Below are 140,480 nucleotides of genomic sequence, written 5' to 3' on the forward strand. Positions count from 1 at the left end.
AAGGTGCCTTGGAGGTCAGTCAGTCCAGAGCCCCCATCTTACCAATGGGGAAACTGAGAGAAAGACCAGAGAAGGACTCAGCAATTGATTAATTGGTACATAACTTAGAAGCTCTTGTCCCATGTCCCACAGCTAATAACGAAGTGAAGGGGGATGGGATGGGAATGGGGTGGGGGAGATTCAAACCCAGATTTGATTTCACAACCTGAGTCCATATCTGACACCATTCTTTCTGCTTGGGACCATAGATGTCTCAGGATCGTGAGATGTAGAGATGGGGAGAGAGGTGGCATCCAGTCTGACCTGTTCATTTCAATGTTGAGGAAACAGGCCCAGGGAGGACAGGAGGTTTGTCTGTGGGTGGCCAGCTGGCAAACAGCTCAGCCTCGCCTGGATCCCAGGCTCCCAAGGCCCCCACCAGGAGGCTGGTCCCACCCAGGGTATGGCCTGCAGGGGTATCTTGTGAACTAACCTACCCTAGGCTGGCCTAGGGCCTTTCCCATCCTCTCATCGTCCTCTCAAATCCACTCTCTCTAACTTCTCCCTGGAAATATTCTTGACAAGATGTGAAGAGAGAATCAGCCCGGCTGCTGGTCCTATGGCCCGGCCAGGGCCCCGAGAGCTTTGGGACAATTGGCCAGACAACGTCCCTGGCTGGGGCCCTTAGTAGAAACCTGACCTAGCTAATGTGTGCCCCACCAAACCCTCAGTGGCTAACATGCTTCTCTCCTGCCTCTGCCCACCATGTGCCCAAGGAGTGAAACCTTGTGACCGATGGAGAAGAAAGAGGCTCCCCCTGGTCCTGCTGGGAATGATCTGACCAGGGGATGCTCAGGTGTGAAGCCTCACTGTCAGAAGAAGGCTGCAGGGCCCAGGAGGAATTGGGAAGTTGGGGGTAGGGTGGGAGGAAGGCAAAGACCCTCTCCCATCTTTCTTCCCTTCCAAGCATCTGGCTGGCCGCCTGGGGCTGGAGGAGGGGTGGCAGCTCTACAGAGAGACAGTTCCCCAGGGTTCCCTCATCCTCCAAGGGCTGAACATAGTAAGGCTTCCTCTCCAGAGGCCTCTAGCCTTCAGTTATACTCAGAGCACAACCCTGCCCTGCCCTCCCTCTGAGCTCGACAGCAAGGCCCTTCATAGGGCTCTGGGACCGCCATCTCAGGTGAGGAACTCTCAGGCAGTGGGGCAGGGAGACCCAAGCAGAGAGCCACACAGGCAGCAGTTTAGAGCTAGAAGGCCTTTGTCTGACTCTCCTGTCTTACAGATGGGGAAACTGAGCCCCAGGGAAAAGAGGTTCAGTTAGCAAGCTGCCTGGCCCCTGGTAGGTGCTAAATACGTGCCTGTAACATTGCATTGGACTGGATCCCCTTACCCAGGATCCCACAGGAAGGAAATGATGGAGCTGGGTCCTTCCTCTCCACACCCAAGGCTCATCCTAAGCTTTTCATTCTACAAATCAGGACTCTGAAGGTCATCCCTTGGTCATTGAAGCACCTCCCTACTTTTAAGTCCCAACTTAGCAACTCTTTCCTTCCAAGCCTTCCCCAGCAGCCCAGCAGAGCAGGAACAGTGGCAGATTCAGACAGACAGACAGATGAATGGACAGACAGATAGACAGATGGACAGATAGACAGAAGGAGAAGCAGGCAGATGGACAGACAGACAAGCAGACAGACAGATGGACAGATAGACAGATGGACAAGCAGACAGATGGACAGACAGACAAGCAGACAGATGGACAAGCAGACAGATGGACAGACAGATGGACAAGCAGACAGATGGACAGACAGACAGATGGACAAGCAGACAGATGGACAGATGGATGGACGGACAGACGGACGGACAGACAGATGGACAGACATGGATGGACAGATAGATAAAGAGACAGACAGAGCAGCAGATGGATGGACAGACAGATGGACAAGTATACAGATGGACAGATGGACGGACAGACAGGTGGACAAGCAGACAGATGGACAGACGGATGGACGGACAGACAGATGGACAGACAGATGGACAAACAGGCAGATGGATGGACAGATAGATAAACAGAGAGATGGACAAGCAGACAGATGGACAGACAGACAGATGGACGAGCAGACAGATGGACAGATAGATAGACAGATGGACAAGCAGACAAACGGACAGACAGAAGGACGGACAAGCAGACAGATGGACAGACAAGCAGACAGATGGACAGACAGACAGATGGACAAGTATACAGATGGACAGACGGACGGACAGACAGGTGGACAAGCAGACAGATGGATAGACGGACGGACGGACAGACGGACGGACAGACAGGTGTATGTAGGAGAGCTAGAGAGGGAGACCCAGAGAGGCCTAGGACTCCTAGGAAGCCTTCAGGTGGGCAGGCACCAAATGCCAGGGTCAAATCCTAGCTCTGGCACTGGAGCCCTAAGCTGAGCCCTAAGACTGCTTCCTCAGTCCAGCCCCTTGTACACAATAGATGCGTCTCTGCTCCAGTCTCTAACGATGAGGGGGCCCTTCTCCTTGCCAAGGCAAAGCCAGCCCTCTGCAGGTAGCCTCAATGCCATGCCAGCCCACCTTCTCCAGCAGATTGCCCTTTCTGTCATGCCCACTCTCTCTCTAAACTTCATTTTCTCCCTCTCTCCAATCTACAAACACTCCCATGTCTACCTCGGCCTTAAAAAGACCCTCACCGATCCTCTTGGCCCTGCTGGCTGTCATCTGACATCTCCTTAATAAATGTGTGTGGCGGTACACATTCATGTGCCCTCTAAGAGACCCCAAACCCATCAACCCAGAGAGGGGCAGGGTTTCAGAGACATCACATGTACACATGTCACACACCCACACCCACACCCACACACACAGCTCTTGGAGGTGGGAGCTGCCTCTGGCTCCTCATGGGAAAGCTGGGCACTTCAGGGAAAGGCATGTGAGAGGTCAGGGAGGGCACTCACATAGCCTCAGTGCCGGAGGCTGGCATCCTGGGGCCTAGGCTGGAAGTCCTTCCTCCCTCAGTGGGTGGGGCATCCTCTGCTGGAGAAGATGATCTCATGCCAGGAAGAATGAAAACACATGCCAAGCTGAGACCTCAGCAGCATGCCAGGCTGCCCCCGCCCTAGTGTCATGCCTTTCATCTTCAAAGCTCAGCCCCCAAGGGCACAGTGATGGCATGGGGAGACTCCCAACCTGGGCCCACCTGAGCCAAGGAGTCTCCAGCCCTGGCTTCTCTCCCTGAGCTGGGGCTCCTGGGGCCTGGAGCTGGGAGTTCTTTGTTCTCTGGGCCTGTTTCTCCTTCTGTGTGGGCCCCTGCCCCCTCTGCCAGGATGGAGCTGCCCCATTCAGCTCTCCCCAGCTAGGTCAGGGGGTGAGGGGGAGGGGATGCACACCTGCTGGACTTCTATATGATGGGGGATTCAGGGCAGTGAGGCAGGGAGGTTCTGGGTCAGACCAGCACCCATCTAATCCAGCCCTTCCTCCCTCTGGGCTTCCTCAGCTTCTTTATTTGTAATTTGGGCTAGATGGTCTCCTTCCAACTCCATCCCTGTGTGACCAAGATCCCAGTGGGTGGGAGAGGTGGGAGGCAGAAGGCCAGCTGACAGGTGTGGGGCTCAGGCCTGGCATGGAGGGATGCCATGGGGTGCCCCTAACAGATGTGGGCAGCCTCCTGGCATGATCCAGAGTCCAGAGCCCCTGCAGCTAGCTGCTGGGGAAACTGAGGAAGCCCAAAGAGGGAAGGGGCTTCCCCAAGGCCACGTAGCTAGGGAGCTCCCTAGAGCTAAAATGTGAGGGTGAGGGCTGATTCCCCCCAAGCTGGGCCAGGGCCAAAGAAAGGACAACTCTGCAGCGCCACCTGCTGGCAGCTGTGGGACAGTACCCGCTCTGGGGGTCTGCTGTATTCCAGTGGTCCCAGGGATGCCTCCATCCACATCTGCATCCTGGCCCTGGAGGGGAAAGGGGCACCAACTTCTCAAGTGGGTCATACGCGCCAAGGCGGCTGCTCAGAGCTGCCCGGAGCCCCAGTCAGCAGGCTTCCACATCCCCTTGGAAAGATTCTTGTGTGTCAGGGCCAGAGGAGCCTGGAATGCCCGGCTGAGCTCAGGCAGCAGGCAAGCTGGGAAAACCTTCCCTGGGTCCCTGAGAATCTGGACCCAGTTGGGGAGGAGGGTTGTGTGGAAATACAGATGTAAAGAAGCCCTCTAGGCTTGGGCCCAGGACCCCTAGGAGAATGCCAGGAGGGTCCTGTTCATTGGAGAGATTGGGGAAACTGAGGCCTACAGCAGGTCAAGCAAACTCTTTGCTTCCTCTGCAACACAAGAAAATTGGTGATGCAGTCCCCAGGCCTTGAGTCTGCACTCGTTCCCCTTCTGCTCTCAAGCTCATGTCCACACATGTCTGTGCCCACATGTATACACACAGGCAGGCAAGCAAGCAGTCAGCCATTCTGACTCCCCAGGCCCATGGCTCACCCCTCTGTGCACCACTCCATCCCAATCATCTCTGGGCTGGGAGGAATCCTCAGGATGCTCCCCGTGCCCCTCCCCCACCTCCCCAGGGTCCCCTATCCCATCCCATCCTCATCCCTCACCCTTCCCCACCCCGCAGGGTTTCCCTCACCCCCTCCCCACCTCCCCAGGACCCCCCCCATCCCATCCTCATCCCCTCACCCCCCACCTCCATGGCTCTCTCCCCCACCCCCTCCCTCACCTCCCCAGGGTCTGCCCCACCCCCTCCCCACCCTCCAGGGGCTCCCCATTTCATCCCCAACCCCACCCCACTCCCATAGCTGTCTACCCCATCCCTTTCCCACCTCCCCAGGGTCCCCCCATCCCCTCCCCCTCTCCCACCTCCTCCCCCACCTTCCTAGGCTCTCCTCCACCTCCCCAGGCTCTCCCTATCCCATGCCCATCTCCCCTCTCCCCTCCCCCCATGGCTGTTTCCTAATCAGCACATGGGATTGTGGGCTTCTTGTGAGTTGTGGGAAAAAGGGGGTGCCTGGGCAGGCTGGCTGACTCACTCAGCCTGGGGCCTACAGGGAGATCAGAAGAGATACTCAGCGACTGTCTGGGCTTTGGGAGATGCCAGGTACAGTCTGACTCTGAGGCCCAGAAATCGAATGGGCCCTGCTTGCCTTCACCTCCTCTCACCAGCTTGCATAAAGTTAGCTGAGCCTGCCCCTGGAAGAGGGAAGAAGATCACCAGGCTGAGGGGCCAACCTGGCTCCCCCACATTCTAGCTACGTGACCCCTTTGGAAACTCAGTTTCCTTATCTGTCCAATGGGGTAATAAGCCTTATAGTCTCTGCCTTGCAGGGGTGCTGGGAAGAAAAGAACCCTAAGTCACTGCATTAAAACAAGTCCTTTTCTGCTCGCCCTCAACTGGGTGGGGTGACATGAATGGCCAGGGCAGGCCAGGGGAACCTGGGAAGGGAGAAAGAGGCCAGGCCCAGGGGGATGGGAGTGAGGACCAGAGCCTGCCTGGGAGGGGGGCCATGTGCAGGGCAGTCCTTTTGACCGTGGGAGAGGCCCTGGGGCCCGTGGCCCCCTGTTCATCCACCTCCTCCCCAGATCTTGGCCAGACATTCCAGGAATGAAGCTGTAGGAGGCTGTTTACCCACTCGGCCATGTGGGAGGCCAGTTCAGTGCCTGGGATCTGGGAGAGTCAGGTCGGGTTTAGCCCCCTCCCCCCAGCCTGGCCCCCAGGGATGTCCTGGTAGGAAACTCACTTCCCCGAGGAGGTCTAGGTTCTTCCTCGAGGCCCTGGGTGCCCAGGGGAGCCCAGGGCTGAAGTGGTTTGGGCAGACCGCCTAGGCCTGAAGTGTAGCAGTGCATGCTTCCTGTTGGTTTTCAGGCTAGCGCCAATACAAAGCCTTGCCATGGGAGGAAGGGGGATGAGGCGCCCCACTGAGAGCCCCTTTGGGGTCCTTCTGCTCTCTGCTCAGCTATGTTTGCCCAGAAGGCCTCCAGCCTGCCTCTTTGGCCATCAAGTTTGGAGCAGGGATTGCCAAGGGCCTAGCTGGTGCCTCTGTAGCCAGGCAGGGTTTGGTGGGTATGCACACCCATCCCAGCAATGCTGTGCAGGGGCTCAGCACCTGTTTCCTCCCCTAGGCAAAGGACCCAGAAGCCAGGGCCCTTGTCCCTAGTGTGCTAACAGAACTCTCCCTGAGGCTGACTTTGTACCTTTCCTCCATTATCTTTCTCTCTCTCTCACCCCATTTCTCATTTGGCTCCTTCCTGAGGTTTTTGGGCCCAGACCTCAGGATGTCCTTCCTTGCTGCTATCCACACCCCTAATCCCCATCATCCCCCACCTCCATTACCACCACCCACAGCCTCCAAACCTAGCAGGTGCAACTCCCAGTGACAGTGAACGCCTCCCTGGCCTAGTGACCCACCACGGCCAACACTAGGGATGGGATTTGGGCTCTTCCCATGGCCAGTTCTCAGCACTTGGCTGCCTTTCTGAGCCAGGATGATTCCTGCAAGGAAGGAAAGGGTGAGTTAGCTAAGGAGGTCATGTGGTTGTATAGAGGGCTCACTGACCAAGGGCAAGTGACTAGCCAGCATGGCACTGCCCTGGAAGAATGGTGCCAGCCGTTCTAAAGCTAAGGAAAGTAGAATGTTAAGAACCCCAAATAGTTTGGGAACAAGAGGTAAAACAAAAAGGGACTGGAACCCTGTTCAGGATGGGCACCTCAATGGCCCACAATGGTCAGCCACTCCACTCCTACCTCAAATAGGCTTTCCCTGCCCTGTACCTGATCAGGAATGACCCACATCGGACCAAAGAGGCTTTCTGCCAGCTGGGCCATGAGGGGTGGTCAGCTTCTCTGCCATAGCATTTCTACCAGGGCAGAGATGGGGCTGGAGTCTGTTCTGGTGGAGGCAGAGCCAAGGCTGATGCAGGCACCATCTGGAAGAATTCCTTGGCCAAGGAGAGTGTTGTTTGGAGCAGGAAGGATGGAATGATGAGGGCTGACTGGGAGGGGAAGCCTGAGATGAGGAGGAGATGGGAGAATGCCAGAACTTAGCTGCCCTGTCTAGGTTCTAGTCAAGAGGCCCAGGGGAACCCCACCCTGGGGGATGCATGATGATCAGCTGAGGCTGTTGACTGGCAGATGTAGAGATCACCAGATCCCATGGTACTCAGGGGCAATCAATTTCAAAAAAGCATTTAATTCAGTTGAGCAAAGGTTCCCTTGAAGACATCTCCCAAAGCTTACATCTGAAGCATAGGAGACCTCAGGACATCTCATCATTCCACAGAAACCACTCTCTCCAAAGTTACCTTGGTCTAGGGGTGGGGAGCCTTTGGCCTCAAGGCCCTCTAGGTCCTCAAGTGAAGCTATTTGATTGCAGTGGCCTCAAGGCTGCAGGTCCCCCACCCCTGCCGGTCTCTTCATGACAAAATTGAATGACCTTTTCTCATTTCTCACCCTCCTTGACCTCTCTTCTGCCTTGACACTGTCAATCGCACCAGTACTTTCTCCTTTCTAGGTTCTTTTGGGTCAGCTGCACCAGGCCTGGAGTCAGGAAGACCAGAGTCCAAATCTGGCTTCAGACATTTCCTAGTTGTATGACCCTCCACTGTTGTCTACCTCAGTTTCCCCAACTCTGAAATGGGGATCCTAATAGCACTCACTTCCCAGGGTGAGTCTCAAAGGAGAGAAATCCTCACTGTAAAGTCCTTAGCCCATGCTTATTTGTTGCCTCGGCCCCCATCCCCTTCCCTGCACTGACACAGCCATTGCCTAGTTTGGGTCCTCACTAACTCTCTCCTGAATTTTGTGAGAGCTTTCTAGCTTGACTTTCTGCCTCAGGCAGCCTCCATTCAGCCTCCAAAGGGCTGTTCTAACAGTGTAGGTCTGACCAGGTCACTCCCTTAATCAATAAACCCCAGGGGCTGCCCATCATCTCCAGGACTGAATATTAAATCCTCTGTTTGCCATCCATAGCTCTTTGCAATTGCACCCCCTCCTACCTTCCTAAGCCCTTAAAGGCCTTTCCTCTGTGTCTCTTCAAACCAAGACCAGTCCAGGGACTCCTGCTCAGGTCCCTTCCAGCTGTGATATCAGCAACTCTTTCCTCCTCCTCCCCTTCTCCCCCTTTGTTTCTCTGTCTTTCTGCACCATCTGGGGAATCTGGGGACCCAGGCCCCCAGTGTGGCAGCATTTACCTGTACAGAATGGTATTGTGTAAGGGGAGCTGCCAGCTGAATCTCAGGCGACTCCATATGAAAGTGCCCAGCCCTTCCAAGGGTCCTGGGGTGATGGGGGCTCTATTCCTGCTTCCTCCCAAGCCCAGGGATAAATTTTGAAACTTTGGTCCTTGGTGCCTAGAGAACTGAATGGACATAGGGACAGGAGCCCCAGGAGCCAGAGTAAGAGGGCACGTTCCCCTGGGTTTCCTAGAGTCACATAGGGCTTGAGTCCTCACCTCTCCACCTGAGACAAGGGCCCCCAGTGCCGATGGGCTCCACTTCCTCTGCACCTGCCAACCTTGGCCAGCCTTCAGACTTGGGTCTCATGGCCTTCCATAGAGAAGCCTTCCCTGATTTCTCCTCCCAGGGTGGCCTGGCCAGCTCTCTCGTGCTCTTCAAGCTTCAGGGCTAGGAGGAAAGCTGAGTTCCCTTCTTTCTTGGCCATTTTCCAGGTTGTAGGAGCTGGTTGAGGGAGTTGGAGGTGGGGGCACCGAACCAATTGCTTTAGCCCTGCCTGGACACTCCAGGCCAGGCTGCACACACACGCACTCTCACAAACACACATTCATTAACGAGGAGATAGACAGATTCATAGATGCTAAAATGGAAAGGTTGTAATATTCTGAGGCTCCTCCACACCCAAAAGACCCTGGGTAGGGAAGGGATATGAGCCTCATCAGCACCGACTTGAGTCACCTGCCCACTCTGTGCCTGTTTCTTCATCTGCAAAATAAGGGTGGCCATACTAAGTGACAGATCCATGGTGCTTTTAGAATTGCAGAGCAATAGATCCATATTATCTCATGTGATCCTCAAAACAACCTCCTGGAGTGGGGCCACAAGTATCGTCCCTGTTTTACAGATGACAAAACAGAGTCCCGTAGCTTTGTAATGACATATCCTAGAAGTGGGATTTGAATACAGGGAGCACCTAATTACAGCACAACACCTGTTTCCCTGCATTGCAATGACTCCCATGAGGAGTTTGCTGTAGAGCAGGGGATCTGACCTTTTCTGTGTCGTGGACCCCTTTTCAGAGTGAAGCTTTTAAGTGTGCAAAATAAAATGAAAAGAGAACCCATTATACCGACACAGCAGCAAGAGACAAAACAGATTCACGGATTCCAACTTCAGGACCCTGGTGAGTGGCCACCTCCAGAGATCCCTTCCATTCTGAGGCTGGGTAGCCTTATTCAACTTAGTGCCTGCCTATTAACTTACTTATTTATTATGAGTAAATTCAAAATTTACTCATCTGCTTATTCATTCTTTTAATCACTCAATGGTATTTATTCATTCACTCAAGTTCATTCAGTAATCCATTCATTATTCACTTCTTCACTCATTCATTCAGTCTCTCATTCACTATACATACTCATTCACTTACTTCTTCACTCATTCATTCACCTATTCATCACTCATTTACTCATTCATTTATTCATATCCACCCACTTATTGACATATTACTTTACTCATTCATTCACTTATTCATCCAATCATTCATTTATTCATTCTTTTTGCTCATTACTTCACTTGTTTATTCACCTATTCATTCAACCACTCATTTACTTTTTCATTCATTCATTTACCTATTCATCCATTCATTTTTTCATTCTCTTTGCTCATTTCTTCATTCATTTATTCATCTATTAATTCAAACACTCATCCACTTATTCACTCATTCATTCACCTATTCATCCAATCATTCATTTATTCATTCTTTTTGCTCATTACTTCACTCATTTATTCACCTATTCATTCAACCAGTCATTTGCTTATTCACTCATTCATTTATCTATTCATCCAATCACTCATTCATTTATTCATTCTCTTTGCTCATTTCTTCATTCATTTATTCACCTATTCATTCAACCACTCATCCACTTATTCACTCATTAATTCACCTATTCATCCAATCATTCATTCAGTTATTCACTCATTCATTCACCTAATCATCCAATCATTCATTCATTTATTCATTCTTTGCTCATTACTTCATTCATTTATTCACCTATTCATTCAACCACTCATTCTTTAATTCACTCATTCATTCAATCACTCATTCATTCATTCAGAGCATATTCAATTTCTACTGGGCCAGCAGAGTGGCTTGGATGTATTTTAAGTCCCAGGTGTGAATCATCTTTCTCCCATTCAGCTGTGAGTTCTAGTTTCACGGGATGGCTGTCTTCTCTTGCCCCTCACATAGCACAGCATCCTTGTCCTGGGCTCTGACTCCCCAGACACCTTTACCAGTCACTGACATCGGGAGGCCTCTGAACAGCAAGCCCAGAGTGGAGGGAGCCTGGCAGGTTCCCTTTCCAACCATTCCTGAGTGAGCGGTGCTGGCTGTGTCTTCAGAACACCTGTGTCTTCTCGGTGTTAATTGTCAGGCCCAAATTAGCACAAACAGCAAAGAATTGATCCATGCTTTGCTGCATCTCAGCTTCAGAGGCTGCACTGAGTGCACAATCATCTGTGAACAAAAAGTCAGGCGCCAACTCTCCCTCCACTTTAGTCTTGGCTTGTAGCCTTTTCAAGTTGAAGAATTTAATGTCTGACCTCGATGCCGTTTTCATCCTTGTTGAAGGAGTCTCACAACATTGCTGAAAACATCATGCTAAAAAGCATGGGGGCAAGCACACAGCTTCACTCTATTGGTGACTGGGAATGCACCAAGAGCATCATCCATTATCCAGAACCCAGGCAAGAACTGGTATACAATGCTGATGAACTTCCCCGGGCAACCAAATTTCCCACACCCCTCCTGACTGCCAGTATCAAAGGCCTTGGTCAGATCTACAAACGTTGTGTCCAGGCTCTGCTCTGCTCTTGGCATTTCTCCTGGAGTGGGTGGGCAGCAAACACCACGTTCACCATTCCTCGGCCTGTTTGGAAGCCACACAGGCCCTAGGTGAAGGATCAGCTGGTTAAGAAGGACTCTTGGCAAGAATCTAGCTGGCAACGACTAAGAGAGAGACCCCTGGAGCTGTCAAAAAGACTATTGTACAGACAACTCACCCAGGGCAGGAGCTCACGTGGAGGGTGGAAGAAGTGATCCAAGGCCCCTCTCAAGGAACAACTCTGAGACCTGGGAGACGCTGGCACAGGACAGCCCAGCATGGCGTGCCCTCATCAGAGAAGGTGCTGTGCTCCATGAACAAAGCAAAGTGGACGTAGCTCAAAAGAAACACGAGACGCACAAACTTAGAGGCATCTCTCTCCCACATATTCACATGGACTATTTGTGCCCAACCTGTATTAGAGCCTTCTGAGTTTGTATTGGTCTGATCAGCCACAGTTGGACACATTGTACCTTAACCTCAGCATTGAGATTCATTGAAGCCCCTTTGAGAAGCCTTAGAGACCTCCATCTCTCAGAGGAAGAAGGGGAGCCCTCACCCTCCACAAGGCCCTAGACAGATGGAGCCAGAGGGTCAGAGCCCAGACCCGAGACCCCATCTCTTAGGGATCCTGAGACTCTGTCCTACCCAAGTTAAAAGTTCAAGCTGACCCAATCAGCATTTATGAAGCACCTGTTCTGTGCTGGACACTGTAGGTTCAAAGCCAAAAAGGAAACAATCTCTGCCCATAAGGAGCTTCCATTCTAGGCTATGAAATGATGGCAAATGTCACTGTGAGGAAGCGCTATCGGTCAGAGGGAAGTAAGTAGGGACAGTCATGAGGTAGCAGGAACAAAGCAAACTCTGTCACTCCCTTGGTGGCCGTGACAAAGGCTTGCTGGGAACAGAATGAGAACTGATCAGGGCTCAGAGGCTAGTGGCCATCCTGGCTCAGCTTTATACAAACCAGTCCACCCCTCTCTCTAGATCTCACTTTCCTTCTCTGTAAAATGAGCTGAGTTAGATGGTCAGTCTTTAAGGGTCCTTCCAGGAGGACTCATTGCAATGGATTAAAAACTTCCTAGCCTAGGGAGGCAGCAATCCCTGGCTAAGGCTGTAGACCACCCCAGGATGAAAATGTGTGTGCTCCTGCCACATGGGCACCCCGATGGGGTCATTGGTCAGCCAATCAGTGGGGGCTGGTTCTGACCAGGTGATGGTGTGGAGAGTTGGATTTGACACCCCCAACTCAATTAACCTATCAATAAAGTTTGGGTTTTTAAATATGTAAGCAAGATTATCTAGCACAGTATTTCTTTTTTTTTTTCGGAGGGGGGAAGGTGGGTGGGGTTGAGTGACTTGTCCAAGGTCACACAGCTAGTAAGTGTGTCAAGTGTCTGAGGCCTGATTTGAACTCACGTCCTCCTGACTCCAGGGTTGGTGCTCTACTCACTGCAGCACCTAGCTGCCCCAAGACTTTTAATATTTTCCTACCACCATTCCTCAGCATGTAAGTATCAAACTAGTATATCTTTGGATTGGATTGTGTTAGAATGTTTGGTTTTAAAAATTGCTGTTGTCTCTTTCTTTTACAGAAACGTAAGTGTTTAATTGCAGCAAGACAGAAGCCCTTTAATGATATTTCTCCACCATCACTGCTGTATGTGTATGTAAGTGTGAACATCATTTTTAAAAATTAAGCACAAACAAATGTAATTTCATCCACTAAAGCTAGTATTTATTTGAGAAATTATTAGCAATATTTATTTATATTTTGGGACAAAAATAATTTGTGGTTATGGATAAGTGGCTAAATTTAGACAGAAGAGGTTAAATACTGATGATAATGTGGCAGTCTTCACTACCAGGTTGTAGCACAACTACATTGAGAAGAAAAAGAAAATAAATTGAATCATTTTTGCAATTTGGATTTACTTCTAATAATGACGATGTGGCGTGGAAAAACCTCTTTGCTTAATTTGTAATGAAGTTTTACCTGTGGAGAGCATGAAACCAGCCAAACTAAAATGACATCTTAATACCAAGCATGCAGAGTTTTGCAATAAACCAAAGGAATATTTTGAACTACTTTCAAAATCTTCGAATAAAGAAAAACAATGTTTTGAGAAATTTGTTAGTCAACAAAAAGTATTTACTTGTATGTTATGAAACTTCTTATGTAGTTGCAAAAACTAAAAAGCCATATGTGGAAAGGAGAAGATCTCATGTTACCTGCTGCTATTAAAATGTCAGAAATAGTTCACAAGAAAAAGTATGGAAATGAAATTTGTAAAATTCCTTTATCAAATGATACTGTTTCCAAAGAATTTGTGAAATTAGTAGTGACCAACTCCAGCAGTTTATTACCAGACTTAAGGACAGCCCAAAGTTTGCGGTTGAGCTAGACAAAGTGACTGATGTCCAACCATGGCACAGTTGTTACTTTATGTAAGATATATTTATGAAGGAAGCCTACATGAGGAATTATTGGTTTGTCACCCTTTGGAAGGGCACACAAGAGTGGGAGATATATATCTTAAAGTCGATGAATTTTTCACAAATGAATGTTTACAGTGGAAAAATTGCACTGGAGTCTGTACAGATGGTGCTGGAGCAATGGTGAGTGAGCACGTTGGATTTGTAGCCAAAGTTAAAGTTGGTGGCAATGAACACATCACTTTTACTTGTTGCATGATCCATTGGGAGGTACTCGGAGCCAAAAAAAAAAAATCTCCAGAGTTAGCCATTACGCTTCTCGATGCTATCAAATGCATTAATTTCATTAAAAGCCATGCCCTTGACAATCCTTTGTTTTCAAACCTTTGGAAAGACACGGACTCTGATTACAAAAAGGTCACTAACTACACGCAGAGGTAAGGTGGCTCTCAAGAAAGTGAAGTTTAAATAAAGCAGAAATCTGACTTTGTTAATTTTTTTATAATGACTTATGACTTTCAAAACTGTCTTACTTGTCAGATATTTTTGAAACAACTCAATGATTTAAACCTGTCACTTCAAGGAAAAAATCATGACATTTTATGTTAAAAGATAAAATCACAAGTTTTACTAAAAAATTTAACACACGGAAGAATAGGATGGAAAATGGTTCTTTAGAAACGTTTATAGCTACAAAAATATTTCTAGCAGCTCATTTTTGGGGGTGAAGAATTAGAAATTCAGGGGATGCCCATCAACTGGGGAATGGCTGAACAAGTGAAATTAGTAATGACCAACTCCAGCAGCTTATTACCAGGCTTAAGGGCAGCCCAAAGTGATTATGATGGAATGCTATTTTGTACCTAAGAAATGATGGGAGAGCGGGGTGAGATGAGAGCAGGGTGCTATTGGGAGAACCTGGAAAGCCTTGCATGGGCTGATACAAAGTGAAATGGCCTGTGGACAAGGTAACAGCAGAACTGGAAGATGATCAGCTGTTAATGGCTTAGCAATCCTCAGCAATACAAGGATCCAAGCCAACTCTGAAGGACTTGGGATGTGAAATCCATCCCCGGAGGAAGAGCTGATGGTGTCTGAATACAGATTGAAGCAAACTTTTTTAAACTTTATTTTTCTTGAGTTTTTTTAATCTATGTTTTCTTTCACAACATGACTATTATGAAAATGTTTTCCATGACTGCACATGTGTAACCCATATCAAACTACTTGCCTTCTCATTGTGGGGGGTGGGGGGCGGAGGGGGGGAGGCTGAACTCCTCTGACACTGAACACGCAAAAGCTCCTTCCCAAGGGATAACGCCAGTATCTAAAACACAATGTCTGGAAGGCCCTGGGGCCCGGCAGGCAGGAGACCTGAGGCCAAGCCTTGGCTCAGCCACTAACTCCCCTTCTCTGGATCTCAGTTACCTCACTGGGAAAATGGGGGTGGGGCCAGCACCTGGGCAGTTCCATCTGTCTTGCCTCCATCTCTCTCTTCCCCCACTTCCTTCACTCCTCTCTCTGTCTCTTTCTGTCTCTGTTCGCTCCTTACCACACTCCCCTCTCACTGACTTACCCCACCACCAGTGACATCACAGAATAGAAGAAAACACGACATCCTGCTGAGAGCAGAGACATATGGAGGGTGAGCGGACACCCCCCAAGAAAGGAGACATTCTGTAGATGGACCCAGAGAAATGACCCTCCGGGTCCCCCCGCCCCCAACTCGGGAAGAGCTGCTTCAGAGACACTCGAGGAGCCACGAAGCAGGAAGCAGAGGCGATCAGACCTCGGCCCTTTCGCTCCCTTCAAGCAGCTCAAGTCTGTTCCTTCCCTGCACTCTCCGTGTATTTGTGGGAGATTGCACCCCAACTTTTGAGAGGGAATGTCCTAGTCACCTTAGGAAGCACCTTTGGGAGTCTGGAGGTGTGTGGCTGTGGTGGTGGTGGATTGAGCACTGGCCCTGGAGCCAGGAAGACCTGAGTTCAAATCCAGCCTCAGACACTAGCTGTGTGACCCTGGGAGAGTCACTTTACCCTATTTGCCTCAGTTTCCTCCTCTGTCAAATGGCTAAAACTGCTCCAGGATCTCTGCCAAGAAAACCTTTAACGGGGTCACATTGATTCACAACTAATTAACAACAACAACAAATTGTTAGTGGGAGGCACACTGATGGGGGCTCAGAAGCAACAGTATTGGACACCCAGCCCCTTACCTCTAGGACCTGAGTGGAGGAGAATCGAGCAGCTGTCCTCTCAAAACCCCTGCGTGTTACAGGGATGTGGGTCTTGGGGAAAGCTCCTAGTCTACACTCCCTCCCATGGTGGCTGTGTGACTGTGCTCTGTAAATCTCAAACCACTACAGAGATGGAATGGAGTGGGGGGAGGAGGCAGGGGAGAGGAGGAGGGGGAAGGGGAGAAGGGGGGAAGGGGAGGAAGGCGAAGGGGAAGGGGGGAAGGGGGAAGGGGAGGAAAGGAAGGAAGGAGAAGAAGGGAAAGGAGGAAAGGGGGGAAAGGGGGAAGAGGAGGAAGGGGGAGGGAGAGGAAGAGAGAGGGGGAAGGAAAGGGGAGGGAGAGGAAGGGAGAGGGGAGGGAGGAGAAGGAGGGGAGGGGAGGGGAGGGAAGGGGGGAGGGGAAAGGAGAGAGTCAGGCTTTCCTTAGTCTCAGCCCATCCGCCGCCTCCACTGTCTGCCCCGTTGGCCCTCGAAGGAGCAGCATCCAGAAGCCTGAATCAGGAGAGGCTTAGGGACCTTTCACATTTTTACCTGGACTGGCAGTCAAGAGGCCTGGGTTTAAGGGCCCGAGGATCTTAGGTCTAGAGCTAGAGTGCACCGTGGGGGTGTTTGAGGTTAATCTTATCTTACCGAGGGGGAAAGTGAGGGCTGGCCAGTGGGCATGCAGGTAGTGAGTGGGCCATTTCAGCTTGGCCCCCATACCCTCTGTCTCCTGCTCCGAGCCCCACCCGCCCATTGTCTCTCACTGCCCTTCTCCCACAGGTAACGTTGGTCATCCTCTCTGACAGAGGCCCAGGCTGCCACTGTCCTGGCCCTCCTACCTTCCCCCATGCTCCCTTTTCCCAGCGGGTCAGGGCAGAGCAAACAAGGCTGGGTCTCTGGTTTCACCTGTGCTGCCCAGCTGGCAGCTCCATTTGGCCCCAGTGGCACTGCCCAGGAGCACTAGGGCCCCAGGCCTGCTTTGGGCACAAAGGCCCAGCTTCTCATAAAGACAAAGTCATTGTTCTGGGGCCTCCTGGGCTTGCCTGAAACTGTGTGTCTAGTGACATCCCCTCCTGCTTCCCAGTCTCAGTGGAAAGGGCTCCTTGGGGGGAGCAGTGTGGGGATGATCTGGGGGCCCTCTCCAGCCTGTCCTAGTAGGGAGAGAAGGCAGCCTAAGGGACGACAGGGGAGTATGAGGGGGCATCTGGTCCCTAAATGCTCCCATCCAGAAAAGCAGGCCTAGGTTGACTTCAGTCCTGGTACCATCAGCACCTGGGCCTGGCCCATAAGACGCCCAAGGCTTGTTGACTTACAGAGTGTTGTGTGGGAGGGGCAGCAGTCAGCTTTGGTGGTACCTGCAGGGAAGTCCCCTGCCCGAGGAAAGGCTCTTCAGAGCTGCAGATGCCCAGAGGGACAGCTGGGAGGTCAAGGCTGGCCTCTGCAGCCAGGCTCTGCATTTGGCCTGGGTGCCAGGCTGTGAGCTGCTTCCCCATGAGGCAGGTGTTCCAAGACTCAGTTTTCCCACCTGTACAATGGACCATATCCTTAATACCCCCTCCAGCTCCGCCTTTGGCCTCACTTGGAGGGAGACTTAAGGATGGGAGTGAGCCTGGAGCCCCTAGGCTGCCTGCCTTCGAGGAGCTTCCCATCTAAGAGATCCACCCCCAGCGCCCAGAAGACCCAGCCTGTAGCTGCAGGTGGGCCTGGCCCCCTCCTTCAGAAGAGGAGCCCCCTCCAACCAGCCGGTCTCCAGGGGTAGGTGACTTCCAACATGGAGGTTTTGCATTTGTCCAGTCCTGTGACTCAGTTTCCCTGTGGGTTGACTGGGGGCTCTCCGGATGTCTCCCATGGCACCCCCAAAGCCTTCTCTTCTCCCTTATGCAGGCTGGGGTGTGACCCAGCCCCCCCCCACACTCTAGTGCTCAGAAGCGGGTGATGAAGGCCCTACTATGTGCCAGCTCAGTGTTCAGCACCGCGGACACCAAGAAAGCTCCGACAAACCGGTCCCTGCCCTGAAGGAGCTCGCTGCCCGGCGGAAAGGACTCAGCTCAGTCATCGCGGGCCTCAGTTTCCCCATCTGCTCCTGGAGGGGTGCTGAGGTCTCTCCCCGCCTTAGTTCTGGGATTCCTTGTTCCGCTGGGCCCTTCTCCTGGGCCTGCCTCAGTCCCCGCCCCAGGAGGGGCGGTCCGTCATTCCTTCCGTCAGTCCCTTTTTCCTTCCCCGTCGCTGCTGCCCTCCAGTTTCCTCGGCTCCTCCGCGCCGCACCCGGTCTGGCCGGCAGAGGGCGCTGTAGCGCTGCATCGCCGCGGCCGCGCCGCGCGGACTCAATTTCCCAGAAGCGCTAGGGGAGGCCGGGGCGGGGCGGAGCGACGCGCGTGACGTCACGTCCGGCGGGACCGGGGCGGCGGCGGCGGCGGGGGGGGAGGCGCGCGCGAGCCCGGGAGTGTGAGCGTGTTTACTTCCGGTCGCCGCAGCCACAGCCGCCGGAGGGAGACTGAGGCAGGCCGAGGCGGAGCAGAACGAGGCGGCGGAGAGCGAGGTCCGGCCGCCATGGACTGGCTCATGGGGTGAGTGCGGGCGCGGAGGCAGGTGGGGGCCCGCGGGAGCCGAGGGGGGGGGGCCTCCATTGCCCCTGCTCCCGGCGTTCAAGGCCCTGGAGCGAGTGAGCGAGGTCAGGGCTGGAGGGGAGGGGGAGGGGCTCCGCTCATCTGGGTTGGAGAGCCGGACATACGAGGCGCGGGGCGCGGGGCACAGATGTCGGGGTGCTCTGCCCTCCCCCCGCCCCCGCAGCGGCCTGTGCCTGCTCCAGGGTTGGGGGCGGGGAGCGCGGGGTGAACCGGGGAGCGGCGTCAGCACGTGCCCAGAAGGGCTCGTGGGGCCTGTCCCGTCCTTGCCGGCCCTGCCCCCTTCCTCCCCTCCCTCTCTCCCTGGCTTCCCGCGTGTCGCGGCGCTGTCTCCCCTGGAGGGGGGGCTCGCCCCCATTGGAGCCCCCATGTTGAGCGCGGAGCGTGGCCCCTCGTGGGCTCCTCCTCCCTGATTGTTGACTGACTGGCTGACGACGAACAGGCAGCTGGACGGGAGGGGGGGCAGGGGGGGCGCTTCCTTGGAGTCCCGGGGCAGCTGGGTGCCAAAGCCCCAGTGACCTGCTAGGGACCCTTGAGGGACGGCTCCGTGGCCCCCCCAGCAGGAGAGGCCCCAGCCTTCCCAAAGGACTGATGCGTTTGGGGAGCAGTTGGGGCCAAGAGCCATTCAGGGGGTCCCTGAGCCCAGCCAAGAGATGAAGCCCCATTTCCTTGAGATCATTTTGCTTCTTGTGCCAGCAAAGGGGCAGCCCCCGGGCAGTCTGAGGAGGGCAGCCGCTGGCATCCACCGGGGACCACTTGATAGGTCTGCTTCCCTGGGGTCCTCCGTGCATCCAGCGAGAAGGAGACGCTTCTCCAAACTCCAGCTCGGGCAGTGGTTGGCTGAGAGAGAGAGGACTGTCAGGGCCAGGGGGCCCAGTGCTGTGTCTCTTGCGCGGGGAGGTCAAAGGGATCCTAGCCTTGACATGCCCCTGGCCCCCTGACTGCCTCGAGAGATGGGTGTTGAAAGAGAGAAGGAAGGAGGACGGAAACTGCCAAACGGGTCGTTTCTTATTCATTAACCTGGGCTTGGCCTTACAGGGGAGAGGAGTGGGTGTTATTTGTGACTCTTCCCTGAAATGTGCCTGCTAGTGACCCAGCACAGGACAGCAGCTGCATCTCTGTGCCCATGATTGCCAGACCTGCCTGTCAGGGCCCCAGCCTCCCAGCTGACCTCTGTCTTTCATCTCCAGCAAGATGTCCAGTAGACAGCTTAAACCAAACCTCTTTCTCCCTCAACCCTCCCCCTCCCCTTTCCTATTACTGTCAAAGGCAACACTATCCTCCCAGTCTGCCCCCCTCCCCCTTCCAAAATCTAGGAGTCATCCTGGATTCCTCATCTCCCTTCCCCATCCAAGGAGCTGCAAGGCCTGTCAGTTTCACCTCTGTAGCATCTCTCCTCCATTTCCGCTCTGCAGTATCTCTTGTCCAGTTCCCCTCTGCAGCATCTCTTGTGAGGTTCACCTTTACAACATCTTGTCCATTTCCCCTCTGCTGCATCTCTCCTCCATTTCCGCTCTGCAGTATCTCTTGTCCATTTCCCCTCTGCAGTATCTCTTGTCCATTTCCCCTCTGCAGTATCTCTTGTCCATCTCCCTTCTGTTACATCTCTTGTCCATTTCCCGCTCTGCTGTGTCTCTTGTGAGGTTCACCTCTACAACATCTCCTCCATTTCCGCTCTGCAGTATCTCTTGTCCATTTCCCCTCTGCTGCATCTCTTGTCCATTTCCCCTCTGCAGTATCTCTTGTCCATTTCCCCTCTGCAGTATCTCTTGTCCATTTCCCCTCTGCAGTATCTCTTGTCCATTTCCCCTCTGCTGCATCTCTTGTCCATTTCCCCTCTGCAGTATCTCTTGTCCATTTCCCCTCTGCAGTATCTCTTGTCCATTTCCCCTCTGCAGTATCTCTTGTCCATTTCCCCTCTGCTGCATCTCTTGTCCATCTCCCTTCTGTTACATCTCTTGTCCATTTCCCCTCTGCTGTGTCTCTTGTGAGGTTCACCTCTACAACATCTTGTCCAGTTCCCCTCTGCAGCATCTCTCACTTCTCCAATGCCCCCTTCTCTCCTCTGACATGTCATCCCGCCTGGTACAGACCCTTATCACCTCATACCCAGACTGTTGCAGTGTCTGCCTGCCTCAGTCTCTCCCCACTCTAGTCCATCCTCCACTCAGCCATCCAAGTGGTTTTCCTAAAGTGCAAGTCTGATCATGTCATCCCCTACTCTGACCTCTAGTGGCTCTCTGTCATCTCTATTATCAGATGTAAAATCCACTTGGGCATTCAGAGCCCTTTAAACCTGTCACCTTTCTACCTTTCCTCCCTGCCCCACAATCCAGCAATCCTGGCCTCCTGGCTTTTCCACAAACAAGACGCAGTAGATGTTTAATAAATGCTGTTGACTTGACTTCACCTGTTACATTTGAGGCATTGCTCTTGGCGCTGAGGGGAAAAAGCCAAGGCATTTAGTGCTGAGCATGCAGGCCACCACGCAAGCCCTTTCTAAAATGCAGCTTTGCCATTTGTGGTTACTCAGGAAAAGGGTGCACTGTGGTGTCTGAAACCCCCTTTTCCTCCTGTCCCTCCCATTCTTGGGTCTGGTTTCTAGCTGCCGTAGTGCCTCTGTGCTGAGGAAGGAGAGGCAGCCTTATCTTCTGCTCCTCCTGCTGCTTCTCAGGAAAGGGAGGGACCTACAGGAAGCCCAGACCTGTCGGGGCCTGGTGAGGGGGTGACGCCGTGTGGTGCTAGCCTGCTCTCGGTTCACATACATCTTCCGCTTTAGGCATTTTGTTGGGAGTGTCACCCGGTATGTTCACTCCATGTCTTCTGGGACAGTAGCTCCCATCTTTGTGGGTGGGAGGTGGCTGGAAGAGGAAGGGAGGCCCCAGTCCTGTGGCTCTGGTTACACTGCTCCAGCCATAGGCCAGGGAAATAGCTTTTGGCACTGTGAAGTGACAGGGCAGCAGAGGTGGCCTTTGGGCCCCAAAGTCTCAGGACTTTGGTAAGGTAAAACTGTCGCTTCATCTCCTTTTTAGGAAAGGAAAGTGACCCATGTTGCCTCCCTAGTGTTTCCATCTGGGCCCAGAGAAGCTGCCAGGTCTTCGTTAACGCTGTGAGGTGCCCAATGGCTCTGAGCTTCTGGGGCTCCCCTGGAACAGGTTGTGTCCCCACTTCCATGGAGACCAAGGCGCTGGATATGAATTTCTGTTACCTGACAGTGGTCTTGGGTGAAGGCCTTCTGTGTGCCAAGCACCATGCTGAGCACGTTACAGATATGGTCTCATTTGGTCTTCATACCAGCCCTGGGAGGGAGGTGCTGGCATTTAACCCATTTCACAGGTGGGGAGCCTGAGGCAGACATCGATGATGTGGCTGGCCTGATCTTGGGTCTTCCTGTCTCCCGGCCCAACCTGTCTCTCTTCATGGGGCCCCCAGCTGCCCCTGGCAGGGGCCCTGTTCGGTGAGGGCCCTGCAGAAGCTTTGACATTGTTTGATGAGCAGTCTCTGTAGTTTCAGTGGAGGCTGAAGGAGGATCTGGCGGCCTCTGTGGGTGACAGGCACTTGTCTTTCACAGATGGATGCTTTTTAAGCCCAGAGCGAGGGCCAGCCCCTGGAGCTGGATGTGGGCAGTGGGTACTCCCTTGTGGGCTCCCAATGGAAGCCTGGCTTGGCTTCTCACTCTGCCTTGTCCTAAAGGGTAGAGATGCTTGCCAGCGTGCCTGGGGCTCTGCCCTGTGAGGCATGCCTTTTGCCAGGCCCAGTCTTTTGTTCTCTTACTGCCCTCTGGTGGGAGGCCCGACTGAGCTGAGCTGAGTTCTGTTTACCCTTGTGCCTAGGCATGGTGGGGTGTGAGGGATCCAGGCCTTCGAGCAAAGGCTCGTGGAAGGCCCATCTCACACAGATTTGGACCTTTCCCATGAGAAATTCAGGCTTCAGAGCGAGACAGACTAGTAACAAGGCCTTGACTTGGGAAGGGGGGTGCGGTTCAGGTCAGGGATGTCAGGCTTGTCTGGTTGGCCTGAGGTCTCCCTGTTCTTGTTCCCACAAGCAGTTATCGAGACTGTTCATGGAATCCTCAGGACCTCAGGGACTGTCATATCTGTCAAACAGGACGGTGCCTCAAGGGTGTTGGCCCAGCACTCCAGCAACGCTGGTGTTTCCTTGTGTCCAGTCCTTTGGCTTACTTTGATTGAGCCGAGCAGGCAGCTGCTCTCCTCGCCAGCCACCTCCACCCCCCAAAACCAGAGAGGCTGAGAACACTCAAAATGCAGGCGTTTGGGAGGAGCCGAGGGGAAGGGCCCAGCAGGTGGCCGTCCGCTGGCCTTGAGCCCTGGCCAGTGCCCTCAGAGCCACCTTCTGGCTCTTTTATCCCCTTGTTCCTAGGTGCCAGGCATTGTGCTTGGCCCTCATTCACTGGGGGGGCTGATCTCTGGCCGTGTGGGCTCCGTCTCACCAGAGCTGCCCTCAAAGGGATAAGCAAACTGCAGAAGTTTATTCTTGTAAGACTTGGGGGTGGGAAATCCAGGCCCTGGCGTTCAGAGCTCCTGGTGGTCAGTACTGGTGTTGGGGGGCTCTCCAAGCTGAGGCCTGGAAACCCCGGGACAGAGGCTGGTGGTGGCGGCAGCTGCAGGGAGGGTCCTCGGACCCTTGTCTACTGAGGCATGTGGGGCACCCTTGCCCCCTCCCCCTCCTACTGAGCTGGTCAGTTACTAGAGGCTACCCCCCGTACATGCACAGCTTCTCTGGCCCGGGGCCCTCTGGCTCATGTAGCCACTGCGGAGTGGACTAACCCGGGATGTCCCTGGCCTCCTCCTCCTCAGTCTCTGGGACAGTGTACCTGGAGCCGACAAAGCCACTTCCCAGAGCCGGGTCTGACTGTGTGACTTCCCTACCTGACCAACTTTTGTGGCTTCCTTTGGCCTCTCCATGGCCTGGGCCCAGCTTGCCTTCTCATTCTCGCTGAACGTGCTTCTCCCTCCTGCCCTCCGTGACTGCATCGACCCTGCCTGTCCCCTCCTTCATTCCTGTCCTGCTCCTTGGGGGCTGTCTGTAAGTACTCGTCCGGGTACTTGCTAGAAGCTTCTTGAGGGTTGGGACAGCTCAGTCTTTGGTGCTGGTACACAGTAGGTGCTTAACAAACGTTCATCCATCGACTGAGAGCCAGAAGGGGCCCCCTTGTTTCACAGATGGGGCTCCCGGGTGCTCTCCCTCTGCCTCTGCCGGAACAGTGGGTCAGGGGGAGACGGCGCGTCCGGCTGTCTTGTGGGCCAGCTGGCACAAGCGGGCAGCACAGGGACCAGGCAGGGACGGAGAGAAGCAGCAGCGACAGCCGCGAGAATGACCGCAAGAACTACAGCAACAACACAGCACCACCACAAGAAGAGCAAGGACGGCGGCCGCGCCGAGGAGAGATGTCGGCAGCGTTAAGGACCAGAACGACAAGGATGATACAGACGCAGCACCAGCGTGACACAGCGGCCGCGGGTCAGGGGTGCTTTACGGCTCCGCGGCTCAGCAGCATCCTCCCTAGCTCTGGGGAGTGGGGCCGTTATGTCCCCATTTCACAGAAGGGCAAACTGAGTCGGGCAGCAGCTGGAAGGGTTCAGCTAGCGAGTGTCCCAGGCGGGATTTGAAACCAGGTCTGCCTGCCATGTTCCCTCATGGCCCCCGGTGACCAAGGGGGCTGGCGTGTCCTGAGCTCAGTGAGCTGGGGGTGCCCCACGTCGCCCTCCTCCAAGGTCTGGCTGGCACCCTCGCACAGACTTGCCGAGTCACTGAGGGAGAGGTGGGCGGGGAGCCGGCGGACCCTCCGGAGGAAGCTCTCGTCATATTTCTGAGCTCGGGACTCGAGAGAGGGGCTGAGGACATGGGGGTCTTGTGGAGGGTGCAAGGAAGGGGGTGAAAGAAGGGCTGCGATGAGCAGACAGACCCCCTTGGGTGCTCAGGCACTGCACCCGCTGCTGGGGGTACAGAGCCCAAACCCCAACCAGCCCCTGCCCTCTGGAAGCTGACGTTTTTCCTGCGGTCCCCTGGGAAGGGGTCAGATTGGACCCAGGGAGATCAGGGAGAGCAGCGCTAGGTTGACCACACCTATCCATGCGCATCCATTTCTGGCAGCTGACCAGACTGTGCCTCCTTTTGGACCTAGGGGTGCCTCGTGATCAAGTGCTTGGGACTGCAGGTTCAGTGATAGGGCCAGGGTCCCGCCCATAGGTTGTGTGGGTCAGAGATAGGATTTGAACTCATGATCTTGGACTCCAGAGCTAGGATTCTTTCATAGTACCCCGTTCTCTCTATTTCATGTTGTGTGATGACCCAAGTAAGTAGTAATAAAACAATTCGTGATCGCTATTAATAAAGGGTCTGTTTCAAACCCAGAGCTGCACGGGTATCAGCGTGTCACCTGGGGACAAAGAAACCTTTTTGTCTTGGGGGGGAGTGGTGCAGAAAGACTGGACCTTTTCCTCTGAGTGGTCCGGTGAGTGTCGATGTAGAGCCCTGGGCTTGTCCCATGTGGTTTCTGAGTTCAGTATGCATTTATTAAGCTCTCACTGTGTACATGTAGTTTAGAATGGGGCAGGCAGTCAGTGATCTTTTGGGGCAGGCTTCGCACTTTACAGATGGGGAAATCAAGGCCCGGAGGGACAGCATGAGACTGGTCCCAGGGATCCTCAGCTGGCTGGCCAGTGGCAGGGGTTTCCAGAGGCCACTCACACACTTACGCAGCCCCTCTCCACCTGATGTGATCTGAAACTGTGACCCGTTCTCTAAGGAGCCCAGGAGAGGCCTTCCTTCACACAGACCTTCATTTGTCTTTGGTCTTCAATAGTAATAACCATGGAGAGAAAAGGGGGAGAGATGTTCTCTGATCAGCAGCTTGAGCAAAGCCACGTCTCCTTGGAGCAGAGAGAAGGCAGGTGGGAGCCATTCGCCTGGATGACTATCACCTCTGAGGACTCCAGGACTCTCTGGGCAGCGTCTAGAAGCCCGTGTGGGGGAGGCGCTGGACAAGTGGCCTAGCCCTCAGCCTGGGTTCCGGAAACAGAGGGGTTTGTGCTGATTGACAACTGGGTTGTGGCGGCCAGAAATGACTTTAAGGAGCCTGAGCTTGGCCATTGGGGCCGGTTATGCCCCTGGGGTGATGTCACTACAGCCTATTCCTGCTCTAACATCACCTGGATACCCGGAAAGACCCGAGCAGGCAGCTGGAAGAGTGCTTTCCCTGACAAACTGGCGCCAGGTCCCCGAACCCTCGAATGGCCAGCCCCAGACCCCTCGGGAGACATGGAGCTGTGGCCTGGGGGCTAGAGTCAGCCCCGTGAGGCTCCATCTCTTTATGGGCTCACAGCTGGTGAGCTCAGCATGTCCTTGCGGACCAACCCATAATCTGCCTGGGCCTGGAGTGTTGTCGCATGTTGAGATGAGGTCGTCCCTGATCCATAGAAGTTCAGGACTGGTGGTTTTCTGGATACGTTTGTAACGATACTTTACACTTTCTCCTGGATCCATCTCCGCCCCCTCCCCCCCACCCCCAGCTGTCCCAAATAACAAAGAATATTTTTAAAAGACAGAAAAAATAATTAGCCAGGCCTATTAATGTACGAGAAAATCTGAAAACACACAGTAGGGTTTGTAACAAACGTGACTGCATCAGCTGGTCACACCCTCCATTTTTGGGGCTGGGCCTTGGCTGCTCCTGGAGTCACTCGGGGCCTGCAGAGGGGCAGTTTGGGCCACTAGTTCTAGGACAGAAAGCAGGCGTTTCATCCTTTGGTGGATGGATGGGAAGAACCTTACGTGTCAAACAGTAATAGCAGTGTGAGGTCTCCTCTCAGAAGTCTGCCCTGGAGAGGAGGTGGTGGTGGTGTTGGAGGCAGCGGCGGTGGTGGTGGTGATAATGGTCATTGGGAGGAGGATAACTGACCTTTGTATGGGATGTGAAGGTTTTGCAAAGCTCTAGGTCTCAGGACCTGGGATTCTGTGCCTATTTGTGACCTGTCTGTAACAATAAGTCTTAAACGGAATTTGGCTCTGCCTGGTACACGAGGCACACTCACACAGAATGGACCCCAGGCAAGGCTTGAACCCAGGTTGAGCTGACAGTAGAGCAGCTTTCCCATGCTTCCACTCCAGTGAATGCTTTCCATGTATTACATATCTATGGTCTCCAACCTAGACGAGAAAAGGAAGAGACTCAGTGGCCCCCTCGCCCCCCAACATTTACTCTCCAGATTATCAGGGACTAACAAAAGGAAAGGGGTCGTCTTCACGGTGGTAGGATAGTGGACAGGGGAGGCTGTCACACGGCCCAGCAGGGAAGGATCAGCTCTACCCTCATGGGAACCTCTTCTTGTGGGAGGGACTGGTTGCTCTGAGAAGGCCCCGGCCCCGCCAGGTGAGAGGCCTGTGTCCCCCAGAGGCTGGAAGAAGAGAAGAGGGGCTGTGGTGGTTGGAGACGCCCTGGGGGCAGGAGGGCTCTGTGCCCCTTTCTGGGGCTTCATGTGAGCCCAAGGAATGCTGTTCCAGGGGACCCAGAGAGATGGCAGAGGAGGGCCAGGTCCTGGGCCACAGCAGCTCAGGCTGTGTTTTCTTGCCTCCTGCCCTGGTCCAGAAGGTGGTACCTGAACCTGGAGCACAGCAGGTCAGGTCCTGTACCCCAGGGTCCCACAGAGAGGCCAGGATGGCCTTCAGCCCCCTGGAGGTCTAGAGAACCAGAGGGAGAGCAGCCAAACAAGCTGGCAGATGGACACCATGGACTGACCTCACGAAACCTCCAATAGGAAGAGGCAGTGGGTATCATGGGCTTCTTGGGATGGTCCTCATGGGCAGCCTAAGAGCACTTGAGGAATGTCCCGGAATGGGCAGCAAGGACAGACAAGGGAGCGGGGGCCTGGACAGCGAGCTGCCCGCTTAACACAGGCTTGGGAGGCTGTGGCAGCCCGAGGGCCAGGGTGACGTGGGGCTGCCCTGGCTGAGGAGAAGTTTCCCAGTCTCTGTCCTTGGCTCTCATCCGACGGACCCCACGTCACATGTCAGGTTCAGTTCTACCTCCTGGCTTAGGAAGGACAAGGGGGAGCTGGGGAGCCTCCCCAGGAGGGAGGGCAGAAAGGGCCTGGGGGCCAGCTGAAGGGGTGAGGAATGGTCAACCCAGGGAAGGGAAGGCTGAGGGAGGGACGTGGTGGTTGTCTGAAGCTTGTGGAGAGGTGGGAGGCTTGATCCACTCTGCCCGAGGGGGAAGGGGAGTCAGGGGGCCGGTGGAGGCCAGAATTTTGGACAGCTTTTGGTCCACAAGTGGGACAGCAGCCTCAGGATCATCTGGCATTGCCTCCGAGGCTCTGGGGTACGTGGCTTGGATGGGCTCACCGTTGGGCTCTGGCTGGTTCTAAAAAGATGGCATTTCCTGATTTGGGTGAGCCATTCTGACAGCCCTGGGAGGGAAGTCCTGCTTGTATGTTCCGTTTTACAGATGAGGAAGCTGAGCCCCATGAGGTACTGTGACCTGGCCACTCGTGCAGCTCATACATTTCTGGGGCAGGGAGCAAAAGCAGGTCTGCAGTCAGTCAGCAGGCACTTAGTAGGTGCTTGCTGTATGCCTGACACTGAGCCAAGTGCTCACAGGGTCCTGCCGGGCAGATGCTGTTATTAGCCCCTTTATAGGGAAGGGCATTGAGGCAGACTGAGGGGAGTGGCTTGGCCAGGTTCACGAACCAGCCCGTCAGTGATCCACGTGCCACACTCTGGGTCCTGTGGTTGTGCCTGGTGCGAATGTAAGGGAACTGGACACATCATGCCCTTGGAGCCCCCTGGACAACTGAGGCTGGTGGACAGGGGCACGGCCACCCCCACGCTGGGGCCTTGGGTGGCCAGAGGTCTGAGCATGTGGTTGCCCGGTGACTTTCCTGGCTCCATGGGGAAAGGGGGGACCTGAAGCCCCTCACTGGGAGGGGTTGCTGCTCCCCTGTGGGGCTGCCCCCTATCCTCTGCGCTCCCTCCCTCCAGTTCCCCTGACCTTTGGCCTCACACAATTTACTGGGCACCTCCATCCTCAGAAACCTTCTGTCTCCCCATTTCTCTGTAAAATGAAGTATAACCCCCTTCTCCTGGAGCGGGAAGCCCTGTACTGCCTGGCCCCTGCTCTGCTCCCCACCAGCACCGTTCTTCTGCAGCATCCTGGCCACGCTCCTCGCCCTGCCCTGCAACTGTCCCCCATCTAAACACCCATTCCGGACTTCCAATGACCAGGGCACCGCCCACCACCCTCCCACACCCTGCTCTAGACTTCCTCCTCCACCCTCCCTGTGACTCACCCACCAAATCCTTCCGAGCGTGTCCTGCAGCCAGAGGCTCCCTGGGACACAGAGCCCTGGGCTCGACTTGGACAGACTGACCAGCTGGGGGACGCTGGCCGAGGCACCTCCCCCTGCCCGCCTCAGTGCCCACGGCTGTGAGAGGGGATGAGGGCTCCTCCCCCAGGGTAGTTGTGAGGATTCACAAGTGAAGCAGTGATTAGCTTGGGCGTGGCACATAGTAGGGCTGCAGAAATGCTAGTGGGCATAATAGTGCCCCTTTCTCTCCTCTGGTACTGGCGCAGCCTGGCCAAGGCCCCAACCATCACAGCCTGCCAGCCCATCCTCCATTCAGGTGTCAAAGTGATCTTCCTGAAGCACAGGGCGGCCCCCCTGTTGCCTCCCTAGGCAGTTGGCTCCGTCCTCTCAGGATCAAACATAAACTCTACGCAGCTTTTAAAATCCTTTATGACCTCCCCCACCCATTTCCAGTCTTCTTGTATCTTGTGTACGTACATGTACATGCGCACGCACATACAGCAGTGGCATAGAACCCTCCACTCCCTGATTTCAAGCATTTCTACTGGCTGTGCCCCCCACCTGGCATGCCCTCCCTGCTCAGCGCTGCCTCCTGCCTCCCTGGCTTGCTGCAAGTCTCAGCTAAAATCCTACCTTTTCCAGGAAGATTTTCTGGATGCACCTTCACGCCAGGGCCTTCCCTCTGGGGTTATGTCCAGTCTGCCCTGGAATAGACTTTGTGGCTGTTTGTTTTTTGTCTCCCTTACTAGATGTGAGCTCCTTGAGGGCAGGGGTCATCTTTTGCCTCTTTCTGTATCCCCATTGCCTGGCACAGAGGGTCTGGCACATAGTTTTGGTGGTTTAGTTGTGTCATTTGTGTCTGACTCTCTTTGACTCTCCTGACATAGGGCACTTCTATACACTTGACTGTGCATGCTTGTCTTTCTTTGCTAGACTGTAAGGCCCCTGAGGGCAGGAACCCCATTCATTACAGTGCCCAGAACCGGACCAAAGGCAGGTGGTAGGGGCTCCTTCCCAAGCTCTGCCACGGTGTGCCTTGCATGGAGTAACTTTGATGTGTTTGATGAATAAATTCACTTTTTTAGTTAACTTAGGGGCCCATCGGGAAAGAGAAAAGAAAGCATTGTGGGCACGGGCCTCAGACCGAGGCTGAGGCTGGCCTCTGTCGGGGGCTGGGCACCAGTGTCCTTGTGGGCCTCCCGTGCTGCTTCGTGGCTTGTGAGGTGAGGCCAGTGCCATCTGACAGGCTTCGCTTCCTATCTTTGTCTCTACAAAGGGCTGGTAGAAACGCTCGTGTCCATGCCATCCTCTTCCCTTTCTTTGATTTCTCCAAGGTTGGACATATGGGAATCACTTATGGGGCACGATCACAAAGAACTTTTCCAGAATGGCTGGGCAACTCCAGTGCAGCCCTGTGCCCACTGGCCTCCTGTGTTTGCCAATCTGCTGGGTACAGTGTGGCACCGCAGGTTTTAATGTTCATTTCTCTAATTATTAGTGGTTGGAACATTGTCTCCATATGGTTTTAGAGAGCTTAGATTGCTTCCTCTGTTAGCTGCCCATCTGTTGTCTGACCATTGTCCATTGGGGGATGGCCCCTGTTTTTATAAATTTGCGTCCATTCCTTAAATATCTTAGAAATGAGACCTTTGTTAGAAATTAGGGAGGGCTTGTTTCTGAAGGAGAGCGGGAGCACAGAGCCTTGTGGGAATGCTCTCCCATTGAGATGCCTTTGGGGTCCCTGGAAGCTGAGGGAAGGCTCTGGAACACCCTGGCTCTCGCCCCCAAGGACCCCAGGGCCAAGAGAGAGAGGATGCTTACTGCACGGTCTCCAGCTACAACTTAGCCACAGATGTTGTTCTGAGGGGCAGCCAAGGTTCCTCCACCCCAGGGCTTGACTGTGGCAGGTAAGTGGGTGGGACCAACTTTGAAAGCCTCTTTGGATAAGGGTCAGGCCTGGGACTGAGCCCCTGGGCTGGGGTCCAGAAGAGCGGGGAGATGGGAAGGAGATGTGACATTTGCCTTGATGTGGCGGCTGGAGCTGAGGCCCCGGTGATGGAGTTGGGGAACAGGAAGAGCGACGGCAGCTAGTTAAAAGACACCCTGTGAAGGAAGGTCTGGGGGCAGGGCATGAGCAGCCTCTGGATTCAGGAAGAAGGTGCGTGGAACTGCATCCCCCTTCAGGCATCCAGACCATGGCCTGCTCTGCATACCAGAGAGATTTCAGAAAGGGCAGGGGTGGGGGCGGGGAGGGCCTACTTGTACCAGATATTGAGGGCAGCTGTTCGTGGTGGCCAAGGATTGGCCGTGCAGGGGATGCCCATCCATTGGGGAGTGGCGTGGGATTGTGGTGATAAGAAATGACGAGCAGGATGGTTTCCGAAAAACCAGGGAAGATTTTTGTGAGCTGATGCCGAGTGAAGTGAGCGGAACCAGAACACTGTACACAGTAACAGCCATACTGTGTGATGATCGGCCATGACCGACTTGGTTCCTCTCAGCAATGCCATGAATAGATTCCCTCTGCTGCAAAGACAGCAAGTGGCTGGAGATGGCGGCTTCTCTTTAAGAATCAACTGGCTTTTCTTGATGTCTTTTGTCCCCCCTCCCCATCCCATAGAGCAAAGAAAAAGAGAAGGAAAAAGTCAGCAAAACTGACTGAGACATTGAAAAAAATCTGAAAACATGGAATGTTTCATGCCCACAGGCCTCCCACCTGCTCTTTGGGTGCCTGCTCACTCCTCATGAGCTCGTGGCCAGAGCGCACACATTCCGAGAGAGGACATATCACCCAGGGAGAGAGAGAAGGAAGGATGATGGGGTGGTGCTTCTCTGGCCACACGTGTGTCCAGGGACACGCATATGTTCTCTCTTGGGTTTGCATCTGACTGCTCTTAGGTTTGCATCTGGCTACCAGGACCACCCCTCCCCCCCCAAGTGTGTGTGTGTGTATGTGTGTGTGTGTGTGTGTGTGTGTGTGTGTGTGTGAGTGTGAGAGAGAGAGAGAGAGAGAGAGTGCGTGCAAGAGAGAGAGCTAGAGAGAGTGCACGGTGGGATGACCTGCTTGCTCCTACCACCTCAAGAACTCTCTCCTAATGCTGGCTGTAATAGTCTTTTTTCTTAGTGCATATTTTCCCCCAGTGTGGCCCTTACCTTGGTTGAGGATTTTTTTAAGCCTCTTCTTTTGAATCCTGTGACTTTAGAGGACCTTCCGCCCATTCCACATTCCCCTGTTAGAGCATCATTCCTTTGGCTTGGGGCTTTGTTACCTGTTCAACTGCAAATACCCTGGAAGGGCCAGTAAGCCTTGGCAGCCATCCACACTTGTGTGAATTAATTTATTCTCAAGAACAGGTTTGTTAGGAGAAGGGGAACAGAGTATTAGATGCTTGAGTCAAGAGGAAGGTGGTACCCATCAGTGGAAACCAGCAACCAGAGAAGTGGAAGGATGAGGAGGAAAGCATGGAAAAGCCCAGCCTGGATGGCTTGCTGGTTGACCTTTCATCATGCTGAGTCTCTGCACTTGAGAGGTGTTTGTCAGAACCTCCCGCAGATTAAAAGGCCCTGGCCTTTCTCCAGGTGTGGAAGCCGGGACCTCTGGGCATTTGAGGCTCACCCCCCCAGAAGCGAGCACCTTCCTCCAGTCTCCTTAGCCCCGCTGCTGGAGCTGTCTGGAGATAACGCACCCATTTGTCCCCCTAACCTGTGGAGGAAGGAGGTGGGGACAGGAAGAGAGGTTCCGTCCGTCCTCGTGACCCAGGTGACCCCTGCTTAATGGGGAGTGTCGTTCACTGTTTGTTGCCTGACTGACTAATGGCCACACAGGCTGGAAGAAGTCCCCAGAGGTGGTGGGCGCTGAGGGGGGGTGACTCTCGACAGCCTCCTCCATGCCCCCGGCATCACTGACCAGTGCTGTGGCTCGTTCAGGGCATCCACCTTCTACTTTGTCAGTTTAAAAGCATTCCTCTTACAAAGGTCCCACAAGGACAGACCGTGGCCTTTTTGGAGGACTTGGACAAGAGCTCCTTCTGCCCCAGACATGACTATTTGTCTGGTGCAGAGCCTGCCCACAGTAGGCACTCTGCACATAGTAGGTGCCCGGGAAGGCCAAGGAATTGGCGGGACAGAGGGCTGTTGAGAAGGTGTGTGTCCTCAGAGGAGGCTGGAGAAGGCCCATTTCCTCAGCTCTTCCTCTACTTCTGGTGCCCCTGACTCCAGTCCTTGTGCCAGGAAGGGGCAGGGGGACCAGGAGCCTTGGCTGGGGCTGGGAAATGACGGGTGTGTGTGTGCACCAGAGAGGGTTCAGACCCAGGTGGGACAGTGGGACTCCGAGGTCCAGTCGCCACAGTTGGCACTTGCACACAGTAGGTGATTCACATGTGCTTGTGATGGACTGCCAAGACCGTGATCACCCAGAACTCACCCTGTTTGGGTGGGTGGGTGGGGCTCTTTATGTGGCTGACCTTGGTTTGCATTCTGCCCTGATAAAGGCGCTTGTCCTGTTCTTGGGGAAAACATGAGTGACGTGGATTTGATTTGGACCTGGCTGAATGGGTCGGCATCCTGGGGGTCTCCAGTAGAGTGCCCCAGGATCTTACCTCCCAGCTGGGAGGAAGGCCAGCCCACTGGGTGGCAGTAAGCATTCAGCTGAATCGGATGGCATGAAATTAGAGGGACAAGGTTGGGGGCGTCAGTGGAATACCTGCTGGTGTGGGCCCAGAGGCAGAGCTTCCAGGAAGGGAGAGCCGTGTCTGTGCTCTCTGGTCTGATGTTCCATCTCCAGTCTCTGGGCCTTTGCTCCACACTGGGCCCCCTGCCCAGAACACCACCCTCCATTGCTCAGAATCTTGAGCTCCTGGCCTGCGGATCTTTTACCTACTTTGAATTTATTTAAAGGAGGCACGGGGAAGCTGCTGGAAGGCAGGGACTTTTATTTTTTTATCTTTGTACCCCTCCCCACTTCTTGGGTAGCACTAGATAAAAGCTTGCTGATCGGTGTATAACCTTGGGCCAGTAATTTGCCCTCCTGTGACCAGTGGAGTCTGTGGTGGCTGATATGGCGTCCATAACAGAAGAAGGGGCTGCTTTGTAGAGAGTGGAGAAGCTTGGGAAGCCCCTCCTCTCCCCGGGCCAGTCAAATGCAGAATGAAGGGATTGGCCTGGGTGATGCCCAGCCAGCCCGGGATCTTTGGACCAGACCTTTCTGGGGCTTCATACAGTGGGTGATTCCTTGTTACTGCTTCTGCTCCAGCTCCCTGCTCCCTGGCTGTAGCATCACAGTCTAAGCAGTCAGTTAGCCAGCATTTATTGCCTAATATATGCCCTCCAGACACAAGGCTAGGCCCGAGGGACCCCAGGAGGAGCCGTGAGACTCCCTTACTCTCTAGAAGCTTCCCTGAAATGAAAACACATTCAGGGATTACCATGCTAAGTGTATGGGAGACCCACAAAGCGAACGGGCCAGCCCCTGCTTTCACACGGTGGGGAGCACCCCATCCTGTACCCTGCCTCGAGGGAAAGGCCTGGGGCTGATATCTCAGTGGGGAGCAAGGCAGCCAGGGGTGTCTTCCAGACTGAAACCCTCTGCCATCTAGTCTGGAGCCCGACAAGCCGTTGGTGACCCGCTGCTGCTTGGCAGGAAGTGGAGGACTTCCTGCATTAGCTCTTGTGGTCTGCTTCAGAGGCTCTGTCCACATTTCCAGGGCGTGGTTCTGACCCAGTGGCTCTGGCCTCCCACCCCCAGACCACAGTCTAGGGGGAGATGCTCAAGGAACCCAACTGATGTTGGGCAGAGTGTGCATGGCATTTTGGGACCCTAGAATGCCTGAAGACCCCTGCCCCCCGCACCCTAAAGTCTCCCAGGCTTGCAACCATCCTGTGCTTTGGACCCTCCTTGGAAGGTGAACAGATTGGGGTGCTATCTGGGTGACACCCCAACATTCTGATGATCCATAGAGTGGAGGCAGCCCCCAGACACCCCTCCCCCCAGAACCAGCCTCCGCAGTTCTTGCCCTCGCTCCCCAGACGTGGGCTCCACAAGGTCCTTTCAGGTCCTGGTCTTGGCCTCGACACTTGCCAAGAGGCACATTCGCTGCTCAGGAAATTCTCTAGAAGCCCAAACTCTCGCACTTGGGGCTGCCTTTAGGGATTGCCCCAGGAACCCAGATAGACCTTGGGCTCTCCCTCACTAGCCTAGCCCTGGGGGAAAAGGGGAAAGAGGCTGGCCAGCCAGCTCCTGGGGAGGGAGCCCTCCCCCTCCTCCTGCTGGAAGGGCAGCCTAGAGACAGGCATAAAGGGGGGCTGGCACCTGAGGAGTGCCTGCTGGGTGCTGAGGGAGGGAGGGGCTGTTACACCCATTTTACAGATGGGGAAACTGAGGCAGAAGGTCACAGAGGCACCCAAGGTCACACAGCCCGGAACTGTCTGAGGCTGGACTTGAACTCCTCCAGCCCAGGGCTCTCTCCTAGGAGTGTGAGGTGCTGGGAATGACCTTATCCTTTCAGCCAGCTTCTTTTCCAGCCTCTGACTGCTTGGCTTTCCTGGTGCTACAGACCATGGAAGGGCTTAATCAATCATTCAGTCAGTGAAGCCTCTGCCAGGTGCCATGTCCCTAAGGAACGTGTACATGTACACCAGAGTCATTTATTTACTTAAGTCTCTGTTACTAGAAATACAAGCGAGGCACCAGCTAACTCCAGTCATTTTTTAGGAGGGGCTTGGGAAAGGCCTCATGTCGGAGGTGACCTCTGAAGGACAACACACAGTCTGAGAGGGGGAGGTGGGGCACCTTGGGGACAAAGGCAAAGGCCTGGTGGTGGGAGATGGACCGTCAGGTCTGTCTTCCTGCAGCAGAGCCTCTGAAGGGGGCTCTGGTATGTTCAGTCTGGAAAGGGGGACAACGAGTCAGGTTGTGAGGGCTTGGAGCTTGTGTTGTGTGTGTGTGTATGTGTGTCTCAATAGGGGCAGAGAAGCCAGGGAGAAAAGCGAGTGATTTGGGGGAAAACTGGCAAGTGTTTTGAATATGCTGATTCTAGAAGCCTGTGTGACATCCAGCAGATCTTGGTCGTGTGGCATCAGAGCTCAGGAGAGGTGACAGGGACAGAATGAAGTGGAGGAGGCCTGATGGGCCAGGATGGAGCCTTGAGGCCCCCGAGGGCCCCAGCAGGGCCTGGCTGTCCTGATTTGGAGCCAGGCGGGGGCTCAGAGGTGAGGAAGCTCAGGTTCCCATGTGCCCAAGCTTCTGCTGAGATGGGGCAAAGAGCTCCTGCTGGGCCTCAGGGGTGCCAGTGCTCCTTGGAAGAGGCTCCCCTTGGGCCTGGAGAATGATTCCAGGGTGGTTTGAATGCTTTTGGTAGAATGTGGCCAGGTGAGCTTGTTGGGGCAGGCCTCAGAATGAATTCAGGAGAGCAGAGAGTGATGCCTTTGGCTTGGTTGGGTGAACTCGCTGGGCATGTGAACTTTGAGGTGAGGAAGCTCTCCTGTCAGTCTGTGGAAGCTTTTCTTAAAAGCCTGGGTCACAGCATCTCCTCCAGGCCTGAATCCAAGGGGCTGCCTCCCCACAGTGCCCAGATATCCCACTGCCCATGTGCATGGCTTTTGGGTGGCTCCTTCTCAGGTAGTCTGGCATCGATTGGTGCCTGACGTGGTGTGGACACCCAGGAGCATGGCCCATAGCAGGGCGGAGCTCCCAAGCTGCCTCCCCGCTAGTTGGCCTTCCAGCGGTGTGTCCCCACACCTGGCCATCGGAGCCATAAGGAGGCTTTCCTGGCAAATGAGGTGTTGCGTTTTCTGACCTCTGTGATATGGGCAGAGCTGGGGGCTGCCCATTCCCATTCTTTGAGCCACTCCCTGGTGGCCAGCTGCATCGCTAAGACGTACCAGCTCCGTCCCTTTTCACTAGCCTTCGGGTCTGTAACTCACATCTATGTATCGCTATCAGAATTGATGTTAAAAATGCAGGCTTTTTCAGGGAGAAGCTTGTAGTCATTTTTAAGACAGTGTGATTTGTCCACTTCCTTTCTGGGTGGCTGCAGGGTCTTGGCCAGGTGCATGTATCAAGGAGCTGTTGCCATGGGTCTCCATCCAGCTGCCCGAATGCTCTGGACACTAGGTCTTCTTCATCCACTCGGCTTGTCCTGTTTGGTGATGGCGACCCAATCTCTGAGTGATGGTGGATCTCACGTAGGCGACCCTTGGAGGGTTTGGGGCTGGACGCTTGGCACCCCGTCATCCTCAAATAGGAGCACTAAGAGGACCTTACCGCTTGGAAGTTGTTGCTTTGTCTGTCCCCTCTCCTGTCACGCTCCTTTGGGTGGCCCCTCAGATCCTCTGCCTCTGTCCGCCATCCCTGCTGCTGCTGCCTTCTGGTTCTTCCCTGGTCTGGTCTCCCTGCTGTCTCCAGCACTGCTGCCGCTCCCTGGTCTCAGTCACTCATTGAGGTAGCCCGAGGTGGCTTTTGGTCCTGCGCCTTCCCCAGGGCTCTTCTGGCTTTGACAACTCCTGCTCTATAACCTGTGTGCTCTCCCCCTGTCTGTGCTTGGGTATGAGCCTGTGTAATGCTGTGCTGCATCTCTCAGCTTCCATTCTCTCGCTCCTCCGATCCATGCTCTAAGAATCTAGGAAGGAAGGGAGGGAGGAGGAAGGAAGGGAGGGAGGGAGGAGGAAGGAAGGAAGGAAGGAAGGAAGGAAGGAAGGAAGAGAGGGAGGGAGGGAGGAAGGAAGGGAGGAAAGGAAGAGGGAGGGAAGGAGATAGGAAGGGAGCAGCAAGGAAGGGAGGAGGGAGGGAAGGAGGAAGGAAAGGAGGAGGGAGGGAAGGAGGAAGGAAAGGAGGAGGGAGGGAAGGAGGAAGGAAGGGAGGAGCAAGGGAGGGAGGGCGGTAGTGTGCTCTTTGTGAACAAAGCCAGGAGAAAAGGAAGAAGACAAGGCGCAGCTCTTACCCAGGCTCCTGTGGGGTAGATACTTAAGCCCAGTGGCGGGGGGGATCTCCTGAGGGGGCCCTGCCCCACTAAGGTACCTGCCTGCCCTTCTCACGCATCTCCTTCCACGGATGCTCCAAATCAGCCTCCCGCAGGGTTTCAGCACATCTCTGGGGGCCTTTCTCCTCCAGAAGTGGGTGTATACATTTTGGGGGCATCCTTTCCCTGAGGTCACTAATTCGTTTTTTCCCAAAGCAAAGGCATTTAATGAGATAACATTCTAAGAAACACAGTAATAAAGCATTTCATCCATAAATACTTTCTCTCACAGATGCACGTCTGGGATGAGGGGGCGCCTCTGTGGAACCCCTGTGGAGGGCTGCAGAGATAAAAAATGTGTGAGGTCAGGTCATAGACGGGGAGGCCCTCATGCAGTCCTGCAGTGACGGCAGCCCAGATCAGGTAGACGAGCACGTATGAAGTGCCCACTGTATGCCAGGTGCTGGGTGGGGACAGCCCAGCCTCCAGGGAGCGTGCATCCAAGTGCCCACAGAAGAGCCGTTGGTGTTTCTCGCAATGGCCCCTCTTGTCGTGTCGGCCCTGCTGGAGAGCCGGGCGTGCCTGTGGTCACTGTCTCTTGTCACTGTTTGATGTAGCTCTGCTGGGCCCGGGGCCAAAGGTACAGCTCCACTGGGCCAAAGGGTGTGGAGCGCCCCGGCCAAGGAGCTCCATTGGGAGCGTGCTCTGCCAGGAACCTCTTCGGGAAAGGCCAAAGTCTTCATCAGTAGCACTGCTGACAGTCCTAGCTGGCACTTCGCAGATGGCGCCTCAGTTGCCCCAGGATTGTCACCCTTACGCCTGTTTTACAGATGGGGAAACTGAGGCAGACACAGGCATGTTGAGGAGGAGCAGCAGCAGCAGCATTGAGTCCCCACTCTTAGCTTCAGGCCGCAGGGACGGGCACAGCCGCTGGATGCCCCGGTGACCAGGTCTGGTGATGGGCTGGCGCTTCACAGGACCTTGTTCAGGGCCCTCCTCTCTCACCGCTGGCCCGCCCCTGGGCCCCCTGGGCGCCCGACAGCCCCTTCGTGAAGCGCATCTGAGGCTGGGTTTGAACCGGAGGATGTCTCTGGGCCTCCAGGCCCGGAGCTCTGTGTGCTCTGGCGCCCCCTGGTGGCTGGCCCCTCCTGATAAAGAGCTAGTGTTCACAGCACAGGCTAAGGTCTGCAGAGCGCTTTACATATCTTCTCATTTTGTCTCCACAGCAGCTGGGCAGTGGGCTGCTCTGATTATGTCCATTTTGCAGATGAGACTGGGCAGACAAGCGACCCTTCCAGAGCCACAGACCTAGTAAGGGTCTGAGGCAGAGTTTGGACTCGAGTCTTCCAGACTTCAGTGTGGTCACAGTAACTTTGTTTGTCTTCCTGCTCTCTGGTCCTGTGCTGGACACGTAGTAGGGCCTGAAATGTTTGCCCAGGTGCCCCCGCTACCAGCACCCCAAGGACTTTGCCTTTACATTTCTTTAGAGGTGGTTGCCCTGTGCCCGCTTGGCATCTCCCTGCCATCTTGGGGCACCTGCCACGTTGGCTCTTGGGTGTTTGCGGCGGTCAGTGACCCGCAGCCTCATGGGGGAGCCTGTGTGCGGAAGGTGTTTTTTGTGTCAGGAAGTAGGGGAGCTGTTGAGACGCCCCCAGGCCTCCCACCCAGCTGTCCTTGGCTTGGTCACTTCTGGGGTGAGGCTGTGGCATGAGACAGTGGAGGATTCAGCCTGTCCTCTCTGGAGCCGCTCCCCTGGGTCCCAGGGCTGCCCAGCCCTCCTGTGCCCTGGCTTCTTGCCACACTGCCTGCTTGGGTCCCTGGTTCAGCTTGGCATGCCTGTGTGTGCATACTCTGAGCCATTTTGTAGGCGTCTCCCAGGGGTGACAGTACCCTCGGCTCTCCTTCTTTCTTTGCTGGCCCTGTCTTTGCCCCTGTGAACACGGCTCCGAGTGACCACTTCCTTTGGGGCCACCTCCCCACCCACCCCCTCACCCCTCAGCAGGGCTCGTCCCGTTCAAGCCCTCAGTGCAGGGCTCCAGGGCAGGCATCGTGTCTTCAACTCCCTCTGGCCCAGGTGCAGTGTTCTCTGCACCTGCATCGTGGTCAATGGTCTGATTAAAAAACCAAAAAGCCCCAAGATAAACTGAAGTGAAGGGGCAGATGTTGGTGCTCGGCTTAGAGGAGGTAGTAGAGAGAGGAATTCCTGGTTGTGATGAGTTGGAAAGGAAGTCTGTTCTGTTTGGCCACGTTGTAGTAACGATGGCAGGGTGGGCACTGGATGGAGCTCCAGGCCTGGAGTCAGGAAGATCTGAGTTCAGATCTGGCCTCAGACTCTTTCTAGCTGTGTGACCCTGGGCCAGTCACATCACCTCTATCTGCCATTTGGGATGATAGCAGCATGCACTTTACAGGGTTCTTGTGACGATGTTTGTAAAGTGCCTGGCACATAATAGGTGCAGGGTCCCTCTAGCCATGGAGATGGATGTCCACAGTGCCAAGAAGGTTATCCAAAATGAAGGCCTTGAGGTTTAAGACAATTGGAAAGAAGTTGTTTTTTTCTTAATGATATTTTCTTTTCCAAAATGATGTATTTGGAATGTGTGCTCTGTGTTGGTGAGCAGAATGGGCTCCTTAACACTTAGTTCAACAAGTGCCCTTGAAGAGTTTGGCCTTTGTTTCCTTTGAGTAATTCAGTGTATTTCATTGAGCCTTACTAGGTGCTAAGCCCCAGGCCCAAACCCCTATTAGGTGTGGAACCTGTGTGGGTGTGGATTGGTGACTGGTGGGGGAGGGGCCCAAGGTGGGGCTGGCTAAGGGGAGGTGCTAACTCCAGAGCCATGCCTCTTGAGTCTTACTAAGTGCTAAGCCCCAGGCTCTAACCCCTATTAGGTGTTAACCCAACCTATGTGGATGTGAACCTCCCAGGGTCCGAAGGGGAGGGGCTAACTCAAGAGCCAATCATAGCAGCCTAAGTTCTGGTCATTCAGATGACGCTCGATCTGTAGCCCTGTACAGAAGCCCTGTAAGAAGAGAGGCCAGAGCCATTTGCGCAGGGCTCTCACTCAAGATGGTGCTGGTGCAGAGACTCCAGGCTGTAGCTAAGGGCCCTCTAGCTTGTAACCCAGATGCTGGGACTTTGTAACTGTGTGTTGGGATTGGAATCAGACAAGGTCTGTCTGTCGATGTTTGTACTCTGTTTGTATTTTGCTCTGAAGTTCGGGGCGCTGGCTTTTTCCCCTGAACTAAGTGAATGATATTTGAATGCTGAATTAAAGTAAGCTTGTCAGCCCCTTCACGTAGCTTTCCTTAGTTAAGCAGATCAAATGAACCTGTGCTTTTGCAGCGTGCTGGTAGCGTTCTTGTTGTTGGGCTTTCACCCCCACGATAGCTGCTAGCCGGATTGTTGAAACATGTTCTCCCCACATACTCTTTTGGAGTAAAGCTTGCTTTTTGGCCGTTGGGGTAGTAGTGCAGGCACCGGCCGGCCTGGACGCTCTCCCAGCCTGCGGCTCTTGACCGACCTTTTGAACTTGGTGCCGCACGGGCATCTCAGCCTGGGCGTGTCTCCCCCATCCTCCCATGTTCCCAATTTACATGAGGGGAGCAGTCGTCCTTGGGGTTCTCCCAAGGTCTCGACTTTCTCATCCACCACGTTTGTTTGGTGGCCGCATCATCCAGCGCCACCAGCGGTCTTTCCTCGACTGTTATAAGAGCCTCCTCACTGGTCTCTGAGCCTTCCCGTTGGCCCTCCTCCAGGCCATCTGCCCCCAAGCTGCCAAGTGATCTTAAAGCATGGCTGGGCCATGTTCCTGCTCCCCCACCTGCCTCCAGCCTCCTGTTCCCTCTAGTAGCCACCACCTCCCTCCTTTTCTTCCCTGGTTCTTCTTGTTGCGGACCCAGTCGCTTCTGGTCCCAGACACCTGGTCTCCCAGAGTCCTGCCTCTCAGCTTTCTTGGGCTCTCAGAGGGTACCTCGGCCAGGGGCCGTAGGAGGTGGGAGCTGAGGTAGAAGGTGCTGGCGGCCCTCTGCCGTTGTCTTAGCTGAGAGGGCTTCTGACCGTTTCTCCTGTCTCTGGCTGAGTCCTCCTAGCCGTGCCCACTCACCCTGGGGTCCCGTAGGGCTCTGGCCTCCTGTAGCCCTCTCCTCCGTTTCCTGTCTTCCTCTGTGACCCAGGGACACCTGCCTTGCCTCTCTTGGGCATCTAGTCCTGCCTAGAGCGCGTTTGGATGAGTCATTTGCGTGTCGTCTCCCCCATTAGACTGAGAGCCCCTGAAGGGCGGCGACTGGCTTTTGCCTTTCTTTGTGTCCCCGGCAGTTGCCACGGTGCCTGGCACATAGTAAGTGTTTAAATGGTTATTGACTGACTGACAGCCTATTAACCTTTCAGGACCCTTTGGCGCACTCTCTGGTGTGCAAACTGCCCCCTTGTGGTGACCCTGGAGAAAGGGTTGTGTGTATGCGTGGGGGGCGGTGGGGGTGGCAGTGGATGTGAGCCTGGACCACCAGGGCTTGGGCACCTGCCTCTAGCATGGGAGCTTGTCTGCTTCTTGATGGGCAGAAGACTAAGCAATGATGACCCATTCCTGCCTCTCTGGCCCCTCCAAAGCACACTGTCCTAGTGTGCGCCTCCTTACGCACCTCTCTGCCCGGCAGCTGCTTCCCCGGGTCATCACCTGTGGTGGTCAGGGTTGCCCTGTTTTTGTAGTGAGGATGGACTCGGATCTTTGGGTTAATGATTTCTCCTCCTGGGCTGTCCCCTCGGCAAGCACTTTGGGGGCCATTTCAGATGCTCCAGAATCCAGAAATGTTAATTCTGAGCTTTTGGGGAGACAGTGGAGGCAGAGATAGGACAGAGGGGAAGCGAGTGAGTGGGCAGTGGGAGGGCCTGAAGTTCTCGCCTGGTTACCTGGCTCAGGCGGAGAGGCTTGAGGGGGACACCTGACCTCCCGGCAGTGACAACAGCTGTGACTGAGGGAGACGCTGTTGAAAACAGGAATAACTGGTATGTGATGGAATGGCTCCATTTAGAAGTGAAGGCTTCCGGATAGCAGCCCTGAGAAGGCAGTTGCTGTGGGGGCCGGGCAGAAGCTGACTATTCGGGTCACCAGCCAGATCCCGACTCATTGAGGGCGGCACATTTGAGAATTCTGCGGTAGTATTGTCCTGTTGTCTGCCTCCAGCGTGGAAAGCCCCCAGGCTCCGGCCAGCCTTGGGCTGGACTCTAGAGGAGGCAGACTGCTGAGGAGGAAGCCCCCAAGGAGCTCACAGAATGAGTAGGCAGGCAGCCCACCCCTGTGAAACAGCCCCTCCGTCATCTCTATGCGGACCCTTCTCAGATTTCTTCGTCCAGTCCTACGAAAGGAGAGAGGCCCCACCACTGGGACCTCCTGATGAAGGATTAAAGCCAGTACCACTGAATGCCAAGCACCAGGGACAACGTGACAGAGGTCACTGCTCAGACATGGACTGACTGGTCTTCCGTTGCCTACCCTGGTGGTGGGGTGGGTGGGAAGCCGGTGTCGTCCAGTGGAGTTCCTTGTCCAGGCCTGGAGTATGTGTTGTCTGGGAGGGCAGCGGGAAGGGGGACCTAACTATTGGCGTGTTTCCTGTGGGAAGGCTTGGAGGCCCTTGACAGTGGGCTGTCATCACGTCTGAATCCCCTGAACCGGCGGCAGATCTTGGGGGTCACCTACTTTCAATCTGAGTGGAAGTACTTTCTGGGATCAGTGCTATCTTTGGGAGGAGGTTTCCATGACATCTCAGGAAAGTGCTGAATAGCCCACCTGTGTAGGAGGAGACTTGGGAAGGGCTTTGTTTTTCTTCTCTGCTGCAGATGGTCTCCTGAACAAAGTTCAGGAACTTTGTGGCCGCAAATTACGTTTTCTCGGAGAACTGCCCCAAGAAGAAGAACACCGTCTCCTGGACAGAGTCGGCTGTTGTAGCTTCAAAATGTTTGAGCTCCATTCTTCACCAGACCTTTCTTCTGGGGTTCTGATCCCCTTTATTCTGGAAGCTCAGGGAGGGTCTCCCACGATGGCACCCTCTTTAGCTCACCTGTGTGTAGGCGCTTCCAAACCACAGGTGATGGGAGTGAGGTCCCTGCTGCGGAGGGGCTTGGTTACATTCGCTGGCTCTTTACTCTGTTAGGTGGGAGTGGCATATCAGAACACAGAAGAAAACAGGAGGTGGCAGTAAAATGAAAGAGAGCGATCATTTGGTGGAATGAGCCCTTTCCTGGCTCCTCTGCCTCAGACCTGCGTCTGCTGCTACTTGGAGAAACTTGCAAACAAGTGTTCTTAACCAGAGAATGAATGTCTTGAAGGCACACGTCGGTCTAACAAGATAGCTTTAAGTAGCCACCACCTTTCCATGATTGGAAGTTCAGTTCCCAGTCTGAGGGTGCCCTTGAGCCCAAGAACCAGAGTCCCCTCCCCAGCCCCAAATAAACCAGAGCCGGCTAACAGGGCTTTGTTTGCCCTCTTGGGCCTTTGTGCTGCAAAGTCAGATTTAGTGGCTTCTGGACAGGAAGGAAGTGAATCATGTGTCTGTATGTCGCTGGGCTCGTGCTCCCCAGGCATTTGCCCTTCCAGAGTTACCGGATGGGGTGGGCAGGAAATAAACATTTGTGAGCTGCCTACTGTGTGCCAAGTGCTTTTGAGAAATGAGTTCACTCTTGATCCCTAGAAACCCCTGTGAGGTGAAAGGGGGAAAGGCTTGTCTTTTTGGCATTCGGCTTAGGTTTCAGAGTAGCAAGACCCAAGCCCCTGAAAATCCCTGACTCGTGTTGGAGTTGTCTGGACTTTTCCTTGGGGGAGGGTAGGACTTTGTGGATTGACAAAGAGCTCGAGTTTCTGTTTGTACGTGGGAGCAGCACCTGTGTGGCCCTGCTGAGACAGCTGGCACACCCTGGTGTAGATGAAGGCAGGTGGCACGCTGCAGGGAGGGTCAGAGCTGGAGCCTGGGATTCCCTCCGGGGTCCATTTTCTTCTTCCTTTCTCTCTCTCCTTGTCTCTCTGTTTCCTAAGCTTTCCTTAGGAGTCCATGCATCATCGAGGTGAGACCTGGAGGAAGCGGCTGGGGAATGCAGTCAGGGGACCAGAGTTAGATCCTTGGAGGGATAGGCAGTTGGGATGCAGCGCCAGAGAGCGGGCCTTGGGTGTGAGAGTAGGGGGTGGATGCTTGGGGGCATTCTCCCTACATATACTTGAGGGAAGGAGTTGTTTTAATGGGTTTTACTCTGGGCATCCCTCCCAGAGAGCCTTTTACCAGTTGGATTCTAGTAGGGGGTGGACAGCGGGGTTCGATCCAGCCATTGGAGCAGATGCTTCCTAGAGAGACTCAGGTGCTCCTGTGGAGCCCCTGTATCTTTGAGAGGTGGCTCTGGCCTGGGCTCATTTTCCAAATGGCTGGAAAATCCTCTCTTCAGGACCCTGTGGCCATCCCCTGAGGGCCCCATGTGGCAGGGGTCAGATGATTGGAGGGATTGCTGAACCCCCAGAAAGGAAGCTGAAGCATTGGGGTGGGGCACAGCAGCCCGACTATATTGGGGAAAGCCTCTGTCTGGCATTGGCGAGGAGGGGCCTTCCTTGGGCTCTAGAAGCCTTGGCACGCACAGTGGCCGCACCCTGATGAATGGTCTCAGCACACAGGCTAAACCAGGTTTGGGGTTACCGATGAGCCTCATCTGTCTCCCTGGAGGAATGGGTGGATGAGGTCACTTTGTAGGTGGCTGAAGCAGGGTGCTGTGAGCACTCAGGGCTTGATCTCCTGATGATTGTCCTGCCCCTGGATTCTGACGGCTCTGGAGGAGAGAGTGAGGCTGGCGCCTGTGTGCAGCAGTATTGTGCAAGTGAAGACATCCCTCGGAGGTTGTGGCCAGCCTGCAGTCTCCCAGGCAGGCTTCCTTTCCTTTCTCCAGCTTCCTGCTTTTGCTTTTGGGTTTTAAACAATTTCTAGCCTTTTGTATTTGCCTAAAATAAATGCTGCATTTTAATCCTCATTTAGATCCTGCATTTGTGTGGGTGCCAGGCACTCTAGTTACCTCATCTCATCTTCCCAGCAGCCCTGGGGGACATGGGACTATTAACCCCATTTTGCAGAGGAGGAAACTGACCCAAACAGAGGTGAAGAGGTTTGCCCAGTCACACAGCCAGGAAGTGTCTGAGGCTGGATTTGAACTCGGGACTCGGCTGCAGGCTTGGCACTCTGTCGTGCACCACCCCGCTGACTAGGCTGGCTGTCAGCGGCTGGAGGAGTTTTTAAGGAGGATCGCTATGTGCATTCTATATATGAGAGAGAGCAATGGATATCTATTTATCTGTAGCCTTTCAGTTGGTGTTGTCCTTTGTCCTCGAAAATGTCACCAAAGTGCCATGATGTCCAGGGCAAGGACAGTGTGTCCTGCTGGGGCCAATCAGACCCACAGGACCCTGGGAGGTATGACTCCAGGTGGGGCATAAGTAGTCCACATGGACATTTGGAGAGAAGATGGCTCTGAGTGTACGCAGCTCACAGTTCTTTTTGAGTCTCAGTTAGACATGTATTAAGCCCCTACTACTGCTAGGTAAAGTCCTAAGCACTGGGGATGCAAAAAGAGGCCAAAGATCGTCTCTGCCCTCAAAGAGCTCTTAGTTGGTGCGGGGTGGGGAGGAGATAAAGGTGCAAAGCCAGCTCTAGACAGGAGGGATAGGAGGTAATGAAGAGAGGGGAAGTTATCTATCCCTCCATGTCTGTAAATAGATAACTAAATATCCAGTGGCTGTGAGGTGGTGCCACAGTAGACAGAGTGCTGGTCCTGGAGGGACGAAGAACTGAGTTTACATGTGGCGCCAGACACTTCCTAGCTGTGTGACCCTGGGCAATTCACTTCACCCTGCTTGCCTCAGTTTCTGCATCTGTAAAATGAGCCAGAGAAGGAAATGGTAAACCATTCCAGTATCTCTGCCAAGAAACCCCAAATGGGGTCATGGAGAGTTGGACATGACTGACCACAACTAAACAACAAAATCTGTGTAGCCATAAACATACATGATGCACATGATGCACACATAACACATATAGTTGCGGATACTACACATAGCAGTCCTTTTAGAAATTATTCCAATTGGTAGGCCTAGATCTCTCTCCCCACCCCGCCTTCTTTCTCTTTTCTCTCTCTCCCACCTCTCCCTTTCACTTTCTGTCTCTGCTAGCTTCTTCCTCTTTCCTTCCGTGTGATTTTTACCCCCTTCTGTCATCCTTGGCTTTCCTCCCCAGCCTCGATGCCCTTCTTACCCAAGCCTGCCAGGCTCATGTCTTCAACCTCCGTTACCTGCCCTGCCCATCTTGGAAGCTCAGCAGGTTGGGGAGTTGCCAGTACGGTCACACCAGTCCCATTTTCCTCCTCGCAGAGTGGTTTCTCTGTGTGTTCAGAACTTTGTTATTAAGGGCTTTCTATCCCTCCTGGTTCGATTTTCTCCTGTAGAGTTTTAAGCCATGGGATCCCACTTAACTTTCTCTTTGAAATCTGCTTTCCCCAGATGCATGGGACATGTCAGACTGGATCACAGACTCTTCAGATAATGGTCCCTTCCCTCCACCCACCCTTCCCACTCTTTCCTCCCAGGGATCTTGTCCAGAAGGGTCATTGACTCTTTGCTTCCTCTGCCTTCTGAAAGACGAAAGTAACTAAAGGCCGGTCTAGCGGTTGTCATTGTTCTGCTGCTCCCCATCCCTTGTGCCAGGCTAGCCAGCCGCTGCCCAAGCCCCTGCCTCTCTGTGCGTCCTCATATTGCTTCAGTTTCTGTCCCTGTGGGCTTCCTGAACACTTCCCATTGTTTCTCCCTTTGGTTCTTGCACTTCTTCCCCTGAGTAGATGTGATCAGCTCTCTGGCCCTCTTTGGTTTTGAGTGAGACATACCCTCTTCAGAGTCATAGCCCCCTTCTTTCAACAAGCATTTACTAAGTATGTGGGATGTGCCGGGCGCTTGGGAGGTACGCAGTTGTTGAGATGAAGCTGTCCTTGGGCTCAGGCGACTCAGGCTTGAGGTCTCCTTCTGCCAGGCCCCCAGGAATCCTTGCTTATGTCCAGACCTGGGAGGCCATGGTGTTCATGAGAGACTCCTTTTGTCCGTGGAATTTCTTTTTCTGTTCTTTCTTCGTTATACCTCTGGGGAGCTTGGTGGATATGGACCGGCAGATTCTCCTGGCCCCCAAGCCTTGGCAAATGCATTGTTTGTTTTTACTGGATGCTTTCTTTTCTCTGAGAAGCCTTCAGCTTACCTTCTTGTAAGCTACTCTTCTGAAAACCCTCCAGGTGGAGTGCCTGGCTTTCTTTTGAATGCATGTGCTTATCCTGACATCACTGGGTTGGTCAGTAAAGTGTTGTATTGGTAAGCAAAATGGGCTCTTAGCACTCAGTTCAACCAAGTGACCTTGAAGAGTTTGGCTTTTGTTTCCTTTGATTAATTCAGTGTATTTCATTGAGACTTACTAGGTGCTAAGCCCCAGGCCCAAACCCCTATTAGGTGCTAAACCTATGTGGGTGTGAAGCTCCCAGGGTCCTAAGGGGAGGTGCTAACTCAAGAGCCAATCATAGGAGCCTCGTTCTGGTCATTCAGATGACATTTGAGGAGAAGACAGCCATTTGTGCAGACTCTCACTCTTGGTGGCGCGCAGATGTGGAGACTCCGGGCAGCTGTAGCTAAGAGCCCTCCGGCTCATAAAACGGGATGCTGGGACTTTGTTAAACTCTGGTAACTGTGTATTGGGATTTGAATTGTATTTGGTCTGTCGATGTTTGTAATTTGTTTGTATTTGCTCTGAAGTTCAGGGTTCTGGCTTTTTCTCCTGAACTAAGTGAAGGTTATTTGTATGCTGAATTAAAGTAAACTTGTCAACCCCTTAACATTGCTTTCCTTAGTAAAGCAAATGAAAAGAACCTGGGCTTTTGCAGCATGCTGGTAGCGTGCTTGTTGTTGGGCTTGTGTTGGTCTCTTCACCCCCACAACAGCTGCTAGCCGGATTGTTGAAACAAGCGTAGGGGCTTCTTCTGACTTTATACAGAATGTATACACAATAGACTTTATACACAATGAACTTAGTGAGGGGATGTGGCTTCTGTTCTTCTGCTTCTCTTCCGCCAGCTTTGAGAAACCATTAATGGGCCAAGTGTGCTCTGGAGAGAACTGGATAACAAGTTGTTGCGGAGAGGCTGAGAGAGGGCCCCTGCTGGTCCTTTGCCCAGGCTCAGTCGCCTGGAGCCTCTTGGAATCTCTAATTTAATGGCACTGTGGCCTCAGTAGAGACTTTGTCCTGGTTTCTTCTCTCCAAGATTTGGGTCTTATTTTCTCTTTTTCCTTTTCCTTGTGTGCATTGTTTCTCACCTTCTGTAAATCGGTGTGAACTGGGACTTTGAAGTCAATAAGCATTGATTGAGCCCTGCTCTATGCCAGGCCCTGTGCTAAATGAATCTCACAAGAACTGTGTGAGATGATCTCCATTTTGTGGTTGTCTTCAACCCAGGCAGAGGGGAAGTAAAATGCTCACTGTCACTCAGCAAGTCAGTAGCTGAGGCTAGATTGGAACTCAGGTCTTTCTGCTTACAGAGCCAGTGTGCCCTCTATCCATTGCACATCCTAGGTGCCTTAGCTAGGTAAGTGGAGTAAGAGAACTAGAAAAGTAGGAAGGGATCAGGTTATGAAGGACTTTCAGAGCTAAAGAGAGGATTTCTTGTTTAATCCTGGAAGCAGTGGGGAGCCACTGGAGTTTATTGAATGGGGGGTTGGGTAACATAGCCAGACTTGCATTTTAGGAAGATCAGTTTGACAGCTGAGTGGATTAGAGTGGGGAGAGACTAGAGGCAGGGAGGCCCCTCCTTCCCCCCCCCCCCCCAGGATATTATAATAGTCCAAGTGTGAGAGCATGAGGGTCAGCACCAGGGTATGGTAGTATCAGAGGAGAAAAAGGAGTGTACTGGAGAGATGCTGCATGGGTGAAATGCACAAGAGATGCTTCGGAGGTGAAATCCACAAGAGATGCTGCATAGGTGAAATCCACAAGAGATGCTTCAGAGGTGAACTTCACAAGAGACAGGCCTTGGCACTGTATTGGATATGGGGGGGCGGTGCAGCGGTGTGTTTGGAGATGAGAGTGGGGAGTCCAGGATGACTCTGTTGGGAGCCTAGGGATTGGGATGAGGGCATTGCCCTCTACAATAATCAGGAAAGTAGGAGGAAGGCAGGTTTAGTGAGAAAGAATGAGTTTGAGTGAAAACATAGTACTCCCACTTCTGGAAGCTTTAATTAAAAAGAAGAAGGAGAAGAATTTTCCATCAGAGTGGAATGTGCTATGTTGGATTGTGTTAGCCAGATCTTCATTTCATTTTTGTGCTGACCCAGTGCTTCTTTCTAAATACCCAGTGCTGGGTACTTTCTTGAGGAATCCCCTGAATTGGGGTTCCGGTGCTGGAACCCTAATTCTACATGTCCTCAAGTCAAAGTTTCTCTTTTGCTTTTTTCCTTTAAAACCAAACCACCCAACCCGATCAACCAGTCAAACAAACCAAACCCACAAATAACCTGTAGGTTGCTCTTGAGCTTTTGTAATTTTCCCAACTCAGCCAAGGCTGGAAAGAAGCTATGTTGGTAAACTGAGTTAGGCTGTAAGGACCAGGAGTTCTGTTTTTCAAAAAGCTTTCATGTGTATCATGGTGTTTTATTCCTGGATTTAGCCCCTAGATTTCTTTTTTTAAAAATTTATTTATTTAATTTATTTAATATATTTAGTTTTCAGCACTGATTTTCACAAGAGTTTGAATTATGAATTTTCTCCCCATTTCTGCCCTCCCGCCCACTCCAAGATGGCGTATGTTCTGGTTGCCCCATTCCCCAGTCAGCCCTCCCTTCTGTCACCCCACTCACCTCCCATCCCCTTTTCCCTTCCTTTCTTTTAGGGCAGGATAAATTTCTATGCCCCATTGCCTGTGGATCTCATTTCTTAGTTGCATGCAAAAACTTTTTTTTTGTTTTTGAACATCTGTTTTTAAAACTTTGAATTCCAAATTCTCTCCCCTCTTCCCTTCCCACCCACCCTCCCTAAGAAAGCAAGCAATTCAACATAGGCCACATGTGTATCATTTTGTAAAACCCTTTCACAATACTCATGTTGTGAAAGACTAACTATATTTTGCTCCTTCCTAACCTGTCCCCCTTTATTGAATTTTCTCCCTTGACCCTGTCCCTTTTCGAAAGTGTTTGTTTTTGATTACCTCCTCCCCCATCTGCCCTCCCTTCTATCACCCCCATCCCCCTTTTTATCTTCTTCCTCCTTCTTTCCTGTAAGGTAAGATACCCAACTGAGTGTGTATGGTATTCCCTCCTCAGGTCAAATCCGATGAGAGCAAGATTCACTCATTCCCCCTCACCTGCCCCCTCTTCCCTTCCTACAGAACTGCTTTTTCTTGCCACTTTTATGCGAGATAATTTACCCCATTCTATCTCTCCCTTTCTCCCTCTCTCAATATATTCCTCTCTCATCCCTTAATTTGATTTTTTTTTAGATATCATCCCTTCATATTCAACTCACTCTGTGCCCTCTGTCTATATATATATATATATATATATATATATATATATATATATATATATATATATATATATACATACGCATACATATACACACATGCGCACGTGCACACACACACATATATGCATATTCCTTTCAGCTACTATGATACTGAGGTCTCATGAATCATACACATCATCTTTCCATATAGGAATGTAAACAAAACAGTTCAAATTTAGCAAGTCCCTTATGATTTCTCTTTCTTGTTTACCTTTTCATGCTTCTCTTGATTATTGTGTTTGAAAGTCAAATTTTCTGTTTAGCTCTGTTCTTTTCACTGAGAAAACTTGAAAATCCTCTATTTTATTAAAAGTCCATATTTTGCCTTGGAGCATGATACTCAGTTTTGCTGGGTAGGTGATTCTTGGTTTTAATCCTAGCTCCATTGACCTCTGGAATATCATATTCCAAGCCCTAGGATCCCTTAATGTAGAAGCTGCTAGATTTGTGTTATCCTGATTGTGTTCCCACAGTACTCAAATTGTTTCTTTCTGGCTGCTTGCAGTATTTTCTCCTTGATCTGGGAGCTCTGGAATTTGGGAACAATATTACTAGGAGATTTCTTTTTGGGATCTATTTGAGGAGGCGATCTGTGGATTCTTTCAATTTCTGTTTTACCCTCTGGCTCTAGAATATCAGGGCAGTTCTCCTTGATAATTTCTTGAAAGATGATATCTAGGCTCTTTTTTTGATCATGGCTTTCAGGTAGTCCAATAATTTTTAAATTATCTCTCCTGGATCTATCTTCCAGGTCAGTGGTTTTTCCAATGAGATATTTCACATTGTCTTCCAGTTTTTCATTCCTTTGGTTCTTTTTTATAATAACTTCATTTCTCATAAAGTCACTAGCTTCCACTTGCTCCAATCTAATTTTTAAGGTAGTATTTTCTTCAGTGGTCTTTTGGACCTCCTTTTCCATTTGGCTAATTCTGCCTTTCAAGGCATTCTTCTCCTCATTGGCTTTTTGGAGCTCTTTTGCCATTTAGGTTAGTCTATTTTTTAAGGTATTGTTTTCTTTAGTATTTTTTTCCATATTTTTTTGGGTCCCCTTTAGCAAGTCATTGACTTGTTTGTCATGGTTTTCTCTCATCCTTCTCATTTCTCTTCCCAATTTTTCCTCTGCTTCTCTAACTTGCTTTTCCAAATCCTTTTTGAGCTCTTCCATGGCCTGAGGCCAATTTATGTTTTTCTTGGAGGCTTTTGATGTAGGCTCTTTGACTTTGTTGACTTCTTCTGGCTGTATGTTTTGGTCTTCTTTGTCACCAAAGAAAGATTCCAAAGTCTGAGGCTGAATCTGAGTCCGTTTTTGCTGCCTGGCCATGTTCCCAGCCAACTTACTTGACCCTTGAGTTTTTTGTTGGGGTATGACTACTTGTGGAGTAAAGAGTACTTTGTTCCAAGCTTGAGGGGATGCACTGTTGTTTTCAGAGCTATTTCTATACAGCCAGCTCTGCCACACCAGCACTCCTCCTTCCCCAAGAACTGCCAACCGGGACCTGACTCAGATCTTAAGCAGGCTCTGCACTCCTGCTCTGATCTGCCACTTAATTCCTCCCACCAGGTGGACCTGGGACCTGAAGCAACTGCAGCTGTAGTTCTGTAGCTGCACCACCTCTGCTGCCCCCAGGGCGGTGGGCGAACTGCGAACTCCTTTCACTCCCTGCAGCTTTTCCCACTAACCTTATCTGTTGTCTTTGGTGTTTGTGGGGTTGAAAAGTCTGGTAACTGCCACAGCTCACTGATTCAGGACTCTAGGGCCTGTTCCGCCCGGTTCCTGGTCTGGTTGGTCCATGTGGCCCACGCTGGGAGCTGCTCTGCTCCCCTCTGCTCCCAGGTCTGTGTGCGATAGGCCTCACCCAGTGACCATCCAGGCTGTCCTGGGCTGGAGCTCTGCTTCCCTCTGCTATTTTGTGGGTTCTGCAGTTCTAGAATTTGTTCAGAACCATTTTTTATAGGTTTTTGGAGGGACTTGGAACGGAGCTCACACAAGTCCCTGCTTTCCAGCTGCCATCTTGGCTCCACCCCCAGCCCCTAGATTTCTGCACCATTTGTGAATTCCCTTTAAAAGTTGGAAATATTCATGTTCATTATTCATTAAGTAGCTATTCTGCACAGTGTTCTGGGCCCGTGCCCTGAGAGGACTAGAAGAAGTAGTAAAAGTTGCAGAAAGACAAGAATGAGTTTGAGCTGAGGACAGCCTCAGACCAAGGCCTGGGAGGCTTCAGGCAGAACCCCTTGTGGGGGCTGTGGAGGGCCTTGGAGGTCCTGCCTGTCCTAGACTTTTTCAGGTCGCTCCTTACTTTTTACAGATGAAGAAACCAAGCCCTGGAGGGGAACATGAGTTGCCCCCAGGCACACAGGTGGTGAGCCCACCTTCCCTGCCTCCACACCCTGGGCCCTCTCTATTCTGTCACTTGCAAAGAGAGGTGAACCTTTCCTCAGGAGAGTTACTGCGTCAGAACGAGTGTTCTTCACTTAGGCCACAAGAGGTTCTAAAATTCAGATTAATGACAGTCGTTACCAGCCCTTCTTGAGCACAGTGAGGTTTGCCAAGCATTTGACATGCATTTTCTCATCTGATCCTTCCAAGAGAAGAGGCCCATGAGGAGCTGTCCTCTCATTTTGTAGTTGAAGAAAAGTAAGAGCCTGCAGCAGGATTTGAACACCAGGCACTGCTGACCAAATGGTTTCTATTCAGATCCAAGGCAAACTATTCAGCATCACAGTGATACAAGTCTGTGCCCCAGGCACTGATGCCAAAGAGGCCAAAGTTCTATGGAGACCTAACATCTTCCAGAAGTAACAAGATGTCACAGTCATCATGGGGGATTGGCGTGCTAAAGTAGGGCGTCAAATGATAATTGCAGTGACAGGCAAGTTTGGCCCTGGATACAGAATGAAGCAGGGCAGAGACTGAGAGAGTTTTGTCAGGATAGTTCACCGGTCAGAGCAAACACTCTGTCAACGACCCAAAAGGCAACTCTACACATGGATGTCACCTGATGGTCAGTACAGAAATCAGACTGATTATATGCTTGGTCGGCTCAAGCGAGACCTGCCGCTAACTGTGGCTCAGATCATGAGCTTCTCATTGCAAAATTCAGACTTAAATTTAAATTTAAAAAAGGGGAAAATCATTAGACCGTATAGGTACGGCCCAAATAGCATCCTTCGTGAGTATGGAGTAGGAGTGGTGAATAGGTTTAAGGGATCGGATCTGGTAGACAGAGGGCTGGAAGAACTGTGGACAGAGGTTTGCAGCAATAAAAAATCTCAAATTATTCTGCTTATGGTTTCTTAGAACACAGCAATAGTCCATTATAATAATATGCCACAACTTGTTCAGCCATTCTCCGTTTGATGGGCGTTCCATTAATTTCTAATTCTTGGTCACCAGAAAAGGAGCTGCTTGAAATATTTTTGTACAAATTACTCTTACTTCAGATTTTTTAATCTCTTTAGGCTACGTACCTAGCAGTTATATTGCTGGATCAAAGGGTATGCACAGCTTTATGGCCCTTTGGCATAGTTCCAAATTGCTCTGCAGAATGGTTGGATCAGTTCACAACTCCACAAGCAGTGCATTAGTGTTCCAGTTTTCCTATGTGTTCCCCCCCCCCAACATTTGTCATTTTCCTTTATTGTGGTGTTAGATATTAGCCAATCTGAGAGATGTGAGGTGGTAGCTCAGAGATGTTTTAATTTGCATTTCTCTAATCAATAGTGATTTTAAGCATTTTATCATATGATTGTAGATGGCTCTGATTTCTTTATCTGGAAATTGCCTGTTCATATCTTTTGATCATTTGTCAATTGGGGAATGACTGGTATTCTTACAGATTTGACTCAGTTCTCTCTATATTTTAGATATGAGGTCTTTATCAGGGAAACTTGATGTAAAAATTTCTGGTTTTCTGCTTTCTTAATTTTGATCGCGTTGGTTTTGCATATATAAAACCTTTTAAATTTAATATAATCAGAATTATTCATTTTACAGTTTGTAATGCTGCCTCCGTCTTGTTCTCCATACATCTGACAGGTGAAGTATCCCATGATCTTGTGACATACTTATGGCGTCGCTCTTCATGTCTCAATCTGGTACGCATTTTACTTTGTCTTGGTATGTGGTGTCACATGTTGGTCGCTCCCTAGCTTCTGCCAGTTTTCCCAGCAGTTCTGTGCCAAGAGCTGGGATCCTTGGGCTTATCAAACCCCGGATTGCTGTGACCATGCTTCCCCAGTGCTGTCCTTCTTCGTCACTACCTGGTTGTTTTCATGGTTACCAGTCTGTAATATAATTTGAAATCTGGAACTGTGTGGCTGCCTTCCTTCGTGTTTTTTTCCACTAATTCCCTAGATGTTCTTTGACCTTCTGTTCTTCCATGTTAATTTTGCCCTGGCTTGCATCCTGAAGGCGGTTCATCTGCCAGTGGGCTGCTCAGTCCCACGTAGAGATCTTGTTCATCCATAAATGTTTGCCACCTGTCTCCTTGAGGGCAGGGACTATTTGTTTTAATGATAATAACAATGATCATTTTTTGGAGGGGGGAAGGCAGGGCAGTTGGGGTTAAGTGATTGCCGAAGGTCACACAGCTTGTAAGTGTGTGAAGTGTTTGAGGCCGGATTTGAACTCAGGTCCTCCTGACTCCAGGGCCGGTGCCCTACTCACTGCACCACCTAGCTGCCCCAACAACTATGATTATCATAGCTAACCTTTATTAAGCACCTTCTATGTGCTAATAGGCACTGTGCTAAGCAGGCCCTGCCCTACAATGGGGAGACAACGTGCAAACGTGTGTCTATAAAATGTGCTGTGTACAAGATAAACAGGAGGAGAGAAGTAGCTGCGGAAAGGGGCTGGGGAAGGCTTCCCAGGGAAGGTGGAAGATCAGCAGTCAGAGTGGAGAAAGGGGAATGGTCCAGGCCTGGGGGCCCAAGGTGGAGAGATGGAGGGGCTGGTTGGCCCAGTGGCCAGGAGGCTGCTATCCCTGGCTTGGAGAGTAGAGAGGAAGGTGGGAGAAGACAGGCAAGAGCAAGGATGCTCTCCTGGCCCTTGCTGAGGACCTGGAGGCAGCTCTGGGGTCCTCTGCTTCCAGGGAAGCCCAGGGAAGGGAACCTCTGGGCCCCCTCCTCCAAGACCAAAGGGAACCAAGCTTCTGAAGGCCTCTCAGGTGCTTAACCCTCCATCCCCCAGCCTCAGGCCCGCTGCCGTCCTCAGTCAGACACTGTCCCCAGCTTGTCCTCGATGGTCTGACCTGGTTACAGTCAGCCCTCCAACATCTAAGTGCTCTCTCTGCAGCGTCGCTCATCAGACTGGGGGGGCTTGTACACAGTAGGGCTTCTTAATGACTTACTGACCTCGCTTCCGAGTTACATTTGCAGCATATGTTTGAGGCGATTGCAGACACACTTTTACAATGTACTGAGCTCAGTGAGATACAGTAAGCATCCCAGAAGGCCAGCGGTCCAGGGCCTTTCTCCTAGGTTTGTTTTTGTTTCTGTTTTTGCGAGGCGCTGGGGAGGACAGGCTAGCTTAGTTTTCAGTCTCAAACTCTTTGTAATCATGCATTGGCTTTGTCCTGGCACCGGTCCTCAGCAGCCTGGCTCTGGCTTCCCTCCGAGGCCTCCCCTTCTGCTGCTAGAAGGCTCTAAATTTTGCAGCAGAGCTTTTTATACCAGCTGGGCAGGATGGGTGGGGCAGCTTGGCCTGGCTCTCTGCTTGTTGGCCGAGCTGGGCGATGGTATGTGCCCACGTGAAGGGCTGGCTGTGGGACGGGGCAGGGGGAGGGGCTCTTCCTGGTGTCTTGGTGCCCTGATAGGAAGAGAACCTCGCTTTTGGTTGTCATGGTTTACATTTCCTCATTGAATTAATGCAAATGCTAGTAAGTGGCTAGCTGCCCGACCTTGGCCAGTGACCTGGGTTTGAGCCCTGTGCTCCAAAGGCTCCTAGACCCAAAGGTCATCCATCCAGCTTGTGCCTGTATAACAGGGAAGTAGATGGAAGGCAAAAGAATACTTTCTCCCAGCTGTACTTTTCTATGAGAAGGGTGCTGGGGATGGAGTTTGAGTTCATTGAATTTGGGACCACGGGCCAGAGGCAGGTCAGGGAGGGAGGCTTTGCCGGGGGCTCCTTTTGGGGGCTCAGCAAGCCTTTCATACTGAGACATGGGCATGTAGCCATCAGGAATGATTAGGCAAAATAATATGAAAGGCTAGGAGAGCTGTTTTTTAGCCTGGTTCAAGTCGATCTTCTGATGGGGGTGTGTGTGTGTGTGTATGCATGCATGTATGTATGTGTAGGGGTGTGTATGTGTATTCGTGTGTGGGGTATGTGGGTGTATGTGTATGCATATGTGTGTGTATGTGCGTGCACGCACGCGTGTGTGTGTGTGTGTGTGTGTGTGTGTGTGTGTGTGTCTGTGTGTGTGTCTGTGTGTGTCTGTGTCTGTGTCTGTGTCTGTGTCTCTCTTTCTCTCTCAGGGGAGGGGAATATTTTTGCTTTCTAAATTTAGAAGTAAAGATCCTGGCTTCTCCCTGGTCAGCCACCCCGCCCTTCTCTCTGGCCGTTACCTCAGTTCCTTAGCCTTACCTCCTCCTCCCTGTGGATTCTTTGTAGTAGCTTCCAGGTTTGGTCACTACTAAAAATGGTTTTTCTGAGCTACTTTCTACAGAGGTCTCCTCTCCTTGTCACCCTAGCTCAGAGGGTTGCTTCCTTCCTGTGAGCCCTCCCTCTGCAGCCCCTCCCTGTAACTGGAGAACCTGGCTTGAGGGACCCTGCCCCATGTGGGCCCTCCAGGTCCATGCCCCATGCTCGTTCCCTCTGTCCTGGGGCTGAGCTCCAATGCTGGCGTCAGCCAGCTGCTGACCAGCCTCTTCTTTTTTAAAGGGAAGAGAAGCCTCATTCTTTGTGCTCCGAGCTCTGGGCAGTTGCTCAGACTCATCGTTGGTATTTTCCTTTAGGGCTGGGAAAGCTGGAGACTTCTGTGACCCTCTTACATTCTGGCCACACAGAGCCTCCTTTTTGCCCTGGGCCCCAGAGGTGGGTTTCGATGGAAGAGGAGCAGGATCCCTTTGCACCCCCTAAGCTGTTTCTTGGATTCAGCCCCCACAGTCCGTTACCTGAGGGATGCCCAAGGCAGGGAGTCACCAGGCAGGTGGGCTAGGTTTGGGGGCCCAGGATGTGATGCTTACTCCCCTGTGCTTCTGAGCCACAGCCTGTGCTCTCTTTTAGGCCTTATTTTCCTCCTTTGGAAATGAGGGGGATTTTCAGAGGTTGTGCTGGGTGGGTGTGTGGCAAAGTTAGCAGTGTCCCCAGTTCCAGGCCTGTGTGGCCAGCAGCCTCTAGTGCGTCTGGGACTCCATGTTCTAGAGGCAATGCAGATCTGGCCCCCACATCCCACCCCATGAAAGCTGTTGAGATGCCTGCAAACATGACACCATCCTCGACTCTGCTGCCCAGTCTTGTCCTTGGACATGTTCCCTTTTTTCTGCCCCGGGGGCAGGCCCCCCTTCACCTCTGACCCAGACTGTTGCAGTGGCTTCTGGTGGTCCGTCCTGCCCATCCTGCCCTCGACCACCAAGATGCTTATTGGAGCCAGCCCCTGGCTCGCTCCCTCCTGTGCTTACATTTGAAGCCCTTCCCGGCGCTCTAGTCTGGGTAGCAGCTCTCACAGTTCCTCAGACCTGCCTAGAAGGCCCCCTCTGCTCTCAAGCCCTCAAGCCCCCGGCTTCCTTTAAGGCTTAGCCCCGAGCCCTCCTTCTGCTGGGCTTTCCCGGCCAGGTCCTTCCCTCTGGACTTGCTCAGGCCCTAACAGTACTCACGTTTTCTCCTCTCTTATAATGGAATTGCCTTGAAGGCTGGGACCACTGGTATCTCCAGCCTTGGCGTAACAAGAGCTAATCCATGCTTGTTGATTTGATGTGACTCGAAGATAAAAGAAAATCTAAAATTTATTTGAAATACACTTTACTTTGCACACATAGAAGGATCAATGTAGTCTTTTTTTTTACACGATAATTTTATTATATATTTCAAAGGAATAGGAAGTTGTATATAATAGATTTACAGTTTAACGCACCATCATCTTTTTTTAATTAAGAGTTTTTACTTTTAGTTTACAACAGTCAGTTCCACATGATTTTGAGTTCCAGTTTTTCTTCCCCCTCGTCCCCTCCTCCCTCCCCAAAACGGTATGGAATCAGATATATCTTCTCCATATAACTTTGCACTAAACTTATTTACACTATAGTCAAGTTATAAAGAAGAATTATGACCAATGGAATGAATCATGAGAGAGAGTAAACAGTGTGCCTCAGCGTGCATTCGGTCTCCACAGTTCCTTCTCTGGATGTAGCCTGCTCTCTCCATCATGAGTCCTTTGGATTTGTCTTTGAGCCTTGTGTTGCTGAGAAGAGCCAGGTCTATCAAGGTTAGTCATCACAGAGTCCATGTGTCTGTGGTTGTGTGCAGTGTTCTTCTGGTTCTGCTCCCTCACTCAGCATTATCTCCTGTAGGTTTTTCCAGGTTGTTATGAAGTCCGTATCTTCCCCATTTCTTATGGCACAATAGTATTCCATTACCTTCATATACCATAGCTTGTTCAGCCATTCCCCAATTGATGGGCACTGCCTTGATTTCCAGTTCTCTACTACCACAAAAGGAGCTGCTATAAATATTTTTGTACATACGGGTCCTTTTCCCACTTGTGTGATCTCTTTGGGGTACAGCCCTAGCAGTGGTATTGCTGGGTCAAAGGGTATGAACATTTTTATAGCCCTTTGGGCATAGTTCCAAATTGCTCTCCAGAATGGCTGGATCCGTTCACAACTCCACCAACAATGTAACAGTGCTCCAATTTCCCCACATCCTCTCCAGCATTTATCATTTTCCTGTTTTGTCATGTCAGCCAATCTGACAGGAGAGATGTGGTACCTAAGAGTTGTTTTGATTTACATTTCTCTAATCAGTAGTGATTTAGAGCATTTTTTCATCTGCCTATAGATATCTTTAATTGCTTCCTCTGAAAAAACGACCTGTTCATATCCTTTGACCATTTCTCAATTGGGGAATGACTTGTGTTCCTATAAATTTGGCTCAGTTCCCTGTATATTTTAGAGATGAGGCCTTTCTCAGAGACACTGGTTGTAAAGATTCTTTCCCAATTTTCTGCTTTCCTCCTAATCTTTGTCGCATTGGCTTTTTTAATACAAAAACTTTTCAATTTAACATAATCAAAATTATCCATTTTGCATTTTATAATACTCTCTATCTCTTTTTGGGTCATGAATTCTTCCCTTTCCCATAAATCTGACAGGTAACCTATTCCTTGCTCTCCCAAATTGTTTATAGTATCAGCCTTTATTCCTAAATCACGAACCCATTTTGACTTTATTTTGGTATGTGGTGTAAGATACTGCTCTATGCCCAGTTTCTGCCATACAGTTTTCCAATTTTCCCAGCAGTTTTTGTGAAATGGTGAATTCTTAGCCCAGAAGCTGCATTCTTTGGGTTCATCAAAGGGTAGATTGCTGTAGTCATTGACTTCTCCACCTTGTGTTCCTAACCTGTTCCACTGATCCACAACTCTGTTTCTTAGCCAGTGCCAGGTAGTTTTGATGACTGCTGCTTTATAGTACGATTTAATGTCTGGGACGGCTGGATCAATATAGTCTTAGCAGAATCACTGAAGCTCATAATGACACGTGAAGAAGCACCCCACACTCGTGGAGGACGCGGCCAGGATGGCCTCTCTGTCTGGCTGGCATCAGCTTACGTCTTGAGTGTCCTGGAAAACAGGACCAGGCCGTGGGGGAGTCCCTCGTTGGTCCCTCGTTGTCCCCTCTCTATGCCTGTCCCTCAGTGCTTCCTGAGCTGTCTGCCACACCTGTAATTCTTACCCTCCCCCACTGGGTGGCGGGGGCTGCCTTTCTGTCATTCTGCATGCCCAGCGCCTAGCACATAGTAGGTTCTTAACAGCTGCTAAGTGCTTTACGGTGTTATCTTATTGGATCCTTACAACAACCCTGGGAATGAGGTCCTTTTATTAGCCCCACTTGACCGTTGAGAAAACTGAGGCAGACAGGTTAATTGACTTGCCCAGGGTCACCCCAGCCAGTTAATGTCTGAGGTCAGATTTGAACTCGGGTCTTCCTGACTCTGGGCCTCTGGTGCCTTCTGTCTTTTGATGATCTCCACTTAGCCTGTCTGTATTTAGCATGTGCAGAGTTGAGGGCCCTGAGACCCAGGGCTGTCTCTGGCAGCCCTTAGTGCAGTGCCTGCACATAGCCGGTTCTTGACTGATGCATGTTAACTTGACTCTAGAAGTGCCAGCCATTTCACCAGCTCCAGAAGGAACCATGGGAGGTGGAGTGGGGCAGTTCTGGGTGACCCTGAGCCAGGATCGAGGCAGTGGTTTTGGGAACCTCAGGGTGAAGGCAGGGATAATTGGAAAGCAAGCGTCTCTTTTCTGTTGCTTAACTTTCCCGTAGTTTGATTACTCTCCCTTAGAAGACTGTGTGGACAGTCGCAGGGCTGGATGCTGTTACATACAAGGGACAGGGTTTTCTGTGCATCTTTGGAACCAAACCAAGCAGAGCTGATGTAAAGAAGCTCCTTAGGGACCCAGTTTGACTCCTTGTGGAGGGAGGAGTGTGTCTTGGGGAGCACAGTTGTGGCCATCCAGGGCCCAGAGCCACCTTGGCCCCCTCTCCCAGCCAGACTATCATTGTGAGATGATTAAATAATCTGGTGGTCATCACCATCTGATCACTGAAATTCTTTCAGACTGGGAAATAGTTGGGGAAGGCAGCCTGCCAGCCTGGAGGGCAGGGCCACTCTAGGCATCTAAACTTTGGGCAGCTAGGTGGTACATTGGATAGAGTCAGGAAGGCCGAGTTCAGAGTCAGGAGCAGAGTTCAGATCCTGCTTCAGACACTTCCTAGCTGGGTGACCCTGGACAAGTCACTTAATGCTGTTTCCCTCAGTGTCCTCATGTGTAAAGTGAGCTGGAGAAGGAAATGGCAAACTGCTCCAGTATCTCTGCCAAGTAAACGCCAGACCATGAAGAGTCTGGCACGACTGACCTGACCCTGCAACAGCACCAAGTGGGAAACTGAGCAGGGGAAGGGGCCTTGAGGTTTTCTCTTCCTCCTCCTTCCCTCAACATTGGCCAGCATGGTGACGAGGCCAACAGTCACCTGGCCCCTGCGAGTGGCAGGTGGCCCCGTGCACTTGGGCCCTCGGCCTCTTCTCTTGCAGCCCACGGCGGGCCTCACTTTGGTTTTCTCTGACTTTGCGGAGGAGGGGAGCACTTTGAGGCTCCTCCGGCAGCCCACTTCGTCCTGCCCCTTGTTCCCCACATGAACCTCCAGGGAGTCCTTTCTGCTTGAATAGCCCCTCTGCCTAAGACACAGACATGCCCACCCTCAGCAGCCAGGTCTTCCCTGGCTTCTGCTCAGTCAGCTTCTGGAGCTTTCAGGTGCGTCCCAGTGTGAGTTTCTGTTGGAGCAGAGATCAGAGGGGACTTGGATTTGGGAACCTGAGGGTCTGTCCTCCCCAGAGCCCTTTCCTGCCACCACTACCCCAGACCGTCCTCTCCCAGCTCATTCCCCTCTTTGGCATACTAGGCATTTGCAGACTTTGCTGCCCAGCTCCAGCATGACTGGTCAATGTGCTGGGAGCTGGGAAATGCACTATAGTGGCTCTCCTTGCCTTCCCTAGCCCAGCCCCGCTCCTTTGGCATGTCTCTAGACCAGGATGGCAGGCAGGCATCTTTGTCCTTCCTTCTCTGCCCCAAGTGTCTTTTGGCATGCTCTTTGAAGAAGTGGCAGGCATAATGTCCTTGGCCGCACTTCCAGGCCTCTGACATCAAGGTGGTGAGCTCTGGCTGCCACCTCCCAGTTTTTATTTAGCTCCTGCATTCCCATAAGCATTTTCAGAGGGAGGTGTTGAAGAACACTTGGCTGGCCATGGCCGCAACTGCACAAAAATCCTGGAGGAGGAAGAGGATTCCAAAGCTCGAGTGCCCTGCACACATCTGGGTGGTTCTTATGAATTCTTGTATCTCCTGTCGAGCCTCCCTAGCGGGCAGGGCAGGCAGTGCCCCATCAGGCTGGCCATTGCGATTTTTACAAAGCACTGATGATCTCCAGGGTTGCTCACCATACGCCCTGGAGGGAGGCACTGTCTTGATTCGCATTTTACAGATGAGGAAACCAAGGCAGGCAGGTCAGTGACTTGCCCACTCTCCCTGCCCCACCCCTGTCCTCCTCCCGTCTCTGTCCCACCTCCCATCTCCCCCTCCTGTGAAGAGAGCCCCTTGCCTTGAGCACTTCAGCTGGGGCTGGCTTTAGGACATTTGGTCTGTGTCTCTCCTTGGTCCTGCTCTTTCTAGAGCAGCGCATGCACCACTCCTCACTCCGTGCACCACTGCTCGTGCTGCTTCTAGACATGAGGAGCACCCAGGACATCTCACCTCCAGCCACCATGCGCTTGCTGCTCTGGTCCTTGAGTTGCAACCTGGACTATTCACGATCTTTGCTTAGCGATATCACTTTAAGAGTGAGTGTTACTGGCTGAGCACAGACTCAGCGGCTCCTGGAGGGAATGGATGGGGTGGTGCTTGGTCGAGCTCCATGGTCGCATGCTTGGGTGGGTGCCCCTGTCTGATGGGACCATCCCTGGGGCCCTGATGTTGACCACTGTGCTCAGTGGTCTGGATTTCAGTAAGAACCAAGAAGGGTCACTTAGAGGCATGTGCTGCACCAAATGACTTCCCCACTGGAATAGCCAGGCGGCTTTCACCTAGCCCACAGTAGCTGTGTCTTTGTTCCTGTTGGACCTCGGGGGTACCCTGTGGTTGAGGGCTGTTCTGGGAAGTAGGGGAGTCAGGTGTTTGTGAGAAGCGGCCTGGAGGGGCCTCTCTAGCCCAGGCTTCTGCCTTTGGAAAGCTTGCCCATCTTGTTCCAAGAGCACGCCTAGATCAGCCCCCAAGGCAAATGAATTTGCCGAGCTCGCCTTCCCTGGAGCATGGTGGGGGGGAGGGGAGGGGAGGGTGGTCCTCTCTGAAGGAGTTCCCGGGTCCTAGGCTCAGCATTGTGCTTTGTTGGACTTGTCCATGCCTTGCTGGCTTTCTTCTGGGGATATGTCACAGTGGACTTAGGGGGAAGGACCGAGCTGCCCAGAGTAGCCTGCTGGCACAGACTTTTCTGCCGCCAGGTGTTTTTGGAACGGATGGGCACTTCCTGGCTGAGGATCGCATGGGGGGAGTGGTGGGCCCCTCATCCCTACCCCCCTCATCTCTGCTTCTATCTGCCGGGGGAAGATTTCTTTCCCATTCCCTGCTCACTGATTCTTTGTGCTCCACTCTCTTGGTGACTCAGGGAAGGAGGGAGAGAGACCCTTCAGCACCCAAAACCCCACAGGCAGCTGCTTGCTTCTGCTTGAGTTCAGAAGACTGGTGAGCGGCCCATTCTGGCTTTCTTCTTTGGGTTCTTTTGTGCCAGCGTGAGGCTGACATGGAATGGCCTTGGCCCCCAGCCCAGGGGAGACCACTAGGGTGCAGGTGCACTGAGCTGGCTTCTCTGGGAGGTACAGTCACCTGGACCAGCAATGATCAGAGAGCAGGGCCCTCGACTTGAAAGTCGGGCTTTGAAAAATGACCTTGGTTTTGGTTTGGGGCCCAGACTCAGGCAGCCCTTTTGGAATCAGCCTAGTCTTTCCTGATAGAATGTGCCTTCTCTCTGTGGCACCCTGTGGGGCTTCCTTTGTTGATTGTCTTCGTGGCTAGTCAGTGGAACCATGCATGTGTTAGAGGAGCCAGAGAATGGAAGAGAAACAGAAATAAAGACAGAGATACAGAGAGAGATAGAGAGGGGAGAGGCAGAGAGAGTCAGAGAGAGACAGAAGAGAGTTAGGGAGAATGAGAGAGGGAAAGAGAGAAAGGAAGGAAGGAGGGAAGAGACAGCCCAGCATGGCTTTTGAGTCAGCCCTGAAAAGCAGTCTATCGGCTTCCTTTTCCATGCTCCTGTTCTCTCTTTTGGACTTGAAGCACAGCTCCCCGGCCACTGATCCTTCTCTCTATTCCGGTAGCCGCTGGATCGCAGCTGTTCTGTCTGAGAGAGAAGACACTTGTAGCTGGGGAAGGCACTTTGGATGACGTTCTAACTTAGCCTCTTCTCTGAGTGACAGAAGGACATCTTCCATTCTTTTCTTGAGGAACTCCAGAGACAAGCTTCTGGGCTGTCCTCAGCAGCACGTTCCCCTTTGGGGTCATGCTGAAGGGCAAGAAAGGATCCCTGGGATTGAAGGGGTGCTGCTTCACTGTAAGGAACACATGGTTCTGCAGACCCCCAAGCCTCTCCTTCATTAAAAAATCCCCGTGTGCCTTTGAAAGGGGTCGTTGTTGGCCCTCAGCCCGAGCCTTCGGTTTCAACCATTTTAAGATGAAAGAGGCCTTAGAGCAAGGGACTTGGCCAGAGTCACCCTGTCAGTGAGTGATGGAGACCAGAGGGACCCAGGTCCTTGGAGCTGTTTGCCAGTCACTCACTCACTTCTGTGTCTTGTCTCTGAGGACAGATGACATTAGGCCGCCCGGGACCAGCTCCTTGACATGTTCTCCCCCCTCCCCCCGGTCCTGTATACCTCAGTTTAATAAATGTTAGTTGGATTGAATTGAAATGAGATGGGCCTGTTGGATTGTATCAGCTCGACTCTTCCTGATTTGAGGCCCCGCTGCCGCCTCTGGCCTCATGCGACCCCATCTACACTGCCTTCTCTAGAGGGTTGGTGACATGACATTTGAGGGGTTCAGAGGGCAAGCGGGACTCGGCTGCTGCCCTGCGGGTCCTGGTGGCCTTGCCTGCTCTTGGCGTGGAGCAGGGTCAGGCTTAGATTTTAGAGGGAGTTAAAATTGGAAAAGGTCATTTGCTACTTAGGAACAGGATTGTGTTCAGTTGTTTCAGTCGTGTCTGACTGTGACCCCATTGGGGTTTTCTTGGCTGAGATACTGGAGCGGTTTGCCACTTCCTTCTCCAGCTCATTTTATAGGTCAGGAAACTGAGGCAAACAGGTGAAGTGATTTACCCAACCAAGACCACACAGCTGGCAAGTATCTGAGGTGTGATTTGAATTCAGGACTTCCTGACCCACTGCATCGCCTAGCTGCTTCTGTGTATCCTGTTTATCCAGCCCCAGCCTCATATCTCCAACTGCCTGTTAAGACAGCTTTGCTAACAAGCCCCCTCCCTCCTACCTGTCCTCTTACGGTTGAGGGCCCACCCCCCCTTCCCTGGGCTCACAGCCTAGGGGCCATTCTGGACTCCTCTCTCTGGCACATGCCACACGCTCTGTCTCTGTCTCCTCCCCTACCGCCACCTCTGTCTGTCTCTCTCTGTCTTTCTCTCTCTGTGTATGTCTCCCCCTCTCTCTTCTCTCACTCTCACCTGCTCACTCTCCCCCCATCTCTTTTTCCGTCTCTCTCCCTCCCTCGCTCACTCTCTTTCTGTCCCTCCCTCCCCACCTCCCTCTTCCCCCTTCCCCCCTCTGTTGTCAGCTCAGTGCTGTTGTCTCTCTCTCTTGGGACCCCCCTGACACTCATCACCTGCTACCTGAACCGTCACCTCACTCCTGGCCTTCAGCAACTCTACTGACTGCCTTTGGCCTCGAGGATCAAATACAAAGCCCTTTGCACTCTGGTCTCCTTCCTGGTCTCTGCCAGCCTCTGGCCTTCAGGTGGCCTCCCTGGCTGCCCCTGTGCTTCCCGTGCTTTTCCTCCTCTCCATCCCAGCTGGAACGTCCCCTTCTCTAGGAAGCCCTTCCTGATAGCCTTCCCCTCGGAGGGTTCTCTGATGCCTCCTCTCTGTATCTTGTTACCCATCAGTCTGGAAGCCACTTGAGGGCAGGGATCGACTTTGGCCTTCCTTTGCAAACTCTGCACTGGTGCCTGGCAGGCCAAAAACACAGAAATGCGCCCCAGAAATGCTTGTTGTCTGAGTCACAGACTGTCGGTCTCGGTCTTGCTGTTCTTCCTCGTCCCCTTGCGTGCCCTCCCTGCTGTTCTTGGTGGGGTGTGTTTGTGGCAGCCCTGGGCTGGGTGGCTCACGTCCAAGGCATCTGCTCCTGGTCTCTGCCAGTGTTCTGGACCTTCTGCTGAAGTCCTGGCTGCACCCAGCACCCTTTAGGATCGAAGAGACAGTCCAAAGCTCGGCTCAGCCTGGCCCTTCCTCCCTCACACTTCGATCCTACCAGACCACACTGGCCTGCTTTCTGCTTCTCACCCATAGTCCTCCATCTCCCCCCTCTGAGCCTTTGTCCTCGCTGGCCCCCATGCCTGCCCACAATGGCCTTGCTCTGCTTGTCTCAGCAAATTCCCTGTACCCTCCCCTCAGTGACCGTCCTCTGCATGAAGCCCTTCCCCATCCCCATGGGTGACTTTGGATGCGTTTATCTTTGTTCACTTTACATTTAGGCTGGATGGATTTACATGTGCGTGAACGTGTGTGTGGTCTCCTTCATTGATAAGTGTTCGTTCTTTGTGCTTGTACACAGGTCTGTGCTCAGTGCAGGGCCTGGCACATAGTAGGGGTTTAATCACCATTCATTGATCTGGGCCTGTGTTTTCCTTTATCTCTGGGTAATCCTGTAGGAGTTCCTGCCTCCCCTCCCTCCCCCTCTTCCCCTCCCTCCTTCTCTTCCCCTCCCCTCCTCTCCCCCCAGCCCTCCTTCCTCCTCCCCTCTTCTCCCATCTCTACTCATTTGTTCACCATCAGGTCCTATGAGATATCTTAAATTTCTCAGAATTCCTCAGATTTTCCATTTTTAACAGCACAAAAATAGTCCATTAAATTAATGTATTCCAGTTTGGTCCACTGTTCCTTAAACAATACTCACCCACTTTGTTTCTCCTTCTTTGTTACCAGAAAAATTGTGTTGTAAATGGAATCTGTTTGTACAAGAAGACCCCTTCCCTCTGCCTTTGACCCCTTTGAGACCCTTTACATCCCGAGCAGAGAGATTGCTAAGTGGAAGGGTCCGTCTGATTTAGGGACAGTGGGGCTAGAATTCCAAATTGGTCTCCATTCCACCAACAATGCACATGTTTATCCAGCCTCCTGTAGCCTCTCTAATCTTGACTGTCCTGGTCTTCAGTCATCTTTGCCCATTTGCTGGAGGTGAGAGAAAACATGGGGTTATTTGAAACTCATCGCTCTTATTCCTAGTGATTCAGAAGTTTGCAGAGTGTGGTGGTTGATCATTTATGTTCCTCTTTTGAAAACTCAAGGGCTCATCCTCCGACCTCTCATCAAAAGGTGAAAATTGCGTGTGGGGTAATTTTGTCCACTGCTAGGGATGTTTATTGATTAGCTGCCAACAATGAATGGACAGACAGCCTGAAAAGCCCACAAACAGTCTCTGTGTGCTGTGTGGCTAGGCATGGGCAGTGTTGTGGTGAAATGGTCAGGCCAGTGGGGTATCGCAGGAGCTCACTTAGGGTGGAGGGCATTCCCCAAGGAGGGTCCTGACACAGTGTGAGAGTGTGTGCGTGCTCAAAGGTGCGCTGGCTGCAGTGCCTGGGAGTGTGGGGTGGTGTGGTGCAGTGGTCAGGCCAGAAACAGCCTGGGGGCCGGAAATAAGCAATGGGCGAGGCCTACCTCTTGGTCACTTCCTGTTCTCTAAACAAGGAAAGGAAAAGTATTTTGTGTGTTTCTTCGCTTTGGAATAATCCTTGGTGCTGGGGCCTCTGGGATCCTAGTACATTATGGCACCAAAAGTCTCTTTTTGCTATCAGCTTTCTAGACCTTGCCACGCAGCTCCGTACCCAGTCATACTGAAGTTAACATTCTCCCCATTTTATATATTGGGTGCTCTAAGATCAGGGGTTAGGGGAGAGGGAGGGAAGGAGGGAGAGAGAGGCAGGGGGAGGGGGAAGAGGGTAGAGAGGAGAGAGAGGAAACAGAGAGACAAAGAAAGAGGCAGAAAGAGAGAGAGTTAGAAAGAGAGAGAGAGAGAGAGAGAGAGAGAGAGAGAGAGAGAGAGAGAGAGTGTGTGTGATTGTTGGGGGAAGGGTGTGTCCCAGCAGCCATCTCCATTTTTTTACTTTCTCCTGCCATTCCAATCAGATCTCTTTTAAGTCAACCACTGGTTTTCTTTTCTTTGTAAATGCCTATATGCCATGCATCACGTACATACATTCTATGTCATATTGTATGTGGTGTATAGAATATGCTGTAGATATATTATGGGCATGGTAGTGTTTCAACAATCCAGCTAGCAGCTTCTGTGGGGTGCAAGATCCACCAACAACCAGCACCCAGAAAGCTGCCAACACACTGCAAAAGCACAAGTTCTTTTGATCTGCTTAACTAAGGAAAGCTTCGTGAAGGGGTTGACAAGCTTACTTTAATTCAGCATACAAATATCATTTACTTAGTTCAGGGGGAAAAGCCAGCACCCCGAACTTCAGAATAAAATACAAACAAAGTACAAACATCAACAGACAGACCTTGTCTGATTCAAATCCCAATACATGGTTACCAGAGTTTAACAAAGTCTCAGCATCCAGGTTACAAGCTGCAGGGCCCTCAGCTACAGCTGCCCGGGAGTCTCTGCCTCAGCACCACCACGAGTGAGAGCCCTGCATAAATGGCTCTGTCTTGTCTTCCTCAAACGTCATCAGATGTCATCTGAATGACCAGAACTTAGGCTGCTGTGATTGGCTCTTGAGTTAGCCCCTCCCCTTAGGACCCTGGGAGGGTCACATCCACATAGGTTAGGTTAACACCTAATTGGGGTTAGAGCCTGGGGCTTAGCACTTAGTAAGACTCAATGAAATACACTGAATTACTCAAAGGAAACGAAAGCCAAATTCTTCAAGGGTACTTGTTGAACTAAGTGTTAAGAGCCCATTTTGCTCACCAACATAGCTGGGGGTGCCCCCCCCCCCCCTTGCACGTTTTGGAGTGCAGAGACTCAGGCGGGGCCTTTCTTTTTATTCCTCAAACTCAGCACAGGTGCTTGGCATATAGGAAGTGCCTAATTAGTATTCACTGGATTGGCCTGAGTTGTTTCCAGGAGAGACCGCTGCACTTTAGGAAAGCTTGGATAAATACTGATTTCTCTGAGCTGGGTAAGAAAACCCAGAGCCCCATGCCAGGCCTGCTGCTTGGGTTCCATGTGTGAGCTTGGGTAATCACTTCATTTCCCTCCATCTCTGTCTGTCCCTTCTCTGTAAGATGGTGGTGTTAGCCCCCTTAGCCTTAGCCTGTGAAATTCTATCAGGAAAGCTATGGGAATCTTTCTCTTTCCCAGCCCTTCAGCCCAGTGCCACAGCTGTAGCCAGTATCACTTTCTGCCAGACGTCCTTGGTCCCCCAAGTGCCTGCTGTGTGCAGAGCCCAGGGGGAGAATTGTAGGGGGGCTGTGGCAGCAGGACACAGCAGGAGAGAAAGGCCCTTTCTTGGCCGGGCTCCTATGAGAATGAAGAAAACGCTTTATCAGGTGTGGCTGATGGCTTGGGCCTCCTGATCTCCTTCTCTCAGCTGCTGAGAAGAGGAGGTACTTGAGATGGTTGCGATGGTGGTTTGACTCATGTTTCTTCCTCTGAGAAGCCTGGCAGCCTGTCCCTGCAGGGGTAGTTGGACGGCAGTTGGTGAAGTGCATGGACTTAGACTGTAGACGCAGGGCCTGGCCACACAGGCCTGTGTTACTGCTTCTGTCTTAGAAGCAGGCAGGACATCCTAAGAATAGTACAAAATATTAGTCTTTGTGGTGCCCTGTTTGAGGACAACAGGCTGTTTCCTACAAATCTAATACAACCCCAACAGAAACTTGGCCCTCGGCATTGGGGAGTAGAATGTATTTGTCAGAATTTCTGAGTGGGTTTGGATTCATCGTCTAGTAGGGTTCGTGTTGGGGCTGTGGTTTGCCCAAGTCTGGAGGAGAGGGCAGGGCAGCCTACTCCCAATGTATGGTCTTGTTTTGTATTATTTTATTTCAGTTCTAAAGTCTCTCCCTCCTTCCATCCTCCATTGATGAAACAAGAAATACAATACCCATTATACATAGAAGTCATGCAGAGTATATCTCTGCATTAGTTATGTTCTGTAAAAAAAAAAGAAAAATACGGAGAAATAGAGAAAGGGGAAAAAAAATAGATGCTTCAGCCTGCCTTCTAGAGTCTATCACTTGTCTCTGGAAGTGGATACAATTTTATCTCATGGGCCCTTTGGAGTTGTGGTGGGTCACTGTAGCCAAGTCATTCACAGTTGATTACAATTTTTTACAATTGTTACAGTTTTGCTGTTACTATGTAGATTGTTCCCCTGGTTCTGCTCACTTTACTCTGCATCAGTTCATACAAATTTTCCCAGGCTTTTCTGAGGGGGAACCCCACTCCCCATGTCATTTCTTATCTCACAATAGTATTTCATCACTTTGATATACTGCAACCCAGCCAGCCATTCCCCAGTGCATGAATATCTCTTCAGTTTCCAATTCTTTTTTCCCACAAAAAGAGTTGCTATAAATATTTTTGTACAGATGGATCCTTTCCCCTTTTCTTTGGGATACAGACCTGATAGTGGTATTGCTGGGTCAAAGGATAGGCACAGTTTCATAGTCTTTGGGCATCATTCCAAATTATTTCCAGAATGATTGGACTAGTTCACAGCTATACAGTGCATTAGTGTACCCCAGTTTTTCCACATCTCTTCCAGAAATTTATATTTTTCTTTTCGTCATATTAGCCAGTCTGATGGGTGTGAGGTAGTACTTCAGAGTTGTTTTAGTGTGCATTTCTCTAACCATTAGTGATTTAGAGCAATTTTTCATGTGACTGTTGATAGCTTTGATTTCTTCTTCTGAAAACTTCCTGTTCATTTCCTTTGAACATTTATCAATTGGGGAATGGCCCTTACTTTTGTAAATTTGGCTCACTTCCCTGTGTATTTGAGAAAAAAGGCTTTGCTGTAAAATTTTCCCCCAGTTTCCTGCTTTTCTTATGACTTTATCTACTTTGGTTTGTGTGTGCAAAACCTTTTTAATTTTGTGTAATGAAAATTAATCATTTTACCTCCTGTTCTCTGTCTTGTATTTGGTCATGAACGTTTTTTCCCTAGCCATAAATCTTAGAGGTAATTTCTCCAGTGCTCCTCTAATTTGTGAGATTATCCTTTATATTCAAATCATATACCCATTTTGGGGTTATCTCGGTATGTGGTATGAGATGTTGGTCTGTACCTAGTTTCTGCCAAACTGCTTTCCAGTTTTCCCAGTAGTTTTTGTCGAATAGTGAGTTCTTGCATCTTTGGGTTTGTCAAACTCTAGATTACTGTGGTAACTTACTACTGTGTATTGTGTACTTCATCTGTGCCATTGGTCCACCACTCTGTTTTTTAGCCAGTACCTGCTTATTTCGATGATGACCATTTTATAGTACAATTTGATAACTGGTACTGCAGAGTCATCTTCCTTCATATTTTTTTCATTGATTCCCTTGGTAGTTTTGACCTTTTATTTCTCTAGATGAATCTTATTTTTTTCTAGCTCTATAAAATAATTCTTTGGTAGTTTGGTTGGTAAATTATCTTAGATAGCAATGTCATTTTTTATTATGTTGGCTTAGCCTATCCATAAGCAATTGTTCTAAGACATGGCCAATTTTTGTGAAGGTATGTACAGCTGAGAAAAAGGTATACATCTTTCTATTCCCATTCAATATTTTCCAGAAGTCTATCATATCTAACTTTTCTAGAATACTATTCATCTCTTTTATTTCTTTCTTGTTTATTTTATGGTTAGATTTTTATAGGTCTAAGAGGGCTAAATTGAGGTCACCTACTATTATAATTTTATTATCTGTTTCCTCTTGTAACTCATTTAACTTTTCCTTCAAGAATATGGATGCTATGCCATTTGGTAAATGTATGTTTAGTACTGATATTATGTCATTATCTATCGATCTTTAAGAAAAATGTAATTTCCCTGATTATCTCTTTTAATTAGGTCTCTTTGTTTTTGCTTTGTCTGAAATCATACCTACCCCCTACCTTTTTTACTTCAGCTGAAGCATAATAGATTCTTCTCCAGTCCCTTATTTTAACTCTCTGTGTGTCTTTCTGTTTCAAATGTGTCTCTCATAAACAACTTATTGTTGAATTCTGGTTTCCAATCCATTCTGCGATCCACTTGTGTTTTACGGGTGAATTCATCCCACTCACATTCGTAGTTTTTTAAAAATTTAAATGATATTTTATTTTTCCCCAATTACATATCAAGGAAAATTTTAGCATTCATTTTTACGAGATTTTGAGTTCCAGATTTTTCTCCCTCCCCTCCCCTTTTCTGAAAATGATTGGCAGTTTGATATAGTTTACACATATGCTATCATCACATTCATACTTAAAGGACTGCTAACTATAGATTTCCCACTATCATATACTCTTATATTCATCCTTTTTTTAAAAAAAATCCTTTACCTTTCTCAAAAGTCTGTTTTGCTTTTGACTCCTGCCTCCCTTAATCCATATCCATCTTTCTTATTATCACGTCCTCCCCAGTCTGCCCCTCCTATTTCCTTGCTAGGCAAAATGAATTTCTGTACCCAATTCTGAGGTGTATGTGTGTGTGTATTTTTTCTTCTTTCCTTTAACCAGTTCAGATGAGAGTGAAGTTCAAGCATTGTCTGCTGCCCCTCCCCCAATTTTCCCCTCCATTTTAATTTTTTCGGGGCAATGGAGGCAATCAAGGTAAAGTGATTTGTACAGAGTTACACAGCTAGTAAATGTCTGAGGCCATATTTGAACTCAGATCCTCCTGACTCCAGGGCTAGTACTCTATCCACTATGCCACTTAACTGCCTCTTTCCCTCCATTTGAAAAACTTCTTTCCATGCATCTGTTATGTGAAAGAATTTTCCCTGTTTTTTCTCTCCCTTCCCCTCTTCTCCCCTTGCATCCCTCTTTCTCACCCATTTATCTCAACATAATAGACTCACACTCATGCTCTCTATTTAAGAAGAGTCCTTCTAACTGCCCTAGTGATGATAAAGTTCTTAAGGGTTACATGGATCATTTTCCCATTTAGGAATGTAAACAGTTTAACCTTATCAAGTCCCTTAGGATTTTCTTTCATGTTTACTTTTTTGTGCTACTCTTGAGTCTTGTGTTTGAATATAAGATTTTCCATTCAACCCTGACCTCTATTTACATCAGGGATGCTTGAAAGCCCTCCATTTCATTAAATATCCATTCCCCCCCCCCGGAAAGTATTACACTCAGTTTTGCTAGGTACATCATTCTTGGTTGTAATCCTAGCCCCTTTGCCTTCCAGAATATTATATGCCATGCCCTCCACTTCTTTATAGTGGTAACTGCTAAGGCTTATGTGGTCCCATCATATTTGAATTCTTTCTTTCTGGGTACTTACAGTATTTTTCTCCTTGACCTAAGGGCTCTTGGTTATAATATTCCTGGAGTTTTCTTTGGTGTATCTTTTATGATGTGATTGGTAGGTTATTTCAGTTTCTACTTTGCCCTCTAGTTCTGTGATATCTGGGTAATTTTCTTTCATTTTTTTTTTTAAATATGGTGTCTAGGCTCACTTTTCAACCTTGGATTTCAGATAGTTACATAATTCTTAAATTATCTCTTCTCAATATATTTTCCAGGTCAGCTTTTTTTCAATGAGATAATTCATATTTTCTTTTTTTCCCTTTAGTCTTTTACCCTTGTTTAATTATTTCTTGATTCTCATAGAATCATTAGCTTCCGCTTGACTACTTCTAATTTTAAAGGAGTTATTTTCTTCAGTATTTTTGTGCCTCTTTTACTAAACTGCTAATTCTCTTTTTACAATTTTCTTGTGTTTCTCTTTTTATCCCAATTTTCCTTCTACCACTTTTATTTGATTTTTAAAATAATTTTTCCTCCTTTTAAAAAAATCTCTTTAAAAAGAAACCAAAAAAAAAAAAAAAAACCTCTTTTAGGAATTCTTGTTGGGCTTATATCTAATTTGCATTTTTCATTGAGACTTTGCTTGTAGAGATTTTCAAGTCATTGTCTTCTGATTTTATGTCCTGAGCTTCCTTGTCACCATTCATGATCATGTTCCTTTTTGTTGTTTGCTCATTTTCCAGCCCATTTCTCGACTTTGGACTGTATGTTAGAGTTGTGCTCTGCTCATCTTTGGGAGGATGATGAGTCTGAGCTTCTATGTATTTATTTATTTCCTCTCCATTTCGGTCTCTTTAATTCAGAATCTTAAAAGGTAATAAGTTTCCTCAAGCCTGAGTCTGGCCCCCTCACATCCTTTCTTAACAATCATTAGTGACTCCTGGTGGACTCTCAGATAATATGGAAACCCCACATTTGGTATCTACAGCCTCTTTCATCTCACGTCAGCCTCCTTTTTAGAGGTTTCCATTTTAGAAATTATGTTTTCCATGACATTCATTTCTGCTTACCCAGATCCTCCCAGGGTCTCCTCCTTATGGTTTGGGCCTCTGGCTACTTGGAAGCCATGGCTGTTCAAACTCTGTTGATGATAAAGGAGGTCATCCACTATAATCTTTCTAGCAAAATGGTGGACCGCCAGGCCTTACCGCCTGCCCTTCCATTGAGTGCTGAGGGCTTCTGGGCTTTGTCATCTACTTTGTACCTACACCTTCCAGACCCCTGCCCGCTACACCCTCAGGACTGTGGTGCCTCTCAGCCGACCTGAAGCAGGGCTCTTCAGTCTGTTTTCTCCCTGTGAGTATGGCCCTCTCCAAGTGTCTGTTAAATCTTAAAATTCTAGTCCTCCCACAGCAGACACTGTTTTGTTTGTATTCTCTAGGGCTTAGCACAGCCTTTGGCTTTGGCACACGATAAGGTCATACTCCAGTCTTATCTTTTGTGAGTAGAATGTCATCTCCTCGTGAGCAAGGACTGGGTTGGGTTTTTGTATTTTTTGTATTACCAGTATCTTGGGCACAGTAGGTACACAATAGGTGCTGATTGAATTGGGTCTCAAAGGGGAGAATTAAATTCAAAAAGTTTTATTCTAAAGCAATCATTCTACCCTCCCCACCCCCCACCAAAAACCAAAGCAAACCTCAAATCAATCAGGATTGAACATACTGCTTGCTAAGAGCCCATGTTCGTTGTTTGCATACCCTTTTCAGCTGTTCATCATGTTCTTTCTTGTTGTTGAAGAAGAGCTTCTGTAAATCCCATTTCATTTCATTCATTGTGGAAGCCAGCCAATTGGTCTCTGTGGCTGGAATGTAATCTGCATGAGGGCAGGCAGTCTGAAAACCCAGGGGGAAGGACTTCAGATGCCCGGCAGAGGAGTTGTGTTTTCTGGCAGAACCAGTAGCCGTAGTTCAGTCCTGTGTGAGCTGGATGGGATGGGAGAGACTGGAAGCTATTGTAGGTGGTGAGGGCCTTCGCTGGAGGCAATCCTAGACCTTAGAGCATTGCAGAGATTCTGCCTCCTTTATTGGGCCCCCCTCTGGAGGCTTTCGTGGAGGATTCTCCAATTTCCTGGGGTCCTTTTGATTCTTGTTTAGCTGCAGAATGAATGGGGGTGGGTGGGGTGGGCATCAGAGAGGGGGTCCCCCTGGCTCTGCTTGATAGAGCAGGGTACATCCTGCTATGAAACAATCAGTTCCCTCCTGAATATCCCTCCTCTTGGGGAGATGTTGATGTTAAGCTCCAGTCTGGCTCCCTGTCACTCTCATCTGTGGGCTCTCCTTCTAACCAGGAAGGTCGTCTAGAGCAGGGCCGTCCAGCCTTAAGTTATCTTAGGGCCGCATTAAAATAAAATAATTGTTCCAGGTACACTAATAGAAAGTGGGGGAATATGCGTCATCAGTATGACAGGCAAAGGTGGGAAGCCCGAAAACAAACACAAAACAACAAAGCAGTGTAAAGGTAAGTGCACACTGACCAGTCTGCATCGTACAGACGGAATGCATCTCACAGATTGATGGAAAATTCCATGCTGTGTGTTCCATCCGTAATACAGCTTAATAACACCAAAGAAAATTGACATCCACAAGATTCTTTCTTAGTGATGGAATTAAAAAATCTAATGCGCATTCCACAGAAATTATTATTTTAGTTTTTTCATTTGTGAAAATTAAAACCCACAGGTGGGCCACATAAAATCGCCCTGTGGGCTGCATTTTGGACAGCCCTGGTCTAGAGCACGGCTGCCCCCTCTGCTGCATGGGGCTGTTCCAGGATTACGCCTTCCCGAAGGCTACTTTTACTCTCTGGACTTCCCTGCTTCCTGCAACTACTATTCATCCATTAAATTCAAAGAATTGAGTCAAGGCTCTTTGGTGACTTTCCACCTGAGCTCTCTGAAGGTAGAAGGTAAAGGCTTTATTTCTCTCCTTGTGGTCCCCAAACCAGGTGATGGCAAAGGAGGGCAGATGTAGTGTGTGCACCTTGTCTGAGTGAATGGCTTTGGGGTGGTGTAGCAGTCGGCATGCTGTAACCGGTCCTGTGGATCCTAGCCGTTCCATTGGCTTTGACTGTGTGGCATTTTGGTGCCATACTGGGGGAACCAGGGCAGCAGGGCCAGGGCAGCGCATGGGACAGCTTGGTCTGAGGCCGGGATACACCTCCCATAGTGGGAATTGAAGAGCTTAAGGAAGTAAAGACATCCCATCCCCTTCTGAGGACACCTTGGCCCCCCATGCCACCAAGACCATGCTCTCTTAGGCAGGGATGCATGTTGTAAGGAAAGTGTTGTCATCCCTAAGGGTTTGGCCTGGCCAGGTAAGGGAGAAGGGCCCTGGGACATTCTCCAAGAGAGAAGGGGCTTCTCCGTTCCCTTCCTGGCTTTATTCGTAGCGTGTTCTCTGCTCTGCCTGGATCATGCTGAGAACCACAGCCCCGGGGAAAGGGACTCAGGAGCCTCAATAGTGTCCTGTGTCCGAGCTCAGTGTGCTCTAACCACTCCCTGTTCCAGCTGGGGCCTCCTCCAATACAGAAGCTTGGTTCAGGCTCCTCCCTCTGCACTCAGATCGGCCCTCCAAGGTGTGTGACCTGTGTTTGCTGGGCAGTATTGACATAAGCCTGTGAAAACAGAAGCTGCGTGTGTGCACGACTATGAGGTCAGAGGGTAGGTCAGAGAGTGTCAAATGAGCCTGTGGAACTGAGCTGAGTGTTAGCAAGCAAGCGTCCGTCCTAGCTGTTAGCTCAGCAGCCTCGGTTGGGGAGAACGGGGATCTCTTAGTAGACAAGTTCTGACTTGGACAATTCCCAGAAGGGAGCCAGGGGGACTAAAGAAGTGGTACCCTGTCTGGTCAGCCATGTGCTAGGCTCCCGGAAGCCTTTCAGCTTGGTGGCAGGAGGGTCATGATGGTTGGGAATGTTCCTATTCCACGAATCCTTTGGAGTTGGACCCAGATGGGCACCTAGGGGTCAGCGCCAAAGAGCCAGCTTACTGTGACCCCATAAAAGTTAGGGAGCAAACGAAGGCCCCGCCCCCTGGGAGCTTCTCCTTTCTTGGGGCAGACTGCAGTCCATGAAATGGCTGGGAGGTGGAGGACTGGGGTGGTGCCCAGCGCAGGCCGGCTTGAGGCAGAGAGCTCCCAGGGCAGGGCTCCCAGGTCAGGGCTTGATCAGGTGCCATTGACACAATGGCCTTCTTTTATCTCCTTTCTCTGGCGGGGTGTGTGTAGGGGTGAGAAACTTAGCTAATTCTTTTCTGCTGATGCCACTGTGACCAGTCAGTCTGCATGTCCCCGTTCTTTTAAAATGTGGCACCGTCTGGCTCCCAGGGCCATGGAGTTGGGTGTCTAATAGGAAACAGAGCACCTGTGAACATGCTGGGAAGTGCCCCTGAGCAGTAGTCAGTCGACATTGATTAAACACCTGCTGGGGGCCAGGCATGCCGCTGATTAAACCCTCAGCAGGGATCGAGTAGGATGTTCTAGGCCCTGAAGCCCAGCGCTAAGCCAGCAGCAGGTGCTGGAGGAATATCATGGTGGTGATGCTGAAGTGGCATTCGGGGCCCTCGGTCCTGCTGGGCTGCTGGTCCCTCCCTGTAGCCCTTTTGGTCATCAGTGAGAACCCCAGAGTAGCCCGGGTCTGGGGCTTGGCTAGTTCCAAACGTGCTGGCCTCGCCACAGGGAAGTGGGGAGGGGAGGAAACAAACACTGAGACCGTACCAACTGTGTGGCCAGCACTGGGCTAAGTGCGTTATGGACATCAGCTCCTTGGATCCTCACGGTCACCCTGGGAGGGCACTACAACTATTATCCTCATCTGAGAGATGAGGAAATTCCAGGCAGACACTGGTGAAGTGACTTGCCCAGGGTCACACAACTGGGTTGGAACTTGGGTCTTCCTGATTCCAGACCCAGCCCTCTGTGCACTGTGGTGCCCCCTAGCCACCATCCTGGGGAAGCAGGTAGTGTTTTGTCCTTTGGTCTCTGGCCCCACTGCCTAAGACTGTCGTCGTGTGATCCCTGAGAGGGGACCGGCTTTCGATCACTGGCCTCATTGGCTTCTTCACTTCCACTTCTGCCGGGCCCCTTCCCCACCGCCTTTGTATGGGACTACGTTGTGACCCTGGGCCCTGTGCCAGTGATGCCAGAGGAGGAGTCGGAGAGAGGAGCCCTGGGGTTCTCGCCATATCCAAGGCCAACTGGGGAGCACAGACAGAGCTCCGAGCTGGCCCAGGAGAAGTGGGGCTGCTGCAAACCTTCGGCTTCACTCGCTATCCAGGCAGGACGATAGACCTGGCTTCACCCGTGCCCAGTGCAGGCCCTTGATACTAGAAACTTGCCTGTGGTTTCTGGTGACAGCTCTCTCACTGAGCAGCATTTGCTTCGGAGACGGTAAAGAAGCATGGGTGAGAATAAACCTGTGTGATCCTGTGCGTGCAGGTCGAGGACAGGGTTCATTAAGGTGTGCAGAGCTTCCCTCCTGCTGTTTGTACCAATTGAAGCCTACCTTGGGGAGGCGGGGAGGGTCGCTACAAAGCTTTTCCTTTCTGGTTAGTCTCAAGAAGGGAGGGGAGCTCCACTGTCCTCAGTGGGTGGGAAAAGGGGTCCAGGAAAGGGCTCTACTCCATTCTCTTCCCTTCCCCAAGTTATCAGGGCCCCTCAAGGGCTGGGAGAGAGTTTCACTCCTGCCTTGATCCTAGAAAGTCAGGGCTGTGAGAGCAGATCTGTATGTCCTTGGCCCCAGTAAATATTTGTTTTTAAGAGAGCACTATCACAGAGCATAAACATCAGTGCTTAAAATGGAAGCCTCACCCCCTACCCCACCCCTCCGGAGAATCACATTGGTCAAAAGTCATGGGGCCTGCTGCTGGAAAGGTGGCATCCAGTTCCTCCTCCCCCTCCCAGCTGCCTCCCAAGCCCCTTCTGTCCCTCGCACAGACCAGCCCTCCCTACAGCAGTAGCTGCTCAGCCACGGTGCCTTGTGGCACCTTTTCCAGTCTTTGGCACTAAACCATGGGCCGCACCTTTTCATTTTCAAGCATCTGTTCATTTCTCTACATGAACCTTGAGCCTGTGGATGAAGCCTTCCTGTGAACATCCTCCTTTTCTCAGTTGTGCCCTCTCCCTCTTTAGGAGGTAAGCACCTCAAGGGCAGCAGTCGGTCTTCTTTCTGTTCCTATTTCTATAATATGTGACAGTGCTTAGCACAGTGCCTGGCCCGTAACCGGTTCTGTATTAAATGCTTGTTAACTGACTGACCAAAAAAATCACTCCCCTTTTTCCATTCTCTTCAGGGGTTCTGAACCTGCAGTCCACAAAGTGATTCTTTTAATATTTTGATAACTATGTTTCAGTATTGGTGGTGCAGGGGATAGAATGCCGGGTCTGGAGTGGGAAGACCTGAGTTCAAATATGTCTCCGACACTCACTAGCTGTGTGACCCTGGGCAAGTCATGTTGCCCTGTTTGCCTCAGTTTCCTCATCTGTAAAGTGAGTGGAAAACAGAAATGGCAAACCACTGCAGTACCTTTGCCAAGAAGCCCCTGGCAGGGTCGTGAAGAGTCGGCCATAACCCCAAAGTGACTGAAGGACATTTCAGCGTGCCTGATTCTCTTTGTGATCCCCACGTGCTTTACACACCCTTCAAAGCGCTGCTCAGGGGAGGGCTCCAGAGGCTTCTTAACCAGGCTGCCAAAGAACCTCCGAGGGAACGGACCATTGTTAGTCCTTACAGTGTGCCAGGTGCTGAGCAACGCACCTCCCAGAGATTTTTTAACAGATCGTTCCCCCTAAAAGTTTGGTGAACAGTTTTCAGATATGTTCAGAGTAAAGTAAAGCCCAACTCCTGAAGTTGATTACATGTTCCAAGGACAAGGAAATTGGGGCGAGACCGACTTTGTCATGTTTTAGACACGGGCAGCAGGGCTCGCTTTACTTTCGAAAAACGAAGGACTCGGTGCTCAAATATCCTCCATTTTACACACGCTGGGGCTGAGGCCTCAGTCCAGTCAGTAAGCATCCATTAGGCCCTTACCTAGGCGAGGCACCCTGCTAAGTGTTGACAGCCACTGCTCCAGGGATTGGACAGTCTAAGGAAGGACAGCCTACAAACAGACCATAGATGGGGGTGGGCCCTGGGGGCAAGCCGGCCATTAAGGGGGATGAGGGAAGCCAGAAGGCAAAGCATTCTGGGCATGGAGAACAGCCAGGGAAAGTGCACAGGGCTGGCATCTGTGGGAGGAGGCTGGTGTCGCTGGATCCAAGAGCACTGGAGGAGAAGGAATGGAACAGGATTTTCGATTTGATCCTGGAGGTAATGGGGCCCTACTGGGTTTGTGATGGTGGCTCAGGCAGGCTCCCAGCTAGCTGGGGGGGGGGGGGCGCAGATGAGGGCCTGCCCTGGAGCATGGGGAGGGCTGAAATGACAAGCCTCGAGACTGATTGGATAACAGTGCTGAAGAGAGGGTGAGGAGTAGAGGATACCTGGGTTGTGGACCTCGGGACTGGGCTCTAGTGCGGCCTTTGATGATGATAAGGAAATGGGAAGGGGAAAAAGTAATTCTGGTTTGGACATGTTTAATATGGAGGAAGTGCAAGCCTGAAAGTCAAGAGAGAGGGCAGGGCTGAGGGTGAAGGGATGAGAAGCCAGGACAAGCCTTGGGGGACGCCCGGATAAAAAGGCAGCCCCGGAACCTGAGGACTGGACAGCTTGGGTGCAGAACCAGGAGGGAGCCGACTGTTTCCGAAGAGGGGGATCTGGGAGGCGGAGGGGGACAGGAAAAGGTTTGGCGATTCAGAGATCCCGGGGTGATTAGTGGAATTGGAAGGGGAGATGGAGACACTCATTGGAGACCGTTTTCTCCGAGTTTAGCCCTAAGAAGGAGGGAAGAGAGGAAGGATGTAGCCAGCAGGCATCAACAGCTCAAGTCAGGGAGAGACGCAGGCATGTTTGTAGACATAGTTAATCAACATTTAAGTTCCTCCCATATGCCAGGCGCTGAGTATGCGCCCCCCCCCCCCCCACCCGGCAAAACTGGCAAGGAGCTTGTGTTAGCGGGAGGTAGAAAGCTGGCTGGCCAGGCACTTGGGGCAGAGCAGAGAAGGAGCGCCCTGATGTGCCCTCCAGGGAAAGTCTGAGATCGGGGCTCATGAAAAGGTTCCTGGGGCACGAGGAAGGCCAGAGCAGGGCAGGCAGAGAAGCAGCCAGCAGACGGGAGTGTGTGGATGAGGGGCGGGGCAGTGCTGGGTGGAGGGAGCCCGAACACTGGAGCAAGCGAAGGGAGTTGGCTTTGGTCGGGAGTAGGACGAGTCATGGTGTGAGCCCGGGGAGGAGGAGGAGGGAGGGACCGAAGGCACTTGAGTGATGAGAGGTAAGGAGGAACCTCTAGTAGGAACAAACAGTAACAGCTGGCATTTATAAGGCACCTCCTGTATGCCAGGCGCAGCGTTCACAAATATGATGTCATCGCACCCTCAGGGCGCTTCGTGGCAGGCGGGCTGGAGAACGTGGGCATCCGCTCTTGGCTCTAAAGTTCCTGCCGTGTGCCCAAGTCCAAACCAAACCCAACCGTGTTCCCGGTTTCGTTATGGGTGGGCATTGACCAGGGGCTGCGGGCTGGGCTTGGGGGCAAGGCCTGGATGGGACCCTCCAGGCTCCTCCTCAACCTTCCCTGCCCCCTGGCTCTGCGCTCCTCCGATGTAGGCAGCGGCACGCCGGGCCCTCGTGCTGCCAACTCCTCGGCCTGAGCTCCGGGCTGGCTAAGGCAGCAGCTGTTTGTCTGGGAGGGGCGGGGCTTCGCCTTTCTTTGGCTGCCTTCTCATTGGCCAAGCCCGAGAGGGAGGTGGGCAGGCAGGCTGAAGTGTACGGGGCACTTGGTGAATGTGGTCCGACTTGTTTTCAGAAGCCGAGAAGGGAGGGAGCGAGATCTGGTGCCGAGAAGGAGCCCCTGCGCTGCGCTCTGCCTCTGCGCCCTCGCCCCTTCTGGGCTTTGTCTGGACCATGGTTGGAGATCATTGTAACCTCTCCGGAGATAGAACGGTGCTCAGCCCGACCCCCAAAACTGGCCTGAGCTGCAAGGTGGTCCTGCAGGCCGTGGGCAAAGTACTCAGGTAACGACCAGCGCCTCCTTCGGGGCCGGGGGGGGGGGACGGGACATTGGAGGTGCTGTTTCAGGGCGCAGGCTGAGCCTTCTGGAGGCTGTCGTTGTCAGGGAAAGTTAGCAGCGCCCGGAACTCCTTGGGGGACAGAAGAGCCCAGGCAGTCAATACGTTTGGTTCTAGCTTAAATCTTAACTGGCAGTTGTCTGTGTGCCCGTGCCCTGGGGTGTGTGTGTCTGTGTGTGTGTGCGCGCGCGCGCTCGCGCGCTGGGCCAAAGCAGCGCCTCTGAGCTGGAGGGGCCTTTTCCCTGGGTCCTAGAGAGAGATCCGGAGGGAAGTCAGGACGCAAAGCCAGGCACATTTTGGCTGGGGGTTACATAGTGAAGCCTCATGGTGTAGCCCCTTAGAGCTAGTGGCTTCTGGAGCTCTCTGAGTGTCCAGGACGAGTTCTGATTGGCAACCTTATTGGGGCCAGGCCATCAGAAGAGTCCCACGGGGCTCCCATCAGGAGACCAGGAAAGCAGGGAAGTCACACTTGTGGTGCTGTTTTCCCTTGGAGCCCCTAGGCAATTCCCCGCCCCCCCCCCCCCCCAAACCTGACTGGGGCCATCTCGGGCTGGATGGGAAGCATGTCCTGGAGCCAGAAGATCTCTCCCCCGCCACCCCTCCCCCCCCACAGCCCGGAGTGGCCCCTGGAGTCTGCTAGGGCTGGGACCCTTTGAGGAAAGGGAACCTAGGGTGGGTGTGTGGATGGACCATTGCCCCTCCTTCGGGTTCTGCCCTTTCTCATGGAGGGTGGACGTTTCCCAGCCTATGTTGTTGCCTGCGCCGTTGACTGCTGTTCTTTGGAGAAACTCGATTCCTCGGGGTGAATCAACAGGCTGCTGCTGCCCGCTCTGGTGGAGGGTGGGTCCCCCGGACTGCCGGCTCTGCCTTCTTGCTGGAGGCTTCTCCCCTGCCTGGGTGAGGAGGTCGGGTTAGGGTGCCCAGTGGCTCAGGGCTAGTGATGCTGACCAGAGCTCCGGAGAGTAGAATGTAAGGGCGGCCTGGGCTCCCTGCAGAGCCGTATTGGGGGGCAAACAGATCCATGAAAGCCTGTTCAGGCTTGTCTTAGAGTTGTTGCTAACATGACCCTGAGTGTGCATGTATGTGCCAGCGTGTGTGAGGTGCAAGTGTCTTATGTGTTACTGTGAAGAGGCCTATGGGCTTTTTTGTGAGTGTGTGAGCAGACGTGTGAAGGAACGGTGTTGGGGCCAGTTCCTCTGCTTTCCTTGTGGCACACTGTCCCTATCCAGGCCTCTCCAAGCAGAGGGTGACTTAGTGTGGACCATAATCGTTGGATCTTTCTTGGGCTTTTCAGTTCTCTGATCCCAGACCAAGCATCTAAGAAGTGGCTGTTTGGGCTTGACCTTAGAAGTACAAACCAGGGTGGGGATTGTTCTTTGGCCCTTTTCTCCTTCTGTTCATCCACCCCTGGATCAGCCAGGGCTCTGGCTACAGAGTCACCCACCCTCCAGCCCCAAAGGAAGGCCCCTCAGTGAGGGCTACAGGAATCTCATCAGTGTTGGGCCTCCTTTGTGGGGCAGGGGGAGGGCTGAGGGGCAACTGCCACCCCTCGAGGTACTCCCTTCCTTGTCAGGAGACTCTCCTTGATGGGCCCGAAATCTGCTTCTCTGCCATGCCCCCTGTTGCTCCTGGCTCTGCCTTCTGTCTGGGGTGACGCAGAATGAGACCGAGGGACACAGGAGAAGCTCTCCTAGCCCTACTCAGTGTCTCCAGCCAGTCCTTAGATGGCTTATGTCACTGAGAAGTCTGTCACCATCCTGGTCACCTCCTGGGCTGATTGACTCTCCGTTCCCCAAGGGGAGGGCCTGAGACTTCAGCACCATACAGCTGAGCTACAGAAGCCACAGCTTAGCCCAGAATCTGAGGAAACTGGCCATGTTGTCCTGATGGCAAACCCTGCAGTAGTCACTGTGCTGTTGATGTGGTTTGACCGCCTCCTCTGTGACAGACACTCAATACTCAGACCGCACTGGGATCTCCCTGTGTGGAGGGGTGGTGCAGTAGTAGAGATTGCCGCTCAGCCGTGCCTGGCCCTTAGGTGACTGCCACAGGGCATCCACTCGACAGCCCTGGGCCCCTCTCAGTTTCTCTCCTGACCAGTCCATCGTCTTTTCTCGCCATTCCTTTTTGCTACATGAGCAGCCTGTCACCCACCCAGAGCCGCTGGGTTGTCTTCCGCATGATCCTTGTTCTTCATTCTCCAGACACTGTTGTGTTATGTTCCACAGTCATATAGCCCCACCAGTAGCAGGCTGGGTTGTTTTAAAGTTCTCCTCATTGAAGCAGCCTTGGCTTTTACTGACGGTGATCAATCCATCGTCTTCTCCTGCCGGTTAATTTGGAGCCGAACTTGGAGTGTGTAGGATCTGCCTTTGACTCTTACTTCATCATCCAGACAATAGCCATTCTTCAGCCACGTGGTTTGTCCTTGGTGCATGGTTGGGCCGGAGTAGTCTGAATGGTTCTGCTCTCCTCCTGGAGCCTCACAGCGTCACCCAGCAGCAGGAGCATTCTGAGGCCTCACCGTTTTTAACTTGGGTCCCTTCTGGCAGTAGTGACCTCCCTTGGGGAGCTTGTGTTTCCCTGTGGAAGGCCACAGCTGTTAGATGGTCAGAGGCTTCTTAAGCAAGGTGATTTCTTGCTGTGATGTGTGGATGGGAGACTCCTTTTAGAGATGTCCTTTTTAAATGATGAGCATTCTATGTTCTGTTCTCTTTAGTTAGTTGTGTGTTCAGAAAGGCGGGATCTCCCGTGGGATCTCTCCTAGGAAGTTCTACGCTCTCTTCTGGGGCTGTTCACGGCAGGCTGCAGAGGGTTCTTGTGACATGTTGCCGTGGACAGGAGACGACTGTGGCCTGCCGAGGTTGATGGTTTTTGGCTTTTTTGGATATTAGTAAGTTCCAGGAATTTTTTTTCTAATCCGTGCTTTTTCTCACACCTGGTCTGTCCCTCCTTCTTCAGCTATCCCCTCTCCTCCAAGCCTCGCTTGTCCTTGCTCTCTTTGTGTCTGCCCAAGTCCAGTCTGGAATATGATCCTGCAGTCCAGGCGTGGTGGCCTCACTGACTGACCTCCTTCCTGGCTCCTGCTGTCTCAGCTAAAGTCTCAGGCCTGCCAGGAGCCCTTTCTGGGGCTCATGCCTTCCCTCTTGGTGGCCTCCCATCCACACTCTGCCCCCTTAGAATGGGAACAAGGGCCCTGGAGGTTGGGCTGCTGCAGCCCTTCCTCCTGTCCCCAGTGGCTAGCCCAGATCTGAGAGGCCTCCTCAACAGGGCTTGATTGACCCAGCTTTTAGGAAGCTGGTTTCCCTGCCTCTCGCTCTTCAAGGATGAAATTGCCGTAACCTCTGCCATCTCTCTTCCCAGTAAATCCTTCCTCTGATGTCATATCCTGCTCCTGCTCTGCCCCTTGGCCTCCATCTCTTTCCACTGGCCTGTGAACCGCGTGTTCTTTGGGTCTCCTTGTGATCACTGATTTGTATCTGCTACACTATGGCGTGAATTACCCTAGCCTGTGTCCACATCCGTTCCGTCATCCTTTTTTTCATGGTCAGTGATTGCCTTAAATAGGTCAGGGTAGAGTCATTTCATTGCACACCATTTGTCCTCCTCTTTGTTCTTTCTTCCAGCTTCAGACTGATTTTGTTCTGCAGAGCCAGGGGTCTGACTGTACATAGACACCTGAATCTGAAACAACTGTCCTGGCAGGATCCCGTCACTCCCTGTTTACCCTGGGCACCCTTGGCTTTGGGGACAATCTTTTTCTCCTGATTCTTTTCTCAGAGTAGTGCTGGAAAGGGCTGAGGTGAGCCTGAGGCCCCGGGGCTCTGGGGAGGGCAGAGCTGAGGGGCTTCTCTCCTCCCAGGGCTAGTATCTGGGGTCTGCTCGGGAGGCGGAGAGATGGATGGACAGATGGACCAACTGCAGCCCTGGGACTTGGGGGCTGAAGCAGCTTGTGGCTCCCTTGACTTTTCTGGATGAGGTTTCATCCCGTGCCTCCTGCTGACAGGAGGGATGGTCTCCTTGGTTGTGTTGACACCTTCTGCCATGAAAGAAAGGTGAAAGACCTGTGGACTAGACACTTTGTATTTCTTCTGCCCAGGAGAGAGTGGGTGCCAAGGGGGAAGATCAGCATTGTCAGCATCTTTGCCCTGACACCTGCTGAGGTTCCAACTGACTGAGGGAGGCTGATTTCTTAGAGGCTGCAGCTGGAGAGTCTTTCAGCTATCCAGCAAGGCAATTATTAAGCTCTTACTGTGTTCTAAGTGCTTGGGCTACAAAGCATTTATGTAGTTGTTTAAGGTTTGCAAAGCACTTTGTGTATCTTAAATCATTTGGTCCTCACAATAACCCTGGGAGACAGACACTATAATTATTCTCAATTTACAGATGATAAAATTGAGGCAGACAGGTTAAGTGACTGGCCCAGGGTCATGCAGCTGTTAAGTATCTGAGGCAGGATTCAAACTCAGGTCTTCCAGTCTCCCAAGTCATTGCCTAGACCAGTACAGAGCAGTCTCTGCTCTCAGGGACCTTACAGTTCTGTGGGCTAGTAACCAGTATGAGGACACAGCTGAGTAAATGCAAATCACTCTCCTGGGAGGGGAAGTGGAGAGGACTAACAGGTGCGGGTCTGGGTACTGGGGACGACGACAAGATCAGCCTTGGAAGGAGTCTAGGTCCCCCAGGAGGCCAAGGTAGGGCTGCCCGGGGCCAACTCACTGCTGAGCAGAGGGTAGAGAGCAGGCCAGTGCCTTTTGGGGTTAGAGTCAGAGGCATTAGAGTTAGGGTTAAGATGTCCTTGGTGCTGCTCCAGGGTGTGGGGAAGGGGCTGTGCGTGAAGGGAGTGTTTTGGCAGCTCCTACATGAAGAGGATGCACTGGAGAGGGTAGAGGCCAGGAAGCCCAATGGGAAGCACTCATCTGCGCATTAGGAGGTTGGTGACAATGTGAGAAATGGAACCGGGGAGTGGAAGAGACTCTGCTGGGCTTGGAGCCACCCACCGTGGCAATTGATTGGCCTGTGACGGGAAGGAGAGGCAGGAACCAGGGAGTGAATCTCAATGCCTGCAAAGATGGTGCCTGCCCTAGAGACAGGGATTCAAGGAGGGGGCAGGTTTGGGCCAGGGCCCACAGGACATGCAGGTGTTGAGAGACTTTCATGGTGGAGCCACAGCTTCGTGCTGGGCATGGAGGATGTGAAGGACACACTTGATAAACGCCTTTTGTTGTGTTTGTGGGACTTGCGTCAGACCCTTGGGCCTGAGATTGCGGGACGGCATGACTGTGGACACGTATCTTCCACTCTGGTGTCTTTGGCGTCCCTCCCCTGCAAAAAGAGCAGATGGGGCAGGACCATGCTCAGATCCCTTTCTGCTTCCGAGCCTCGGAGTCCAAAGAGGGGAAAGGTCATTCCATGGGCTTTCTTCCCCCCAGTTTCCTCATCTCCTTTTTCCTCTCTCCAGTCTTGCTCAGAGCCTAGGCAGCCTAGGTGAGAGCACACCGAGCCAAAGGCAGAGGTGTCCTGGGCCATCCTTCCTCTGAGTGTGTAGGGAAGAGCCTGGCCCTCTCTGGCTGGGGTGTCTTCTCCAATCCCTGCCTGTCTCTACCATCCAGACGGGGTCCCCTCCTTCATGACATCTGTGCTTCCCAGCCAGAGCCGCTCAGTCCTGTTTGTCTCACAGATGGGGCCTGGCCCCCATCTCCATGGCACAAATGAATGAATGACAGAGCCCTTAGTAAGCTCTTACCACATGGTAAGATCCAGGGGACACATACAGGAGCAGGGGCAGGAGGAGAAGGGACCTGAGAGGGCTTGAGGCCCACTGGGATGGGGATGGAGCTGTGGAGGGCTTTGACTTCCCCTTTCTGGGACTGGATGGAGCAGGGGGGCCTGCAGAAGGTCGGGCAGAGTAGAGATGGGTTGGAACAAGCCTGGCTCATCATTCAGGACCATATGTAGAGACAAGCCAACCATGGTCAAAGGCTTCAAAGTTTACTAAGCCCTTTCCAAATAGGATCTCATTGGAGCCTCATGGCCACCCTGGGAGGCCCATGCTGCTTGGAGACCCATTTTACAGCTGGGAAGGTGAGCTGGTGAAGTCACTTGCCCTGTGTCCCACAGCTAGGCAGTATCTGAGGCCGGATTTGAACGCGGATCTTCCTGACTCCAGACCATCTTCTCTGACTAACTAAATCTTGATTGTTCTCTCCTCTAGCTACAATGGAACTTGTGGGGAGGTGGCCAGAGAGCTAAACATGTTTGAAATTTTTAAATAGTACAGTGCAGACACCTTGCTCTACTAACTTGTCTGTCTGCCTGTCTGTGTGCCTGCCTGCATGTGTGTCTGCCCTCTCTGTCTGTGTGCCTGCCTGCCTGTCCCTTTTTAGATCCAGAAGCTCTTTGGGCTCTTTCGGCTGAGGGGAGGAGGGGGCCGTGCTTGGGGTCAGGACAGGCTTTGTGTAAGACAGAGCAGGTGTGCTGACTTTTGCAGGAAGCTGGGGATTCTAGGTCTCAGGTCGGACAGACAGAGGTGCAGAAGTGGAAGATCAGATACAACGGATGAGGGATGGCAAGTGGCCCAGTTGAGCTGGAAGTACTGAATTCATGAAAGGGAGTGTAGTCTAATCAAGTCTGGAAAGTTGGGGCTGAAGCGTGGGCCCCACTCTGAAATGGCAGAGCTGGTGCTCAAGCCTGTGTTGCCTCCAGACTTCTAATGGTGGAGCTTCTGTGAAAGATGTGTCCCCACAGGACTGTCATCCTGGGCCATAGGTTTGGAGTCAAGGAGGGTTCTTCATTTTACAGATGGGCACATTGAGGTCTCCAGAGGTGAGTGACTTGCTCAAGCTCCCACAGGTTGGTGGTTGAGCTGGGGCTTGAACTTGTAACCTTAGTCTCCAGACCCATCCCTTTTCCCTCCTGCACCACAGGAGGAGGGATTCTGATCCTGCCTCCCCTTGTCTCCACTCTGTGCACAAGGAAGGGTCTGAGGCATGGTCCCTGCCTGTCCTGGTCATTGATCTCCTTTGGCATTTCTTCTGGCTCGCCACTCCTCCTTTCTTCCCTCAGCCTCATAACATTCCCTCTTTGGTGCATTTCTCTGTGGTCAGACCCCTGCCCACAGCCTCCCTGAGGGCAAGGTGCAAAAGGCTCACACAGCTCCTAGGAATTTGAGGCTGGATCTGAACTCAAGTCCTTCCTAATACCCTTAAGAGTATTGTGTTGAGGGCCCTCTTCCCAGAGGTCTGCTGCCCCTCTTCCCTCCAGCTTTCACTATCATTCTGCCCAGTCCTCCCTGCCTCTGGCTTGGGTCATAATGGGTGGGGTGGAGCAGGACAGGGCCTGCATTTGATCCAGTCCTTAAAAGGGAGAGGAAACTCTGGCTTTCTCCTTGGGCATTCTCTCTCTCCTGGGACAGAATCGAGCCAGGCCCTTTGGAAGCTAGCCCTCCAAGCAGTGAGGATGCCTGGAAATGACTCAGGTCTTTGACAACAGTAAACAAAGGGCCACTGTTGGCCCTGAGGATCCTGGAGGGGGAGCTGGGGGCCTGAAACAGCCTTTCATTGGTCCCCCCCCACCCCAGGACCTCCTTTAGGGGCATGGGGGCCAGATCCCTGGAAGAGATTGCGCAGAACAACAAGGCTCACCTGGCCCGAGAGCAGCCCAGCAGGGTTATTCAGATTTTGTACAACCTCAGGCAGCCAGCACTCCTTATGAGGACAGAAGCTGGGTTTTCCTGGCTTACCTCCAGCCTATTCCCACCCATTGCTTCTTTTTCATCCCCCTGGGGCCAAGCAAGACAAACCTTCCTTCTCTCTGGCCACCTCTGGGGAAACGCAAGACTCTTTTCTCCTAGAGACAACATTGTCCTAAGCTTTCCCATGAACATTCCCCCCCCTCACCTTCATTGCGTTGCAGTTGGGCCAGTGTATATCTGCTCACTCTTTCTTTCCAGTAGACTTACTTGGCACCTTGTCAGACCAAGACCAGGCTACCAAGCCACTGCTGTTCTCTAGTCTTTCCTTTTTAAAAATTTATTTTTATTTTACTTTTCGCTCTAGATTCTTTCTGTCAATCTCTTCTCCCTCTCCCCTACTTGCTCAATACAAAACTCATTACAAATACAAAGTCATGCAAAACAAATGTCTTCTTTCGTCATGTTCCAGGAGAAAAAACGGAACCAAACTGAAGCAGGAACAATGCTGCTTCAATCTTCTCATCACTTCTCTGTCTGGAGGTGGGCAGCTCTGGGGTGTGACCTGGCAGGGAGACCCTTAAGTGTTTTGTGCCGTCTGCAGTTATTTTAAAGGGAATTTCTCTTTCTGCCTCTTCTTGCCAGATGTCACTGGTGGAATGTAGAAATGCTGATAATTTAGATGGGTTTCTTTTATATCCTGCAACTTTACTGAAGTTGTTTATTGTTTTGAGTAGTTTGAACTCTCAAGGCTCTCTAAGTAACCCATCATCCTATTATCTGCAAAGAGGGATCGTTTTGTTTCCTTACTGCTGGTGCTTATTCCTATAATTTCCTTTTCTTGTCTCACTGCTATCACCCCATTTTTAGTATGATAGGGATTGATAATGATGATAATAAACACCCTTGCTTTACCCCTGAGCTTATTAGGAAGGCTTCACGTTCATCCCCTTTACAGAAATACTCATTCTTGGTTTTAGATAGATACTGCTAATCACTTTAAGCTCCATTCATTCCTGTGTTTTCTAGTATTTTTTATAGTATTGTATTTTGTCAAAAGATTTTCCAAATCTGTTGATAGAATCATATTTTTTTTTAATTGACATAGTTATGCTTATAGTTTTCCTAATATTGAATCAGCCTACATTCCTGATATAAATCCAGCCTGGTCATGGTCTACGGTCTTTGTGATGTATTACTGTAATTTCCTTGCTAGTTGATCTGTAGTTTTCCTTCACTGTTTTTGCTCTCCCTGGTTTTGAGGTCTCAAAACCATATCTGTATCATAGAGGAGATTTGGTAGGACTCTCTTTTCCTGTTTTTTTCCCAACAGTTTCTGTCGTATTGGAATGTTTGGTCAGGTTTGCTTGTCAGTCCACCTGGCCATTGCACTCTCCATTCCTAAGAGACATCTGGTCGAGGCCCAGAGCTCAGAGCAGCCTGGCTTGTGTTCACCTCTTGGGAAGACTGGGACACACAGATGGTTGAGAGCCCCTCTCGCTTTTTGCTGGCTTTCTTCTGTCAAAATGGGGGAAACCACATGCAGATAGCTATAGATAAATAAGATATTAAGTCGGGCTCAATGGGGGAAGACATAAGAAGGAGGAAGATGGGAAAGGCTTCTTTGGGGGATGTTAGCTGAGACTTGGCCTTGGCAGAAACCAGGAGGAGGAGATGAGGGAGGGAGGGAGCGCCAGGCGGGGAGATGGCATGTCATGGGCAAGGAACAGCTAGGAGGTGGGGTCACTGGATCGCAGAGGATGTGTGTGGGAAGGGGAAGATTGGAAACCGACTTGGGTGGGGGGGCCTTTCAGTTTGATCCTGGACATGATGGACAGGGAGGGGCCACTGGGCTTATAGAACAGCTGAGGGGAGAGAGGGCAGAGCCACCAGCAGGCATTGGAATGGTCCGGACAGGAGGTGCTCAAGGCCCGCACCTGGAGGGGCCAGATTCAAGAGAAGGGTTGAAGGGGGCGGGGTGGGAGGGGGGCGCAAGAGATAGTGTCTGGGAGAGGAGAGGGCAGTGGGAGCCAATCACGGCTGTTACACAGGCTTTTTTTCACCCTCTTTTTAGTAGTTAGTTTTCCTGTCTTTGCAAATGGGCACTTTTCTGTCTCCTCTCCTCTCTTTCATTCCCTCTCCCCCCTCTCCTCTTTCACTCACTTTGTCCTCTCTCGATCCCTCCTCCTTCTCCTTCTTCTGTCTCTGTTTCTCTCTTTCTGTCTCTCTCTTCTCTCTCCTCCCTCTCTCTTTCTCTTTCACTTTCTCCTTTCTCCATCCCTCCCTCTCCTCCTCCTTCTGTCTCTCTGTCTGTCTCTGTCTCTCTCTCTCTGTCTTTCCCTCTCCCTCCCCCCTCTCCCCCCCCATCCCGTACAGTAAGTGTAACATTGACCCATAATCTACAGCAGGCCAGTGTAGGCCATTTGGTTATTAGTAAGCCAATGAAAGTGTCTAATGGGTGGTAGATGGGGAGGCGTGGGGGATGAAGGTTGATATATGGGTGTTTCTTCAGCTGGTGGGTGACTGGTCTCCCCTTGTCCATCCCCATTTATTACAGATACTCTCAGAATGCAATACAAAACAGCTTGTCTTTATCTGAGAGAAAACGTGTTGTAAACGTGGATTGTCACTAACAGAATGTCGGAGTGAGAGAGAGCACAGGAGGGGAGCATGTGGAGGAGGCTGAGAGCGCGTGGTCCCAGGGCAGTCACAAACTCTATCTATCTAGGTCAGTGCTTCAGTGGACACTGGTAGGACCTTTGCCTTTCACTGGTCTGGCTGCTGGTGCACACGTCCAGACCCCTGCACCCCTCCTAGTCCTGGGCTTTACCCCATCCCCCTTCAAGTACTCCCTTCTGGGATGCTTCTGCTCCTCCTAATAGCAGAGAAAAATGATACTTCCCACCAGCCAACCATGAAACGGTTAAATCACAGTGCAAGAGTGCCTGTAATGAAGCCTAGTTCAGAGAAGCGGAGGTTTTGGTACAGTGTCCTAGGGGGCTTACGAAGGTGTCACTCGGGCTGTGTCCCGAAGGAAGATGTCATCAGGTGCAGGTGGGGGAGGGCAGCTCCAGGCAAGAGCCATGCAAGGCCCTGAAGGGCAGGCATCATTTCGCAGAGAACATAACCAGTTCTTGATGAGCTAAGGTATGGCTTCAGTGAATTTTCAATTGATAAGACTTTCTGGTGTGTGTTTGTGTGTACCTATGGGCAGCTAGGTGATGCAGTGGACAGAGCACTGCCCTTGAAATCAGGATGACTTCAGTTCAAATATGTCCTCAGACACTTCCTGACTGTGTGACTCTGGGAACGTCACTTAACCCTGTTTGCCTCAGTTTCCTTATCTGTAAAATGAGCTGGAGGAGGAAATCGCCAACCCCTCCAGTGTCTCTGCCAAGAAATCCCCCAGTGGGGTCATGGAAAATCAGACATGACTGAAACAAGTGAACAACAAGAAATCTGTATCTCTCTAAAATTGTCAGAGGCATTTTGCATCATTTTCAAAAATTCTTCCAACAGGCCTTCCCATTCTGCTCTCTCACCTTTTTTCCTGATCAAGGTGCTGAGTAAAGTCGCTCACCCAGATTTGGGGGCAGTGGAAAGAGTATGGAACTTGGAACACTAAAGCGGGGGTCGACCTCTCAGCTCTTCCAGTTAGCATCTGTCTGATCTCACCAAACACTGATCACGCAGCTGCCCTTTGCAGGGCACTGCGCTGAATACAAGAGCAGCCTGAACAAAGCCAGACAATCTCCTGTCCTCAGGGCACTCACGGTCTTTGGAATGAACTAGACATCTAATCCAAAGACCTCGATTTAGTTTAGACCTGGACCAGAGATGGGCCAGACACGCGGACCCTCTGAGCCTCTGTGTCCCTGGCCAGCATGAGCAGCAGGTTCCCTCAGGAAAGCCTCAGGATGGTCAGACACTTACATTGGGGCCTTTGGAATCCACCAGAAGCAGCCCTGGTACGGCCCCAAGACCCCTTGCATTCTGCCTTGAGATGCCATAGAGGGCCCCAAAAAGGAGGTTAGTCCAGGTGACCCAGGGTGAGACCAACCAGGGCCGACCCTCCAACCCCAAATGGAGCAGGGGCAGAATATGAACACAAGCTGGTAAAGAATTTTTACATCTGGTGTCTCTGATAAAAGCCTTATTTCTAAAATATAGAGAGAACTGAGTCAAACCTGTAAGAATACAAGTCATTCCCCAGTTGAGAAATGATTAAGGGATATGAACCGGCAGTTTTCAGAGGAAGAAATTAAAGCTATCTATAGTCATGGTGCTCTAAATCACTATTGATTAGAGAAATGGAAATCAAAACAACTCTGAGGTATCACATCACACTTATCAGATTGGCTAACTTGGCAAAACAGGAAAATGATAAATGTTGGAGAAAATGTGGGAAAATCGGAACACTAATCCGTTGTTGGTGGAGTTGTGAACTGATCCAGCTGTTCTGGAGAGCAATTTGGAACTGTGCCCAAAGGGCTATAAAACTGCATGTCCTTTGACCCAGCAATACCACTACCAGGTCCGTGTCCCAAAGAGATTATAAAAAAGGGAAAAGGACCCACGTGTACAAAAATATTTATAGCAGCTCTTTTTGTGGTGGCAAAGAACTGGAAATTGAGGGGATGCCCATCAGCTGGGGAATGGCTGAACAGGGTGTGATGGAATACTACCGTCCTGTAAGAAATGATGAGCAGGTGGACTTTAGAAAAACCTGGGAAGACATATATGAACTGATGCCGAGTGAAGGGAGCAGAACCAGGAGAATATTATACAAAGTAACAGCCACAGTGTGCGATGACTGACTTTGATAGATGTAGGCCTCCTCAGCAATACAAGGACCTAAGACAACTCAAAGACTCAGGTTGGAAAGTGCCCTGGACACCTGGAGAAAGCACGACGGAGTCCGAATGCAGGTCGAAGCAGACTGTTTGCTCTCCCTCTCTGTCTCTCTCTCTTTTCTTTTTTTTTTTTGTTGTTTCTTCTTGTGGTTTCTTCCATTGGGTCTAATTATTCTATACAACATGACTAATGTGGAAATATGTTTAATAGGAATGTACATGTAGAGCCTACATCAGATTGTACACCATCTTGGGGAAGAAATTTAAAACTCAGAATCTTCAATGCAAGGTTCAAAGACAGCTTCAACAGACTCATGATGGAGAAAGAATTACAGAGCCTGAATGCAGATGGAGGCAAGCTATGCACTCTCTCTTTTTTCCTTCTTTTTTGGTTTCTCCTGATTCATTTCATTGGTTATAATTCTTCTTTACAACTGAACTATTATGTTAATAAGTTTAAGGTGAAGGTAAATGTAGAACCTACATTGGATTACATGTTGGCTTGGGGGGGAGGGGAGAGGAGAGGAAGAGAGAGAAAATTTGGAACCCAAAAACTTGTGGAACTGAGGGTTGTAAACTAAAACTAAAAAATAAATTTATTTAAAAAAAACTCTAAATCTTAGCAGAGTGAATGCTGAAAACTACAAATAAATTAATTTTTAAAATGAAGAAACAAACAAAAGATACAAACAAGCTCACAGGCATTTTAATGCCTGAGACACTCTAGGGAGAGACAGTGTGGACTGATGGAGATAGGACCAACCCTGGAGTCAGGAAGGTCTGAGTTCGAGATTCCTTTGTGACTGAGTGGCTGTGGGGAAGTCCCCGAGCAGGCGCCACTAGATTGTGAGCTCCTCAGTCACAGATGCTGTCTTTTACTTGTCTCTGGTGGTTGGCAGTAGGTGCTTAATCAGTGTTGTGACTGAACAAATCATATGAGATCTTAACAAAAAAAAAAAAAACGAAACAAAGGATCTGCACACAATTCCAAACAAAGGTTGGAGAGAGAAGGAAAGTGAAAAAGACCTCAACCAGTGTAGAAAGTCACTTTAGATGTAGAAAAGTCCAAGAAAATCCAGCTTGGAAGGGGAGAAGCTCTGGAGAACTGCAATCTCCACCAGAACTACGTGAATACCTGGAAGAAATGAAGCAAAAGTCAAAAATGAATTAACAGCTTTAACGAAAAAAAATTAAATACATAGCTGAGAAGAGAACGCAGCCAACCTTACCCAAGTTACCAGGCTCTCTGATAGTGAGAGGAGACGCAGCAGAAATCAGAGACTCTGAAACAGCAGGAAAGTGGAGAACAAAAGTAAAAGATGAAAAAAAAATTAGGATTAAACGGAACATATCTGACCCAAAACACAACTGACCTGGAAACCAGGCCAAGGAGATGGTTCAGGAAGATTGAATAAGCCACAGGGGGCTTCAGGAAATCCTATGAGCCTGCTCCAGGGCACCTGAGACAGAGAAGCACCCCAGATCACTTCCTGAAGGAAAGGCCACCAAAGCCACAGCCAGAATCCAGAGCTTCCATGCTCAAGCACCCTGAAGGGATCCTACAAGGCCTGCAGCAGAGGGTGGGGGCTAGCTCCACCTTTGCATTCCCAGCATTTATAACAGTGCCTGGCACATAGTAGGCACTTAGTATGTGCTTGTTTTCTTCCTTCCTGAGAAGAAATGCGTGTTCCAACCTTCATGCTTTCAAAGAGTCCTAAGGGAATTAAATGAGGAAGGCAGAGCACTTGGGGGTGGGTTGGTTTTGTTCTGAGGGTTATAAGAGGGAAAAGAGAAAGAAGGGTAAAAGGAATACACTCTGTGTAGACAGGAGGAAGAAGGGGATGGAACTTGGTTATTTCTCTTAATTGGAATGTGTGAGAATGGCATATGAACATGGAGGAAAAGCTTCTCCCACACACACAAATGCATTGGTGTAGAAAGACATCATATTCAACAGACAAATGAACACAGAAATGTCCCCCAGTCCTAAATTTGTGGTGGGAGGGGGCTCTGTAATAGGAGGGCAGAGTTTATAATCTCAAAGAGGATCATAAACATGTCTGAAACGTTCGGAACCGCCGGATATAAGAAACTCTCAAAGTAGAAGGCAAAAGAATCAAAACATATATTTAGGCTCCACAGTAACCAACCCATGAACCAGCAACCCCATTTTGATATATTGATCAAAAGCTTCCAGGCCCAATAAGTACGCCTTGAAAGAGTAACCAGGAGGCTACAGAGAAGCATGATTGCGTAAAGCAAAATCATGCTTCCCCCTCTATGGTAAAAAGATTACCCACTGGCCTGAAGTCTTTGTTCAGCTTCCTCCCGTAGGTCAGCTCTGCTACTGGCAGCTCCTGCTTCGGCTGTGGCTATAGCTATAGCAGCCTCTGGCTCCAACAGGAGCTGCTTTTAACCATCCAGCTTTTGCGGGGGTGTAAGGTACGCCGGGGAAAGCACAGGTTCTTTCAATCTGCTTAAGCAAGGTGAAGGGGTTGACTGGGAAAGCACAGGTTCTTTCCATCAGCTTAAGCAAGGGAAGCAAGGTGAAGGGGCCGACAAGCTTACTCCAGTCCAACATACAAACAGTATTCAGTTCAGGGGAAAAAGCCAAACTAGTCAAGGGCACTTGTTGACTAAGTGCTAAGGAGCCCATTTTTGGTTGCCAATACAGGCTCCTAGGATAAGATTTAGTGTTAGAAGAGACGTTAACTCTCTGATTTTACAGGTAGGGAGACTGAGGCTTGGGGGAGGGAAGCTGTTTTACAAAGAAAACAGCAGAACCCGGATTGGAACCTAGATGTTTGCCTTGAAATGTAAAGCTGAGGTTCTGGACAGTTGTCCAGGCAGATCCTCGGGCCCTGAGGCTTAGGATGTAGGACAGAGTGAAGCCTAGCATCTCTGACTAGAAGGAACCCAGGCAGAATTTGTGTATCCAGGTGCTTGTCTACAATGCCTGGATATGTCATCCTCCCCAAGGTGTAGAAGCTTGGATCCAAAGTCCGGTCTGCCTGCCTCCTGCAGTCTTGTTAACCTGATATCCATCTGTGAGCTCCTTTTGTTTAGTCCTTCAGTGACTGTACTTCTGTGTACTTTAATGCTGTGTGTTTAAAAACATGGTTCTGAGTGGGAGTCTGTGGCCCTCACTGGACAGCTGCCAAGAGGCCTGGGTCTCAAACAAGGGAAGAACCCTTGCTCTTGGGGCAGATGCTGAGGTGGGCCCTCCTCTCACCTGGCTCTCTTTCTGGGGTAGAAAGGCCCAGAGGAGTCAAGTGCCTGATAAGAGAGTGGACTGGGACCAGTCTCTGCCCTACCCCACCCCCTTTCCCCCAGTGTCTCCACCTCCTGAGGTCCATTCTTGTTGCTTACCGAGAAGGGATCCCAAAGCACAGTCACCAAGGCTGGAGCCTGGTACAGAGATTTCCTGACAGCGAGGGTCCTCATATTCCCCTGCCTATTTCAGTAGTGATTGCAGAGGGCCGTTTCACAGGCTCAGCATCATCATCTGCTGACTCTTCCCCTGGCTCTCCTGCTGTGTCGGTCCACACCACGGAGACCTCCTATAAGGGGGTGAGCCTCCTGCGGAAGCTGCGTTGGGGCCATCTCTGGCCAGGGCTGGGGGAGGTCCTCGTGTCTTGGCCAGGGCCCCAGCCCACCTGGCTGTTATAGACTGTGCAGTGTGCAGCCTTCAAGCAGATGGGCTCAGACGGGTTGTGGTCTGCCAAGCTAGAGCATTCTGTGTGGGTCCCCAGTCAGCATTCCCCTGGCAGGGCCTGCGGGCAAGCCGCACATCACATTGTGTTTGGGAATTTTCACTGGGGCCAAAGCCCTGATGCCACGCCCTCTGTGTTGGGATGTGGGAGCCCTGGCACCTGGCTTCCTGACTCAGGCCTGAATGGCAAAGGAGTCACTATTGGCCAAGTGCACCCCCACCTCAGCCGCAGTTGGCAAAGAACTGCCAAGAATCTAGCTGGCACTGGCCCAGAACAAGGCTCCCTCCCTGGGCAGAGCAGCTGTGGCCCAACTGAACAAGGGTTCCATGACGTCGGGGGTGGTGCAGACGTCTCGGATCCTTTGGCACCTGTGCCTCTTCAAGGCCATCCCATCTTCCCCCTCGTTTTTCACGACAGGTTCCAGCAGATGCCCAGCAGTCAGTGCCGGCATCCCGGGAGCCAGAGAACAGGTTCCCCTCACCCCATCCTGTGTGTCCACCTACTGAGGACTTGCCCAGCCTTGCCTTCTCCTGGTGCTTCTTCCGGGAGTTTCCATGGTCAGCCCCAAGGTGATAGGCTGCATTCCACCGACAAATAGGTCATCCTTCTTGGAACTCAGGACCTCCCCTTTGGGGCAGCTCCAGACCTCAGATGACTTCTTCCGAGACCTTTTGGAAGTCTCTTCTTTGGGGAAAGGAGCGGTGGCTGAAGCCAACTTAGCATTTTCTTCCACTTAACGGAGAAGGTGAAAATTGTTGGGGCCGGAGTGGCTTGGGTTTGCTGACTTTGGGGCGGGTTTTCCCAAAGCTTATTGAGGGGTCCGCATCGGGTGGAATGCTGGCTGGTCCTCAATGGCAGAGGGGACAGTGTTCTCCTGAGCCCTTTCCAAATGGGCTCACAGGGCCATAGGTCAGCGGTCAGCCTTCTTTTTGCAGTGGCTGTCACAGAGCTGGCTGCTAAGCTGGAGAATCTCTGATTGTTGAAAGTTCAGTGTGTAGCAGCAAGCATGGAGTTTTATTTTCTGGGGTGCTGCTTCTCCATCTGTCACTAGAGTTGCGCTAGGTGACCTCTGCGGTCCCTGTGGTCCTGGGGACTCCCCGAGTGTGTGAAGCCTCCTCATTTCGCGCCCATGGAGTGAGCCCTGATGTTGCTCACACAGCTGGCCTCCAACCAGCAGCAGCAGTGGGCAGGGTCTGCAGCCTCTGCTGCTCCTCCTGGCAGCCCCCTCCCCCCTCATTAGTTCCCTGCTGTTTTTTCCAGGTACCTTCTTCAGGGGCAGCAGGTGATATTCACCTCCTTTTTTCTTAGCCCTTTGGAACTTCTCCAAATCACAGCAGCCTAGAAAGCGGAGGAGGTTCAGACCTTGGGTAGGGTCTGTTTTCAGGCAAGATTGAAGAATTGTGGGAGGGCGTGGCCTCTGAGGGGAGGCAGTGGCCTCGGTTTCTAATGATTGGGGCAGGAGACTCCACCAGGGAGAGAGAAGGGGGCATTGGGCCTGGAGGCTCAGGACTCACTACCTGGGATCTTTGGTCTATGACCAGTCTGCCTGATGATACAGACATGGACAGATTGTCCTAAGTTCTGTTTGGAGAAACTCCTTGCCCCTGAAAAAGGAGAGAACAAAGTGTCCCTTTGTCTGCTGGCCTCGGAGCCTTGAGAAGGGGCTGTCTGGGTCCTCTCTGCCAGACAGCCAGGCTCGCTTTTTCTGCCAGAAGTGCCTCGCCAAGGGCTTCCTCATTGCCAGGGGAGGCTCCCATGAGGAGCCACCTTCTCTGCCTGGTTCCCTGCAGAGACAGAGCTCCGGCCTTGCCTTTGGAAGGCCGTCACAGGCTCTGGCCTTGAGCTCCTTGGGCAGGGTGCCTGTGAGGGAGGAAGGAGGGGGCAGACAGGACTGTCAGTCATCGTCAAAGGTCCCTTTGTGGGGAGACATCAGAGACAAGAAGGCAGAGTTAGAGCCTCACAGGTTTAGAGCAGAGATGGAAGGTGTGGTGGAGGTCCCTTCCTACAGAGAAGGAAGCCCAAGTCCGGAGAGGGGAGTGGCTTACCCGAAGACACCTAGCCAGCCAGAGTCAGCACCCATCACACTAGATGGTTGGTTGATTCCTTTGGCTCCGGGGATTTGTCCTTTATCTGTTCTTAAAATGCATACATAGGGTTCAGAGTCCTTGACACTTCACCATGAAGGAGTTTGGATTCTTCTCAAGGTCAGGGAGGTGGTTCTTTCTTTTTCAGGGAGTAAAGGAAAACATTGGGCCCTTGAGGAAGGGTGGGTAGCAGAGGGTTTGTCCCAGCAAGTGAGAAGAATGAAGAAGTGAAGCCTGGAAGCAGGCACAGGCCGAGAGGCAGGAGCTGAGGTTTCTCCTTCCAGCCTGTCCCTCCTGCTCCAGGCTGCCTCGAGCCAATCATCTTGGCTCTCCAGCCTCCCCCGCCTCACCAGAATGAAGGGACTGGACCTTGGGAAGGGATCACGCCTCACCTCTGGTGAGACCTCTGATGGGACCCTCTTAAAAAACCCTCACTGTTTCAAAATCCAGAGACTTCAAATCCAGAGCATCACCAAGGGAATGGGTTTTCTGGAACTGCAGTGAAAAGGCCAGTTCACAGGACAGGTCTGTCCCTGGAAGTTCTGTGCACAGGACCTCTCCAGGCCCCTGGAGGCCTTCTTCCTTTTCGGCCAGTCAGTTCTGGGGACTCTCAGGCCCGCCCCCACTCCCACCCCTCCCCTGCCACCGCCTCTGTCATCTGCATTCTCCTGGTGACCAAATTCTGACGTGGGTCCCAAGTCCTTTTGGGGGCTTTGTTGGCCCTCCCTAGGCTACAGGGTGCCCGTATATCCAGGGCACAAGAGAGCCTTGGGGATTTGACCCTGACGCTGCTTGAGGCTGGTCAGCGGGAGCTCTGAGCTTGGCCAGAGCCATGCTGGGAGGCCTTGGTCAAGGCCCCGCCAGCCCGGTCCTTCTGGGGCTATCTCCCGAGGCCCCATAGCTTAGGCAGCCGGATCCGTGGCTTCTCATCTCCCCCGTTAGCGGGGACTTTGTTGGTGTTGAGGCATATCAGTCCTGTCCGACTCTCTATGACCCCATTTGAGGTTTTCAAGGCAAAGATGTGGTTTGCCATCTCCTTCCCCAGTTCATTTTATAGATGAGGAAACAGGCAAACAGGGTGAAGTGACTTGCCCAGTGTTCCACAGCTAGGACGGATCTGAGACTGGATTTGAACTCAGGTCTTTCTGACTCCAGGCCTGGGGCTCCACCCACAGTGGCACCCCATAGTGTTTATTGACAGACTGGCTGGTTTGTGATAGAATCTGTGGCTCATGAAGGTGGGATCATTAGAGTGTTAGCTTCTGGAGGACTGGAGTTACCTCACTGCCTTTGTGCCCCCAGGGGTCATAAAGTGCTTGTTGGTGCTTGTCCGACCCCCTCAGGTGGGCGGGCCAAGGGGCGAAGTTGTTCAGGCCTGCCCAGAACTGAGACCTGTGCCTCCCCCAGGCTGCCCACCCCCCTCACTCTCTCTCTCTCTCACACACACACACACACAAGCGTGCGCACATACATGTGCATACACACACATACACACTCACATGCCATCTGGAGATGCCCCTGTGCAGTAACAAACGCACTGCACTCTGGTCATCTGTCCATTGGCAGGGCTCAGTGACTTCCTAATAAGCCTGCATCCAGAACCCTCTTGTCCAGGACAGACTGGTGAGTAAGGAGGAGGCTTGAGGAGCAGACTTTGCCCCCGACTCGCCGGCTCCTTTGTGGAGCAGCTGCAGGCCACAGCCGGGAAGCTGTAACTGGGAGCTTTCCCCTTGCTGGTGCTGGGTGTGAGATCAGCTCACAGAGCCCGGCACCTGGCTCCTGCTGGCCCTGCTCCGGAGCATTTACTTTTAGAAATTTGCCCATTGGGAAAGCCAGAGCTGGGAATCTTGTCCTGGCCCCCAGAACACGCTTGCCCGGACACCGGCTGTTCGTGGTAGAGCATCCGGAGGCAAGGCAGAGATTACCTTTTAAGGCAAAGGGCTGCTGTGAGAATCTGAAGGAGAAGAATTCTCTGGCATGTGGGAGCATTCTTACTTCCTCCTTCTCTTAAATCAACCATTTGCAATTTTAAAAAGCCAGAAGAGAACGAAAAAAAGCTGAAGCTGACAGAGACTTGGCTGTCTCGAGACCCTCCCAAAACATGCCTTTCTCCAGGTGCTGGGGAGGGGGCTCCCCAAAGGGCCTCAGGAGCATGGTCCAGTATCTGGCTGAGGGTTCGACTTCTTCCCTGGGGCCTGGGCACTTACAGAGGGCCCCCGCCAGGATGTTGTATCTGGCATCTTGGCATCTCTGGTGAAGAAAGAGCCCAGGTTGGGGTACCCACAGGGGGTCTCTTCTCACCCCCCCTAACCAGACGGGGCAGAAGGAAGACAAGACACCTATCCCCTTACCCTTTCTAAACAGGACGAAAGGGGTCTGCAGGTGGCTAGCCTGGGCCTGGCCTGTGTGCGAGGGTGTGCCCTAGTCACAGGAATGACAGGATTCGTGGCCACCCTTTCCAAACCTAACAGGAAGCAGGCAGGAGGCTCCTGACCAAGCTGAAGCTCCTGGGCCCAGGGGTTGCCCTGGTCAAATCTGCTCACAGCCCCTCGAGACTGCACTTGAAGAGGGTCTTGTGAGACAGCCCTCGATTCCTGAGGCTCAGTATCTGTGGTCTGCCTGCTTCCTCCTCAGTCCCTGCTGCCGACTGATCCACTTGGCTAGTTTCTGTTTTCCTGGTGAGCAGACCATAGTAGGGGCTGAAGAGGTGAGGGCCCCAGCCTCTCCTCCCCTCCGCACCGCCGCCAGCCTTCTGGTCACCACGCCTGTGTCAGCGGGAAGGGCAGGAAGGCTTCTCATTACCAGGCCACAGGGTCATTCTGACAGGAAGCACAGGAGCAGCCAGGAGTGACCACAGCCTCTTCAGAGCACAGAGCCCACAGGCCATCTCTAAGCGCCAGAGGTTCCTGACCTTGTGGGGTAGGGGGAAGGGGAGCACCAGAGCTCCATGCCACGAACTGCCCTGCTCTGAGCAGCCCCAGGGGCCACCTTCCCAACCCAAGCACAGCCCCATCACCCCCTTTGGTGGGCTGCTTCCCGGCGCCAGCTTCCAGGGGGAGTGTGGCCGGGAGACGGTTGTCATGGCCTGGGGCTGGCCAAGGAGTGAGCCCTGATGTCAGGCCATGGTTCTCCTGCGTTGGTGGGCTGTGCTCTTGTCCTTTTCTTTCCTGAGCTGCCTCGAGGCCTGAGGCCCAGAAAGACTCCCTACTTCCAGCGCTGTGCTGGGGTGCAGTAGGCACCTCCTAAATGTTTGCTGACTGACTGATGGATCCCCACTGCCGGGGGCTCCTGATAAAGCCCCAAGCAAGCTCCAGCCTCCAGCCTGTGCCTGGCAGGTCCACCTCTCCACCTCCTTCCTGCCCCCTTCCGATCAGAGCCTCTCCCTGGTTTCAGCCCCCACCTCCTACAGGCCCTATCGATGACACCTTAACCATGTGCCCGGTGGGGTTGCCGCTGGACATGCTCTCCTGTTTGTCATGCCCCGTGGCTGAGAGGGGCGAGAGTACTTTCTTTTCCCCCTTTTCTGACAAAGCAGGTGCAGCAAAGTAATTTTTAAAAATATTAATGTGATTTCATGATAAATAAAAATCTTAAGTAATAAGTGTAATTAATTGATGTTAATTGAAATTTCCCTTTTTTAATGTTTTATTTGCAAAATAGTTTAATCGTTAATTATACTATTACTTGGAAAATGAGCCACTACAAACCTGCAGCCCCTCTCTCCTGCCCAGTTGTGTAGGAAGGATGGACGGTGTGCTACTGTCGAGGCACCCTTGGGCCTGCCCTGTGGTCATCTGGGGGCCCTAGCCTTGTCCTGGCAGCCCAGTACCCTGCAGTACCTTCAAACTGCTTGTGGGCATTTGGAGTCTCCCCCATTTTGTCTCTCAACCATCCTTGCAAGGGCCAAGAACTGGGGAGCTGTGACCAGAGGCCTGAAAGCCAAGGTCTCCTTTGGAAGCCTTCTCTCTTGTGGTGGCAGGAATGTTTTGGCCCAAGACTTCCAGGGTCTTCCTCCAGACACGTGAGGGTAGGCCAGCCGGCTGAGGGGCCTGGCCCACGGGACCAGTGTGAGGGAGGGGTCGCAGAGGAGAGAGTGCACGGAGATGCTGGTGCTCCTGCTCACCATCCTTGGCCGGTCACCAGCTGGTCAGTGACTTTGTGTTCCCTTCTCTCTCTCTCTCTAGGAAGTCCAAGGCAAAGCCGAATGGGAAGAAGCCCACCCCCGAAGAGAAGAAGCTGTACCTGGAGCCCGAGTACACCAAATCTAGAATTACAGACTTTGAATTCAAGGAGCTGGTGATGTTGCCCCGAGAGATCGACCTCAACGAGTGGCTGGCCAGCAACAGTAGGTAGCTCTCCCGCAGAGGCACAGTCTGTCTGCCTGTGCTGCGGTGTCTCCTTCCCCTCCCCCTCACTCCCCTTCACTCACCTGCCCACCTCCAGCCAGCCCTCCTTCCTTACAAAGATGACGAGGAGGAAGAAAAAGAAGTCTCGCAAATGACTGAAGGGAGGGAGCCCCATCATCTGAACCCGGGGCTTGTCACGCTTACAGAGGGTTTGGTTTCCTCCCATCGTGGAGTCTTTGGGTTCAGCCTCCTCTGCTCTCCTCAGTCCCTAGATGTCTTCCCAGGGTTCTTCCGTCCAGTACTGTCCTATGGCCCAGCCTCCTTCCCCATGCCCCAGCTACTGGAAGCCTCTGCTCCCCCAAAGGGCTGCTCCGAGTCCTTGGCTGGACAAATGGGACAGTTCTTTGTGTCTCTGCTGTCTAAGGCATGTACCCAGTGTGGGTCTCGGAGTCATTGGGTCTGTCCATAGCTCCGTTGGAGTGCCTGTCCGCCTACCTGGACCCCTTTCAGGAAAGCCTCCTCGTCACCTTCTGTCATCTCGGTCCATTTGTGGGGAGGGGGGGAGCCTTTTCTTCTCTCTGCTCTTTGGGGCTGTCAGCAGTCTTGCAGCTCTGGGGAGAACAGCCCATCCACATATTGGCCACTTACCTGTGGATGGCACTTGGTTGCACCTGTTCTGGTCAGTTCTGTTTAGACCCTTCTCTGAGACATCTGAGACAAAGAGCTTTTCCCCAGTGAAGTTCCCCTGCCCTCTGAGCTGCACCAGATTCTGTTTTGTGCGATCAGAAGCCCCAGGATTCTTGAAGGTCGCCTCCGGGGCAGGAGAGAGGTCAAAGCCTTTGGTGTCTGTTGCCTTAAAGCAAAAGCCCTCGAGGAGGGCTTCAGAAAGCCAGCTAAGAAGTTTTCACTGCTTATTCTGCTTCAGTGCTCTGTATGGGGCCTTGGTACAAAGGGCCGTCCTGTGGCCAGAGTCACCCCTCCTTGCCCAGCACGCTTCCTATCATGCTCGGTGGGTGACATCTGCATGTTAAAGGCCTAGCCTGGCCTTAGGAGTATTGTTAGAGCCCCAGGGAGTGGGCTTCAGCCGTGGTTAGGAGAGTGGATGTTGGCTAAAGCAGCGTTCTTTACGACATCCAGCAGTGGCCCAGACGCTGGGCAGGGCACAGACCACAGTTCTGGGTTTGTAGGAACATGCCTGGCCGTTTGGAACAGGGCGGGTGCTTGGCTCCTGATGCTGGACCTGCTTGAGCTTTCTTGTTCAGACTCGCTGTGCGGGAGAAGCACTCCCATTCAGGGAGCCTGTGGTCTTTGCCCTTTGAGGGGCTGCTGCCCAGCTTCACTGGTTTTCATTTGCACTCCTGAAAGACATGGTTGGGCCATTGGTTTGCCAGGGTCCGAGTGGCCCCTGGGGGTAGTAAGAACAGCCCCCCGGTGCCTGGTTATTCTCTAGGATGGTTGTCAGCTTTCTGCAGTTCAGTCTCCCCAGTGTGGTAGGCAGCCAGAGGGACAGAGTAACACAGCTCTCTCCACTGGGTGGCCACACCCCCTGGCAGGGGACTTGGGCTCCACTGCAGCCACACCTTGTTTTCTCTTCTCTCTTCCAGCCACCACTTTCTTCCACCACATCAACCTCCAGTATAGCACAATCTCTGAGTTCTGCACAGGAGATACCTGCCAGACTATGGCCGTGGGCAACACGTGAGTGTGACCCCAGGGGCTGGGGAGGGGCGACGCCTCAGAGTGGGGGTGGTGTAGAGTATGTCCCCTGGACACCTGTGGGGACTTGGGCTGGATCCATTTTAGCCGTAGCTAAGTCCTCAAGGACTTTATGGATGGGGGGCAGGGGGAACCAACAAGCATAAGAGTAGCAGAAGTAAATCTCAGACCAGCATGTAGAGGCTCCTTCCTGCGTATGGGCCAAGTCAGGAAGCATTTACTACTGAAGGCCCGACTGTGTCCCAGAGACTGGGGAGTCAGCACCAGAGGAGGCAGGGCTGTGTCCAGCAAACAGCCGGATGAAAAGAGCCGGGTGAGGAGTGAGGCTTGGTCAGCTGCACAGTCTCCCTCAGTGTGCTTATCCTTAGATGGGACTGTGCCTCTCACACACAGTTAGTGTAAGAAAAGGACTTAGCCAAACTCATCCAAGTTTGATCGAAATGAGACCAGAAGAAAAGGGCTCACCCCTTGGAGTGAGCGGGGCGGGGCGGGCTTCACAGAGGAGCAGTGGGCAGCACTTGGGCCTTGGCGGCAGCAAGGGTCATGGGAGGCAGAGCTGGTGAGGACGCACTTCCAAAGACAGGTGTGGACGACGTTGAGGATGGTTCGGGGACGGTTTACGAAGAAGAGCTTCCTCCGCTTTGTAAATGGTGATGCCTGAGTTATCCACAGAACCCCTAAAAACGTGTGTGTGAGTGTGTATGAAGTTCACTCGTGAGACTCTTTTTGGAAGCATCCTCTGAATTCTTTGGCAGAGGGCTCCTGGAAGAGGCGGCCTCCACCACTGGTAGTCTCAGTGGGATGCTGAAGCCACTGTGTGGCAGGTGACCTGCCTGGAGTCAGTGCAAGTCAGTGGCAAGAGGTGAAGGCAGACTTTGCTCTCTGCCTGCCGGACTGAGCACCTTGGTGGTCGCCAGGTGGCTCAAGCTCTTGGTTAGACTCTTCCTGATCCCCTACAAGGGCTCTTGATTCCTGGGCAGCCCTGCCCCAAGGGGGCCTTTAGTTCTTGCCTGGGGGCTGGGGGGCCCTGTCCTGGGGCCCTTGGAGGAGCCCATCCGCTGCTGTTGGTGTGAGCTTTGCTGGGGGAGGGAGGGAGCTGGGCAGGGAGAACTGGATCTTGTTTTCTTCTACAAGAAATCCCTGGGGATGTCCCCACCATGGGGACCTCCTCCTTCTGGCTCCCGAGTATGCCCAGGGCTGCCTTATCCACACTCAGCAGGTCTAGCCAGTCTCTTGTGCCAGGCCCTGGAGTCTGGGCCTCTGCCCAGAAGGAGCCTCTTTTCTGTTGGGTCTGACTTGGGGGGAAACCAGGAAAGGTTTCGTGAAGGATGTGGCACGTGGCTGAGTTCAGGAGGAGCCTCACACTGCTGGGAGGTGACCCTGTTGGGCCATACTCTAGGTCTTAGGAGCAGCCACATTTTACCTTCAGAAAACTGAGACTTGGGGGACGTGAAGCCCCCGCCTGGTGAGCATCAGAGGCAGGAAGGGGGGATCCATTGGATGGATCTAACATCCGCCATGTCCAAGAAACAAATCCGCATTGCTAGCCTGTCCCTGGCCCTGCCTTCACCAAGGCCCTGGGCTACTCTCTAGAAATAAAGTTAACCCTCCCGTCAGCCCAGTTACCCACAACCTGGTCCTGTTCCTCCTCCTAGGCAAAGGCAGGAATCTCCCAGACGCCATCCATGGCGATTGTCCCCTTGACCACATTCTCCACAAGTGGTCATCTGACCCACACCTGAAGATGGCAGCGGGCTGGGCTGGGGTCCAAGGCCCTGATCAGGGGAAGGGTATTTTTAGGTCAGACACCATCAGGCAGATCGAGCAGCCATGAACAGAAGCACGGGGGGCGGTGTGTGTGTGTGTGTGTGTGTGTGTGTGTGTGTGTGTATGTGTCTGTGTGTGCATGCATGTGCACGTGTGCATGCATGCACACGCATACTCTATTCAGAGGGCTATTGGCACATAGTAGGCTCATGATATAAGCTAAGTGGTTGACTGCTGGATCAGTCAGCTCTATCAAGCGTCGAAGTCTTGGAGATTGGGGTCCGGGGTTGTCTCTGGGGAGTGTTCTCAGGGCACTGAGAGGGGAAGGAATGGCACTGTAGTGGAGTCACCACTGAGGAAGGCAGGAGGGACATGAGGCCTCGTCCAGCCCCTGCCCCAGGACCACTCGGCTTCTCTTCTAGGATTTCATCAGTTCAGTAAATACTCACGAGGCACGTCCTGGCCGCTGAGCACTGGGAGAGAAGGATGTGAGACAGAGTTGTCCCTTCAAGAATCTTAAGGCTCGTTAAGTCACCCCGGTGGTGCAGTCGATGGAGCCCTGGGCCAGGAGTTCAAATCCAGCCTCAGACACTTCCTAGCTGTGTGACCCTGGCCAAGTCACTTCACCTGTGTTTGGGTCAGTTTCCCCATCTGTGAAATGGGGTTAATCGTAGCCTGCCCCCCCGAATAGGTGTGAGGATTAAAGGAGACCATCTTTGTAAAGTGCTTGGCACAGTGCCTGGCACACAGTAGGTGTTTTATTGTTCGTCATCATTCTTATTACACGACACAATCCCTTCCTTCAGGCACGTTAGGCTGCCTGTGTGGAAGGGGGATTCTGCTGGCTCTCAGGAGGCAAAGCCGGGGCAGTGAGGGGAATCCCAGAGATGATTTAGGGCTGATGTCTGGGCAAGAGATGCTCGAGCTGCCTTCAGGGTTTGGTCAAAGGGTAGATGATGCGTTGGGGCATATTGCAGAGAGCCCTTAAGTCAGGGCTGGCCGTGTCAGCCTCGGTGACCTCTGAGAGTCAGATGGTGGAGCCACTTTATCAGATCAGATCCTGGACTGACGAGAGGCTGAGACTCCTCCTCCGTGTCAAGACTGAGCATTCTCATTCCTTCCGTGGCTCCCTGTGGCCCATCATGTCCCCGACCGGGGACTGCTCTCTCTGGCTCTTCTCCTTCAGAAGTGAAGTTTCCTTCTTGAAATGATGGGTGGGTAGGTGCCAAGAGCCGGTGCATTAGGAGGGCAGAGTTTATAATTTCAAAGAGGATCATATATATGTCTGAAAGGTTCGGAACCGCTGGATATAAGAAACTCTCAAAGTAGGAGGCAGAAGAATCAAAGCATATATTTAGGCTCCACAGTAACCAACCCACAAACCAGCATCCCCATTTTGATGTATTGATCAAAAGCTTCCAGGCCCAATAAGTCCACCTCACAAGAGTAACCAGGAGGCCACAGAGAAGCATGATGGTGTAAAGCAAAATCATATACATGCTTCCCCTCTATGGTAAAAAGATTACCCACCGGCCTCAAGTCCTTGTTCAGCACTCCTCAATCCTCACGTAGGTCAGCTCTGCTACTGGCAGCTCCTGCTTCAGCTTCGGCTGTGGCTGTAGCTATAGCAGCCTCTGGCTCCAACGGAAGCTGTTTTTAACCATCCGGCTTCTGCGGGGGGGGGGGGGGGGGGGGGGGGGGGGGCGGCGGCGGCGGTGGCGGCGGGGCGGGCGGTGTAAGGTACGCCGGGAAAAGCACAGGTTCTTTCAATCAGCATAAGCAAGGTGAAGGGGTTGACCAGGAAAGCACAGGTTCTTTCGATCAGCTTAAGCAAGGGAAGCAAGGTGAAGGGGCCGACAAGCTTCCTCCAATCCAACATACAAACAGCATTCAGTTCAGGGGAAAAAGCCAAACTAGTCAAGGGCACTTGTTGACTAAGTGCTAAGGAGCCCATTTTTGGTTACCAACACAGCTGGTTCTCTCCAGGTTCTGCCTTGTTCTCGTATCGATCCTCTGCCGCCTCCTCGGTACCTTCTCTTCACAGAAGGGCTTTCGGAGAATCCTCTTGGAGGCTCAGCACTCTCACGCTCTGCTCCCAGAATGCAAGGGGGGTACGTGTATGTGGATGCCATTCGTTTCAGGGCCATCTTAGCAGATAGGAGAAAGGAGTGGCTTCAAGTGTGTCTGTGTCTCTGCAGTGCCTTACAATTACAGGGGAGCATTGGGGCTCTCTGCTGCACCCTCTGATGTCAGGGCATTAGCTGCCTCACCTCCCTTGGCAGGGGATGGCTGGGACAGGGAGAAGAGAGTGCTTAGGCTGAACTGACTCCATCAGCATGTACTAAGTGCTTCCTGTGTGCTGAGCACTGAGGATAAGAGGGGCAGAAATGTGGTCCTTACCCTCAAGAAACTCGAAGCCTAAGAGGGAACACAAATGAGCAAACAATGAGGAGTATGCCAGCTTGCCACAGGGTAGATGAGGGGGGAAGGCAGGAGTGTGGGGTGGTGGTGGTGGGGATGTGGGAATACAGGGGCAGAAAAGGTGGTATTTGAACTGAGTCTTGAAGGACCCCAGGAGAGAGAGCATCCCAGGTGTGAGGGACAGTCAGTGAACATATGATGGGCAATGAGCAAGGAGGCCACTGTTGCTGAATTATAGTCTGTGGAAGGAGGGCAGTCACATATACATAACCAGACTGAAAAAGCAGCAAGGGGCCAGGTTGTGAAGGGCTTTAGAAGCCAGATAGAGGATTTGATCCTAGAGAGAATGGGCAACCACTGGAGTTTATTGGGAAGGGGTGTGACATGATTGCTTCTGCACTTAAGGAAGGGATCAGTTTGATAGTTGAGTGGAAGGTAGACTAGAATAGACAGGGATAGGATAGACCGAATAGGCAGGGAGACCCTACCAGGAGGTTGTGGCAATAGTCTAGGCATGGGATTAGGAGCAGGGGAGAGAAGGGGTGTATTGGAGAAATGCAGCAGAGGAGAAATCAACCAGAGGTGCAGCAGAGGTGAAATAAGCTGGAGATGAAGCAGAGGAGAAATTGGCCAGAGATGCAGCAGAGGTAAAATCGACCAGAGATGCAGCAGAGGAGAAATTGGCCAGAGATGCAGCAGAAGTGAAATCGACCAGAGATGCAGCAGAGGTGAAATTGATAGGCCTTGGCACCATACTGGATTTGGCAGGGTGAGAGTGAAGAGTCCAGGATGACCCCTAGGTTCTGAGCCTGGGGGGCTAGGTGGGGAAGGAAGGTGCCCATAAGCAGAAAGAGACTGAATATGAGGGTGATCTGGACATGATAGGAAGGGTGGCCTGCTGGAGAAGATGGGGGTAGCACCATGGCCAATACCCTTCATAAGACAGTCAGCCTGGATCTCTGTGAGAGGCAAGGCCTTGGTGGCAGTCATAGTGTTCTCTTCAGGGGCCAAAAGTCACCAAGAGAGTAAATAAGTGAGGTCCAGGACAGTATGTTCCCATGGTCTCCTGTGCTGTGGCCCTTGCTGTTGGGCTAGGCCCAGAGAGTATAGAGGAAAACTGCCCTGTTCAGGTTGGACCTGCTGCTTCTTGCCTTGCAGCAGGATGAGGCCCAGTTAACGATAGAATGCATGACCGGGAACATGGGCCACCCCGCCCTGCAGCATTTGGGTGGACCATCGGCAAAATGAAAAGGAGCATCCCTGTGGATGGACAGCCTAAAGGAACTGACTGAGCCTTCAGCTGGAGTGGGATCCTAGGACCCTGCAGGGTCTTGGGGGATGAGTTCATCTTTACCAGCCCTGTCACGCATGCTCTTAGGAAGCCTCATTTTCACATCCATTCCTGAAAAAGGCCAGAGGAGGAAGGGGTGCTGACCCACCCATCACCATGCCCTCGTGCTCCCGGCTCAGTTATGGCATTGGGCTGATGTGGGAGCGACAAGGACCCTGGCCTGGCAAGCAAGAGGCAGGAGTGCTGCAGATTGGGGGCGTGACATCAGAAAACACTTCCTAACTGTAGACTTGGAGAGTGCATTGGGAGTAGAATTGGGGGGTGGGCTTGGTGGTCATTCAACTCTGGCCATCTCTGACTCTGCCATTGATTTGCTCTGTAGCAGTGAGCAAGTCCTTTCATCTTTGTCATCTGTAAAATGGGTGGGTTGGGCTTGACATGCCCATCAAGACTGGGAAGGTAGTTCTGTGGCCTGGGAGCTTTACACTGAGGAGAGAAGAGAGGGTTACTTTGACTAGCTTTCACTTTGCTTAGAATTTTCAGATCTGTCCACAGATCCTTCTTAGGGCCCTCTGGTGTACTGAGGCCACCTTGTCCCTGCCCCCCACCCAGGTCCGAGAGCTCCCCAGAACCCCTCCTAGCCAGGCTGGAGCTAATCTGGCCAAAGCCAGCTTGACCAGTACTTCCCTGTATGGTCTCACAGATGGGACTGCCATCAGGCTAGGGCTTCCAGAGCTTTCTGTCTCCACTGCTGCCCCTCTCGCCATTCCCTTAGGATGGCTTCAGTGCTGGGGAATGTTCCGGGCCTCAGAGAGCCGACAGTCCAGGCAGGTATAGAAAATTCACACTTAGGAAAGAACAGAGAGCAGAGGAGTGAACATAATCATGCCAGATTTGGTTCCACGTCCATCACACGGGGTTGGATTTCTAGAGAGAGTGGCGCTCTGCAGACCTCAAAGCACTGTGGGAGCGAGTGCTGTTAGCATGAGCACAGGCTGGGTCAGGGTTGCTCAGCCAGAAAGACAGGGAAGAAGGGAGAGCCTCCTGGCCCGCCTTTGGGGAGTTTTGATACAACTTGGGTGTCACTGAGGATGCTGAACCCGGGCTGCCTGGGCCAGGCCTTCCTTCCTCAGAATCCTTAGGAGGCAGGAGTGGGTCCTGAGAGACTGACCTCACCTCACCTCACCTCACCTCAGCTGGGGCTCCCCTGTAAGGGTTTCACCTGCCTTCAGCTTCCTGGGAAGCTTTTGTGCCACCAGCCTCGGGGAGGCCGCTGGTGCCCACAGGAAGGGAAACAGGTGAGCCTTGTCAGGCCCTGGGCTAGGATGCACATCTTCTCTGCCTTTCCTAGAGCCCCTCGTGCATGTGCAGATCTCCCCAACATACACACGCACGCACACACCGCTCAGCCTGAGCAACTCTTGTCTGTGGCCCCCCAGCAGGATCCTCTGGACCTAGACGCTTTATAGATGGGCTTTCCTATTCTTCCCTTCTTCCTCCCCAAATCTTGGTCCTCACTCCCCCAGCTCCTTCCTCAGCCCCAAGCCCCTGACATCCTTTGATGTGAGGAGAGGGCAGAGGGCCCGCCCAGCAGCAGAGATATAGCCCCACTCTGTTGCTTTCCCAGGAGGGGAACATCAAGTCTCCCATAGCATCAGCTGAGGCCGAGGCTGTGGGCAGGGAATAGGGGAAGAGGACTGTGAGGCAGGCTGACCGAGGCCAGCTGGAAGGAAGCAGCCTGGCTTGCCTGGGTCAAAATGGGACGATCGACCACTAGCCCAGAAGAGTGAAGGAGGCAGGGCAGGACCCCGTTTCAGGCATTTGCTGACCTGGCCCAGCTCTGCAGGCCCCAGGCTTTTCTCAGCTGCTGCTACACTTGACCTTGGATTTCTCATTAGACTAGCTAGATAGTTCTGTATACAGTAGGTGCTTCATCCATGTTTGTTAAGTTGGGTAGGAAGCCTCTATAGGGCTGCAGTTGTCTTGGAGTCAGCTGTGAATGGCCAGGAGGAGACCAGGACTTGGGAGCATGAGGGTGTTGGCCCTGGGAAGAGGCAGGCTTGCGGGGCAGGAGGAGCAGGCCATGCCACCAGGCAGCCAGGGTGGGAAGAGCCACCCTACCTTTGCTGACTCTCCAAACCCAGAGGCTTCTCGGTCCCTTTCCCCACAGGCAATACTACTGGTATGACGAGCGGGGAAAGAAGACCAAATGTACAGCCCCCCAGTATGTCGACTTCGTCATGAGCTCGGTGCAGAAGCTAGTGACGGACGAGGACGTCTTCCCCACAAAATACGGTAGGCCTTCCACACCCCCACAGCCCAACTCCTGCCCGTCCTAGAGCCCCTGGGCGCTTGGCCATTCAAACAAGGGAATGGGGGGCAGGGAAGGTGTGGGTCCTGAGAGACTGACCCTGACCCTGGCCTGGGGTGCATGCTGCCTAGGCAGCCCCTCCCCTGCCTCATCCAGGAAGAAGAGTGCTTTCTGCTCCTTTCCGCAGAGATCTTGGGTGCCTTCTCTGTCCCTGGCCTGCAGGGGTGGCTCTTGGCTCAGGCACCAAGATGGGGGTTGGCAGAGAAGACAGGTGGGCACAGTCCCCACCCAGCCAGAGCTGAGCTGAGATCTCATTGGGGGCCCTCTTTGTGATGCAAGCAAAGACCACAGGCACGGCACCCAGAGAGCTTCTATTCTGTGATGTGTACACAGAAAAGTAAAGAGGAGGAGGAGGAAACCTGGAAGGGCTTCATGGAGAAGGTGGCCCTTCAGCTGAGCCTTAAGTGGACAGGAGTGATGAAATACAAATGGCTCGGGGGGAGGGTTCTTCAATCTGGGGCCTTGAGGGAAGTGAGGACCTCAAGGACACCGGGACAGGATTGGGGGGTGAGGGGCACGCCGGGGCTGCTTGGCCTCTGTGAATCTGGGCTCCTGGCTGGCCTCGGAAATTGCAGGAGGGTTTTGGGAAAGGAGGGAAGGGGCCATTGCCCTCTGAAGGGACAGTGTAAGGGATGGAGTGATGAGGGAAGACCAGTGATGCCCCAGGAGGTGGGGACACAGCTGGGGACTGCCACTGGTGGCTTCTATGTGATGTTAACCAGCTCTGGGGGAGAAGATGGGACTTCTCCGGCTCCTGGGAGAGTGAGCCTGACTGGGAGCTCAGGGAAGGCAGGGCCTGCCTGTCCTCCCTTTGTATCCCCAGCACTTAAGCTAGTGAATGAGCGAGTGGGCTCCCCTACTTGGCAGGAGTTTATCGGAGCCCATCTCTTCCTGCCCTCCAAGACCGCATGGTGTGGTCATTGTCTGAGCTGTGGATGGATGTCTTTGACCCTGAGATCTTCTCCTCGGTCCAGGAGAGCCCTGTCCCTCCTTAGGGCCAGTAGGGAAGAGGGAAGGGGAGGCAGGAAGCCTGGGTTCTGCCACCTCCCAGTGAGGCCCGCCTCAGAGCCCCAGGGTGGGGGAGGGGGGTGCTACAGGGGCCGGTTCTGACGTCACTTCTGCCCTTTCCCAGGCAAGGAGTTCCCGAACTCCTTCGAGTCGCTGGTCAGGAAGATCTGCAGATACCTGTTCCACGTGCTGGCACACATCTACGCGGCGCACTTCAAGGAGACTCTGGCCCTGGAGCTGCATGGACATTTGAACACCCTCTACACACACTTCATTCTGTTCATCAGGGAGTTCAACCTGGTTGACTCCAAGGAGGTCACTGTCATGGACGACCTCACGGAGGTCCTGTGTAGCGGGGGCGGCGGCGTTGGCGGGGGCAGCGGCAGTGGCAGCAGCGGCAGCGGAGGGGCACAGAACCACGTGAAGGAGAGATGAGCCTTCCGTGGGGACCAGGACGCACGAACCTTTGCAAGGAGAAACCAACCATAGTCTATATTCTGTTTCTGCCTGTGCGTGGGCGCGTGGGCGTGCGCGCGTGTTTGTGTGTGCGCGGGGTTCCCAGGCATGGATGCACACACACACCCACGTGAACACCCACGCGCGCCTGCACGCTCACGGACTCCACAGTGGACGTTCTGGAGATGGGGTAGCAGATGTCCCCAGGACGCTGCGCTGATGACATCTGGGGGCTTGTCCTGGTTCCCTGCTCGTGGCTGGATGGGGGAGCACAGGGACCCCCTCTGAGCGGGACTGACGTTCGGGCCAGTCCGTGTTTCGTTTCATTCTGGGCTTTTTCCTGTCTTTGGTTGCCAGTGCAGAGAACTCGCTCCCGGCATTCTATTCCCAAAAGTGACTTTTCCTTGTGAGGCAGACGGGTGGGCGTCTGGCTTCTTTCCTGTTGGTTTCATCTTTACCTGGATTCCCCTCAAGCCACCCCGGCACATGGAGGGCTTCCAGTGAAGCCTGGGCTGCTCTGCCCCACCTGCCCCCAGATTCTCAACTGACCGTGTGGGCGTGGCCAGGGGAAAAGAAGGGTGCGTGGGGGGGGGGGGGCGTCACAGGAGAACGGGCCAGGGCCGTGACACCACCATGTCGGCTTCCTTAGTTCATCTGTTCGATAATAATAATAAAAGAAATCCTCCCTCAGGCCTGAGGCCTGTTTCTTGAACTTGTTTCCAGTGGCCGCAGCGGGAGGGGGAGGGCTGGTCACCTCGTTCTGCCTCCCCAGATACGATGACAGCTCCTGGCTTCCTCCTTTCCTGCCAAAGGACTCGGGTGCCAGGCCGCTGCTGGGCCAGGGATCTTGAGAGGACAGCCAGCCATTGCCACCTTCTGGCGGACTTTAGGGTCAGCCAGACCGAGGAAGTGGTACAGCCCACCCAAGAGCCAGCCGACATGCCTGTTGTGGACCTGGTGAGTGATGGGTACGGAGGGCCCAGGCCAGGAGCTGCCACTCGGAGAGCAGTAGCATGTACACATATGGCCAATCACCTTGAGGAGAGAGAACCATTTGGGAGGCAGAGAAGACCTCCAAAGGAGTGTCAGCTGAACCGAATTTAGGGGGAAACTCAGGATTTTAAGAGCCTTCCAGAGGTAGGGGCAGCTGGCTCCAAGTGGCAGGTGGGTCATGAGCCTGGAAGGAGAAGAAGGGGTCAGGCTGTGTAGAGCCCTAAGTGCCGAGAAAGGGGCTTCGTCTTGGGTCTGGAGGTAAGACAGAGTTGCCCACAGGAGTTTACTGAGCCAAGGACAGGCCCTGTCAGGCAGGCCCTGAAACACCTCAGCTGAACCAAAAAAGGCAAGGCCAAAAATCCAGCAACAGCATATTTATCTCCTCAGCAGAAGAGATAAATAGGGAAATGACATTTGGTAAAAAGGGTCTCAGGTGACAAATTAACTTGAATAGTTTACATGTACTCACCAAATAGCACAGCCCAAAGGAAAAGGTATAGGGAGAAATAGACAGTGAATCTGTAAGAGTGGGGTCCTAAGTGCACTTATTTCAGAGCTAGACAAATCTAACTGAAAACCAAACAAGAAAGAAGGATTTGAATAGAATTTTAGAATGTGTGATAGATCTCTGGTTAATACTGAGCAGGAATAGGAAGGAGTTTGCTCATCTGTGCAGGGCACCTTTAGAAAAGTTGACCATGTATTAGGGCATAAAAACTTGACAAACATGCAGAAAAAAAATAGTAATATTAAACATACTGGACTGACCACAATGCAATAAAAATAATTCAGTTCATTAAAGAAAGGATTAAAAATGAGATTAAGTAAATCCTAAAAAATGAGTGGGTTAACAAAACTGAAGGCAGAACAAAAAACTAGGAACTGATTTTTCAAAAGTAATGAAGTAGATAAAATGTTAAATAATGTGATTAAAAAGAAAAATCACTGCAGCTTTGTGGAGGGTGAGCTAGAGGGGAGAGAGAGGCTGGAAACAGGAAATCAGGATAGCTTCGTCTTTTTTTTCCTTTTTCCTTTTATTTTTAAAATTCTGAACATAAATACCCAAAAGAATATTTCCATACACTTGGCAGAGCTCTAAAGAGGATTCTGTATGAAATCAGGAATGCTTGTTTAGAGTGTGCGTGTGCCACAGTGCAGATGTGTGTGGGGGTATATGAGAGTGTGTTTGTATGTGTTTGCATATGTATGAATGTTGTATGTAAGATTATATGTACATATATGCTTGTGTATACACGTTTGTGTGTACATGGAACTGGGAGGAACTATGCATGTGTTTTTGAGTGTATTTGTGCATATATGTGCAAGTGGGAGTATGTATGTGGAGGTGTATGAATATGTGTATGTATGAATGTGAGTGTGTGTATATGTGTGTGTATTGTGTATGAGGGTATTATGTGGGGTATTTGAGTGGAGTGTATGTGTATGAGTGTGGATATGGGTGTAGTGTACATGGGTATGCATGTTTTGTGTGTGTGTGTGTAGGTGCATGAGTGTATGTGTGGTGTGTGTATGTGAGAATGAGTTGTATGTGTATGAATCGTGAACATGTTTGTACAATTGTACACCTTCGTGTTTCTGCGTTTCCTTCAGTTCTCTTTAGTGCATTCTTAAAGTGTGACGTTGGCTTCTTTGTTGGCATCACAGTTGCTGCCTTTGGGATTAAAAACTGACTGAAAAACCAGACCCTTGTGACAGGTGCGTCCCTTCCATAGGAAGTGGGTCTCATGACTTGCCAGGGCTCCCGAATCTCTCTCCTCCAGACATTGTTCTGGTTTGGCTCCCTTCCCTCTGGCTCAAGATCCTCTGATCTCATACCTTTGGTCATTTCTTGCCCACAATCAGAGACTCCACTGCCTTCGGTGGAGGGTGAGCGCTGTAGGATCGATTGAAGGGGTTTCCAGGACTGGAATTATCTGGGTCTGTTTGTAGGAGGCAGCAGGGAAGTTGCTGAGAAACAGCGATGGGAGGTATGATGGAGGCAGACAACTTCTAGAGGGTCTGGGGTCCAGGGCACAGACTCCATGTTCACACGACACCTGGGTGGTGTCAAGCCCTGACCAGAAGGGCCCCTACCTCCACGAGAGTCCACTCGCGAGCGCTTAAGCATGTCGGGCACACCCGCAATGCTCCTGGGGAGCTGAAAGGGCTGGGTGAGTGGATCCCAGATGGGGCTTCAAGCCCAGAGCAGGAGGGATGGCTGGTCTGGGTCCTTACCCAAAACAGGTTCAAAGAACTCCGCGATGGGAGAAGTGGGCCTCAGGATGCAAGGAACAAGGCAGCAGGGCCGCAGCTTAGGCACCAGACGTGGGAGGTGAGGCGGAGGGGGATGCGTGTGGAGGGGTAGTTGAGCCCCTTCCAGCAGTCACTGTGGCGATAGATCCTTGTGATCAGAGAAGGGTCATCAGTCACGGTCTTGGTGGCGGTCGACGCAGACGCCCTGGAGCAGGAGCAAAGAAGGTGAATGACAGGGATCACCTCGTAGAGCTGAGATTTGGAGAGAGGAGAGGAGAATCGGGTGCACCGAGGACAAAAGTGGGGCGTGATCATCCGGAAGGGATACAGGGGCTCCCGGGGTGGGGGTGGGGAGATCCCCTTCAAGTTCTGTATTACAGAGATTGAAAAGTCGTGGGTAAAGCTGAGGTCGTGTCAGGCACAGACGCCACGTGAATTCAGCATGCCCTCATATTGAAGTCCCTGGGTGTGAGGGCAGGGGATGACGGGTTAGTGAGGGGTGGCCAGAACCAGCCCAGTAAGGAGCCAGGGACTCAGAGGCCAGGGTCAGGGCAGCAGCACTCCAGCCCATGGACTGAATGGCTTCTTGTGGCTCCCTTCTGGCCTGGTGTGACCAGCTGGCAGGGTCTCAGTGTGCTCATTGTTCTAGGAGACATGATACCTGGGTCTTTGCTGAGCACTGGATTGCTACAAATAGACAGTTCTTGGACAGAGCCCTAGGGGCCTGGCTGGGGCTGAGAGGACCAAGGCAAAGGGTCTTCACCTCCGCAGACATGAGGTTCAAATCTGAGAGAAATCAAGGTGTGTGAGGGAGAGTAGGGGACCATCCTCCCCTCCTCAGGGCTTGGGAGGCTTGGCTCATTCTGTCAGTGAACCCTTATCAAGCACCCACTGAGTGTCGCTCTGCACCTTCAGGAGCTCATGGTACTCTGGGGGAGACAACATGCAAGCAGCCATTTACATCTAAGTTCCATGCCATTTAAATGGAAGATCACACCAGAAGGGAAGACCCCAGCAGAGGAGAGGGCCCAGGAAGGCGGGAGACAGAGAAGGAGGAAGAGCATTCCAGGCCTGGGGGACAGCCAGTGAGACTGAAGATAGTCTTTGAGAAACAGGGTAGTGATGCAGCCAGATAAGTGTGATGGTCGGCAGGATGTGAGGAGGAGAAGAAAGGAAAGGAAAGAGGGGGCAGGGTATGAAGCACATTAACAGAGTCATCCTGTGGGGAGAGGAGGGAGTAGAGGACCTGGGGATCAGGGACTCTTGGGCAGGGATTTCCCAGGCTGGAGGCAGAACCGTCCAGACTATCCTTGGGTAATGCCCAGGATGAGGGGGTGAGAGACATCTTGAAGATGCCCTTCCTGCATGTGGGCAAAGCACTCGGCTTATAGCCTGTGGGACCCTGGGCAAGGCTGTCCTCTCCCAAAGGAGGGGGTTGGACTCCATGGCCTCAGGCCCTTCTTTTTTTAATAAATGTATTTTTTATTTTTAGTTTACGCCATTCAGTTCCACAAGTTTTGGGGTTCCAAATTTTCTCTCCCTCTCGTTCCTCCCCCCCTCCCCCGCCATGTACTCCAATGTAGGTTCTACATACACTTTCACACTGAACTTATTTGCATGTTGTAAAGAGAAATTCTAACCAGTGGAATGAATCATGAGAGAGGAGAAATGAAACCAAAACAGAGAGCAAACAGTTTGCCTCCCTCTGCGTTCAGACGCCATAGCTCTTTCTCTGGATGTGCGTACTTTTTCCATCATGAGTCTTTTGGTGCTGTCTTTGAACCCTGCATTGATGAGAAGGAGCCAAGTCTTTCAAAGTTAGTCCTTACAGATACTGTGTGTCTGTAATCGTGTGTGATGATCTCTACGTTCTGCTCCCCTCCCTCAGCATCAGTTCATATGAGTCTTTCCAGGTCATTATGAAGTCCGTCTGCTCCTCATTTCTTATGGCACAATAGTATTCCATTGCATGCATGTACCACGATCTGTTCAGCCATTCCCCAATTGATGGGCGTCCCCTTGATTTCCAATTCTTTGCTACCACAAAAAGAGCTGCTATAAATATTTTTGTACATAGGGTCCTTTTCCCACTTGTGTGATCTCTTTGGGGTACAGCCCTAGAAGTGGTATTGCTGGGTCAAAGGGTATGAACATTTTTATAGCCCTTTGGGCATAGTTCCAAATTGCTCTCCAGAATGGCTGGATCTGTTCACAACTCCACCAACAATGCAGTAGTGTTCCAATTTTCCCACATCCTCTCAAGCATTTATCATTTGCTTGTTTTGTCATGTTAGCCAATCTGACAGGAGAGATGTGGTACCTAAGAGTTGTTTTGATTTGCATTTCTCTAATTAATAGTGATTTAGAACATTTTTTTTATATGACTATAGATATCTTTAATTTCTTCCTCTGAAAACTGCCTGTTCATATCCTTTGACCATTTCTCAATTGGGGAATGACTTGTATTCCTATAAATTTGGCTGAGTTCCCTGTATATTTTAGAAATGAGACACTGGTTGTAAAGATTTTCTCCCAGTTTTCTGCTTTCCTCCTAATCTTTGTTGCATTGGCTTTGTTTATACAAAAACTTTTCGATTTAACATAATCAAAATTGTCCATTTTGCATTTTGTAACACTATCTCTTGTTGGGTCATGAATTCTTCCCTTTCTCATAAATCTGACAGATAAACTATTCCTTGCTCTCCCAAATTGCTTTATAGTATCAGCCTTTATTCCTAAATCATGAACCCATTTTGACTCTATTTTGGTATATGGTGTAAAATATTGGTCTATGCCCAGTTTCTGCCCTACCACTTTCCAATTTTCCCAGCAGTTTTTGTGGAATAGTGAATTCTTAGCCCCGAAGTTGGATTCTTTGGGTTTATCAAAGAGTAGATTGCTATAGTCATTGACTTCCGCGTCTTGTGTACCTAATATATTTGCTGATCCACCACTCTGATTCTTAGCCAGTACCAAATACTTTTGATGACTGCTGCTTTATAGTACAGTTTAATATCTGGTATGGCTAGGCCACCTTCCCTAGCATTTCTTTTCATTAATTCCCTTGATATTCTGGACTTTTTGTTCTTCCAGATGAATTTTGTTATTATTTTATCCAGCTCTGTAATATAGTTCAATTGGTATGGCACTCTGAATAAGTAAATTAATTTGGGTAAAATTGTCATTTTCATTATATTAGCTCGGTCTAACCACGAGCAACTGATGTTTTTCCATTTATTTTGTTCTGACTTTATTTGTGTGAAAAGTGTCTTGTAATTGTGTTCATATAGGCCCTGGGTTTGTCTTGGCAGGTAGATGCCCAAATATTTTATAGTGTCTACAGTAACTTTAAATGGAATCTCTCTTTCTATCTCTTGCTGTTGGGCTTTGTTAGTAATATATAGGAATGCTGAGGATTTATGTGGGTTTATTTTATATCCTGCAACTTTGCTAAAGTTTTTTATTATTTCAAGTAGGTTTTTACTTGATTCTCTAGGATTCTCTAAGTAAATCATCATGTCATCTGCAAAGAGTGATTAGTTTCTTCTTTTTTTAATTTTTTAAATTTTTTTAAATTTTTGGGGTTAAGTGACTTGCCCAAGGTCACATAGCTAGTAAATGTGTCAGATGTCTGAGGCTGGATTTGAACTCAGGCCCTCCTGGCTCCGGTGCTGGTGCTGTACTCACTGCACCACGTAGCTGCCCCATGATTAGTTTCTTCTTTGCCTATTCTAATTCATTCAATTTCTTCTCTTATTGCTATAGCTAACGTTTCTAGTACCATTGAATAGTAGGGGTGATAATGGACATCCTTGTTTCACCTCCGATCTTATTGGGAATGCATCTAGTTTATCCCCATTACAAATAATGCTTGTTGATGGTTTTAGGCAGATGCTACTTAAAATTTTAAGGAAGACTCCATTTATTCCTGTGCTTTCTAGTGTTTTTAATAGGAATGGGTGTTACATTTCGTCAAAAGCTTTTTCTGCATCTATCAAGATAATCATATGGTTTCTGCTGGTTTTGTTGTTGATATGGTCAATTATGCTGATAGTTTTCCTAATATTGAACCAGCCTTGCATTCCTGGAATATATCCTACCTGGTCATAGTGTACTATTCTCCTGATAAGTTGCTGCAGTCTTTTTGCTAATATTTTATTTAAAATTTTTTTGCATCAATATTCATTAGGGAAATTGGTCAATAGTTTTCTTTCTCTGTTTTGACTCTACCTGGTTTGGGTATTGGTACCATATTTGTGTCATAAAAAGAATTTGGTAGGACTCCTTCTTCACCTATTTCCCCAAAATAGTCTGTAAAGTATAGGAATTAATTGTTCTTAAATGTTTGATAAAATTCACATGTAAAACCATCTGGCCCTGGAGAATTTTTCCTAGGGAGTTCATTGATGGCTTGCTCAATTTCTTTTTCTGAGATGGGGTTATTTAGGGATTTTACTTCCTCTTCTGTTAAACTGGGCAATTTATATTTTTGTAAATATTCATCCATATCCCTAAGGTTGTCAAATTTATGGGCATACAATTGGGCAAAATAATTCCTAATTATTGTTTTAATTTCCTCTTCATTGGAGGTGAATTTACCCTTTTCATTTTTGATACTGGTAATTTGATTTTCTTCTTTCTTTTTTTTAATCAAATTGACCAAAGGTTTATTAATTTTATTGGCTTTTTCATAAAACCAGCTCTTTGTTTTATTTATTAATTCAATAGTTTTCTTGGTTTCAATTTTATTAATCTCTCCTTTGATTTTCAGTATTTCTAATTTGGTATTTAATTGGGGATTTTTAATTTGTTCTTTTTCTAGCTTTTTCAGTCGCATGCCCAATTCATTGATCTCCTTTTTCTCTATTTTAATCATGTAAGCATTTAGAGATATAAAACTTCCCCTAAGAACTGCTTTTGCTGCATCCCATAAGTTTTGGTATGTTGTCTCATTATTGTCATTCTCTTGAATGAAGTTATTAATTGTTTCTCTTATTTGTTCTTTGGCCCACTCATTCTTTAGAATTAGATTATCTAGTTTCCAATTAATTTTTAGCTTATTTTTTCCATGGTTCTTTATTACAAATAATTTTTATTGCATCATGATCTGAAAAGGATGCATTGACTATTTCAGCCTTTCTGCACTGGATTGTGAGGTTTTTATGCCCTAGTACATGGTCAGTTTTTGAGGACATGCCATGAATCAGGCCCTTCTTTTTATGGACTTTCTCACCCGTGAGCCCCACTGCTCCTGGAAGGTCTGTGGGGGGTGCCCAGGATCTCTCCTTGGCCTTCAGCTCCTCAGCATTTTATCAGTGATGTGGAAGAGGTCCTTGGGGGCCTGTTGTTCACAACACTCAGAGGGACCACTAGCCATTAGTGAGCAGAGGTGAGCAGAGATGAGCCAGATGCAGGCAGGAAAAAAACCCATTGAATGACCATGGAGATCACAGGGGACCTTGGAGAAGAGCAGTTTTTCCCCCTGGGAAATAGGGATGGAAAGCAGATTTCAAGGGGTTGGGAAGTAATGGAGGGGTGAGGAAGTAGAGGGAGCCCCCTGCCAGGGGTTCTTCCTCTGGTGCTGCCAACATCCTCATAGCCCCTTCTCCTCCCACTCATGGGTACAGAGGGCAACGAGTTTGGTCACTGAGGCTGTCCTCAGGACCAGGCCCTGGCTGGACTGAAAAGGGTTGGTCTGAATTTGCAGGTAGGGGACTCCTGCCAGGGAGTTGACCTCCTCCTCAGGCTTGCCTGGTGGTCTGAGGCTTGCCTGGGACACTGAGAGGCTGGGCTTATCACATCCCAGTGTGTGCCGGAGGCAGGACCAGTGCCAAGCCTTCTGCCACACCAGCTGCCTGGAGTCTGGGCAATGATAACTATTCTTCTGTCCACCTCATCATTAGGTTCCCAAACCCCAGGCCCTTGGGCAGCTTCCAGGCAGGCCTTCCTCCTCTCTCCATTTCTTGAAGAGATGAGTAGAGAAGTCCCTGGGAGGATCATTCCAGAGCCTGAGGACACTGAATGAGGCAGAATCACCTGCAGTCTTGCTAACAGAAGCCCCTCCTGTTAATATCATGGTCTGATGGTCCCAGAGGGCAGACACAGCTCAGCCCCACCATCATGTGGAAGGGCTGCTCGGGGAGCCTCCCCGTCCTGGAGGTGGTCTCGGGGTGGGAGCCACTCGTGGGATTCAGAAGGTGGGGGTTGTGCTGGACTCCAGCCTCAGAGGCCCCTGGGCACACACAGTTTCCTCACAGAGATCCAGAGTGAGAGGAGGGTGAGACAAAAGATGGCAGGGGGAAGGCAGTCCAAGCATCAGCAGGGAAGAAATCCAGGGAGGGCCCTAAGACAAAGTGGAGATGGGTGAGGGGGGAACCCAACTGGCCAGGAGAGAGCTTCCAGGTCCATATGTGGGGCAGAGGCCTTCTGGCTTGCCAAGCATTTACGAAGCGCCTGCTAAGTGGAGCCACTAGGTGGCGCTGCAGTGCACAGACTGCTGGCCCTGGAGCCAGAAAGACTCAGCATCATGAGTTCAAACCGGCCTTAGATACTTCCTAGCTGGGTGACCCTGGGCAAGCCACTTTACCCTGTTTGCCTCAGTTCCCTCATCTGTAAAATGAGCTGGAGAAGGAAATGGCAATCCCCTCCCATCTCTCAGCCAAGAAAACCCCACATGGGGCCATGGAGAGGCAGACTGAACAATGAAGTCTGCTTTGAGATGAGATATTGTCACAAGCCTCATCACCACCTAGCCAGAATATTTGCATTTTAAATTAGCCCAAAGGAATGCCCACCCATTGTGAAATTTCAGACAACCGAGCTCCTTTCCAAGGAGGGCTCTACTAATGCCTTTTGTGTCCGCAGTGCTGGACAAGAAGGCACGAGTCCTGGGTTCGGGGTCCGGCTCTCACACTGACTTCCTGTGTGACTTGGGACAAGTGCGCTCAGCTCTCTGGGCCTTGGTCTCCCCACCCATAGGAGGGACTGCCCCAGTTTGGAGAGTTCCAGGCCCAGGGCTGGCTCCAGTTGGAGCTCAGAGGGCTTGGGGCATACCTCTGGGACCACTGATGCCTTTGGGGGGGGGATCCATGTCTGCCTTTCTCTAGCTCCTGGCAGAGTGTGAGGGCTGCCTAGTGACCAGCAGCCTGGACTCTGTGGGGAGGAGGACCTCTCGTCTGCCTGCACAGAGAGCCCAGCAGCATTGCCCAGCCGGTGTCATCCAGATGACTCAGTCGTCAGGTGCTGAGCTGCCTGTCCTAAAGACTAACAGAAAATCACAGGATCCCTTCCCAATTGAGCACCCTAAGGTTCTCAGAACACCAGGGGCAGTACAGGTTCTGGAGTCAATGTGTCTGTTATAATTCCCATTTTACAGATGGGGCAACTGAGGCACAGAAGCTCAAGAGGCCTGCCCAAGGTTGCCCAGTCAGGCGGTGGCCAAAGGACAGCTCCACCTTGAGTCTCCTGGCTGCACACTCAGCCTTCTCACCACATCCCTCTCTGCCAAAGGCCCTGAGACCAGAATCACTCCCCCTTCCCTGGACCAGCCTGGCTCTGCTCCACCCCCACAGCCCAGGGCCTGGCCATCCAGTCCAGCTTCCCTTTCCTGTCTCAGCCTGACCGCTCCTTAACAGGCGGCCTTCACCCCATTGGCCTGATGTGCTTCCTGCCCTCCTTCTGCCGTCGTCCTGGGGGTGGGATACAATCTGGACACAGAAAGATACGAGGTCATGGAGAACGGAGGAAGAGTAACTTCTGGGAGTTGGCGTGTAAACAGCCTTGAAGGCAGAGAAGATGCAGAAGTCTGTTCTAGGCATGGGGAGGATGTGTGTGAGTGCATGGAGGGTGGAAGTGGAGGCTCTGGTTCGGGGAACAGCCTCAGAATCCAGTCTGGCTAAGACAACAGGGTCCACAAAAGGTGGTAAAATGAAATCACCCTGGAAACTGGGAAGGAAAGTGGGAGTTGTGGAGTGGCTGGCTCTAGACACCGCGAGAAGCCCATAAGAAATAAACAGGGCGTCACCGCGGAGGAGATGCAGCCCTGTCTACGTTTGTGTCTTAGGAATGTTAATTTTGCAACTTGTGAAGGATGGGGGAGAGGGAAGGGGGCCACGAGCATTATATCGCACCTGCCACATGCGGGGCGCTGAGCTAGATGCTTTACAAGCGTGATCCTCACAGCAGCCCTGGGGTAGGGACTAGCACAACCCCCACTTTACAGCTGAGGAAACTGAAGCAAACAGCTTAGCTGACTGGCCAGCTAGTAAGTTGTTTCAGGTCAAATTTGAACTAAGGTCTTCTTGACTTTAGTGTTGTATGGACTGTGCACCACCTGGCTGCCTCAGTGCAGGGAGTTGGAATAGGAAAGACTCAAGGCAAGGAAATCGATTTGGAGGCTACTGAAATGGGTGAGAAGTGATAAGGGTCAGATGAGGGTGGCTATCTGAGTAGAGAATGAGATGGATACAAGCAATATGAAGGGAGAACCATCAAGACTTGGTGGCGGACGCTGTGTCTGATGCAAGCCCAGGTGACTGGCAGGATGGAGGACTGGATGGGGGAGTTTGAGAAAGGTGGGGGCCACAGTGAGGGAGCTGTCCGGCAGGCCCTCATCCATTCAGGCTCAGGAGGGAGAGAGAGGTGGGGTGGGTAGCTCTAACATCGGTCCTCAAGCCAAAGAGAGCCTGTGGCATCCCCCAGGAAGAGAGTTCAGAGGACCCAGCTCCCAGAGGAAGAGCGATGGGTGGATTTGTGGGCAGTGGAAGGAAGGAACCGGGGTCCAACTCTGGCTCTGCCCCCAACTGTGTGATGGCTCCGTGTTCTCATCTCCAAAAGGAGGGTGTTAGAATAACTGATCTCCATGATGCACAGTACTGTGACCCTGCAGTGGCAGCCTAGGGAAGGGGCTGGACTTGAGGCAGCTGTGTGACCCTGGGCACCTCCTTCACAGGGCTGGTGAGAGAGATGTAAAAGCACCTAAGGGGGTTCTAGAAATGTGTTTTGTTATTATTGACAAGAGCCACAATAGTGGTGATGACAGGCACCTGTACAGGGGTCCGATGCCCTGAATGAGTAGTAAGATATCGAATTTACCTGCAGTCAAAGAAAACTGACTGAGAAGGCTTTAAACCAGAATGGAGGAGAGGGGGAAAGGCCAGCCCCACCGGCCGGGATCTGCCAGTCCTTATCCTCTTGGGAGCGGAGTCGAGTGAGCCCATGAGAGCATGCAGGAGGGGGTTGGATCAGCGCAGAAAGCTCAGGGGACTTTGGACTGTGAGCAGGAGCAAGCAGAGTGTCTGGGGCCAGGGAGGGGAGAGTGCCTCTGTCCTCTGCCCTCGACAGCCTTTATCTGGAATGTGGTGTCCAGTTCTAGACCCCCAGAATGGTTTAGTAAGGAGCTGGAAAGTGTCCTGAGGAGGTTGGCCAGGGTGGGCAAGGGTGGAGTCTGCCCTGTGAAGATGGGTTGAAAGGGCCAGGAATGTTGAGCCTAGAGAAGGAGTTGGGGCACATGAAAACTGGCATCCGGTGTGTGGAGGGCTGCCCTGGGGAAGAGGTATCAGGCTTGTCCAAGTGCTGGGAGGAAGGTCTGAAGAGGAGGATTGAAGCCAGGCGCCAGGAAGAGCATCCTCCCAGCGGGGAAGGGGCTTCCCCAGAGGAGGTGAAAGTCCTTCAGGCTGATGTGAAAGGGGTGGGGTTTTTAAATTTTTTTTTGGCAGAGTGGGGGTTGGAGAAGGCCCCTCTGAGGTTCCTCCTGACTAAGATTTGGAGATTCTGTGAGAATATGCAGCCCTAACCGAGGAGAACAACAACAGAAAACAGCCTGCCAGCAATGGCTCGCCCGCAACCTGCCTCAACTTCCCCTTTCCTCCTGGTCCACAAGGGGCAAGATGGGGTGTTGTGCTCTGCAGGGAGCTTGCCCTGTTGGGCCCTGGGGTGGGTCAGGGCAGGGTTGGGGGCTCTTCTGGCTGGCTGGAATATCTCCTTGTTCCTGGTTTTGAAGTCTTCACTTATGGCTGCACTGATGGAGAGGGGTGGGGTGATGGTTTTGTAACTGAGAGTAGCTCCTACCTAGGGTAGTGAGAGCTTAGGATTTGGCGCTTGAGACCCTGGGTTCAAATACCAGCTCTGCCCTTACTACTTGGGGGGCTTTAGGAGGCCCCTCCCTCTCTCTGGGTCTCCATTTCCTCATCTGTAATTTCCCTACTGGCTCTAGAACCATGGCCCTAAGTGTGTCTAGGGAGGTGAGACTTGCCCAGGTCGCACAATTGCCGGTCAGAGGTGGGACCAGACTACCATCTCCCTGCATCTGAAGCTTGATCCTCTTCTGTCTGTCTCTATTAAGATGGCCTAGAATTTGGCTGGCAGTTCCCTATTTGCCTTTCTCTGATCCCATAATGCCTTCCACATTCTTTACCAGCTTCCCAAGGTTGGTGACAGGGTATGGCTCTCCCAGGAGCTCCAAGGCAATGTGGACTTGTCCCAGCAGTGGCATGCTCTGAGGTTGCCTCATGCAATGGAGAAAGCTCTGGACTCAGAGATGCTGGAAGGACCTGGTTCACATCCTGCCTTGGGTGAATGTTGCCCTTTCTCTGGGCCTCAGTTTCCTTCTCTGGCAAAATGCAGGCATTGGCCCAGGCCACTTCCAGGGGCTCATGCAGCTCCCTCCCCAGGAGCACTCAGGCTGTCTCTTCCAGTCCAGGAGAAAACACAAACTCATCACATAGATTGAGCAGTTGATGTACCTCGCCCCTTCCTCTGGCCTCTGCCCTCCACTCCCCACCAGTAGCGAGTGGGTAGAAACCACTTTTTGTTGGACCCTCCCTGCAACAGGGCTCTACCTCCATGGCTGATCTTGGTTCCTCTTCTCTGTTCCATTCGGTTCAGTAGTGTCCAACTCTCTGTGACCCCATTTGGAGTTTTCTTGACAGAGACACTGGAGTGGTTTGCTATTGCCTTCCCTGGCTCATCTTACAGATGAGGAATCTGAGGCAAACAGGGTAAAGTGACTTGCCCAGGGTCACCCAGCTAGGAAGAGTCTGAGACTGGATTTGAACTCAGGAAGATGAGTCTTCCTGGCTTCAGACCCAACACTGTCCTCTGCAGCACCACCTAGCTGCCCCATAGGTCTTCCCCAAATGTAAGGGTCTGGTAAACTCCCTGTGCATCTCTACTGGCCTCTTCACACAATTTCCCTTCTCTTTCCTCACTGGGACTCTCCTGGTGTCGCCAGAATTCCCTTCTTGAGAGCTTCCTGTCCCTCTCAGGCTGAGCTCCCCAGGGGAGGTGGGTCCATTCTAAGAGGGCGCCAGACTGATGTCCGACAGAAGAGTGGTCACTCCCCCCAGGATCCGTCACTTCCTCCAAGTCCTCCTCATCAGCGAGAAGCTGATCCAGAACTGCATCATCTATCCTAAGTTGGTTGGTTTCTCTCCCTTTTAAAGACGGAAGCTGATCCAGCACTTGTTAACGACACAGCTTGGGCCAGATGCCTTGAGGGAGGGAGGGCGGGGACTGGGCATGACCCTCCTCCTCTGCCCCAGCCTTTGAGCAGCCAGTTCCTCACAGCTTGGGGGAGCCTGAGAGGCTCAGGACAGATGTGGTCTGTGTGTTGTGGGGAGAAGAAGGCCCTGGGGCAGCTCCATGGCAAGGTGGCTGAAGCACTAGACCTGGTGTCAGGAAGAGTCTGAATGTGGCCTCAGTCACTGGCCATCTGTGTGGGCCTGGCTAAGTCACCTAACTTCTGACTGCCTCAGTTTACTCAACTGTAAAATGAGGATAATGGTAACTCCTTCCCCCCAGGGTTGTTGGGTGCCTCAAATGAGGTAATATTTGCAAAGTGCTTAGTGTTACACACTGCATCAGACATACAGGAGGCACTTAATAGATGCTTGTTTCCTTCCTTTCCTTTTTACCAGACCCCAAATAGGAGAAATAATAGTGAGCTCCTAGGGGAAAATTTTGGCTAGATGATTCGGGCCCTTTGGGATGTAAGGATCATCAATGAATGGGGTGTGTGTGTGTGTGTGTGTGTGTGTGTGTGTGTGTGTGTGTGTAGCTGCTGTCTGCTTCCTCTGAAGTTTAAGCCCACCTGGAGTAATTTCTCTAATAAAGATGGAGATGCCACCTTGCATTCTAACTCACAATAAGGTACCATGTATTTGTGGCCCCAGGATCCCTGCTGCTCACCAATTCGTCACTGAGAGGGGGCTTGGCTTGGGCCTCTGTCTATCTCACAGAGGGGGTGTGAGGAATACCTAAACTTCTGCACAAAGAGCCAAGGGAGGAGCAGGTAAGGAGGAGTGCCTTAAGAGCTCAGACCCTCCCTGAGGAGTGCCCAGGCCATGGGGCTGTGGCCACAGTTTTCCTCCTCCCCTCCTCTACCGTAGATGGTAAGCACCCTGTGAGGTAGAACTTCACCTGTGCCACAGGTGAACCCAGGACCTTGATTCACCCCAGGCCCCAAATCAATGTTGGTTAAGTGAATGAGTGAAGAATGAATGGAGAAAGAGCAAAGTCAGCTGCAGGGTCTGCCTTGAGGGGGCCTTCCTGACCCAGAGGCAGCCTCTGACCTCTTGTAGAGATGCTCCAGGTACCCTGTTTCCATGTGTGGAATCCAGCAACGTCAGCATGTTAGGCATCCAAGCTCCAACAGCTTAAGTCCCCCCAGCCTGGGGTGCCAGGCACAGAGAATCTTAGAGAATTGGGAGAAGGAGACAGATCCTTTCTGGAGGAGGCAGGGGCCTGGAGACACTTTGGGGAGCTTGATGCTTTGGCTCTCCTCGGCCACTAGGGGCACTAGACCACAGATTGGTGTGGTTGTTGAAGCCAAACTCGGTCCAGCAGTCTAAAGACTGGTGAGGCCTAGGGGCTATAACGCATCCCCTTCCCTCCCCATCCCCCACCCCCTCACGAACACGCACACACATGTACAGCCACACGGGAGCCGCAGGCTGATGTCTTCACTGAATGAATTTATTGGTTCTGAACGGAAGTTGCTCACAGTTATCTGACAAGGAATACATCAGATGGAGATTTTGTCCATTTTCCAGTGTGTGTGCGTGTGTGTGTTTATACATTGTGTTCCAAGTACAAAATCGGAAGGAAGGAAGGAAGGCTAACAAGTGGTATTGCTTTTGGTAATCCTCATGTCTTTGTGTGTGGAGGAGCCCCGCCCTGCTTGTACTGCCTTCGGGCTTTGCCGGGACTCTTCCTCTGTATTGAAATCCCAGCCTTTTGTTGAGGTGCCATAAACCTATACAGAAGGAGGAAGGAGGAGGGGGAAGGGCATCGAGGGGAGGCAGGAAAGACATCAAAAGCAAAATGGACTAATTACAGTAAAGGCATGCAATTAAAAACTGCCCCTGTCCTCGGCCACCTGCCTGCCCGCCGACCAGCCCTCAGCACCGTGCCCTGCCCGGTCCTTCCCTTCCCAGCCCAGCCCTCAGCAGCAACGTGTAGCCAGGCTAGACACTCACGGAGCAATATGAGCGTGAGTCTGGGAGCAGCGATGGAAGGTAGGAAGCAAAGGTCTAACAGGAAGGGGGGCAGGGCAGAGGAGGGCGAGGTGGGGGGGGGTTGCCCAGTCCAAACTGGAGAGGGGATCAAGAGGCCTACCCTGCCCTGCCCTACCATCCTCGGCATTATGTACAGAGAACACAGAGTAGAAAAGAAAACTCGTGACTTTGTCCTGGTTAGTGTCCTTTCCGTCGAAACCCTTCAGTGCTGAAGCGGACAGTTCCGAACCCTGGCCCAGCGGCCCAGGGCCTGCCCTGCCCACCCTGGCCGGGGCCCAGATGAAGTCACTCTTGGTCCCGGGGCTTCCAGGTCCCGCTCCACCCCGAGGGAACCTCGCCCCGGGCTGCCCCTCCCCCAGATCAATCGGGTTTGGTGTCGCCTCTACACGGTAAGAAAACAGAACAGAAGAGCTCTCTAACGGCGTGGGTTTTTTAAATATATATGTGTATGTATATATAAATAACCAGAGCTAATAACGGAAACACAAAGTCCAGCCCGCCCCGCCCCGCCCCCACAGCGCCAGGCCCCTCCCCGCCCCGCCCCCTTTCCAAAAACAACCAAGGAAAAAAAGTTTAGAAAAATATCTCGCAGGAATTCTTTTCAAGTTTCCAGTAGCTTGGTGTCGCCCTGGCCCTGCCTCTACTCTGATCCGCGGAGCCCCCGGCAGCCCAGCTCGGCCCGAGGGCAGACCCCGCACAGACAGACACCAGACAGACAAGCAGACAGACTGAGAACACTGCCTCTTCCCTGAAGAGAGAACCAAAGAAATCGCGTCGAGGAAAACAGCAAGGGATTAATACTGATCTCAGCGCAGCACCAGCAGCCGCCAAGCAGGCTCTCTCCGTCCCCCGGGGAGCAGAAGGCTGGGGGCCGGCCAGGTGGGCGGCTCGACGCGCCCTGTGTCTGGCTCCTCCGCTCCAGGACGTTCTGGGCTCGGGGTGCAGCAGCTGTCCCTGCTCCGGGGCCCCACGCTTCCCCCTCTCCCTCCACGGTGGCCACGATGGGCTCGCAGAAGCCAATACAATGGCAAGGCCCCCCAATGAAACGGAACCGAAAAACAGTGCGAAGAGAGGAGGGAGGGAGGGAGGGAGAGAGGGAGGGAGGGAGGGAGGGGGAGAGAGAGAGAGAGAGAGAGAGAGAGAGAGAGAGAGAGAGAGAGAGAGAGAGAGATGGGGAGACAGATGGAGAGGCTGGTGGAGATGCAAGTGGAGACAGGACAGAACAAAGAGAGGAAAGGACAGACAGGAAGGGCCTTGGGATGACCGAGGTATCGCTAATTCTGCTCCTTGGGGGTGTTGGCTTCCACCTTCAGGTGGGGGGGTGCTGTCCCACTGCTGGCGTAAGGCTGACCTCCGGGCATCCAGAGGCCGCCCAGAGCTATCCTCAGACAGGTAGGCTGGTGGCTGTGCTGATCCCTCCCTAGAGAAGAGGTGTTGGGCTCCTTCAGTGGGCCTCACTGGCCTGAACTCCACCAGCCCCACAGGCCATGGATCGAGGCAGGAGGGGGGACCCAGGGAGGATCAGGAGGAGAAGGGACTGAATCCGAAGCAGCTGCCTTCCATCCATAAGAGTCCTCCAAGCACAGAAGGTGTCGGGCGGCAGGTGGCGGTGGTGACATGTTAACTTTTCGGGATAATTCCTGGTATCAGAGTGGAAACAAGCCACGGCATCAGAGAGAGAGAGAGAGAGAGAGAGAGAGAGAGAGAGAGAGAGAGACAGACAGACAGACAGACAGACACAGAGACACAGACACAGAGAAAAACAGAGACACAGAGGCAGAGACAGAGAGAGACAGAGAGATGGTGAGAGAAGGAGAGAGAAAGAGAGAGTGCTCAGAGTGAACCAAGATCAAAGCAGAACCTCAGGAAGGTCTGAAGCCCCTGCTGGGAGAGGGAGCAGAGAAGTGGAGGTGAGAAGAGAGAGGAGAGGACCAGATACCCAAGCCAGAGCCCGCCATCCTCAGCCAGTGCTTTGCGAAATCTGTGCTATGTGTCTGTACCACCTGCCTGTCTGTCTGTCAGTGGGCCTGCCTGTCCCCCTGCCTGGGTGTCCAGAGCATAGCGCGACTATAAATCTCTATGTATGTATGTATATTTATATATATATTATATATATATAGAATATCTATATGGCCGTATACATATACACAGTCCCTCCTCCAGGCAGCCCGAGCTCCTTGTGCTGCCCTGGCAGCAGTGCCAGCCTGCTCTGTCCGTCCCGCCAGCAGCCAGGCCAGCTCTCTACGGAGGCCTCAGGTCTTGCTTGCGGTGTTAGCGCTGTGCTTAGGGATAGGGGCAGCTCTACTCGGGATGGGCGGGCGTTAGTCTGTCTCTAGGGTTGCTCTTGGGTGGCAGCTGGTGCGGCCGACTTTGCCTTGTCTCTGCCACCTGGATACTTGGCGGCAGGCGCCTCGGCCTCTCTCCGCTGGCTGTGGGCGCTAGACTTGGTTGGCGTGCCGGGGGAGTGGGCCACCTGCCCATTCTTCTCGTCTGAAAAAAGTTGTTTAATTACGTCAAAGAAGTTACTCAATGGGCTGCCTGGGTACACAGAACAGAAGACAAAAAAAGAGAGAGAGAGAGAGAGAGAGAGAGAGAGAGAGAGAGAGAGAGAGAGAGAGAGAGAGAGAGAGAGAGAGAACAAGAGGGAGAGAGAGAGGAAGGGAGGGAATGAGAGAGAGAGAGAGAGAGAGAGAGAGAGAGAGAGAGAGAGAGAGAGAGAGAGAAAACAAACAAACGAATGAACATGGGCCTTTACGGGAAAGGAAGAAAAACAAATGTGATGAGAGACCCAGAGCCAGGGGTGCTAGGAATGCCAGGGTGCCAGAGCTCTTGGGGACAAGGGGAGGCCAGCAAGCAAGGAAGGGAGGGCAGGGCAGGGCCGAGCCCACAGGGCCTTCCAGATCCCGCCAAGCCCAGGAGGCCCTAACGAAGCTGCCAGACAAGGTCCCCAGGAGCACCTGACACCTCTGCCACCTGTCTGCCTGCCTGCCACAGATGAGGGCACTGTCCAGCAACAGAGACTAGCCAGGGAAAATGTGGGGTGGGGGATGCCAGCTGCTCTAGAGAGGCCTGGGGCTAGGGGAGAAACCATCCAGGTTTTTGGTCAGAGGGAGCACAAAGGAGGTTCAGGCTCAGGCCTTGTCTGCCCAGGACCTGCAAGGCTCAGACTTTCAAACCCAAAGTCATGCTTGGCATCTATGAGGGCTAGGATGGGGGAAGAGGAGGACAGGGTCATGAAGGGCAGGAGGGACTGGTTCCCTGACTTCTCAGAGTGTCTACTTTACCCAGCATGAGCTCCAGCTTTCAGAAGAGCGTATTAGGCAGACCTGACGGCAACCCCATTTCATAGATAAGGAAACCAAGGTTGGGGGGGAACAAGAGGGGTGCTAAAGTCACTTGCTGATAACCACACAGTAGAGCCGATGGCCAACTGAGACTCCCACTACTCCTTGCATTCCCCCAGGCTGCCCATCCTTCCTACCCTGTCTGGAGGCACTGGGCTCCCTGCCTAGGTGCACATCAGAGGAAAGGGGGAGGGCTTTGTCAGAACTGGCAAACTCTTGGCCAAGGTGTTGGGGTTTCTAGTGAGGGGGAAGGGCAGCACCTTGTGGAGGTGTGGCAGGGGGTCCTGCTCCTATCTTCCTCCTAGCCCTGTGCCTGCTTCTCTCTGGCAAGCCCCTTTCTTGAGGCCTGTCTCAGCCTAGCTGAGCCCCAGGACCATCCACTTTGGGATCTTTCTATGAAAAGGGCCCAGAGCCCCTTGCTCTAGTCCAGAAGGAAATCCCTCTTGGTCCCCTCATATGGGGGCACTCCCTAGGGCAGACCCCACCTGGAATACTTCCTCCACTCTGGGAGGTAGGTGGGGCTTGGCCCAGGTGGCTTTGGACATGGCACCTTGGTGCCAATGGATGCAGCAGACAGAAGAGCAGAGGATGGGGAGAGGGAAATGGGGACAAAGGAGCCAAGAGGGGCAGGTGTGGTAACCCCAAAGAAGGGAGGCTTTTCTGGTCTGGGAGAGCCCAAAGCAGAGGCCAGAGGGGGCAGGCTGCAGCTCCCATCACACTCTGGGAGCCAGAGATCTGAGCCAGGAGGGGAAGATTCCAGGTCCCCTGGGAGGCTCTTTGTAACTTGGCCTCTAGATTTCAGAGCCTTCAACCCGCCTCTCCCTAGAGGCTCAGGACTGACCACAGCCCTCATCTATCTCTCCATGGTTTGTCTCTCCCTCCCTCCCTGCCTGCCTTTGCCATGAGTTTGAACCTGGGTCTATAAGTACAAGAGTCTTGCAGTGAAGACAACTCCCATTGAGGGGGCACATGCCAGAGCCCTTTGGAGTAGATCGATTGACTCCTGGAGAACAGGGCTTGGGGTCAGCGCTGCCTTCAGGCCCAGGCATAGGGGAAGCAGAGGCTCAGCCTGCTGCCACCAGCTCCTTCCTGCCCCCACCACCCCAAGTGAGCAGAGCTGCTGAGACTGGCCAGCTGGGGGATCCAGACAGGAAGCCCTGCTCTGGTCTTGAGGGCAGCACCAAACCCAGTTTCCAATGCTGCTGATGCTTCCTATCCTGGGCTGGGCCTGGGGCAGGATGGACAGGGATGGAATGAGGGTGCTTTCTGGAGGAGGTAAGCCTGGGAGGGTGCACCTGAAGGAGCAGAGAGACCAAAGCCCCTGGGATTGCCCTGAAGGGTAAGAAGAGATCAAGAAGGCAGTCACTGAGTGCTGCCCACCATCGAGGACTGCCCTGGCCCCTCATCTAAGGCTTCCCTCTTCCTGACTATCCATGGACCCCACTCTGGTCTCAGGGTCCTGTTCCTCAGGACTATGGGAGGCCACAGATTCTCCTGGGCACTAGAAGGCTGTGTGTGTCTGTGTGTGAATGTGTGTCTGTGCATGTGGAACACCTAGGAGTGTGTGTGTGTGTGTGTGTGTGTGTGTGTGTGTGTGTGATATGGACTGGGGGGGGTGGGGTGGAGAGGAAGGCAGGGAGGAGAAAACATTCTCAGATTTGCACCCTGGGTTTTGGGCTCCATCAATGGCCCATCCTTAGGAGAGTGGAGTGAGTTCCCAGAAAGATCCCAGGGGAGCAAGCTGGGGGGCTGCTGCTTGCCTGGAGAAGGGCATGTCACCTCCCAAAGCTTCCCAATATGTAGGGGAAGGACAGAAAGCATCAGGGACCCCTGGCAGGCCCAGCAAGGAAGAGCAGGAGTGCTGGGGGGCCGGGGCTGTGGGCCAGAGTGTGTGCCTGGAGAGCAGCCGTGGGCTGGGCTGGGAGGGTGTGGACTTGGAGGACAGGAGGGCCGTGAGGGCAGAGGGAGGGGGGGAAGGTGGGAGGGAAATTCTTACCACATTTGGAAAGCCTCCCCGTCATCAATTCCATACAGTTAGTGGTGTCTGGAGCACAGAACGGAGAGAGGAGGGAGGGAGAAATGTAAAAGTGGGTTCCTGCTGGGACCTTGGCCCTCGGCATCCGATGGGCAGCCCCTCTGGGCCCTTCCCTACTCTCCAAGGTCTCTGGAGCAGCCTCGCTCTGGGATGGTGGCGGCTGTGGCTGCTCCTGCCCATATCTCCCCATTTCCCAGAGCCATTTAGGTCTGCCTAAAGAATGGAGGATGGCATGGAGCCAGCCTCCTTGGACCCCCCTGTCCCACCCAAATCAGGTCAAGTCAAAGAGGAGTAGCTGGGCTTTATCTGACCTACTATGTGCCAGGCACCAGGCTAAGTGCTTTACAAACATCTCATCCAATCGTCACAGCAATCCTTCTAGGTAGATGCTATCATCATGGGCAAACAGCCCAAGTGACTTGCCCAGGGTCATGTGGCTAGGAAGTGTCTGAGGCCAGGTTTGAACTCAGGAAGCCAGGTGACACCCAGGTCTGAAGTCAGGATGAACTGAGTTCCAACCTGGCCTCAGACACTTCCTAGCCACATGACCCCATTTTGCATAGGTCCTCATCTCTTAAACGGAGGTAATAATTGCCCTTCCCTCCCCAGGACTGACTGTTAGATTGCAGGCTCCCTGGGGCAGAGCCAACATTTTTTTGATATATTTTCTATGTATCCCAGGACCCTGGTCTGCATGGGGTAGGTGGGTTGGGGAGGAAGACCAATGTATGCTTGGCCGATTGAGCTTAGCAACATGCTGTTCTCAGCTATGGCCTGTCTCAGTACTGTCCACCATGGGCTTCCAAAGGGGTCTAGAAAGTGGGGATGCCAATAGACATC

At 51.9% G+C, this 140,480-nt stretch overlaps 2 protein-coding genes across 4 annotated transcripts in view; one reads left to right on the forward strand and one right to left on the reverse strand.

Annotated features, from left to right (window-relative positions):
• Window positions 1–18,079: 18,079 nt before the first annotated feature.
• MOB2 (MOB kinase activator 2) lies at window positions 18,080–118,209 on the forward strand. Of its 3 annotated transcripts, none has more exons than XM_036765535.1 (6): window positions 18,093–18,248; window positions 83,524–83,731; window positions 106,310–106,470; window positions 108,076–108,169; window positions 115,837–115,961; window positions 117,170–118,193. In XM_036765535.1, the coding sequence occupies exons 2-6, from the start codon at window positions 83,622–83,624 to the stop codon at window positions 117,478–117,480; spliced, it is 801 nt and encodes a 266-aa protein (XP_036621430.1). In that variant the 5' UTR covers window positions 18,093–18,248; window positions 83,524–83,621; the 3' UTR covers window positions 117,481–118,193. The 3 variants fall into 3 exon arrangements, with proteins under 3 accessions (XP_036621431.1, XP_036621430.1, XP_036621429.1); XM_036765534.1 differs by lacking the exon at window positions 18,093–18,248 and adding an exon at window positions 81,827–81,935; XM_036765536.1 differs by lacking the exon at window positions 83,524–83,731 and having other exon boundaries at window positions 18,080–18,248; window positions 117,170–118,209.
• An 18,384-nt stretch (window positions 118,210–136,593) lies between these two features.
• Window positions 136,594–140,480, reverse strand: part of BRSK2 (BR serine/threonine kinase 2) — a 65,039-nt gene continuing 61,152 nt past the window's right edge. Inside the window, exons 16-17 of the mRNA XM_036765328.1 lie at window positions 139,602–139,649; window positions 136,594–136,751 (exon numbers count right to left, since the gene is read on the reverse strand). Of these exons, the coding sequence (XP_036621223.1) occupies window positions 136,594–136,751; window positions 139,602–139,649 (206 nt within the window). The remainder of the gene's footprint in view (window positions 136,752–139,601; window positions 139,650–140,480) is intronic.

This window comes from Trichosurus vulpecula, chromosome 6 (genome assembly GCF_011100635.1).
Source record: "Trichosurus vulpecula isolate mTriVul1 chromosome 6, mTriVul1.pri, whole genome shotgun sequence".
Taxonomy (NCBI): Eukaryota; Metazoa; Chordata; class Mammalia; order Diprotodontia; family Phalangeridae; genus Trichosurus; species Trichosurus vulpecula.

Excerpts from the sequence above, each read along its gene's own strand:
- MOB2 (XM_036765534.1), top strand. The coding sequence starts at position 81,905 with ATGGAACAGGATTTTCGATTTGATCCTGGAG. Across the intron at positions 83,732-106,309 it reads GCCGTGGGCAAAGTACTCAG|GAAGTCCAAGGCAAAGCCGA; the intron begins GTAACGACCAGC and ends CTCTCTCTCTAG. Across the intron at positions 108,170-115,836 it reads ACTATGGCCGTGGGCAACAC|GCAATACTACTGGTATGACG; the intron begins GTGAGTGTGACC and ends CTTTCCCCACAG.